The sequence below is a fragment of the Hemicordylus capensis genome, chromosome 2 (assembly GCF_027244095.1).
Source record: "Hemicordylus capensis ecotype Gifberg chromosome 2, rHemCap1.1.pri, whole genome shotgun sequence".
NCBI lineage: Eukaryota > Metazoa > Chordata > Lepidosauria > Squamata > Cordylidae > Hemicordylus > Hemicordylus capensis.
In genome coordinates, this window is record NC_069658.1 from 136,192,230 (window position 1) to 136,336,408 (window position 144,179).

General features: G+C 44.8%; 2 protein-coding genes across 10 annotated transcripts; both read right to left on the reverse strand.

The window, feature by feature from the left end:
- Positions 1-41,703: 41,703 nt before the first annotated feature.
- Positions 41,704-107,271, reverse strand: LOC128345950 (E3 ubiquitin-protein ligase Topors-like). 4 transcript variants are annotated; one of them, XR_008316713.1, is made up of 4 exons: positions 107,183-107,271; positions 103,057-105,255; positions 101,783-101,941; positions 41,704-41,942 (listed from the first exon to the last, which is right to left on the reverse strand). XR_008316713.1 is itself a non-coding variant. In XM_053298681.1 (2 exons), exon 2 carries the CDS (start codon positions 105,250-105,252, stop codon positions 103,081-103,083), a length of 2,172 nt encoding a protein of 723 aa, XP_053154656.1. In that variant the 5' UTR covers positions 105,253-105,255; positions 107,183-107,271; the 3' UTR covers positions 102,604-103,080. The 4 variants fall into 4 exon arrangements, 3 of the variants coding, with proteins under 3 accessions (XP_053154656.1, XP_053154659.1, XP_053154657.1); XM_053298681.1 differs by lacking the exons at positions 41,704-41,942; positions 101,783-101,941 and having other exon boundaries at positions 102,604-105,255; XM_053298684.1 differs by lacking the exons at positions 41,704-41,942; positions 101,783-101,941; positions 107,183-107,271 and adding an exon at positions 107,088-107,179 and having other exon boundaries at positions 102,604-105,255.
- Positions 107,272-122,122: 14,851 nt separating this feature from the next.
- On the reverse strand, positions 122,123-139,627 carry LOC128342466 (E3 ubiquitin-protein ligase Topors-like). 6 transcript variants are annotated; one of them, XM_053289765.1, is made up of 4 exons: positions 139,473-139,627; positions 135,733-135,829; positions 132,327-132,417; positions 122,123-124,316 (listed from the first exon to the last, which is right to left on the reverse strand). In XM_053289765.1, the coding sequence occupies exon 4, from the start codon at positions 124,311-124,313 to the stop codon at positions 122,562-122,564; it is 1,752 nt and encodes a 583-aa protein (XP_053145740.1). In that variant the 5' UTR covers positions 124,314-124,316; positions 132,327-132,417; positions 135,733-135,829; positions 139,473-139,627; the 3' UTR covers positions 122,123-122,561. The 6 variants fall into 6 exon arrangements, with proteins under 6 accessions (XP_053145740.1, XP_053145736.1, XP_053145737.1 ...); XM_053289761.1 differs by having other exon boundaries at positions 135,733-135,944; XM_053289762.1 differs by lacking the exon at positions 135,733-135,829.
- Between the last annotated feature and the right edge of the window lie 4,552 nt (positions 139,628-144,179).

Consider the following 144,179-nt stretch of genomic DNA (forward strand, 5'->3'; position numbering starts at 1 on the left):
GGAATCTGGGTGGTGGCAGGCAATTAGAGAACTTAGTTATGTGGAATTACATAGCAACTGGGCAGGAGCCGAAGCATGGAACTGATTGGGTCTTCAACCTAAATAAGAAGGTGTTTCAAGATCTCTCCAGGAAATTGAGTGGTACACCCAAACAGACATTTCATATTAAATATTATGTTTGTAGGGCTGCCCCTTTGAGTCCATTGGCCTTGAACATCTGGTGTAAAAACTGAATACCTGCTTGGAATTAAGCTCATCAGAGCTTAGAAATTAAAATAGTACTGTGTGCACTCTGAGCTGGTACAATTGTAAAAGAAGAGCTACTTCCCAGTGTGTTAATAATAACGCAGCAGCAAGTGTATGCTTTTTGCTTTAACCAAGCATAATAGCTTGTGCCTCCCATACACCTTGAAAGAGACTTGGAAGAGTGGTGTCCTTGCTGGCATTTTGTTAATTTGTTTTGTTTTGTGCAAGGTCTTATATATTTTAAATGCAAACAGGACAGGGCATGTGGAATTGTAATCATTACACACAAAATAATAAAGAGGGAGAAAACAGGGGTCGGGGAGGGCGGGAGGAAAGGAAGTCTTGTAATCTCAGCAGCCCAGACAGAGTTGACAATGGATTGGCTGCTCTCAACTCAACTATTTCATTCTCAGCACACAATTGCATCACAATACAGTGTATTTCTCTTAACTAAATTGACAATTTGCAATGCAATTGCAATGCTGAAATGGAGCTCCGAAGCGTTTTTCCGAAGTAAACAAAATTCGGATCAGAGAGGAGGTCATTTCAGTTAGTAAACAAAAATTATTGGAGGTCTAATTCTGGTTTCGATTTGTAGACAAATCATCCGAAATTGCCATTTTCGGGCACAAATCAATTTGTGCCCGAATCAAAATGCACAAGCCTAATGCTGGTGCTTAGTTTGCCTATGCATTTAAATATCCCAGTTTTCAGATCCATGACAGCCATTTTAAAAACTGTATTTGTAGATGCATTTTAGACATACTTGTATTTTATTATTTATTTATTTATTTATTTAGCATATTTTTATACCGCCCTAGCCCAAGGTCTCAGTAGTAGTAGCCTAGAATACCCATACAGTAGTATTAGTCTACTTTCCTCAAGGAAACTAAGCTTATGAGATCACCTGGCATTCTGTGTGTTTCCGTGCGTGTGTGTGTGTGTGTGTCCCCATCAACTTCGCAATGCTTTGACCAATATGAATCAAACTGGGTATAGTTGTAGTGAGTGACACATAGGAACATTTCAATTGAGTAGTTTGTGGTGATGTCATTCACCCAAATTCAAAATGGCGGACACATGAACGTTTGAGGTGCCAGCGGGCTAACTTGTGAACCACCTAACTGATTTGAACCAAATTTGGTGCAATCGTAGTGAGTGACACAAAGAGGCACTTCAATGGCATAGTTTGTAATGATGTCATCCACCCCAATTCAAGATGGTGGATGCATCAATGTTTGAGGCACAAGTGGCCTAACTTGTGAACTGCTTAAACAAATTTACATCAAATTCAATCCAGTTGTAGGGATAGTGAAAGGAAAGTAGGCAGATTCATTCTTACCAGAAGTACTTGTCAGAATACATAGAAATCACCTTAAATCAAGTATGAATATTTTATGAAACAAATATGCTGAAATTGTTAGCTTTTCTTAAGGAAAATCTACCCCATTCAAGATGGTCAACACATGGATGTTTGAGGCATAACTGGGTTAAATTTTTAACCACCTAATAGTTTTGAACCAAATTTGCTACAGCTGTAGGGATACATAGGGGTGACTGAAGGGCATAGTTTGTAATAATGTCATCTGCACCATCGAAGATGGTGGGCATGTTAACATTTGAGACAAACCATCTATCCTGCAGTTTTGATGCAGGATTATCCTGCAATTTTTTGCAGTTGTAATGAGTAACACAAGGGGACACCTCAATCCATAGTTTGTGATGTTGTCAGTCACCCCAGTTCACGATGGCAGACATATGAACGCTTGAGATAGAAGAGGGCTAATTTGTGATTTGCCTACTGATTTGGAACAAATTTAGTCCAGTTGTAGGAATAGTGAAATGAAAGTAGGAAGATTAGTTCTTACCAGAACCACTTGTTATGAAAACCCAAGAATAAACTCAAGTGTGGTGTAGTAATTGTGTAGAGTAACAGATAAGAGTAATGTAAAAATATTTATATGCTTTGTTTCTTAGAAATAAAGCTGAGCTGAAACTACTTACCCTCTTCCATGTTGGTTTTGAATATTTGGCAAATGTGCCTCCCATTGTTTGTTATGTTCTCCATTTATTTATTTTATTTGTTCATTTATTCATCATATTTATATACCATCAGGTATGTCTATCTCTAGGCTGTACACACAATTTAAAACACAACAAATACAAAACAGACTAAAACAATTAAAACAATTTCACAAAATAAAAAAGTTAAAACAAGCTCATAGGATGAAAACAATTAATCAGTTTAAAATTAATTTCAGTTAAAAGCCTGAGAAAACTGCAAATGTGATTCATTATAATCACATTTGTAGTATTTTGATTATTTTCTTTTCATAGCAGATAGCTTAATGCAGAAATGGCACACAGCATGTAAGGCTACCAGATGCATGTTTTCAGGTGGAAGTTGTATACATCTTGAATTTTGCAAAAATCACCCAGCAGATGCTCTCTCCTGCAGCCCAGATGGAGCAGGTAAGACTCACTGCTGTTAATGGAACTACTCATATGTAAACATTCGTAATTGTGTACTTGTGGTAAAAGACCTTTCAAATCTGTCATACATATCAAATATAAATTTCCAAAGAATGTTTGCTGTACAAGTCGGCAAATCTTAGATCCTAGGCAGATCTTATCACTGATGGCATTATTTTCATAGGCACTGCATTTGGCATTGTGGATATCCCTTTCAAAGATACCACAGCCTCTTGGCCAGCTTTGTCTTCACACAGACTAATAGCAATAGCAATAGCACTTACATTTATATACCGCTCTATAGCCGGAGCTCTCTAAGTGGTTTACAATGATTTAGCATATTGCCCCCAACATTCTGGGTACTCATTTTACCGACCTCGGAAGGATGGAAGGCTGAGTCAACCTTGAGCCCCTGGTCAGGATTGAACTTGTAACCTTCTGGTTACAGGGCGGCAGTTTTACCACTGCGCCACCAGGGGCTCTTTTTGCGCCACCAGGGGCTCTTTTTGCGCCACCAGGGGCTCTTTTTGCGCCACCAGGGGCTCTTTTTGCGCCACCAGGGGCTCTTTTTGCGCCACCAGGGGCTCTTTTTAATACAATAAGTTGTTCTGTCAGACTGGTTCTGTTCAGACTGATGTCTTCAAATCCAATTTCTAGAATATGACCATGAAGTTTGACAACATGTAAGAAAGGCAGGATTTTTGGAATTGTACATGCCCTGCATGTAATCAATAAGCTAACTGAGAACTGGCCCAATACCTGTTCTCCATATTTGGTTTTTACAGGTATACACTTAAGTATACTCTTGGATATATCAACTCATAATCTTTTTTTTTTTAAAGAAAACCCTTGTGACTTTTTCTACCCTGAAGTCTGCTTTAGTATAGCAAAAAAGCAAACACACTCTTTAATGTTATTTGTTTAACTATTGTTCAACATGCACACCTTTTTGTTTTAAAGCATTATCTTTCCACTCAGATAGAATGCTGGAACTTTATGTCACACAGCAGGTATGACTTCCAGGAATAGCGAATGCTCCCTGCAAAATATTTCTTACTCCCCCATCCACCAGACTTGAACTTTGCCGGAAAGTGTTATGTTATGATCCTACTGCTTGAATGAATTATTTTAAAAGGGCTCCATTGTTTAAAGAAGTCTCATTCACTCACTCCTCTACCCCAGAACAAGCTGCAGAAACTCGGGCTGTGCAAGCCAGCTCGAAACTGAGCCAGGTCAACCTCAAAGTGGCTCAGCTTGAAGGCTCAACCCTGAGCCCAAGCTGACCTGGTTTGCTTCAAGCTTGAACCAGGCCAGCTGGTTCGGAGGCAGCTCGAAGCCCTACCGGCAAGGGGAATTCAGTAAGGATTCCCCATTACCGGTAAAGGGGTGGGATGGGGGAGGGGTTCCCTAACCATAAAGGACAGTAAAAACCAAATACTTACAAGTCACTCCAGCAGCACCAGCATTGGCTGAGGTGGCCATGGTGGCAGCTCCCCTGAGCCCCGCTGGCCTACTCCCCCAGAGTCTCCTGGGCTGGCAGAGGCCCAATGCGGGCCCGGTTTGGGCTGTTTCAGGCCTCTGTGCATGCACAGAGGCTTTTTTTTTTTACCTCCACACACACATGTGCACAGGTCATTTGCATCAACATGCATCACCTCCTCACCCTTTACCAGTAAAGGGGAATTCTTGCCAGGTTCCCCTTTGCTGGTAGTGCTTTGGGCTGGCTCTGGACAAATTTGTGCTCAAATCGAACTGGAAGCCAACTCAAAGGTGCCAATACTGAGCTGGCCCGGTCCAGTTCGAATCTGGTTTGGATTTGAACTGAACTGGAAAAACCAGTTTTGTGCACATCTCTAGCAGAAACCAGTGCAGCCAGTTAAGCAGGAGGTCCATTAATTATCTTAATTGCATCAGTTATCTTCTCTTATCAATATTTAATGTATAGCAAAATCATGTTTGGATAAATCCATTTCTGGCCTTCATATGCATTTCATATGGAAAATATCTTACAGAGGCTGCATTAGGAACTCCCAGTGCATCTTACTCACTCCCTTGGCTCGATGTCACTGACCATCAAGGAGACTAGGGATCAACTTGCATGGGTATATAGTATTGGATGATCCAACATGGTATAAGTTTCTTAAGGAAGGTCAGTTAAAAACAGGCATTAGCAAAAGAACTATTAGAAAAGACACAGTTTATACATCCTTGCTCTGAGCCAGCTCCTCTGTATGTCTGCTTTTCTGTTCTAACAGTTCGTATGGTACTATCCTGCAGTGGTCTAACTTTGTATACAGTATTTTTCAAGGCATACTTCAATCCTTCTCAGGGCATACAATTTTAGAATAATCAGGGAGTGACATAGTTCTGCTCTTCTTGGCAGGATTGTCCTTTAGTCGTAGTTGTCCAAGTTACTCCTTGCACATGTGCATCTAAAGCTAATCTATAAGTAGTTTGCTATTTAAACAAGTATCAGAGGCTATGGTAAAGGGATATAGCTTGCCTATGCTATTTGGATACACAAAAAACATGTGTCCATATACGGAAACATGATTGGATTTTATTTGTATACATAGTATAGTTTTCAATTTGCTCTATGTAAATAGACAGATGAGGCTAAATAATCTCAGTTTTGCCAATTGCCATGTCATTAGAATTTTCCCCTGCAAATGGGCAGCACATATTTTCATTCATCGCCTGCTGTAAAACTTTAATTACAATCACATTGCAGCATGGAGGCAATCTCATTTCATTACCAGCAAACTCAGACTCAAATTGTCTACTATAAACAGGCCTCACTATAAATTTATAGCCTGTCTCATGCTGATAACTTGAACTTCTTCAAATTTGGGAAGAGTGAGAAGGCAGAGGCTATCAGCTTGTTAAGTAGGCTAACCTTGTAGAGCACGCAATTAACAATATTGTTTTCATGATGGAATGGGCCTTAGAAAATGAACCCAACCACAGAATAAAGTAATTTAATCCAGCTCTGTTTCAAGCAGTGAACAACAGAGCATCCAGAGATTGGCATCTGGCCACTTTTAAAGAGGCAATGTCTCTATATAACAGGACAGGGATTCGAGAAAGGGAATCTTGCCATGAGGGTATTGTAAACATGGATGAGAAAGAATTCGGTCCAGAAACAGTTTTTGGTAGGAATAGAAGCATTAGTATTTTATCTGGAGCTGCCGGATGGGAGCACATCACACCCATTTTGAAAGAGCTGCACAGGCTTCCAATTTGTTTCTGGGTCCAATTCAAGGTGCTGGTTTTGACCTTTAAAGCCCTTAATGGTTTGGGCCCTGGATACTTAAGGGACCTCCTGCTCCCAAAGGTTGCTGCTCACTTGACAAGGTCATCTGGGGCAGGGGCTCTGCTCTGGGTGCCAACAATGAGGGAGGCTTGGCTGTCATGCAAGCGGGACAGGGCCTTCTCAGTTGTTGCCCCCCAACATTGGAATGTTCTCCTGGTGGCCATCAACTCCTCAGCCTCCATCACAGTTTTTAGGAGGCTTTTTACCCAGGCTTTTATATTATTGTTTCTATTGCTGCTGCTTTTATGGCTATATTGTGCTTCTTTTAAAATATTTTAATCAGATCTGTATTTTTATACTCTAGTTAATATTTTAATTGTGTGATTTTTGTAGTCTTTTTAAAAGTTTTGTGTGAACCGCCTTGAGATTGTTTTAATGAAAGGCAGTATAGAAATTTAATAGTTTTAATTATTGTTTAAGAATAAATAAAATAAAATAAAATAAATTTATAGAACGGACCCAAGGCCACTGCTTTCTAACCCAATCCAGAGTTAGGGATGAGTGGGTTTCCTAATTTCTACTCCTTTATTGTTCTATAGGCACATTGCTGCAACAGACCCAAAGGCACATGAAAACACAGGGCAAGAATATTTGGGAGAAAGGGCCACAACTTTATTAACAAATTTTTGAACTAGATTTTTGGAAGGAAGAAACTCCACCCTCTGCAGTGCGGGCCTAACTTAGGCTTGGGTTAAACAAGCCTCATTGGGCAACACACCTTGGCTCAGAGCTTGAAATCAGGCACCACTGATTCCTACTCCTCTCTCACCAGGGCCCTTTCATCAACTGTTGATTTGTTTTAACTTTTATATGTGTTTTAATTGTTTTATGTTAACTGCCCAGAGATGAAAGTTTGGGTGGTATATAAGTTTGATGAATGAATGAATGAACAAATAAACTTCACCCCACCCCAAGTCACACAGCCTATGAAGTTGTGAAGTCTTCAAAGCAGGTATGAGTGTGAATCATAGCCCCTGAGCCACAGAGCCTCCTGAGGACAGGCTCTCTCGGTCAGGCAGTGGTCTGACTGAGAATTGCCTGATTCACAGCCCCCTGAGGGGATCCTCCTGCAGGATGCTGAGGAAGAAGCCCCTCGGACTGAGCACTCACCTGCTGTAGACGGGGAGCCGTTGCTTTCTTCAGATGGGGAGGAGCCAGGACCAAGCAGCAGACTAGTAATCCATGTGTAATGCCGAAGAGAACACAGAAAGGAGCAGTGTTCTGGGCAATGAAGAAGCAGCCAGTTGGCTGCAGAGGCTGACAGGAGTGGCAGCTGAACCTGCAGGCAAATGCAGGTGGGGGCCTTAATTGGCTTCACCTTATGTGGGACCTTGAAGAACTATAAAGCCAGACTGCTCCCTCTGCATCACATTGGTTTCAACTGATTGCTCTGGCGTGCAGATTCAGTTTCCAGCTCCCAGAACCCTTGTGCTGTTTGCTCCTGGACCTCCGACCTTGGCCTGTATATCAATGTGTGATGTTCTCTGAAATCCTTAGACCATGGAGTTGGCTACTCGACCCTTCTCCTGGTGATGACCCTGATTGGACTTGACATTGACTATGATTTATGGACTGGCAATTCTAGGAGGGGTAATTTTCCTTTTTCCCCACTCCCGTGTACTTGACTGCATTTTGGCTGCTGCTAAACACTGGCTTCACTCCTCTGCACTCTAGCAGCTGCTTTAATTTATTGCAGGAATGCGTGCCATTGACATTCTCTTTGTTTAGCAGGGGGAGAGCAACTGGCCCTATCCATCCCCAGCACAGCATCCCTCCAGTGGCTGTTGCTGGTGTCTACCTTATGTTTCCTTTTTGGTTTGTGAGCCCCTTGGGGACAGGGAGCCATTTTATTTATCTTTATTTCTCTATGTAAACTGCTTTGGGAACTTACTGAAAAGCAGTAAATAAATATTTGTTGTAGTAGTAGTAGGACAAATTGCACACTCTCCTGATTTAAACCGGCCCAAGGATGTTCACCTGTGGAACCCTACTTGAAACTGTACACAACCCACACTGCCCCTGCCACAAAGGAAGGCTAGTTTTGCTTGGCCTTGCCCTCCCACCCCTCCAAAAATTCAGCAAGCCTCTGCCTTAGCTCTGACATATATCATTTATTCATATATTGCTGTCAAACATATAGTGCATATAGTTTACATTGGCATGAGCACCAGACCCTTGTGCACCAGAATACTGGAGCATCTATCTAGACTGAAAAACTGTGTTCTAGAAGCTCCCTTGACTTCTCACTTCATGAGTAAGGGCCATTTTCCAGAAGATCTTAAAGTCTGCATCCTATTTAAATACAGATCTGAATCATCTAAAGGCGATGATGTACAGAAAATCCTGTTACAAAAAGAAGCAGAATTTATACACAAGTTTAAATCCATGGGAATGGGAGGTTTAAACACTCAACTGGACTTATCTTGCTTTTTATAAGATACTTTGTAGGTATTTATGTCAGCTATTGTATTCTGTATTCTATATTCAATGTTATGACTGTACTTTGGAAATGGATGATGGTATATGTGATGCTCTTAATTTTCAAAAAAATTTCAAAAAATCTTTGCCATTTTGGCTTTTGGTTTGTCTAAAATTGATAATGGATGTGATTACATATGATGTCCCCGGAGTAGAATTACAGCTGAATAGCTCATGATACGTTTGAGAAAATAACATTTAACAATTTCTCTTTAAACATTTCCTTGCATGGATTTAGTGTTGAGAACTTTATTGCTCCTCCACTTTGTATGTTATACTCCCATCTGGTGCATATTAAGAGGTAGCTGGTTAAACCCTTATGGGCAGCTGTATATAAGAAGTCTATGCAGTAGCACTCAGTAAAAATAAGGTTTCAACCTTGAGGAAAGTTTTGAAGCATTACCTTCAGGTAAGAGTTAACTTTATACCATGGGAGTATGGAATTCATTGTTAATTAGGCACCATGTTATTGTGCACTCTAAATATATTGCAGTATGATGTTTATCCATATTGTAGCAGACAGTGTTGTGTTTTTATTTTCATAGTCCTTCGTGAGGAAGCTTTGGTGAAAAAAACTGGTACCTAGGCAGTTTTCAAGGACTATTCTGGAACTCTGGAAATTTGAATATAAGATCTATTTTGGAACTCTGGAAATTAGAATATATCCACCTCAGCCAGCTGTTTAAGTCTTTGAACTTGGAATTCATCCATCTTAGTCAGCTGCTCTGCTTCCTGGATTTGGAATGTGTGCACCCACAACTCTTCATTTCTTCAGTGACCCATGAGGTTTATTATCAAAGACTTCAAGGACATATCAAAGAAACATTAGAAACTATACTCTCTGGGTCCACATAGGAGCTTGGCTCCTCCTTCGTGCACTATATGTTTGACAGCAATATATGAATATATGGACTGAATATACCATTTATTTAGTTATCTTTCCACTGCATTTGTGTGTTCTATCAACACAGTATTTTGATTGAGATTTCTTGATTTCATGTGTTCTCCCTTTTTGTATTGTGAATTTCTGACAAATATCATAGCTGGAGGCAGAAAGGTGGACACCATTGGACCAATTTAACTCCAGCTTGGAGAACATGATCTCAGGGTGCAGAATTACAACTCCAGCCCGGTGAGCACATCACCACCTAGCCCTTTCCATGCCTTTACAGTTACTAACACCCCTCCAAACTCTATGCTGCAATAAATCAGCCTATGCTATGGTACTAGCAGGGACCCACCCTCTAATTCAGGCCTGATCAGCTTTGGCCCCCCAGCTGTTTTTGGACTACAGCTCCCATAATCCCCAGCCACAGTGGCCAATAGCAAGGGATTATGGGAGTTGTATGACAACATCTGCAGGAGGGTCAAAGTTGAGCAGCCCTGATCTAATTGTTTCAAAGTCCCCTTTGGCTTGCAGAACCAAGAAGAGACTACTTCACTGAGCCAACTCATTTTCACCTAAATGTACCCATAACAAACTGGCGGGGCGGGGGGACTCACTTGCAAAAATTCCTGAACTACAGACAATAACTGACGCCAAAGCATACCCCTTGTTCCCAACCAATGTATAGAGGCATGATTGCCTAAACCCAGTTGGGTACCAAAATAGGAGGTGCTGGCCCATCTATGTGCCCAGAAGACAATGGAATATTATTTATTTATTTGATTTCTATACCACCCTTCCAAAAATGGCTCACTGAATAGCCACAGATCAACACATGCAGTGGAGCTGCTGCTTGTTCAGCACCTGCCAAGACAAAATCCTTTGGCATCCTTTGGAACTTTCTCCCCCTACAAATCTGGCTAGCACCTTCCTTACCCATCTTCAAATCACTATTGAAGACTTTTCTTTTTTTCTAGGCCTTTGCCCTGTAGTTCATTTTTCTGTTTTTTGGTAGTTACTTTAGTTCTTTAATAATTTTTAATTATTAATGTAATGTAATTTTTAATTTTGCCTGTTGTTGTACACCGCCCAGAGTCTTCAGAGTGGGAGGTATATGAAATGTCTCAAATAAATAAATAAATAAAACAAGAACAATGCACATGCTAATGAATATATAGCCAAAATGTATGTGAATGCCACTGGCCCATACCCCGTATCTCAGTGTCAGAGAATCCTATTCTAGATGCCATGGAGGCTGCACAAATCTGAAATGAGTACAGCCCCAACTTGCCCGGGTGTTCGCCAACCTACTGCAAAGATTTGCATAGCACAGCCCAAAGCTGGAACTGAGTTAGTGGGGTCCCATCGTCATGTACAAACAGGCAGCCCCCTATATCTGGGTTAAGCCTCAGATAGTCCCCAAGTGTCCAGATAGGGCAGAACAATGCATCACCTGCCCAATGCAGGTGAATAACCTGGCCCTACTATGTAGGTCCATCTTAGACCTGTGTAGAAAGATCTTAACACCATCTCCTGCAAAGGCCAAATCGCAAGCTTGCAGACTGGAAAACCTATCAGAAAGCTGGCCAAATCCATGCCCATCCATCCAGCATCCTTCAAATCTTAAAGTTTGCAGTATTATCTACTCAGCCTCTTGCCTTAGCTTTAAATGAAAGGACTGAGACGTAACCTGCCAGTACAGCTCTACCAGATGAGCTGTACTGAAAACTGCATAATGTGTTCAGGTAGCAGCCATGAAAATATATTCCAAAACCCAGGCCACTGGCAGCATCGGAATGAACCTGCAATTCAGCCTCTAAGAGCTGAACAAGATCCCATTGAAGCCCCCCAGAAAACTGTTCCAGACCAATGTTGGCCTTGATCTGATTGGTAACTCTTCTCCTATGGTAGAACAGTTTAATCCCAATAGAGGCATTGCAAAGGCAATGTTGAAAGGCACCTCCAGAAGTTATCACCCTACAGGGAAAGTTTAGATGGCCTAAAAGGACCTACGTCTCCCACAAAGTAACTTTCTTAGTCCCCAGAAAACTTTGTATCCTCTCACAGAGAATGGCCAACTTCTCCGATCTACACCCAGCTACAGAGTAAAGCTCAGTGTCTAAAAATATCAGACACATGGCCTGGCCCTGTGTTTTCTTTGCTCCAAGTTCCCTAGTCAATTGAACAAACTGGTCGAGAAGCAGGTGACACTGGCCAGAATAATTAGGACCAATTAATTAAAAATCATCCAAAAATGAATGGTGGAATTGATGCCCATCCTACACCTAAAAGACGATTCAAAAAAATATGCTGAACTGTTCAGATGCACACACAGAAAAAAAGACATGGAACACCCCATAGGCAATGCCTTGTCCATATAATAAAGTGTGCTGTTGAGTCGATGTCAATGCCTGGTGACCACAGAGCCCTGTGGTTTTTCATTGGTAGAATATAGGAGGGGTTTACCATTGCCATCTCTCACGCAGTATGAGTTGACGCCTTTCAGAATCTTCCTATATTGCTGCTGCCCAATATAGGTGTCAATATAATAATTGCCATTAAAGGCAAAGCCCAACAAATTAAAGTCAGTAGGATGTTCTGGTAAGAGGCAAAAGGTAGATTCACTGTCACACTTCTCAAGAAGGGTGCCCATCCCACAACTCTAAATGTTGTGCACTGCTTTATTGAGAGAAGTGTAACGCACAAAGCACAGTTCCTCTGGGATACCATCATTCACTGATGACCCTTTTGGAAAGCATGATGGATAAGATAGTATTCATCAGAAGCCTTCTTAGGACCAACTCCCGGGGGTAATAGCCAAGACACTAGCAGGGACTGGAAGGGGCCGAGGACCCTACTGGCAGCCACCTCCTTGTCAATCTTCCTCTGCACAACACCCCCCATGTCAATCACTGAACAAGGGCTGGGGACCTGAAAAGTCACCCACTTGAACTGGCAAGGAATCCTAAAACCAAATGAAAATTTCAACCGAAAATACTCTGCATCCTGCTCAAGGGGATATTCATCCAGGAGTCTAGACAATACTGGGACATCCGTGGGGCTAGAATCTTTCCCCAGTTGCAGGTGACCCTGATGCATTACCCTTTTTCTGACTTTTGGATAGAGCCTTTTGGGTATCTCCCTACAACTTACCCCAGTTGCATGTGGAACTGGGATGTTATAGGTGTGTCAGAATCTGCATGGGTTTTGAGAGTAGCGGCTTTGAGTGTCTTCCAAACACATAATTTCTCCATTAAGAGGGGAAACCTTCATCATAGAATCTGAGAACTGCAAACCCCTGTGTAAATTCCTTGCTCTGGCTGCTTAGAAATCTTGGCAGCCATCATTTAAACATTCAAGTGATATTGTTCAAGGACACTTTAACTTCAGATACCCAACACATTCTTTGGATGAGAAAACCACACAATACTGAACTGAGGCAACCATCTAACAACATGATTTTCCGTTTTTGTAGCATATCTCAAAGAGCTGAACGGAAGATCAAAAACAAAAATTTTGCTTCCCCTGAAGTTGGTGCATTTTTGCCATATACAAATTTAACACAAGTCTGCATGAACTCCATTTCCTGAGCAGCCTCCTGGGGCCCGCAATTGGCAGTCTTAAGAACACTGAATTAATAGTTCCTTGAAATCCACAAGTCACATACCTCAAAAAAGGCAGTGAAATCTCTGATGTGAGATGGTTGCCATTTTTGGTAATATAAGCATTGTGTTCTGAGCCACGAGGAGACTACTAATGTGGTCTTCCCTGTAGAAGATCAACAACAGGCGCACTTGCATTCCCCTTGTTCTTTCCCACATACACTTCTGAAGTCTTCTTCCCAATAACATTTTCCCTTTTCCTCACAGTCTAACTTCATCCAGTCATGCTGAGAGGGAAGTAGAGCAATTATGCTAATCTTCTCAGAATGCTGGAACAAACAAAACCTTTGAGTACTTCAAAACTCAAATACAGCTAAAAGTATGAATCTAGTTAGCTTGAAAGATGCTCTTGTGACTGATTTTTAGGTTTGTAATTTAAGCTTGGCACGGACGTGTCTACAAGGCGTTCCAGGTTGCAGAAGAACTTGCTGGTTTCTTCAGGGAGATTCTTGGGACTGGTTTTATTTGGTTTTAAATGCTCCACTTGCTTTTTAAAAAATGATAAAGAGGGGCAGAGAATGGTTTGAGGACACATGCTGCTGTCAAATCGTTAGATATAAGGTGATCAGTGCCTGAATGGGAAACCACCTGGGAGCGAAATGCAAGATTCACAATCAAAGTGGGGGAGAAAGGTGTAATAAAGGAGTAGTCAAATGTTGCAGAGTTCAGACAAGGAACCTGACAGATCAGAGCCTGGTTCTTGATCAGGGTTCTTGACCAGTATATTAAGCTGGCACAAGAGCTCAGAATCCTCCTGGCCTAGGGAGTTGGGTGATAGCAGAGGCCCAATCCAGTACCAATATATTCATAGTTTGTGACTGAGGGAAATCACCACTCTGTGATTTCATTGGGCTATTCCCACGATCAGGCAAAATCGGGCTAGTGGAGCTTAGCCCGATTTCACCTGATCATGGGAGCCACCAGGCTCGCAGGCGAGCCCGGTGGCTTCCAGGCAGTTAACCCACCAAACTACCTTGCAAGCAGTCCACAAACCCAGTTTTTCTAAACATGAGTTGCCGGCTTCATGCTGCAGCAACTCACAAGTAGACCCCTAACTGGGAGGCTTAAAAGCAGCCTCCTGGCTCGGAGGGTCTCTCTAGTATGCCCTGTGCGCTCGCAGCTTCCGGGGGCTGCTGTGTGTAGAGGGCATTGGAGCATGTAAGGTGGCCACCAAAATGGCAGCTGCGCGCTCATACGGAGGCCCAAAAGGGCCGAAAAAGCTCAGTTACCTGGCCGCGGCGGGCCATGGTGGTGGGAGAGGGAACCCGCATGGACACCCCCCCCCCGCGGCATCAGCAAGCCCCCCAAAGGGGCTAAAGGTAAAAACTACTTTAATTTTAAAAAAAAAAGTTCACGGACCGGTCCGGAACCGGACCGGAGGGGGTTCAATGGGAGCTGAACCGAACCGGGCCAGACAGTTCCATGCACACCCCTACCTATTTGTTTCATTGGGTAAACCAGAAACATATTAGGAGACATTCTCTTTCCTTTCTCCAAACCATGCATAATTTTATAAGCATTTATCATGTTGCTTACTTAGCTGTCTTCTTTCTAAACCAATAAGGATCAGACATTTCCCTCACAGGGAAGATGCTCCAATCTCCTGTTCCTTTTGGTTCCTCTATTCTGCACTATTTCCAATTCTCAATATCCTTTTTGAGCTTGGGCAATCAGAGCTATACACAATATTCCAATTGTAGTCACACCACAGATTTATTTAAATGCATTATAATACTGGCAATTCTATTTTCAATCCCTTCGTAATAAGCCTGGGCAAGGAATTTGATTTTTTTTCATCACTGCCACACACTAAAGTTGATATTTTCATTGAACTAACCACACACCAAGATCTTTTTCTTGGTTAAACATAACTAGTCCAGACCTCATCTGCAAGTTAGGGTATTTTGCCTCAATGTGCACCACTTTGTACTTACTTTCAGTTAATCTTTATTCTGGAACCTGAAGTACAGTACTTTTGCCTTTCACTCCTTTTGCTTTTCACTGTATCCCTAGTGGCTCACCACAAAGAATACCAGAGTGAAAGCCAGAAGACTCCTGGCTCAAGGTCTGGTGAATACTAGAATCAAGTTGGGTTTATTTTCTTCACACAATTGTGTGCTCAGATGCACAGCCACATAAAGAAACCATTTACTTACCTAGGGACATATACAGTCACTTCCGTGAATGTGCCAACTTGAATAAAAAGTTGTCATGAGTGACCACAATATTGTTTCAAGATAATATTTAGAAAAAACAGTGCATATACGAAAGGAAAGTAGGTATTCCTATTACCAATTAATACATCTTTCAAGTTGCAACATGTTTTATGGTCTTTATTGTGCTTGCTTTCACACTTATCTGTCATGAGAGTAGTAGTCATCATTATTCCCTTTTATAAAGAGAAAAGATAGGGGGGTGCGAGCTGGCTTGACATCAAGCCGGTCCAGTTCCACAGCCCAAAGTAAAATGGAATTGGTCGCAAAAGTGGGGGTACCGGTACAGGTTCAAACTGGACCACTCCCCAGTTCACAGAACCGGCTTGCAGGCTGGCTTGGTGGGTATACGTAGCATGCCTCCACTAGGGTGTGTATGAATGGTTTGCAGTGAACTGGTCTACCACAGACCAGGCTGATTCAAACAGCCCAGTCATGAATCGGACTGGCCTTCAGGAAGCCCGGCTGGTCCGTGATTGAACCGAATTGACCCTGGTCCGTGTCAGCATTGAGCCGGGTCCATGGTAGACCAGTTCAGTGGGTTGAAGGACAATTTAAAGTGGCTTGTAAAGGGGAATCCAGTGAGAATTCCCCTTTACAAGCAAAGGGGAGTCCTTCACATAAGGCTTCTAAGGGCGGGGGACAGCAAGAGCCTGCCCCCCATGGCAGAATTGAGCCTGGTCCGTGGCAGACCCGTTTGATGGTTTGAGGGGCTACGTAAAGGGGCTTGTAATGATGAATCCGGAGAGGATTCCTCTTTACAAGCAAAGGGGAATCCTTCACAAAAGGCTTATAAAGGGTGTCGAGGGGGGGAACAAAAGCCTAGGCACATTTAAAAGAAAGTGATAAGTTGCTTGCCACTGCCACTGGTAATACCGATACTCGAAGCTGCCTGGATGCTGTGCAGAGCAGTAGCACTCCACCCCAGGGACGTAGCAAGGTTGGAGTGGGCCTGGGGATGAGATTTTAAAATGGGTCCCTCACTGCTGATTAACAAAGGAGACTTTCAACCATGCATTGCAAGCCTATGTATGTTTTCTCAGAAATCCTAACAAATTGAGTAAAGTTTGCTTCCAGGTAAGTGTGTGTAGAATTGCAGCCTCAGTTAGCAAATCTAACCACATTTAGCTGGAAGTGCATTTCACTGAAACCTAAAGGACTTTGTAATTTTCTGTCATGAAACAAGCCACTTGCAGTACTTTTTGATGTATTTTTAATTTAAAAAATATTAAAAAGCAACAATTTGTCCAATCCACTTCAATTTAAATATTCATGTTCCTCCCATCCTGCCCCTACATCTCTCTGCTCAATACCAAAGCCCTATGCCAAGTCATTCCAAATGATCTAAAGGCTGGGACAGAAAGTGGGGTTTTTTTTATGAAGGCAAAGGGCAGATTCTTCCATATGGGGATGGAATGATGGTCTAAAAGGGGGCTTCAGATCCATAAAATTTTGGGATGTTCTGCTGTGAAACAAGCCACATATCAGACTTTTTAAATGGTTTTTTTAAATTAAAAAAATTAAAAAAACAGCAAATTCCAAATATTAATTAATTAATATTCAGAGTCTTCTCAATCTGCCCTACATCCCCCACTTATATTAAAGCCCTATGGCAAGCCAGTCCCTAAATATCCAAGGATGGGGATATAACCACCAAAAGGAAATCACATCATACCTCTATTACTAAGCCTGAGGAGGCAAAAGCTGGGCAGAGCTGTGGTGGGCAAGGGCAGCCAGCACTGGCTATCTGCCTGCCAAGTGTCTCTAGAGTTCAGGCTTCAGGGAGGCCTGCACAGAGGCCTCTCTGGAAGCCCCTCCCACCCGCCAAACATCTGAGAGTGAAGGAACTGCAGCAGCTTGCAGGCTGCTTAAATCCCCTGGCCAGTGAGCAAGAGGCAAGGGGGACTGGCCGAGGGGCCTTGGGGGCCTAGGGACAATTGTCCCCCCTTGTCCAATGGACCCTATGCCCCTGCTCCAACCAGCAGCCTGCGCATGGCAGTGTGGATCTGGCACTGACCTGGCCTCTATACTTGCACAGAATCCAGATCAGTGCCATAGTCACACTGCTGTGCACTGGCTGCTGGGTGGAGCACCGCTGCTCCACACTGGGCCAATGAAGCATCATGGAGCAGTACTGCTGCTGCCACTGGTGGTAAGCACCTTATCACTTACTGAACTGAACTCATTTATTTACAGTCAATGACCAAATAAACACTACAGCAAAAAGCAATAGAATGCAATGCAATAACATAGGTAAAAATTTAAAAACCAGTTTGCAGACACCTTATTATACATGCCTCTGAGCAAAAGCAAGCAATCCTATGGGTAACTTCTTCATGTCTATCTCCTAAAAAATAAACAATAAATTATTCCTCAGACCAATCCAAATGTTTCTTTTGATGGAAGCAATCTGAATGGAATGGGCAATATCATAGAAAGGGCAGTTAAACAAAGTATGGGTTAATGTTTCCACCTCAGCAGCTCCACATGGGCACATATGTTCCTCCAAGGGGATCCTTCGAAATCTGCCCTCCAACACAGCTGAAGGGAGGACATCTAAACAGGCCTGAGAGAAGACCCTTCTCAGCCTGGGTGTAGGCAAATGTGTAAGGTTCGCAGCTGGCCTCGGGTAATTTGAGAAGCTAAGATAATTATAACTGGAAGCAATCATGCTAAGATCACTCTGCTTTTCTATGTACCGTGTTTCCCCGAAAATAAGACAGTGTCTTATATTAATTTTAGCCCCCAAAAATGCACTAGGGCAATTAGCGGTACATCAGAAATTACTGCTAGGTCTTACTTTCAGGGTAGGTCTTACTTTCGGGGAAACAGGGTATCTTATCCTCTGTGTAATGATCTTTTTAACCTGATCATAATTTAACGATTGTATATATTTCTCCAAGAGGCCACAATTACCCAGAGTGTCGTGTATATTCCTCCTCCAAGTGGAACAGAAATCATCCACCAGCATTAGTGAGCCTAGCCCTTGAGGACAGCTGGTAATTTTAAGCCAATATAAGACCGCTTGTAGCTGGGCCTGAGCAGTTAGTCTAATAACTCCTGCTTCCAAATGCAGAGCTGCATTTGGGATGTAGCTGGGGAGTTGGAAGATGTCCCGTAAGAACTTTGACTGAACAACTTCAAAAGATTGTAAGTTCCCAGGTAGAAGAATCTGGGCACCATATAGCATATGAGCTCGAGGTTTCGCCTGATATACTCTTAGTGCTGCCGGGATGTTCTGAGCGCCTTTAGAGTAAAAAAATTTCTTAATAGCTGCAATGGATCTTTGAGCATTTGCAGTCACAAACTCATAATGTGGTCTCCAGGAATTTCTCAAATGGAATATGAGGCCCAAATACTTATATGTTTTAACGTTGAAGGCTCCTACCATTGATTGACCATTTATAAGATCTTCTACACTTACTGAAAACCATTATTTTTGCTTTTTGTGTATTGATGGACAGCGCCTCCTCTTCACAGAACTTCGCAAGGGCTCTCAAAGCGTGTCTCATTCCTACCGGCAGGATCGATACAATCGCCACATCATCAGCATATAATAAAATAGAAATGGCTCTCCCAGCTATTCTTGGCTGATGGAAAGAAGGGTTGTCAAGACAGAAAACTAAGGAGTTTATATAAAAATTAAACAAAAATGGCCTAAAATACAGCCCTGCTTTACCCCCCTCTGTGAGGGGACCTGAATTGAGAGGTGTCCTTGGATGTCACATTTGACACTTAAAAAGGTGTTTTCATATAATGAACGAATCAAGAATAGCAAATGGGGGTCTAATTAAGCTTTCGTGAGTTTACACTACAGATGGGTTCTAGGGATCGACTCGAATGCAGCCTTAAAATCTATAAAGGCTAATATAGGGGAATATTTCTACTACGTTGTTTGTCTACTAGATGTGAAAGGGTCAAATTCTGATCCAGTGTAGACCGGCCTGATCGAAAGCCAGCCTGTTCAACCCTTATAATATTGTTTTGCTCTGTCCAGTCTATGAGTTTATAACATAATTGCCTCACATACAATTTGCTGATGACGGACAAGAGGCTAAATGGCTGATAATTGGCTGGATCTGACCGTAGTCCATTTTTATATATTGGTACAATTATGGCCGTGTGCCAATCCTCTGGAATACAACCCTCATGGTCTATGTAAGTAAAACGTTTGGCCAGAACTGGGGCTCACCAGTCAGATTCCACCTTTAATAATTCCCCGGAAATCAGGTCTATACCAGGAGCCTTACCAGGTTGTAGTTGAGAACTTAAATTATAAATTTAATGTTCCCCTCACCATCTCCCGTTTCTTCACTTTAATGAGCTTTTTATATTCTTTCTTAAGCTCTATTAATTCTTGGGCCAGTTCAACATCTAAATTGAGTCTGTACCTATTAAGTTTGGTGACCAGCTGCTTCTTGGCTATAACACAATCATGGCCAAACCAACCTCAGGGTCTATGTCTCCTGGACACCTTTTCACCTAATTGTTGCCTCAAGTGGGGTTGGAATGCCAGAATAAGGTCCCCAAATTTAATGTGAGTATCTGGCAAATCTCCTTCCTTTAAAAAAGTACCATGTAGAGAGGAAACTTCCTCTGATCCCAGGAGTGTTCTAATTTGGTTTGCCAGACATGGTGACCATTTAACTCTCTTGTAGATGGCTTCATCCTGAGAGTAAGATCTCACCTCCTTAAAAGGGGTCTTCGTACTCAATAACTCCAATGAAAATTTAGATGATCACTCTCTATACGGCCCTCTACTTTGAAATATGAAAGGGTTTTAAGTACCGCTCGGGAGACATAAATATAATCTTAAACACTTGTTCTTGTACCCGCCCAGCGAGTAAATTCCCCTTCAATATCGTTGGAAGTTGTCCCATTCAGGCCAAATAGATCTAATGAATACATAATTTGATCCAATAAAAATCCAGCCATATTATAACCACAATCTTTAGATTGTCGCAGATGTAGGGGGAATGGGAAATCCCTTTCCGATGGAAACTGCTGGAATGATGTATAGAGCATATGCTCATCAGAGCCCAATCTGGCATTAAAATCCCCACCCTAAATATATCATGCATTTGGAAAACCCAACTGGATGTGACCAATATAATTCTTAAGATACTCCCAAATCTCTTAAAGTTGGAACATAGGTTTTGTGGGGGCATATAAACATTTATGAGCACCATGTTGCAGCCCTTCAATTTAAGGAGGATCAATTTAGCGTAATTTAAATACATTGTCGGCTCCATCACTTCTGCCAATAAATTACAGGATACCAGGACTCCTATACCCCCTTTCGGTCTACCTTGCTGTACCCCAGGGGAGGCTTCCAATCCATAGAAAACATAATTCTCCATAAATATAGGGTCTGACATCCATGTTTTTTGTAATAAAATGATGACAAAACCCATCAGATATTCCAAAAAGGAAACATTTTGACTCTTGGAGCCCCACCCTGAAATGTTCCAAGAAAGAATCTTAATATCCCAATTTTTCGAAGTCATTGCGCAAGCTCCCCTGAATTAAGATCCCCCATGGGCCCATCTTGAGAATGTATAATAGGCAATTGCAAAGATCAGTCTTGGTCCTGATGTGAGGTTACAGAAGTAGTCATCCCGGGGACTTTTTCACAGTGGGACATTCTCCCTGAGGGAACCGTAATCTCACCTCCCTCATTAGGTGATTGACAATCTGTTACTGGCTGTTGCTGAACAGACTGGGCTGAAGTATTAGACAGAGTAAGGTCCATAACTTCCATCCTCCCTACCTCCCCAACCAACAGTCCATCCAATTCCTCCACCAAAGCGGTTGATGCAACATTATATACAGAAGGGAGAGAGTCCTTCAGTGTGGTGATGGTTTCCTCATTCATTGGGTTTCCCACCAAGGGGACTTTGACCATAGAGGTGGAGGGTAAATCACGTCCTAGGTTCCAATTGGCCAGTATATCCAAATCAATCAAGGAGTTGGTTGTTTTATGCTCAAAGGTCTTCACATCTAAAGTAGAGTGACACGATTCCAGAGTCTTTGTCCATGAAGCCTGCAGATCTTTGATAGAGGCAATTGCTTCTTTTACCCACTCTGTTTCTTTAGACAAACCTTGTAAAGCCACTCCCAGGCCGAACAGAGGCTGATGTATCTTAGGGTTTTGTATGCTAGCTGAAGCATTCTGGGGATAAGCTAGCCATGTAAATTTCACACCTTCTTTTGGACCCTGATGTTGACAGTCAGGGTTTCCTGATGATACTTGCTCCATGCTCAGCAAACCCCTCTTTCCCCTAGGAGGGGGTATGCTACCAGTCTCACAGAGGGGATGCAAGGTTTCATCGCAAAAGACTCTGCTAGTATAAATATGAAAGCCTTCTAACTTGATTTTAATCATACATAATTTGTTAGGGATGATGTCCCGAAAGAACTCCACTACCAGTCTCTTATAAAATCCCCTCTTTGGAAGCCAGAACACTGATTTAATATCTAAGGTGGAGGAGTCAAGACCAAGAAGTTGGCCCAAAGATTTCTTGGCCTTAGCCCAAGTGGACCAACAGCCATAATTCCAGGGATGGCTCCCTAGTAGAATAGCCACCTAATTTTTTTGGAACCTGCGGATGGAGGGACGAACCCTATCTGCAACTCTAGGGATACCCTGAGTTCCAAAGGACTCATTCCCTCTTGTAAATTGGCAGGAGTTAGACGTGATGATCTTGGGATTGTGATGCTCTGACTCATGTGCCACCAAGGCAGATCCTAGTAAATCCATCCCCCACCCCCAGCTTTTCTATATTATCATATATGTCCGGTAAGGTCTGCAAAATGAGTAATGTCTGTTTAGCCAACACCTGGTACGAGCTTCTTCTCGAGAGGCTCCATTGAATGCTTCATTCGGGTCTGATAAATCTTGGCTTCCTTGAGAGCAGTCAGAGAAGCCTGAGATTCCTGGGGAATTAATTTGGTTCATAATTTCCTCCTCCTCCTCCTCCTCCTCCTCCTCCTCCCCTTCTAAGGGTAAAAATCTATTTTGAGTAGGGACGGACGGAGTAAAGATTCTAAGATTCTGCTGTGAGTCTTTACCTTTTAGGTAAAGTTGGGGCTCTGGAGACACACGTCCTCTTTTCTTATGATTCATTCTTAATATAATCAAATCTCTCAGTAAAAAATAAAAAAAAAAGCCTCTCAGTATAAAAGAGCAACAGCTATGCCAGATAAGGTTCCAGTTACACTCTGAAAAAGAGAGCGTTCCAACAGGAGTGACCGCCACAACAAAACAAAACAAAACTACAAAAGGCAACTCCACAAAAAACAGCTGCCTGCAAGGTCACCACACATCAGACCATTGGAGAGCAGCAATAAAATCCTTTTTTAAAAGCTGCATTATTATATTTCAAAGATAAGGAGGAGAGGAATCTACAGCGTCTGTAAGCTTGCCGGAACCGGAACCCACAAATAACCCCCTTATCATTTACTTTTAAAGGAGCCTCAGTTTTCACTGCCCTGCCCCCCAGGCACCATTTAGAAGCCTTTCGTGAAGGATTCCTCTTTGCTTGTAAAGAGGAATCCCAACCAGATTCCCCTTTACAAACCACTTTAAATAGCTCCTCGAACCACCAAACCAGTTTGAGCTGGTTCAGTCAAACAGACCAAACTGGCTGGTTGGTTGAACCAAACCCGTTCATGGACCCATGAAAAAAGGTCCACACACACACCCCTAGCCTCCACCTCTTCCCCAAACAATTTTGCAGCATTTAAAATAGATTCTTTTTTTAAAAAAGAATATAACTAATGAATATTTTAATGAATAAGCATTCATACAGCATGGATGTTTATTCATGCTAGCCTTTGGTGAAGGAAGAAACACTGAGGACATGCCACTTGCTGGATCTTTAATTGCTCCAACACAGCTGCTGGCCAATAAAACATAGGAATAAGGAATCAGAGTGTATAATGTCTTTGCCGAAGTTTAACCAGCTTTAATATTCAGTAGTTTGGAGACTTAGAGTTAGAACAGTAATCTCATTGCAGCCTACATCACAGCATGCCAGCCCTTCATGATAAAATCAACTTTGAAAGTAGATAAGGTTTAAACTACATTGTTTGGCTCCGTATGCGACTCAGTCCACAGTGAGACCATTTCTTTCCTCAGACCTGAAAAATCTTCCCTTCAAGGCTAGTGGTTTGTTTTCTAGTCTCACTGGGTGAAGTCAGCATACTTCAGTTAGTGCCAATGGATCTATGATTATTTATATCAGAGGACAGGCCATTTTGCAGAAAGTAATGTACAAGGGAGGTCTCTAGTCCAAAACACTTATAAGCTAAAATCAGATAAGAAAGAAAAACAGAGAAGCAAAAGATAAAGGTTACACATTAAGTTTGCAAATAAATGTAGTTACATGTACTCATTGCTTAATTAAGGCTGCAACCTCTACCACATATACTAAGCCCCTCTGAACACAATTACTTCCAAGGAAACATGCACAGGAAACATAATATAAGACATTAAGAGAATGCATCAGATTTGCCTTACATTGAATTAGGCAATCTGTCTATCTAAGCACAGTACTATTACAACTGACTGGAAGCAGCTAGCTACTGGGCAGAGTTTCCCCCCATCTCTTCTCCCCCAGACCCTTTTCTAGTGGAGATGCCAAGGACTAAAGCTGAATTAGAAAGCGAGAGAGAGAGCAAGCAAGCGCACATGAGTTTTATCACTGAGAAATAGTCATTGCCCCACATGGATGAAGAAATGAGGCAATAAAAACCCAGACATGTAACAACGGCTGAAAGGGGCCAAAACGATGTTGAATTCTCCACACAACTCTGATAACTGCAGGTATAGATGCCACACACCCATTCCAAGCAGTACAGGTGCTAACTCAAACAAGAGGTCAAAGTCTTTCCCCTACACCTGCTTGGGCAATTATACCTTTATTCAGAGCACTTCAGATCCCTGATTATCACTTCCACCCCCTTAAGGGGGATCAGGGTAGTTTCAGAAGTACCAACCCCCACCCAAGCCATTCAGCTTTTGCGGTGGTGCCGCTGAAGAGGTCTTGGTAATAGCATCCATCTCACCAAGTCACTAAGGACTGATTGGCCACTGACCCTTTTCAAACACGCCCTAGCATGCTCCACAACACATCCTGCACTGCATATGATCTGACCATTGGGACCTATAACTATGGAGAAAGGAATGGAATAGGCCAAAACAACAACAACAAAACAAACCCTTTCCAACTGGACCCAATCGGTAAGAAAGCCAAAAATTCCAACTTGACTCCAAAAAGAGCAACCAGCAATATCCAATTTGTCCCCTGGGCAGGAGGGAGGAAAATCCAAAAGTGCACAAAATGAGGCAACAGCTGGGAAGGCATTGAACTGAATGTGTCTGATTTGGTTGAGTGTTCATTCATTTCAGCACATCCCCATTGTGCTGTCACACAAAACTGTGACTGTCTCCATGTAACAACATTAATTAATTGGTGCTTCTACATAACCTTATAGCTGGTGAGCTACATGGTCAAGCCATGATTTCACTAGCAGTTCTGAATGCTCCTAGAAGTGATAGCATTGGGGCTGATAGTATAGGGACTGGCAGCTGTATGAACCTACTGCTTGAGGGACACCACAAAATAGGGGTATGATTCACCAGGAAATTCCCCTCTGCCAGGACACTCTGCTAGTCTGGTTCAGCTTTCATTTGTTTCAATGGTGCTTTCATTGGAGAACTTCCCTCATGTTGCCCATGGGCTTGAAATACCGAAGCTGGAACAAATTACATTCTCTCTTTTTAATGCTTGGTTTTAAAGCAAAAGGAAACAAAACTAATCAGTCTCCTCACAAAACCCATCTATCCTAAAGTGAAAATGTGCTCAGACAATTAAGAAGAAAAACTAATTAAATTAATTAGTATTCTTGAATGCCTAAGAATCACTGGCCCAGTTCAGACATCATCAAACAAATCCTCCACACTTGGAGGCCAAAGAAACTCCTGTCGGCTTGTGTGCTCATTCCTCCTCTCTCATGCATGGGTTTACTCTGCCCCTTCCTGTTTTTCTGTGGCATTGGACCAGCACACTAAATAGAGCTGTCTTCAAATCATGATTTACAAACTCACTTCAAGTTCGACTTATGACCTCAAAGCCTAGTTTGAGAAGACAAGATGCGAGCGAACCATAGTTTGCTGACTCAGAAATGTCACTGTTGTTGATGAAAACCAAGAAGTGGAGGAGGGAACCCTAACTCAAGAGAGCACACATAGGCATGGGACACATGGCCAGGCCTTTAAACCATGGCTAAGAAAATCATCTGAATGAAGCAGCTGTTTCCAAAACACACGACCACAGAAAGAGAACCTGTAAATAAATTTTGGTTGAGCTTAACATCTTTTTAAAAGTCCCCTTCAGGACTGTTTTATATGGACATTTCCAAATTATATTATTAGTGTTGTTGTTGTTGTTGTTGTTGACGACACAGTCAGACAGGTGTTATTGACTGGTTTGTTTTATACAGATATCAAGTCCTTCCCAAGGTCCTATTTCTTATAATGAATCTTCTCTGGTCTGCTATCCTTTGTTCTGTTATTTCTGTATCTGGATGCTTCTCTTTCCAAATCTGGTACATTCTTTTAAAACAACCTCTTCTATTTGGACTAGACTTGTAATAGCAGATCATTATTTCCTTGTTGGCATTTTTTGTATATTTTTTCTGGTTAAGCAATGTTTCTTCCAGTAACCTTGCAATCTCCTGCCCTGGTTGCTCAACTGAAGATCCTGAGTCCTGTAGCCCACTTGCCACCAGATGTCCAGGGACTCCAGCACCTGGTGCAGTCCTTGTTGACCCAGGCAATGACCAATCTGGTATAGATTTATTAAAGTCACGTCTCACCATATTGTTGATGGGAGAGGCACTCTTTGTCTGGCTCCTCTGGTGAGACCTGTCCAGTATGGTTGGACCTCTGGCATAGCTCTCACCTTCCTCAGAGCACGCAAGTCCCACAACCACACCAAGGTAGTGCCTCACTGAGGGATATTATTATTATTATTAGCATCATTCTGCTTATTGGAAACAGTTTGATCCCCTACCCAAATCCTCCAGTCAGTGCCTACTCTGCAACAGGTGGCAGCTTTCTCATGATGTTAACTTGAAGTATTTTTCACTCAATTCTAATTTCAAATGAGCCATGCACAGGAGAGAGGGTGACTAATGTAGTTTGCATAAAATGCCACTCAAACTGGCAGCAGCCTTAACCTTGCAATGTCCTTGCAATGAAGCATATGATGCCATCCTTACATGTTGCCATTAGCCCTGACAATCCAAATTGAAATCAACCATTCAGTTCCACATAACACACTTTTTAAAAGATGACTACAGTTTCCAAAGTTTTACCCACAATTCACACACCATGATTAAAAGCCAACAGCCCATCAGAAGACAGAACATTATGCATTAATTAGTAATTCTCTTCCCCCGCTTTTCAATCAAATAAAGAAACACCATTAATCTAACTTTTTCCACAAGCCTGACTACAAATATTATGATGTCTGAACTGGATATGGCCATAATCAAGTAATAGTTTGTTGCCAGCATATCTTGTCCTATGGAGGGAGATGCATATTTAGTAGCTAAAGGTAACGTGTGCCATCGAGTCGGTATCGACTCCTGGCGATGACAGAGCCCTGTGGTTGTCTTTGGTAGGATACAGGTGGGGTTTACCATTGCCATCTCCCACACAGTATGAGATGATGCCTTTCAGCATCTTACTATATCGCTGCTGCCCGATATAGGTGTTTCCCATAGTTTGGGCAACATACCAGCGGGGATTTGAACTGGCAACCTCTGGCTTGCTAGTCAAGTCATTTCCCTCTGCGCTACCACCATCATTATTATTTCTTCTTTAGGGGTAATTGGGAATGCTTTATATGACATGTTTATGGGATACAATTTTTGCTCCATGCCTTCAGAATATTTTCCATCAACATAGCCCCATGCAATTAAAATAGTTTTGTTTTCTTCTCCCCTAACTTAGATGTTTTCTTCTCCCCTAACTCAGTATCTGCCTGGAAATTTTTACACTACTTGGTAATTCAGTCAGACCTGGATAAACATGGTAATCATTAGGGCTGTGTAGGCATGTTACTCCATTGCATCCTCTTTCAGGTGTTGTTGGAGAGAGTTCATTCATTCATGGCAGCAAGGAGCCTGAAGGTTTTCTGTTGTGGTGGTACAACTCCATGGGCATCTAACAACGTATCTGTTGGAACATACTGTCCTATCTCCTCCTCATCTCCTCCAGCTAAGGGAAGGAGATAAGCTGCATGGAAACATGTTTGCTGCATTGGGGGCACTCAGCCAGCCACCTTGCCTTCTGTGGCTTCTGTTTAAAGGCAACCTACCCACACCCATTTTAGATCCCAGAGTAGCATGGGTGGATCTGGGATTTGTAGTTTTTTTCCCCTGAGACTGCAGCCATGGCTAACCAAAGGAGATATCTACATGCCATATGCACTTGTGCATAAGATAGCTCCATCTACTTCTTTAATTAAAGAAAAGCAGCTTCAAAAGGCACAAATATGGAGTGGAGAAGGAGTGGATGAGAGGTCCTTCACCCTTTCCTTAGCCATAGGATCTCTGTTCCAAATTGTCCCCAGCTACTTCCCCCACCCCACATTGTGGGATTCAAAACATGTTTGAAAGGAGAAAGACATTGAGGCGGGTCTCACAATCAGTGAGACCCACTTTTGCCAATACTGCTGATACTTAGTATTTTGCTGATACTAAGCACGCTCTCCCAGCAAATGATTGTGGCAGGAGCCCTGGGCGGCCGGAACATGATTGCCGGTTCCGTGATGGGGCTGGGGAGAGCAGGGGATGATCTGCCCACGCAAGCTCCAGCATGCCCTAGCGAGTGCGTAGGGCATGCTGGTGAGACCCCTGGAGCCAGGAGGTGGCTTTTTGCCTCCCCTCCAGAGGTCTCTTCATGAGTAGCTGTGGCTACTTATGGTCAGAAAGCCTGGGTTTGCGGCGCACTCGCTCCGCAAACCCGGGCTTTAGGGAGGGCTACTTGAGCGGGTTACTGCTTGTAAGCCACTGGGCTCGCCCGTGAGCCCAGTGGTTATATACGATCGACAATAATCGGGCTAGTCTCTCCTAGCCTGATTTTTGTTGATCATGAGAATAGCCCCATTGTGAAATTCAAACTTGTCAGAGCTGTAGGGAGGCAACTAAAAGCAGAAAAAGCAACGTCCAGGAAGTTTTTCACACCTGGCTCACATCTCCTCTGGAATGTAGGGTGTTTGTTCATATATTGGCCAACTTTACCCCCAAGTCCCTGTGAGCTATCAGGGAGCACTTCATACACAATTCAGGTTTTTCATTGCTTGTTAGAGTGTAGCCCGATTTATATCCAGGGTAAAAAAATTTCACTTTTTGTGTCGGGGATTTTTTTTTGGGGGGTGGGGGGCAACTTTAAACTCTCGGTAAAGCCTTGCAGAAAACCTGAAGTAAAGCCTGTTGTCTGGGCAAGCTGCAGGCTTCATCTCTGCTCCAAGTGCCTTCCTCTCAAAAATGTTTTCCTTTCCTTTCCTTTTTTTAAAAAACCCTTTCCCATTTCTCTGAATGCATGTCTTTAGGACCCTCAGTGTAGCTATTATTTCACAAGGTGACGGACCCTTATGAAAGGAAAATTAAAATGTTTACAATGCTAATTGCTTAAAACATGTTTATTTCCAGGTTTGGAAGTAATTGGGAGGGAAGATATCATATGAACATATGAAGCTACTTTACAGTGAGTCAGACCATTTCCATCTAGCTTAGTACAGCTACAATGAGTAATAGTAGCAGCTATTCAGATAGGTTGTTATCTATCCTGGTTAAATGCTGGTTAACTGGAGCAGTTTGACCAGGATTGCCTTGAAATTCTGGGTTCTCACAGTCAGCTCCACAGGGCTCACTAATCCTGATTAACATTTTAACCAGGATCCTTGTGATTGTGTGAATCCAGCCCCTAACAAAATGTGTGTAGCCAGACTATACACCGTGTATAACTATTATTGTCATCTTGTGAAAAAATAGCTACACTGAGCATCCTAAAGACATGTATGCAGAGAAATGGGAATGGCTTGGGTGTTTTTGTTTGTTTTTTTTTTTAAGTAAAAGTAAAACAGTTTTGAGAGGGAGGCATTTGGTGCAGTGAAGGAGTCTGGATGTTGCTTTCTTAAAAATAGTTCGGTCTACCTATATTTCAGAATATTGGTATTGATTTCACGGATAAGAATTAAGGATGTACATAACATTCCCATTGAAATTAATGGGAGTCAAATGTGTTTGATAGTGGTGAGAAGGTGTCCATTGCTTTGTACACCCTTAATCTAGACATTTTTTTCCAGGCAGCCTCAAAACAAATGAAATTTCAGTTGCTACTGTGAAATTCCCCAGGGGCAGGGGGGAAATGTGACTTTCAATGCTAGATTGAAATGTGTCCCAGAGCTCCTTTTCCAGTAATGGAATTACAATTGAAAAGAATCCTCAGAAGTACATCTTGTTCCATGTTGAAAAGCACAAAGCAGCTCAGGAAACCTTAGCTACAAAAGGCCAAGAGGGTATAAAAATGTCCCACTTGGTACCAGCTCAAGCTTTAAGTCTAGTCCTCAAAAGTATTATACCCACACTTTCACTGGGGAAATAGAGAGGGGCCAGGAAGGGTTTGAAAGTTAGAACCAATTTGTTGGTTCCTGGTAGTACTGCTCCCTTGACTTCATTTCTGTTGTTGGAAGTGGTTGTGTGTGTGTGTGTGTGCACTTAAGACAAACAGTTAAAAAAAGCCTTGTGTTCTTCCCATTATAGTGGGTGATAATGGCTTGTTCTGCAGACAGCCTCATCCAAACTGAAAAGGAGCACTAGATAGAGAACGAATTGCAGAGATGCTATCAGTGGTACATTCTTCACAGTTAGTATAGGATAATGGTAAGAGTTTTGAGCAAAACTGTGTAATTACCTGCCAGTCTGCCTCCTCTTTTCCTTTTGATGATATTTGCAGTTTACAGAATAAACAGAAAGAAAATGCAGCGAAGACGGCCGCTCCTTGTTTCTCTGCATGCCACATGTCTTTAGGTTGCTCAGCATAATTATGATTTCACAAGGTGATTGAGCCTTAATAATGCCAAGGGGCTCCTCTGTGTGTACCAGGTATTCTTTAATAATTTGAAGGGCTCTTGACACATCAAAATTAAAATCGAAACAGATTTTCCAGGCTCAAATCTCTTTGCAAAAAAACTTGCAATGATTGGATTTCACAGGCTGAAACTTAGCATTTGTGCCTTAAACCCTTTAAGTTTTTTTAAGATGCATTCTTTAAGGCCTGATTTCAAGTTCTGTTGATTTCATGGGGAGGATTAAGGATGTGCTTAACCCACTCTCACGGAAATCAAAGGGACTTACAAGTGTTTAATTTGATGGGATCGGTCTCCAGAGCAAACTCACATTGGCTACAATAACAGAGACAATAATGTCGGGGGAGAGTCATGGGGGGGGTCAATGAAAGGGGTGTTTAACGCCTTCCATACCTACCAATTCTCCCCTACAAGTTCTCCCCCGTCTATTTTTTCCTCAGCCTAGCTTGATTCTGGTTTTGAATTTCCTGGGGGAGGAATCAGAGACAGCTTAGAAGGCAGCAGGAGGGGAAATCAGCAGGCCAGGGATAGATTAAGCACTTTCTCCTGCCCACTGGTTTTCCATTGCAAGTACTCCCTTTGCCCTCACATTACCCTTATGAGGAAAACATGCGGCTGGAAAGGAACCTTGCAATTCCCCCTCTAACGTCTGGTTCCACCTTCAGACTTGTGTGAACACATATTTAAGGCATTGCATCTATTTCAAGCACCACAGAGCATTCTGCATTACTTCCAGAGTTGGTCCTTTCATGAAGCGAGGTGAGGCAATCACCTCAGACAGTGGATGCCTGGAGCGCCACCAAGGCAGCAAGATCAGAGCAGCTCTTCAGGTCTGATCTGACCCTTGCAAGCTTTGAAAAGAGGGAGGCTATTCCCATGATGGGAGAAAATCGGGCTAGCGGAGCCCGGTGGTTCTTAAGTGGGTCACCCGCTAAAGTTCCCCTTCCCTAAGCCCAGGTTAGTGGAGCGAGTGCTCCACTAACCCGAGCTTTCCGATTGTGAGTTGCCGCGTCATGGCTGCGCGCTGCAGCAACTCATGAGTGGACCCCTGGCCGGGAGGCTGAAAAGCAGCCTCCGGGCTCAGAGATCTCGCAAGAATTCCTTGAGCACTCGCGCAGGACATGCTGGAGCTTCCGGGGGCCATGCAGCTCCCGATCCCCCCAGCCCCCACCGGCTCCGTAACGGAGCTGGCAGTTGTGTGGGCAGCCGATTTGGCCGCCCAGAGCAGACTGCTCGTCTGCGGGGAGCGCGGGCTTAGCCCGCTCTCCCCACAAACCCCATCCAGGCTCTTCTCACTAATTGTGCGGAAGAGCCCCAGTGCCTCTCCTCACATTCCTTGCAAAGCTTGAAAGAGCCACAAAGAGAGACGAGAGGGCTGTTGGCAGCCATCCCTGCTCCTTGTCTCCTACACCACTTTCAAAACTAGCAAGGCTGAGTTTTGAATGAGGACTAGCCCCCACCAGTGGGCATAGGGCAAAACGTAGCATTTGGTGCCCCACCTGAGGTTCCACAAAACCTTGGGCTTCCCCTGCTTTCCCCACGTTATATTTTAGGTGCTCCAATAACAGGTTTAAGAAGCTTGTGTGCATTTGACAAACATTATTTGAAACACACAGGTCATGCTGTTCTGATTGTCAGGGAGCTGAGATTGGTTCTAGCTTCCTGTGGGGTGCATTGCACAGCTTTGCCCTGTGCATTGTGTGACAGGGCCCTTAAACAAGGTTTAATTCATATCCAGCCACCACCCAAAAAACTAAACTTGGAGCAAAGTGGTCAATGATGCTTAATTGCACATATAGGACAAAACTGAATAATAAAATTCAACTGCAGATACCTTTTTAAAAAATAGCATATACATTTGCATGCAAAATCAAGCTCGGCACTGTTCCCTAGTTGATGAACTTGTGAGTCATCTAAACTTTAAGCAAGAGGAGTATTTTCAAGTTCCACTTTATTTTGTGACTATTAATAATATGGAGATGCCACAAGAAGTTTATGCAAATGCAAGAAAGAAGCCAGACAAATTTGTAGGTAACCCTCAAAAGAACGTTTAGCGCCCAAACCGGTTAAAAGAAAATCCTGAAGATAAATTTTGGACACACATATTACAACATGTAATTGCCTTTGCAAAATTCAGTATTTACATATGAGACTAGAAATGATATGGATATGTATTTGCACGTTCCTCCTTGTGCCAAGCTAGACCATAGGGATGTGTGAATCAATTTGGGTACAAAATGATTTGTACCCAAATGTACCTGTTTCGGGCAATTTGTATGCAAAACAAATTGCCCCTTTACTAGCCCGGCCAGATTTGGGTCGAATTTGGCTCCGAATTTGGCTCTAAATTTTGGAGCTGGAAGATTTGTTTCGGAGCTGGAAGATGTTCATTTTGTGGTACTCTCTGTGCTGTCTCCAATTTGTGCAGTGACATCGTTTTGCCACCCTCCCAAGCTTCAGATTGGTGAATAACAGTATGCACTGATTTGCTGGAGATTCTCCCCTGGTTCCAGATTGGCCCTTTTTGGTCAAAGCTTGTACTTGCCACTGCTGACTGACCCTGCATTGGCCAGGTGAAGGGTCAAAGAAGGGGAAAGGGTGGGGGGAGTTCAAGGAGGGTTTTTCTAATGTACTTAAGGAGGCAGCAGCCACCTTTTGCCTCATGGGAGGAGAATGAGGGAGGGAGAGAGGGAGGGAAGGAGGGATGGGGGGAGAGAGAGAGAGAGAGTTGCCTTGCCTTGCCTGCCCCTGCTGTGTGCTAGCCTGGAGTGGATTCTTTCTCTGCTTTTGTTTTGTTCCTGCTGATTGAGGAATAGAAAAGAAAAGATAATTTTTTCACCCCCTTACTGCTGCAGAGAGAACACTGCCTGCCTGCGCCTGCTGTCTGTGCCAGCCAGCCCCAGAGCCCCCGTAACCACTGGCAAGCTGGCCAGTCTCCCCCCCCTATTTTTTTCAAATTTCCTAGGCTTTTGCCATTTCCCCCCTTCCCCATCTGAAGACTGAAAAAGGAGAAGACTGAAGAAGAAAAGAGTAAAGACTCAGCAGAGACCAGACCATACAGAAGTGGACAACTAGACACAACATGGGCAACGTCCTAGACTGAATGAGTAGCCTTACACACACACACACACACACACACACACACACACACACACACACACCTTGAATTGTGTACTTTTTAGTTGGGTTTTTTTTCCTGTTTGGAGGGAGGATTGACTTGGTTTGGGTTTGCAATTGCATTTTTAAAAGTTGTGTGTTTAGTTTAAAAGTTTAAATAGGGGTTCTGTCTGTGGAAGGGATCCCCATATTAGCTAGGTACTAGTTGGTTAGGGAGGGTAGACTAGCCTAGTGATTTTTTTAAAAAAATCTGTCTTTTTTCCAATTCCAAAGATTCTTATTTGCAGGTTTTTTTAAAACAGAAGCCTCTCTAGCCCTCTGTGCCCATCTCTCACCCCAACTCAGCCCTTTAAACAATAAGAAACCTTAGACCCACCCCAAATCTACCACCACCAGCCTATTATTTTCTGCCCACCAGCCTACAGGCTCTGAGTCTGGGCAGCACACTCTAGCCTCCTCTCTGTGCCCATTTCTCAGCTTCCAGCCCAAGCCTATTTTCTCCTGCGCGTGCTCAACCCATGGGCACTGTGTGTGTTGGGGGGGGGGGACACACACTCTGCTGAAGTCAGCCCAGCCCCTGTTCTTGGCCCTTCTCCCAACTGAGTGTCCCCTGCCCTGAGACACTCACCCCACTTCTGCCCCTTGTCCCCCAATTCTTTCAAAAAGTGTTTTTTTTTAAGTCAGGGTTTTAAAAAGAAGCTCCCAAAAGAGATGGCTGGGAGGGGTGGCAGGGTGCTAGGTAGGGGGAGGGTTGTTGCTGGTAGTGGTGCTGGTGGCGACAGGGGCCTGTTCCCCAAGTCACACCCTCATCTGCTTTGGTGCACGGGCTGGACTTCTCACGTCTGCCTGGCTCTATGCCAGGGCCTACGGCTGGGCAGCAGTTAGGGGGGAGGGCCTCCCGTGCCAGGGAAGAAGTTCTTCCCATGGCAGATGTGGAGGTGGTGCAGGTGGAGCCAGCTGCCAGTCCAGCCAGATCCACCTTGCCACCCTCCTCAACGGTCCCAGTGGGGGCCAGAAGGTTGTGTCTGAGGAGGCCCAGGAGGAAGCCCCTGTGTTTCCTGTCTCTGGGACGTCCGAGGCCAGCTCTGAGGGCACTGGTGGTGGCATGCCCCAGAAGGATCCAGCAGAACTGCTACCACCAAAGCGGCCATGTGCCACAGGAGAGTCCAGTAGTGCGGTGTGGGATCACTTTGAGCTTTGCCCTGGTGATCCCAGCCATGCTGCCTGCACCCACTGCAAGGCGCTTGTTAGCAGGGGCAAGGGCCCTAAGCACTTCAGCACGTCGGGTCTGCTGTTGCACCTGCAGCGGCATTACCCGGGGGTCCAAACGTCTGCTGGCAAGGGCGCTAGTCCAAGTGCCTCTAGAAGCAAGCAGTGAATGGCTCCTGTTCCTAGGCAGGAAAATCTGACTGAGTGGTGGGTGCAGCCTCTGGGGAAGCGGTCCGATGGCTCCAAACTATATCGCATAACCTGGACCATTGGGTAGATGACCATTGGGTAGGCATTGGATGATCAGCCACTTAATATAGTGGAGAATGAGGCGACTCGCATGATCACTGAGACTCACCGGGAAGGGGTTTGTGTGGAGAGCGGGCTTAGCCCACTCTCCCCACAGATGAGCAGGAAAGCAGCCCTGGGTGGCTGGATTGGCTGCCCACACGACTGATGGAGCCGGTCCGTGATGGAGCCGGCGGGGGCTGCAGGGATCAGGGCCTGCACGGCCCCTAGAAGTTCCAGGATGCCCGACGTGAGTGTGCAGGGCATCCTGGAGAGACCCCCAGGGTCAGGAGGCCTGTTTCAGCCTCCTGGCAGGGGTCTCCTCATGTGGCACAGAGCCACACCGTGCAATACACAATCCAAAAGATGGGGTTAGTGGAGCACTCGCTCCACTAACCTTGGCTAAGGGGAGGGAGAATGTGGAGGGTTTGCTGCTGGGATCTGCGTGGCTCCCATGGCAGCAAACAATCAGCAAAAAGCGGGCTAGTCTCCTTTAGCCCGCTTTTTGCTGATCGTGAGAATCTCCTCATAGTCTGCTTCTGCTGTCTGCTCCAGCTGCTTGCCCCAGAGTACAAAATCCCCTCACACCACTCTCAATTCCTACCAGAGAATCAACTCTAAAAATACCTCAGACACTGAAACAACAAAACCCAGAGTCCCATGGGCATGTGGGTTTGTTGGCAACCTATGTGGACTACACCACAACCTGCTCTGGGCATTCTGGTGCCCCCCATGGAATTATGGGGCTGCCGAAATCTCCATTATTCCCTATGGGGGGAAAGTTTAAAGACACACAAACTTCAGGGGGGGTCACCCCTTTCACCAATTTATTTGAAATCTGAGTGGTAGCAGGCACCCACTGGGGCACAACCAGCCGACCCACTCTTCTGCCACCAGAACCCCTCTTCTGCCCTAAATCTGCCCCAAAGACATGCCAACTTCAAAAAATTGTTAAAAAATCACCCCTTTGCCCAATTAGCTTCCTTGCACCCATTGGGCACTACCATCCACCACAACCCACTCTGGGCCATCCTGGTGCCCCCTCCACGTGGAGTTATAAGGTTGCAGAAATCCCCATTGTCTCCTATGGGGAAAAGCTTATAGATTTCATTTCAAAAACTTCATTTTTTAAAAAAAATCACCCCTTTGCCCAATTTCTTTGAAATTTGGGTGGTAGCTTCCACCGATTGGGCACTACCACCCACCCCATTCTTTTGGCACTGGAACCCCTTTTCTTGATCAGAATTGATTCAGATTTGGAAAATTTGGGTACATATCAAATCTGGGGTGATCAGGGGTGGGGGAGATTTGGACCCAAAACAAATCAGTGGTGATTCAATTTGGGTACAAATGAAATAGAAAAATTTGATTTGTGCACATCCCTACTAGATGATGGGTGGCAGGGTCATATACTTAAAGTCAGAGGTACCTATAGAAGAGAGAGAGAGACAGCAGAATGACATACTTGGGCCATGCTGGATGCTGTCATTACAGGACATAGGGACCTTACTATATCACTCTAATTAGCTACTAGGGGTATCTATATAACTAATTCTTTTAGCCGGCATGTGTGTCCAGGATTTGGCAGTGGAACTCTCGTGACACGCTGCGAGAGTTCCGGTGAGAGGCCCGGCCAATTGAGGAGGGAGGAGGAGAGGGGGAAGAAAATGGCAGGTGGGCGGAGGAGGGGGGAGAGAAAAGCGGTGATGGGTGGAGAGAAAAGAAGTGGTGGGCGGATGGAGAGAAAAGCAGTGGGTGGCAGGCAGAGGGGGGAGAGAAAGGCAGCAGTGGGCAGGTGGAGGGGGAAAGAGAAAAGCGGTGGTGGCGGGCAGGCAGTTGGGGGGAGAAAAGCGACAGCAGTGGCAGGAGGGCAGGAGGAAGAAAAAAACAGTGGCAGCAGGTGGGCGGTGGGTGGGCGGCGAGGCCCTTTTTGGCCACCCACCACCTAGTGAGGCTCTGTGGGGGGGGGAGGAATGGGAGAATGGGAGAGGGAGGGCTAGAGTGTGTGGGGCTGGAGGGAAGGGGAAGAGAGGAGAGACCGGGGCAGGAGGGAGAGGGAGGAAGAAACAGCTGGCCCAAAGAGCTGCACAGATGCTCTGTGTGGGGTCAGCTAGTACATTCATAAAATCATAAAGCTGTAGGGGATCCCCAAGAAATGGCTCTCCCGCCTCTGCTTGAAGACCTCCAGCAAGGGAGAACCCACCACTCCCTTAGGTAATTGGTTTAGGGTAGGGGTGGGCTCTGTGGTAGAGCATCTCCTTTGCATGCAGAAGGTCCTGGGTTCAATCCCTGACATTTCCAGGTCAGGCTGGAGATGCCTGAAGCCTTGGAGCCACTGCCAGTCAGTGTATTCAAAACTGAGCTCGAGAAATCAAGGGCCTGACTCGGTATAAGGCAGCTTCCTAGGTTGGATAGATTCCACTAAAGTACTAGGAGAAACTTCCTAATGGCAAGAGCAGATTAACAATATAGGAATCCTATATTACAGTGTTACAAGGGCCACCTAATGGCACAGCGGGGAAGTAACTTGCCTAGGGAGCAAGAGTTTTCTGGTTCAAATCTCCACTGGTATGTTTCCCAAACTATGGGAAATACCTATATTGGGCAGCAGCGATATAGTGCGATGCTGAAAGGCATCATCTCATACTGCGTGGGAGAGGGCAATTTTAAAGCCCTCTTGTATTCTACCAAAGACAACCACAGGGCTCCGTGGTCGCCAGGTATCAACATTGACTCAACAGCACAACTTTATATTACATTGTTAATCTGCTCTTGCCATTAAGAAGTTTCTCCTTGTACTCTACTGATATCTATCCTCTTACAACTCAATCCTTATTGTATCTAATGCAATACCCCTCTGGGGCAGCAGAGACCCAAACTTTGTATCTTTTGTGTGACAGACCATCAGTTATTTGAAGAATGCTATCATTTCCCCTCCTCAGTTTTCTCTTCTCCAGACTAATTGTTTTTAATTGTAAACCACCCAGAGCCATTTTGGAAGGGCAATATATAAAAAAATCAAATAAATAAATAAAGACACCTAGTTACTTCAATCTTTCCTCAGTCATAGGGTTTGTTTTTCAGACACTTGGCCATTTTCGTTTCCCTCCTCTGGACCCATTCCAGAACATTTTGTTATGGGGCAGCTAGGAAAAAATATGAACATTTGTGATGATGATGATGACGATGATTGATGATGATTCCAATAGGTCTACATCCTTTCCCCAAGTGCACACAAATGAGAAAAAGATATTCTCACAAATTCATCACATATTCTTCACAAATTCATGCTGGCTTCTGCTACTCATGGCATTGCTATCAAGATGCTCACAGACTGACTGCTTTATAATCAATTCTAGTATCTTCCCTGCTATCTAACTCAGACTGGCCAATCTCTGGTTTCCCAGATCTTCCTCATTCCCCTTCATGAAAACTGGGACAACATTAGCCCATCTCCAGGCTTGTGGTTCTCACTTGTACTCCAGAATTTCTCAAAGACGATAGACAGAAGGTCTGAGGACACTGGGGCCTATTTTGGCATGCAGTGTCCTCTGCAGATATGACCAGAAGGCTGAATCATGCCTTTGGAAGTTCAGATTAACAGGATGGCCATGGATTGCCATTTTTATTGGCAGGCTGTGGAATGTCTATGCAGAGTTTTGTTAAAAGTGAATTGTAAATAAGTATTGATTTCTTAAAAGCAATTTTAAACATTAAATGTTTAATTTATGTAAACAGCTTTCAGCATAGATGGTATATAAATGTATTTTAAAATGCATAACAATTATGATTTCACATAGGGGTGTGCACGGAACCTCTTTGAGCAGTTTGCTTTTAGTTTGAACCAAACTTGAACCAAACAGCCTGGATCACAAACCAGTTTCTTAGAAGCAGCGAGCAGTTCAGTTCTGCTGCACTAGAACCAGGTCAAAGTGGTATGGCCCAATTCGGCCCGGTCCTGCATGTCTTCAAATGGGAATCTGGTAAGGAGGGAGTGGGCGGGAGGTCACCTTACGCGCCACAGTGGCAGTGCAGCTCCTTGGCAGTGGTGAGAGGCTGGTGGCAGCTCCCCTAGGCCCCATGGTGCCCCCCATCATCGTGGGATGGCAGGGCCCTGGTTCAGGCCTCCGCACAAATGCAGAGACCATTATAGTGACCTCCATGCATGTGCACAGGCCATTTGTGTCACCATGCAAATTGGCATGGTGATGCAAATGGCCTCTGTGCATATGCAGAGGTCACTCTAATGGCCTTTGCACTGGTGCAGAGGCCTGGACTGGGCCCCCACCAACCCGTGCTGAAGGGGAGCTGTCACCGGCCCGCTACGACCGCTGAGGAGCCATGCCACCACTGCAACTGGTAAGGTGGCCTCCCACCCACCCGCTTTGTTTGTAAAGGGGAATCCTTACTGGATTCCTCTTTACAAACAATTCAGATTCGTCAAACCAGGCTAAGCCGGTTTGGGCGGGGGGGAGGGCGCTGGTCCAGTTCGAGCTCGAACCTGTTGAACCGGCCCAGTTCAAATCAAACCCAGTTTGATTCGAACCAGTTCCGCGCATCCCTAATTTCACTTCACTAGTAACAGAAACATAGTAGAAAAAGAGTGGAGCTTCTTTGCTTTTTCCTCTCATGGGATGCTGTTCAGTAATCAATTTATCATTCCTTAAAGGGGTCTCAGGAAACAGAAGTTATTTGGAGATATTTAATGCAGAAACAGGCAATCACACAGTTCCAGGATCTGTGTAATCTGAAGATATGATTGTGCATCTAAGAGAACTCAGAGCAACAAATCACAACATGGTAAAAGATTTTTAAAAATCCATTTTTTTCAATGTAGCCTTTGAGCAGTTTTATTTGACTGTAATAAATCTTTTGTCTGCTTTAAACTTGGAAGTCCTGAAATTGAAGTGTCGTGAAGGAGTGCATGGAACTATGGGAAACATCTATTTGTGTGTGTGTGTGTGTGTGTGTGTGTGTGTCAGGTAACTACTGGAGCAAACTATAGCCTGCAGATCTCCTTTTTGTGAGATTTTACTCTGCAGTGGAAATTACAGCACTAAATATGATAGCACTAAGTTCTGCAATCACAGTGAAGCCCAAACACGTGTGAAAATGGCACCAAACCAGTTTTAAGAACAATTTTCTTCTTGAATGCCGTGGTTCAATAAAATTGTTTTAATGGACAAAATTCAGAACAACTTGTTGGAGCTTTGAGCATCAATATCTGAATCCAGACTGGGTTTCCATTTCAGAGTTCTTTAAGTCTAGAGTTGCCAACTCTTGAAATCAAACATTCTGGTACCTGGTACCTGGTCTGGAGGTCATAGGAACATAGAAAGCTTCCTTATACTGCATAAGACCATCTGTCCATCTAGCTCAGTATTGTCTACACAGACTAGCAGCAGCCTCTCCAAGGTTGCAGGCAGCAATCACTGTCATCCCCATTTGGAGATGCCAGGGAGGGATCTTGGAACCTTCTGCATGCAAGCACGCAGGTGCTCTTCCTCGAGTGGCCCGATCCCCTGGGGATTATTTTACAATGCTCACACATACAATCTCCCATTCAAATGCTAACCAGGGTAGACTCTGCTTAGCAAAGGGCACAATTCATGCTTGCTACCACAAAACCATCTCTTCTCTCTAAAGATGAGTTGCATTGGTCAGGAATTGAACCCGGGCCTCCTGCAAGCCAGGAAAGAATTCTACCGCTGAACCACCAATGCTTCCTTTGGTCAATATCACAATGCAAAAGAGGACAATTTAGCTAAAGGGTTCAACTTTTTTTAAAAAAATGGCTCGGGGGGGAAATAGCTCTGTCCCCTGACCCCGAAACAAACAATTTTAAAAAAAAACACAACTCTCAGATTAGTAGCTTGAATTGCAGCTTGTGGGATATAAAGCTTTTTGTGGTGTCTGAAGAAAATACTAAGAACTATCTTAAGATGCAGTTTTATTTAGACTCACGCAAGTCTATTTTCTTCTCTCGATCTCCTGCAAAACCTGGCCCAGATTAGGTTCATAAACTACACCAAAATCACAAACTGGACTTCTAAACATTAAAAGAGAATAAAATAGAAAGTATCGCTCTGTTCTGTTGTCTAGGAAAAGGCAGATGACCAGCTCTTTGTATTCATACCAGACCTAGCCTATCTGGCAGTTTCATCTTAACTTCCAATTATGTTGTTGCAATGCTTTCTCCCCCTGAAACAGACTCTGGGGTTCCATTCAGACTGAAGCTCTAGAGTGCCCAACACAACCCTGCTTCAGATTCTTATTTTGGGAATTTTAAAATCTCAAATCTATCAGCTAGTCATATTTTTCTGCATAAGATTAAGCAACCTAAATTCTAATATGCTCAGTGCTTGAAATATAATTAAATCACTGAATATTCAAAGGAAGGAAATAATTCAGATCTGATTAACATAAAAAGCCTTGTTATTTCAGCAAGAATATAATCCCAACACAGCATAAATTGATAAAGTATACAAAGTTCCTCTCAATTCTGTATTGTATGTACTGTGCAAGATGTTGACTGAATTCAATAGTATACGTAGTATGCTATAATCCAATTGAAATATGTATACATAATACATGCACCGAATGAGAGCCTTTTAGATACATTTTGTATATTGAGATTTTGCTTTTTTCTTAATATTCTCTGTGTCCTTTTCAATAGCCTTTTATGGGTTTTCACAAAGAAAAATCATTCCAACAATGAAAACAATGTTCTAATAAAACATGTAATACTTGATATATTAGGGTTGTGTTGGTGTTACTATTCATGCACAGTGATATTTCACTGATTAGGGAAGAAAAAGAATGATGATCAGTGATGGGACAATATTATGATTACCAAGCTGATGTTCCAAGATCTCCATCCACAAGATGAAAACCCTTTAAGAAATGAAAAAGAAGAGATTTTTAAGACAGTATGCAATTGCTTGGCAAAGAAAACCTCAAATGACCAGTCAAAACATTTTGGATTAGACTCAAACCTTGAGTGCCCTCCTGTGGCGGAAAAGCAGCAGAAAGAGGGGCCAGCAATGAATGTGGGGGAAGGGCTGGCCAGCATATTTTCACTCCTTTTTTCTTGTTCATCACTGAGTCATGGCACTAGATGGGCACACATTCATCAGATCTGGCCTGGATATATAGCTCCTCTAGTTCTTGGTGGATGTCACTGGGTTGACTGAGCAGTGAAAGGGAGGAGGAAGCAGTGTGAGGGGAAAAGGCTGAGCAAGGTTCGAAACCACTTTCTCCCCCTTATTCAATCACTGTCTAGAATCGAGCTCACTGTAGAGAACTCTTAAGGTCTTCGAAACCTGGATGCATTGCACCTGGATAGATGATGAATAGAACTGACTACTAATCTAGGTCCACCATGCTGATTGCTGCATGACCACATACCCCTGGGTAAAACATTTGTTAGAGGAGGGCCACACTGAACTCAGAGACACTTCTGTGTGGTTTAGAACGCCTGGGCATTCTAGGGTCCTAAACAGCACTGAAGCATCTCTGGGTTCAGTGTGGCCTTCTCCAGACCAATCGTATTCCAAGGGACACAGGGGGTCATGATCATGGAGTATGGAGGGGAGCATGGAAGTGGGTGTAGCTAGCTGGCATGCTCCCATTTCAAATGCCCGAAGAGGGCTTAGGTCTTGAATGCCTGTGCACCCCTACCCAGCTCTGCGAAAGTGAGGAACAACAGGGAGACTAGCTACACCAGACAAAGAAACCTCCTTGCCCTGACCACTCTAAAAGGTTCTAGGCAGGACTCCTTGCCAGTCTAAGCAACAATATAGCTTTTGTTTTCTGCCTTTGCCTTGCTCCCCTATCTGCCTCACTCCGCCACTCCATGGCACAACTGTTGGTTCCCACTTTCTGCTCTTCATATGCACTTTCATTCTTGGCCCCCTACAGAAATCAGTGCCCGGAGACCACCGCTACCTCTCTAAAGAGGCTAGTCCTCATGGTAGAGTTTCTATTTAACAGGTAGCATCAAGGGAAAAAATATCTGAACCAGCAGAGCACCAGGATTTCCCAGATTTTGGAACTTGGTCTTCTAAGCATGCTAAATAAGTAAGCAAACAAACAAAATAGTCAGGCAGCAGGGGAAATGGTGTGCCCAACTTTGTTAAGCTGCTCCCAGTGCATTATAAAATGGAAAAACACTGGAAAGACTGGTGAACCTTCCTGATGCTCTGACTAGGGACAGACATTTCACTGATATTTGCAACATTGCCATGACCATCGCCAAGTCAAAATACCTTATCAGAATGTGGATCTTTTGTCTGTAGCATCATTTTGCACTGGAGATCAAAATCCAGTGGAGGCAACGATCTTCTCAATGGAATTTTTAAGCTTTTGCAAAAAAAGTAAAAATATAAGCAAAGAAAGTAAAAAACCCCACCAGGACAGAGTGGGTTTTTAATTCCTTTGCATAGTGCAGTACATCTTTTTACCTCCGCAATCTAGAGGATGCCATGTTACACATGTGAGAGCTGAGTCAAAAATTCCCAGCTGAGAAATTTTGAGTCAAATTTGGGGAGGCAAAAGGATGGGTGAAAGTCCTCCTCGGTATATTTGGGGCTTTATTTGTTTGTTCAATTTTTCTACCAGTTTTTATAAAACATCCCAAGGCGGTTTACAGAAGTTAAAATACAGTAAAACTCCATTAAAATTGCATTTAAAGCCTTAAAATCAATTAAACAATAAAACCACCCCCCCACCCCCCCAACCCCCATAAAAATACAAACAGAAGAAGGAAAGCTGAGAGACCCATCTTTTTTGTGCCATCTTCCGCTTTGCGATGGTGGTGCTCTTCCTGACAGCTGAAGACTAATGCCTGCCATTTGCCCCCACATGAACCCCTCCAATACAATACAAACTCCCACCTGTAGTATTGGAGGGCAGGTACAAAAAAGTTCCTTATTCATTGTGTTGTTGTCCATGTGGTGATAAAGTGGTTGAGTCGATTGCAAATGGGGTAGCAAAACTGGGGTGGGCTATTTCGCATTAGCACTCACATATGCACTGTGTTGGAACGAAGTGCAATCAACTGTACAATTCTACAGTACCATAAACTGTATTCCCAGACTGCCTTTTCTATCCCTCAGTAACCCGCTCTCCATAAGATGGTAGGGCAGTAGTAAGATACACTTCTAGTGATGTGAGAGACCCTCTGTCAACTTCAGTTGCATGCATGGTGCCATTTTACTCCAAGCCCAAAGCAATAAATTCAAGGAGACCACCCTTGACAACAGAATTTATCTCCCTAACATCAATCATTGTCACAACTCCTTAGCTTAGCTTAAAGAAAAAACACTCATTATAATCACTTACCAAATGTTAATTAAAAGGTGATATTCAGAGTATTAAGATTGCTTAAAGCTTTGTTGAACATTCATCAATCTTTTGTGTGCTCCTAATGTACACCAGCCAAGAAGCCAAGCATATAAATGAAGAAATATTGCAGATCCATATTTATCCAATGTATGCCAGGGTAGCATACAGCTGGAATGAATGTAGGCTTATATGTGGCCCTGAGGTAAGATAAGAATTTTTTTTTTAAAGTATGGGCATGATCCAGACAAAGATAAGCACATTATAAAAATCTTATTGATTTCAACAGAAGCAGTAAACTTTCAAACTAGTGATTATCTGATCTAGATATGAACATGTTGTAAAAGGGAGTCTTTGGGGCCAAACTGGAGTCCTCTTCACCGACAGCAATGCCCCCATTGAAAGAAATTGTGTTCCTGTGGCTGAAAGCCCATAGTCCTGGTTAGTTAGAGACTGCCATCATGCAATCACATGACCAGGGCTGATGGAATAGGCCTCTCTCATGCAAATAAGTATCCTTCCCCCAGTGGCATTCTGACTGGGGAGAAAAGACTCGTGTGATTGGTTCCTCCCATATGGTTGTGTCATTTGTGTCATATGAGCTGTGGCTGAAGGGGGTATAGTATTACAGGTCATTTTTGTGTAATGTTGGTGTTCAAAAAATTGAAAATCCAGTGGTGCTAAAGCAAAGAGCACCTTCCCTCCCTCCTTGTTTCGAAAATCAAACACTGAAGCTCTTTTCATGATCCGTGAGAAGAGCTTCTGTTGGGTCTGCGGGGAGATAGAACACGCTCTCCCTGTAGACGATCAAAGTGTAGCCATGGGTGGTAGGGATGTGCACAGAACCACGGAGGTGCGGTCCGGTGCCAGTGGGGGTCCCCCTTTAAGGGTGGGGAGGTTTGCACTTACCCCTCCTGCCGCTTTCTCCCCGCCGATGCTCTGTTTCTGTGAAAAGTTTGGGGGGCAGCAGCATTCCTCCCTGCTGCCCCTGCCCTCGCTCTTGTCCAGAAATACCGGAAGTAAGGACCGTGCATGGACCCGCCACCACATGCACATACCCGCTGTGCACATCACATGCTGCGTGCGCATGTCACTTACTTCCAGTATTTCCAGACAAGCAAGCTGAGTGCGCACTTATTACTTCTGGTATTTCTGGACAAGAATGGAGGAATGCTGCCGCCCCCAAAACTTTTCACAGAAACAGAGTGCCGGCAGGGGAAAAGCGGTGGGAGGGGTAAGTGCAACCCCCCCACCCTTAAAGGGAAACACACACACCCGCCACCGGACTGCCAGACCGGCCCAATTTCAAACCAGTTTGGAGGCCTCTATAATGGCCTCTGGACTGGTCCATGCACATCCCTACTGGGCGGCCAGATCGGCCACCCACACAACTGCCAGCTCCATCACAGAGTCGGTGGGGGCTGTGGGGATTGAGGGCTGTGCAGCCCCAGGAAATTCCAGGATGCCCCATGCACTTGCATGGGGCATCCTGGAGAGACCTCCTGGCTGCAGCCTCCCATTTAGGGTTCTAAAGTGCACTCGCTCCATTAACCTCACTTAAGGGGAGGGGGAATTAGGCAGGCTAGCTACCTTGGGAGCCTCAGGCTTGCCTGTGAGCCCGTGGTTCCCACAAACACTGGAAAGCAGGCTTAGCTTCCTTTTCCCACTTTCCAGTGCTCGTGGGAATAGCCTCACTGTGTGCTTCAGCTGAACCACCACCACCCTTGCACTGCCTCTCTGCCTCATGCGCTTACTTCACATAAATGCTGGCCTGATCTGGGCAGCATTTGCCCAGCACCAAGCTCTCAGCTGGGCAGGGGTGGTGGCAGAAGGAAGGGAGATGCGACTCTTGGAGAGAAGGGGGGCATTGTTAGGGCCATGTCTCTTGACAGAAATGAGGAGGATGGAGGGGAAGAGATGAGAAGCTGATAGAGGGGAGGGAAGGAGATAGAAAGGAGGGACAAAGGAAGAGTGTGAAAGCAAGGGAAGCCGAACATTGTCACTATGTGTTTGTTAAGTTTGCTGCTGCATTGCCTGTGTTTCAACATCACAGTCCTTGTGCTGTCAGCAAGGTGCCGTTCACATTTCCGATGCCTTCTTTCAGTTTTTATCTTTGTGTTATAGTACTACAACATCATTTTTTTTAAAAAAAGCTGTATTTTCCCATTGCAGGGAGGTTTGCGCAAGCTAAAAAAGACTGCTCCTCCTGCTGGTGGCTTTGCTCACAACGCTTTATTTACAGTTTGAAGACGATCCTGCCAAGCTGAAATAAACTACCTCCGAACAGCTTGTAATCTGGACAGCACCCTGGAAGGGAAGAAAGACACTGTGAGGCTGTTCACACCTGCAGCCTAGCCCAGGCTAGGGAAGCCCAGCCTGGGCTAGGCTGCACTTGTGAAGCACCAGGATCAAGCCAGAGTAAGTAAGGAGTGACTGCACCATGCATGGTGGCTGCTCCTATGAGAGCAGTCACCACATTCATGCCCTGGAGCACCTTGGTATGTGGGAGGGGGAAGTCCTGCTGTGGCTCTGCTCATGTGGGCACATGGTGTGGTGGAGGGGAAGGTGGCCACTAGTCTTCTGCTGGGGCCTTCCCCGCAGCTGTGTTGCCAGCGAGCCATATTTCAGGGCAATTCTGGTAACACAGCCACCTAGCAGTGGCCTTGAGGTTGTGCGAAAGACCTCTGGGACTTAACGTAGCAGTGACAATCATTCTCAGCCAACTTGAGCCATTGCCTCAGCCCATTCAACAGGAGCTAAGATTATCTTCCTGAGCAAGGGTCAAGCTGAAACAGACATGGACATTTGGGGTGGCGTAAAAATATAATAAATACACACATACTTACAGGGGCAGAGCCACCATTGCATGGGGGGAGGCATTCAATGGCCATGTCCAGGGGCCACCATGTCCAAGGGCCCTGCCTGGAGCCCCAGTCACACACCCCACATAATGGTGGAGGTTTCCTATCCAGGCACTGGCCAGACTGAGACCATTTTAGCTTCTATAAGCTTGGCTTATGGTACCAGTATCCAGCTACAAGATGCCTGTAACAAGTTTATAACTAAGATACCCAACTAACACATTATGGTATCCAACACCAGTGTTCGTTCTCATTCTGCAGAACTCATCCCTTTGACAATTCTCGTTAGAGAAAATATAAATGTAGGACACCTAGGACATCCTCTCTTGGTAGCCCTGTTATTTGCTATTGGCTTGCCAATTAGGCAAACTGAGGCAATGGCCTCAGGCAGCACCTGTTGCAAGTTGCGGGTATCCTGCCCCCTACCACCCCGAGTCGTAACCTCACCTGCCTTGCCATCACTGCTATTTCCCAGCCAGTTAGCATCACAGGCAGCAGTAGCAATTGGCCCTGGGCTAGCCCATCTTTCATAGAAATCTGCTCAGAGCAATTACTTGCTCAATACAGTGAAGAAGCTTACCACAGCATGACAGGTCCACATTTAATTAGAAATACTTCGTTCAAAAATGGTGTTGTCCTCAAATTGAAAACAATTCAAACAGCCCCACAGCATTTTGATGGTGACACCAAATTATGCAAGCTTTGAGCAGTTACATTTAACCCAGAAGTGGTTAAGGCAAGTTGTACATTAAATGGATCCATGCATTTAAAAAGATTCCCAGCTGGAAAATAAGTCTATGAATTTAGGAGGAGAGCTGGTCTTGTGGTAGCAGGCATGACTTGTCCCCATAGCTAAGCAAGGTCTGCCCTGGTTGCATATGAATGGGAGACTAGAAGTGTGAGCACTGCAAGATATTCCCCTCTGGGGATAAAGCCACTCTGGGAAGAGCAGAAGGTTCCAAGTTCCCTCCTTGGCATCTCCAAGATAGGGCTGAGAGAGATTCCTGCCTGCAACCTTGGAGAAGCCGCTGCCGTTCTGTGAAGACAATACTGAGCTAGATAGACCAATGGTCTGACTCAGTATATGGCCGTTTCCTATGTTCCTATGTTCCTATGAATATTATAGGATAACATATTTCTTATATGACAGGACTGCACCTTTGTATTTCCTTCCCCCCCACCCATCCCCCGGATCTATAGTGGAGAAAGGCCAAAGCAGCCAGATACACACTTTGCCTTTGGAACTGGAGTTCAGCCCAGGTACAGAGGTGCCTCCACTACTGGAGACTTGGGGGCTCTAAAGAAGGAGCAGGAGGAGTGCAGGTGGGCACTCAGATCCCCAGTGTCCCAGCCTACTCCAAGGAGACAACCTGTTCCAGCTTCTCGGGCTCTGAAGGATCTGGAGTGCTATTGCTGGGATTGGCTGGGGCAGGCTCCTCCTCCTCCAAGTTGGGCTGAACCCCAAAATAGGAGGAGCCATGTGAGGATAACGCATTTAGTTCACTAGCATGCAGCCTGAGTCTCTCCACTGTGGATCAGCACTCTGCTGTTGTATCCTGGGGAAAGAGCTGCCCAGTTCCCTACCGATGCAGATGCAGATCAGAACACTGTGCCACCCAAGCCTCCTTCAGATGGTATTAAAAAGTTCCGCTGTGGTTGTTCACAGCAGGGTGCTGGGGGAGGAAGTCCTGCCCCCACTGTGTCACTCACCCATGTACCCCGCTGCTCACAGTTATGACAGGGCTTGTCTGAAGACAGGAGAGCCCTCCCTGTGGTGGCGGGCGCATCCATGATTGTGAAGGTGAATTAATCTGCCCTCACAATCCTGGATGTGTCTGCCCTCATGGGGAAGGATTTCCCCTCTTCACACAAGCCCCATTGAAAGCATGATCGTCAGGGCATGCAGGTGATTGATGCAGTGGGGGCAGGACTTCCTCTCCCTTCACGCCGCTGCACAGCGGGGCTTTTAGATAATGCCTGAATTAGGCTCTAGATGTCTCTATCCATCCCTGTGCACAGGCCCCTCTTGTTCTTTATTTGAGGGCATGATATACACTGACATTTGCATGCTGCTATATGACAATGAAGGAGAGAGATATTCAGCTGATTGCAGCCATGGATCTAGGCATTGTTTTAATATGAATAAGATATAAGTTTAGTATAATGAGTGGGAAGAAACTGAAAATGGTGTTGTTGGGTTTTTGTTTTTTTTTTTTGCTCTCCTGCAAAGATGAATTTAACTGACATTTTAAATCTTCATTACCATCTTGGTAATGCAGGGGCAAAAGAGTTTTTTTGTTTTGTTTTGTTTTGTTTTTTTAAAACCATCTTCCTGTTCACTGCCATTTAGTAAGCACATAATAATCATGTTGACCTTTATCTGAAAATTTACAGGAGGCATTTTGGATTCTATCTTTGGCACCTTTGTCTATAGCAGGATGGCCAGCTAGAAGCCAGCAAGCTGCATCTGGTTCTTTCCTACCTTGTTCTTTTTTCCTGGGCCCTAACTCCTCTCCCACCTTGGAAGGGGAGGCTACCAGATTCTTCAGACCCATGGGCTTGACCAGCAATGACAATGTTGGTCATTGAATCCACTCTCATATCCTACCAGAGAATCTACTCTCAGAACACCTCAGAAACAACAAAACCCAGTGCCCCACTGGCTTGTGGGTTTGGGGGTGGATGGCACCCTATGTGCACTACACCACAATTGCTCTAGGCCACCCTAGTGCCCCCCCCAAGTGAAGTTATGGGACCCCTGAAATTCCCCATTATTCTCTATGGAGGGAAAGCTTAAAAACACACAAACTTCAGACATTCTTTAAAAATCACCCCTTTCACCAATTTCCTTGAAATCTGGGTAGTAGCAGGCACCCATTGGGGAACTACCACCTGATCCACATTTCTGCCCCTGAAACCCCTTTTCTGCCCTGAATATGCCCCAAAGACATGCCAACTTCAAAAATCTTCTAAAAATCACCCCTTTGCCCAATTCCTTTGAAATGTGGGTGGTAGCTTCCTGTTACCCATCGAAATACCCATTGGGCACTACCACCCACCACAACCCACTCTGGGCCACCCTGCTGTCCCCCACATGGAGCTATAAGGCTGATGAAATACCCATTATTCCCTATGGGGAAAAGCTTAAAGATGCACCAACTTCAAAAATTCTTTAAAAATCACCCCTTTGCCCAATTTCTTTGAAATTTGATTGGTTGCTTCCACCCATTAGGCACTACTGCTCAACCCACTTTGACCACAAAATAGAAGTCTGAATCTCCAAATTTTGGGGGTCAAAATCTGGAGTGACTTGTTTTGTACATGAATCTGAGCAATTGAGGACAGAGGTGATTTGTTTTTTCTACAAATCACCAGAATCAGCCAGATTTGGGTACAAATAGTTTTGCACATCCCTACTGGTTACAGCACAGGTCTGGGCTCAATCTAGCCTGGTTTTTGTTTTTCTTCTAGTGATTTCAGCTATTTTCCTCCTGCAATTTCTCTCCTGCAGATGGACCAACTTCTCTGCAGACAGATTCTCTTCCAGGCTTCTGCTAGCTGCTCACTCTTGGCTCTCTTGACTCATCTGGACTGCTATCCTGGACTCTCCTGGACTCATTCTCTTGGACTTTCTTCTGCAACCTCCAGCTCTGCCTCTTTCCAGCAGACTCTACTTTCTCAAACTCTCTCTATTAGATGTGTGAATTGATTCGAGTACAAATAAATTTGTACCTGAATCTAGCTGATTCGGGTGATTTGGAAACAGAACAAATCGCCCCTGTGTTCCATTGGCAAGATTCTGGTCCAAATCAAATTGCGCCAGATTTGATTTGAATTGATTTGAGATTCAGATTCCTCCTATTATTTTCCTCAGATTCCCAGCTTTCATTTTTTTTTTAAAGCTAAGCTCTAGCCCTAGTAGAAGTGGAGTTAAGGAGCAAAATGTGTGGTCCTTGGTGTCTAATAGCCTTTCCTCATAATGAATTTCTATGAGGATTCATTACACACCAAAGAGTCTAAACACCTCAAACATTCCTAAAATATAAACTGAATACCCAGTGGCTCGTTGGTCACGGGGTAGTTGGCACATGGGATTCCATTAATTCCCCACCCCCATCCATAAAGCAGTGGGGTCAAAAGGAACAGAAGAAATGAAGACATTAAAAAAACTAAACACTTCAAAATTCCTAAAAAATAAACTGAGTACCCCTGTGTGTACTCTGGGGCATAGAATATACATGGGGCATAGTTGTATACTGGGGGGGGGGGCATAGTTGACACATGGCAATTGACAGTTGGAACAGAGGAAATGAAGGTGTCAAAAGAATCCTCATAGGTATTCATTATGAGGAAAAGTTATATACACCAAAGAATCTAAACACCAATATTCCTTAAAAATAAACTGAGTATCCCACTGCCTTGCAGGGGTGTGCGTGTGTGTAGTTAACATATGGCAGTTGACAGTAGGGACGTGCGAACTGATCTGGTGGTCCGATGGTCCGGAGGTTCGATCCGGAGGTTCGGGGGTTTGTGATCGAACTGAACCTCTCCCAGGTTCTGTCCGGAACAGAACGGAACCACCGGATACCTGTAGCCCCTTCGGGGGGGCTTGCTGTAGGCCGCGGGGTGTGTGTGTCCCGCGAGGGTTCACCCTCCCCCTGCTGGCCTCCCTCATCTCTGCAGCCGGGTAAATGTAGTATTTTTGGCCCTTTCGGGCCTCCGTAAAGGTGAGCAGTGGCCATTTGGGCTGCTACCGCACATGTGCAAATGCCCTCTGCAAGGCCTGGTGGCCTACAGCCTCGCAGAGGGCATTTGCACATGTTTGTCAGCGGCCAAAATGGCCACCGTTCGCCTTTATGGAGGCCCGAAAGGGTCAAAAATACTACATTTACTCAGCTGTGGTGGTGATGAGGGAGGCTGGTGGGGGGGAGAGGGAACCATTGCGGACCCCCCCAGGCCTACAGCAAGCCCCCCCCCGAAGGGTCTACATATATTTATAACTATTTTAAAAAAATAAAAAAATATTGTGCCCCCCCTGACCAGACAGGATGGGGCGATTCGATGGGGGACCGGACCGGACCCAAACCAGGCCAGACGGTTCCATGCACACCTTTAGTTGACAGTTGGCACTGTCCAATGACAGTCAAAATGAACAGAAGAAATGAAGGTGTACAATGAATCCTCATAGGGATTCATTATGAGGAAAAGAATCCAAACACTTGAAAAATAGTACATTTTGCTTCATAACTCCACTTCTACAAGAGCTAGAGCTTAGCTTTTCTTTTTCTTTTTTAAATGAAAGCTGGGGGTGCATGTTACAGTCAGAATAGGGCAACTTCAAACCCCCATTATTTCCCATGTTGGAAATATACAAAATCTTTAAAAACTAAAAAAAAAAAAAATCATTAAAAATTAACCAAGTACCCCACTGCCTTGAAATTTGGATGTTATGTGGCAGTGATGGGGACATACTTTATATGCAGATGATGCGGTCATTTTGTCCCAGTCCTAAGTCCCTGCCAGAAGCCAAGTAGAGGAGAGGAAGAGCCCATCTGCTTCCCATCCAGTGCTGCCCGGAGTGAGAGACCGAGTGTGTGCTGTTGGCTCCTTCTGCTGCTACCTGCCTGCTCCTGTTTCCCCTGTGAGTCTGCAGCCTGCTAGCAGACAGATGTGGGCCTTGCAGAGGGCATTTGCAGATGTGAAACATCTGTGGACAGTGTGGGCAGTGTGTGCAGGACTGGGGCCAGGGGTGAGTGACTCAGCAGTTCCTGGTACCACTTGCCCACCTCTGCACCTTTCATAGGAATGTTGCCTGTGGCGGTGGGCTTGCAACTGGCAGGGTCGCCACTGAAGGGGTGACTCCAAAGAGGGTCACCCCTTTGGGGGAGCCACTTCAGGGGATAATGAGGGTGAAGGCCAGACTGTTTGGCTTAGGATCCCCCATGGGTGTGTAAAGGTGGGTGGGTATTTTAATTTGGCTTCTGCTTGAAATCCTGGGTAGGTTGAGTTTTTAATGTGTCTGGGTCTGTCTGGAGATAGGAAGACAGGACATATATCCACTGATTATGGAGCAGCTATTCCAGTGGCAGTGGGGAATAGAAGAAGTAATGCTGACAGGTCAGCAGGCCATTGCAGGGGAAGGGAAATCAGAAACCTAATTGCAATTTCCCCTTCTGGCTGTCCTGCCAGCTCTTTGACCTTGGAAAGCAATGCCAACCAACCACAGAGTGTCTTGCTCCTTTGTAATGCCACTCAGTCCAGTATAAACCTGAAATCATCCATGATCTGATTCTGGATGAAGGGGCTGATCTGATATTTATTACAGAAACTTTGCTGGGGGAGGCTGGTAGCCCTGTCTGGTCCCAGCTTCTCGCTCCAGGGTACTCTGTTGAGGAGCAGGAGAGGGGATGTTGGTGGGGAGGTGGAGTGGCTGTGGTCTATAAGAACAATATCTCCCTTGCCAGGATTCCTGTCAAAATGTCTGACCATATTGAATGTGTGTATCTAAGTTTGGGGACCAGGGACAGACTGGGACTTCTGTTGGTGTACCGATCACTGCCCAACAGAGTCCCTAACTGAGCAGATGGACTTGGTCTTGGGCTTGGCATTGAAGTCTCCCAGGCTTGTGGTGGGGGACTTCATTGTTCACTTTGGGATCAATTTGTCCGGGGCAGCTCAAGAGTTCATAGTGGCCATGAAAACTATGGGCCTCAGGACCCATAGGCCTCAGGGCCAACACTTGATCTGGTCTTTCACTCTGAAGGAAAAAAATTTAACCCCTGTTAACTTAGCAAAGAGGTACATTTTAATGTGGTAATTCTCTTTATTTAAAAGGGGGAGAGTAACTGGCTCTATCCACCCCCAGCACAGTACCTCCAGTGACTGTTGCTGGTGTCTATCTTATGTTTCTTTTTAGATTGTGAGCTCTTTGGGGACAGGGTTCCATATCTATCTATCTATCTATCTATCTATCTATCTATCTATCTATCTATCTATCTATCTATCTATCCTCTGTGTAAACTGCCCTGAGCCATTTTTGGAAGGGCAGTATAGAAATCAATCAATCAATCAGATATGTTATTAATATGGCTATGTTGAAATTTTACATGTGTTTTAGATGTTTTGATATTGGTCAAAGACCGTAATAAAGACTGACTGACACCTCCAAAATGGCATTTGGAACACTTGGAAGGTTCCAACTCAGGACAGGGTCATTCTGTTCTGAGCTCAAAACAGGCCCTTGATTTGAAGGATGTTCTGTTTTGAGCTCGGGACCCTCGAAACAGCCCGTTTCAAGTTGGAATGTTCTGAGCTAAGAACATTCTGCACATCCCTAGTTGTTGGAAAGTGTACCACTAATGTCTGAGTAGAAACAAATAGTAGAAACAAATTAGAGAATCATGTGGGCAAGTGGTTTTGTTTTTTACAAAGGCTGAGAACTTTTTAATAGGGATATCAACCGACAAAATGATTAATTCATCAATTCATCAGTTCACTTAACAACAAATTATTGTTGGTGGCTAGATGGATGTGAGCCAAGTACCAGTTTTGGCATCAGCCTTATTAATACAACTCTGTATAGCATCAATAAAATGAAGCAGATCTCATCCTCAAAACCCATATGTTGACATAGATGGTGTTACAGTAAAAGTACGTCACAGATTTTGCTGATGAGATTCACTCCATATTATTGATTCTTTCATGAACAAAGCAGTGTATAAATATTTGTTGTAGTTGTAGTAATTACAAAATAGGTACTAGATTGACATCCTGTCAACAGAACAAAAATTTTAATTTTAATTTGCGGATAGACTTTGAATCCATGAATGTACATACAGTTGGAATCTGATTCCAATCTATCTTTTCAGATAGAAAATGCATCTGAATTTATAAACAAATGAATATTTAACATGTTTTTTAATGTGTGATTAAACACCAGCAAAAACAGGGTGTCCATTGTCTGTGTGTGTGTGTGTATCTGAGAGCATTCCTCTCTATTCAACTTTAGTCATGACAATATCAAAAGAGTCCACTTACTGCCACACTATGAATCACTCACTCTAATACTAGCATAAAACAAGTGTAGCTATTTTCACCTGTCAAATATTGGAGGACAGGATATACTGAAGTACAGAGTAGAGTTGTTCATAGATGCTGGCAGGAATATAAATGCACAACTTGTGTATCAGTACCTACTATCATTTGAAGTATTAAAAAATATATGTTTGCTTATCTTTGAAAGGCCTCGAGGTTTGCCAAGGGTTTCTATAATCAAGAAAACCTTTCTATATAATTGCAGTGGCATGGCCCAAAGTGAAAAATGGACAAAAATGGGAATTTGAAACAAGAAAGATCCTACAGTACCAAAAGGATTTCTTGTCCATGGTCCTTTAGTAGATTCCAAACTATGTCATCTTTTATGAAATAACATGATTTCTACACATAATTCTTGTATCACAACACAACTAATGCCAACTGAAAACTCTTGAATTTCTTCTCCATTAAATTGACACCATATTTTACCTCTGTTGAGGGAATATAGTGACAAGTTCACATTTATAATGAGTACAAGCCGATGCATTTAGAGTTATATTTCTTTAGGGCAGTATTAGTGAATTTTTAAAAATCCCCAAAGTGAATGTGCTCAATATACATATTTCTCAAAGTATAATATAGTAATTTGTACTTCGATTCCAGAACAAGAGCAAAATAAAAGTCCTCTTCTCTGCTCCCTTAAGTATTTTAAAAGAATTTCTATATGACAAATGTAAGTTTGATCACATAATTATGGAGCTACAAGGAAATAAAATATGATATTCATTTAATATTGTATTCCACTGAAATTACATGTTTTACAAGTACACTATTTTGAGGAGCAGCACTTTATATTGGATAATACTATCTGCAAGAAAATATGTGAGAGAATCCTGTATTAAAAATGGATGCAGAGAATATGGGAAATTGCAGAAATGTAGAAAATGAATGAATTTGTGCAGATATCAGAAAGAAATTTTATGTTTTGCATATAGTTGGTTGCCCTTTTTTAACTTATGTAAACAGTGACATAATTTAGATTTAAATAAGATTGGGTGTTTCGTAAGAGTTAGACATGGTTCAGTGTACAATTTATGTCTTTTTAAGTTGTTTATATTGGGTTGAGTCGCAAGGTTTCATTCCTCTGGAAGGAGTTTCTTCCAAAGGAAGGAGACTTCCATTGTATTTTGAATCTATCTCTGTATGTTTCTAATATTTATTTATTTATTTATTTATTTATTATCAGATTTGTACACTGCCCCAAACTTCCGTCTCTGGGCAGTTAACAATAGCATAAAACAAGTTAAAAACATATACAAAAACTTAAAACAATGTAACAATTTAAAAATAAACCAGAGATTAAAACCTAAAAAATTTAGGAAGCTGAGAAAGCTCGGGCGAAAAGATGGGTTTTCAGGTGTTTTTTGAAAATTGCCAGAGATGGGGAGGATTGTATCTCAGCAGGGAGCACATTCCATAATCTCAGGGCAGCAACGGAGAAGGCCCGTCTCTGTGTAGCCACCAAAGAGGTTGGCAGTAACCGGAGATGGACCTCCTCAGATGACCTCAATGGGCGGTGGGGCTCGTAGTGTCATAATATCCAGTAATGTCCTGATTATTTGACTCTTTTTTATTCCCTGTAATTTTGTAACTTAGATTTCTTTCTTTTGCATTTTAAAAAGAGAATCCTCTGTAAGGGTCTAGGTATCTTACAAAAATAAGGCTCTGCAGCATCCCATGTAAGAATGGCCTATTAAGCAGTGTAACCCAATCACCACTGGCTGTTCTCACAAGCTTTCTACAACATGGCAGCCAGGCACTTTGATTGTTATGGCTGTCATTGACCTATGTTCTTTCCAAGTCATCAAGAAAGCAACAGCTGGGAAGAATCATGCCTCTTGCCTAACCTGGAGATAAGCTGCCCAGAGCACATGTAACCAGTTTCTGTACATAGGCCCCCAACTTCGCAGAGAATTGCTAGTGTGAATTTGGAAAACTGACCAATAATTTCTATCACAGCTGTTGGAAAAAGAATTGCTACCTTTTCATACTTTTAATGGGTACGCCACATACATTTTGGGAGCTCTGCCCCTAATAAGAAGGAAATGTGTGGATGGTGTTTGTCCATATTTCTGTGATTGCAGAACCACCGTGTCTACACAAATAGTGGCTAGTGCTGACAGGTTTTGTTTTCAAGGAAAGTAGGGCCCTTGAAGGGGAAACTAAAAGCAAGAGTAACGTGGGTGTTTGTTTTTTAAGCAACTAATAAGGATAAGTGCATTGTTTTGTAGATACATGAGGCATAGTTTGTGTGGAGGCTATATGGTCACTATGCACAAATGATTCTTCTTCCAATTCATAATTAATTGAAATATTTATTTCTTTATTATAACAAACAGTTTATAAATAAACAGTGTTATGGCAAAATGTGGACTGTCCATAATTTTCCAGGTTAAAAGGTGGCATCCGTGACTGAAAAATATGCATTCGTGATTAAATAACTGGCTGCTGGACCTTTTTGTGTTGTTTATTTATTGTTTATTTAACATATTTTTATACCGTCCACAACCTATGTCTCTGCATGGTTTACAGTTAAAAACGTTAATCAGTTAATTGTAAACCGCCCTGAGCCATTTTGGAAGGGCGGTATACAAATCAAATAAATAATAAATAAATAATAATAAATAAACAATTAAAATCATTTAAACAAACATTAAAATCATTTAAAAACCCAATATTAAAATATTAAAACAACAAATCTAATTAAAAGCCTGGGTGAATAAATATGTCTTCAGTGCCTTTTTAAGAATTGCCAGAGATAAGGAGGCTCTTATTTCAACAGGGAGTGCATTCCAAAGTCCAGGGGTAGCAATGGAGAAGGCTCTCTCCCGAGTAGCTGCAAAACCAGTTAATGGCAACCAGAGACGAACCTCTCCAGATGATCTTAACAGGCGGTGGGACTCATGGTGAAGAAGACGTTCTCTTAAATACCCAGGGCCCAAGCTGTTTAGGACTTTATAGGTTACTAGTGTTTTTAAGCCCGTTAGAATAACGGGTGCTAGACTATTCTCCCTCTTTTCATGCATTGTGTGTGTGTATGTATGTGTGTGGGTGGGGGTTTTTATGCTGTGCTGTTGGGGGGGGGAGTGTGCTGGTCTCGCTTGTGGCCACTGCCTCAGTTTTTTATTTTTTAAATTAATGTAGTGTGTTGTGCTTTGTGTTACTTTTTGTGGCTGTTGTAGTGCTTAGTGTTACTTTTATGTTGTTGCGGTTCTGATCGGGAGGGGCGAGGCGGTGGGGGAAAGAGAGCAGGAGCGACAGAGACGGCACTGGGGAGACAGGGACCATACTCCGGGGGCCGAGCGGAGGCTGTTCCGTTAAAGCCTGAAAGGGTTAAAGCTGCCCCCGCCGTTGCAGCGAAACTCCCACCCTTCCTCCCAGCTTCAGTGACCACCTCACCCTGGCCCTTTTCAGCTGGCTGAAGGAAAACTGGCATAGAAGAGGGAGAGAGAAGATTGCAAGCAGTGCTTCTCTCTCTGCAATGCCTCTTTCTGAACTGGCGCTTTGGACGGAAAGGACGCCTCTTGCGTCCTTTCCGCCCAAAGCGGCAGTTCGGGCAGAGTCTGTGCAGAGAGAGGAGCTCTGCCTGCGTGCTCCTCACTTCCTCTTCAATGCCGGTATTTCATCATCCAGCTTACATGGGACAGGGTAAGGTGGTTTTGGAAGTTGGGAGGGAGGCTGGGAGTTTGGCGGCGGCGGCGGGGGCAGCATTCTCCCTGTCAGGCTTTTTCGGAACAGCCTCCACTCGGCCCCCGGAGTTTGCTTCGGGGTTTGTCTCGTTCAGGTTCTGCTGGTTGGTCCTCGTTTTCCCGGTGGCCTCGTTGGTGTTCGTTTTCCCGGTGCTCGTGTTTCTGGCTCGTTTTCCTCGTTGGTGTTTTCCTGCTTTTTCCCTGGTACCAGCAAGCGTGTCTCCCTTGCCCTGTTCTGCGCCTGCGCTTCGCGCAGGCGCAGAACAGGGCAGGGAGGCACGAACACACGCTTGGTGCCCGTCCACGGACGGACACCAAGCGTTTTATTAGAGAGGATAACCAGCAGATTGTATGTCTCCCAGAAATGTATTGGCAGTCAGTGTAGTTCTTTCAACACAGGAGTAATATGGTCTCTCCTAGTTGACCCAGAGACTAACCTGACCGCAGCATTCTGAACCAACTGCAGTTTCCAGACTACATACAAAGGAAGCCCCACATAGAGTCCCTTGCTCTGTGTTAAACACTGTTCACCCTGGCTTCCTTCCTTCAACAGCTTTGACAATGTGAACCAGCTCTTTGTTCCATGGATGGGATCATATGCTATCATGGTGCTTCAGGGGCTGACATCCAGAACAACGAAACACTTACGGAAGAATTTTACACTAACACAAAATTGTTGCACTAACTACTAGTGCTAAGTCTGGAGTTTGTGTTCCAGACTATTGTTGTGCTGCTACAAGGACACTTGCAGTTGTGCAACAGCAGCACAACACATTTATTTCAATGGGAATTATTCCACAAAGTACTATGCACAATAGCACAACAAACATTTTTAGCAGAACTAAGCCATCCTCTTGAGCATGTGGTTCCTTGCTCTGGATGTCGGCCCATACGTCTTTGTTCATCTTTTAATCTCACTTTAGGAAACAGATTTTTTTTTTTTTTTGCCTCTGCATGCTGATAGATGTGCATAGAAAATTATCTAAAATTGAAATTATCTCTTAATTTCAGGGGTTCTTCCCAAGGAGCAACTGAAATTCTCTCCAAAAATCAGGGTTCCTACCAAAGAGAAATTTCAAATATTTTTTTTCATATGGCTTCTGCATATCCTACCAGTCACATGTGTGTATATATTTCCATCACCCTCTCTGCCTTTTACATATACCAGATTAGGCCCATTCACTCGTTATATTCAATACTTATACAATGAGTGTACAGTGTACAGAGGTAGTCATTCACGTTTTATGCTGAAAGCAGGTACAGAAGTACACTTTCTACCTGTACCATACATTTGACCCCTGCTAACTGGGCAAAGAGGCACCTTTTAACGTGGTGATTCTCTTTATTTAGCAGGGGGAGAGTAACTGGCCCTATCCACTCCCAGGACAGTACCTCCAGTGACTGTTGCTGGTGTCGATCTTATGTTTCTTTTTTGACTGTGAGCCCTTTGGGGACAGGGGCTCACATTTTATTTATTTATTTATTTATTTATTTATTTATTTATCTAGGCAAATCACTTTAAAACATTTGTTGAAAGGCGGTATATAAATATTTGTTGTTGTTGTTGTTGTTGTTGTTGTTGTTGTTGTTGCTGTTGTTGTTGTTGCTGTTGTTGTTGAAGGGCCTGTAGCCAGGTTCACTTTTAAATGAACACAGGTGGCCCTCATTATTCGTGGGGGATCTGTTCTCGCCTATAGGCACAAAAATGGAAACCACAAAACTAAACCTTACCTCTATGGGAACCCAGTGCTATGGTTCCTTAAGCTAAAGGGGGGGGGGGTTAAAAAGCACAGTACCTTGATCTCCAGGCCTCCAGCAAGCCCCAAATCCTCCCAATACTTGTGAACCTTTGCCAAAGATCTCGGGGTGGGTGGGTGGTGGTGGTTTTAAAGAGCCACAAAGGGCTCCATGCTGCAAAATGATGGCTGGAAATGACACTGGAAGTCATTTCTGGCCACCCAGGAACTGCGTACAGGTGAATTTTGCCTATTTTTAAAATTGTGAATAAAGAAACTGGGTATCTTAGACCCAACCGCAGATGCATGAAACCATAATCCACAAGATAATGAAACCATAACCCTGCAGATAATGAGGGCTACCTGTAGAATCATTCATACAAACACATGTACAAATGCACAGACAACATAATGTCTGAATCAGGCTGTTAAGTAGGCTCCTGCCTATGAGCCACAATAAATATATTAGCTTTCAAAAAGCCATAGGACATGGTTGTTTTAGCTTCAAGAAAGTAACATGGCTACTCCCCTTTTGAAATTTGTATACGAACGGCATCCTTGCCAAATTGCTAAATCTTATTTCAGATGAATTTCAAATGTCTGATAAAAGTGAAGGACATTCATTAATTCTTTCTTTAAAAAAACAAAAAAATCCAACAGCTATACTACATAAAATTACTTTGTAGTTCTGTCATCTATTTGCTGGCAGCATTTCTCAGTCCTGTTGGCTCAGAGGGTGCTTTTGAATTTGATTGTTTGTTCTTAGCACTTTAAGGGATCTCCTTCAGTTTAGCAATAATGCTTCTTGAAAATTGTGATTCTTAACATCATAAAAACATGTACATCAATTTGAATAAACAGAAAGCATTTTCCCACTCCCAAAAACCTCCCCCAAACAGAGCATCTATTATTTGAAATAAGGGTAAACTCACATTCTGTTAAGCAGAAGAAACAAAGCTTTCTACTTTGTGCTAGACAAGCTACTGTCAAAATAATAACTAATAAATATGTACAGAAGAAGTAACAGCCAATTTCAGATGCACTTGCTAAAATACAAAAGGGCATCCTGTTAATATGGCAGACAGAGGAATTAGGCAAATGGCAAGATTCCTTATAATTCTATGTTTCTGTGGCTCTATCAACTTAAGATAACAAAATATGCATTATTTTATGCCTGTTGAAGGCAGGGAGACAAATAACAAGAACATTAGCAAGAATTATTTAGATGGCAACTAGCATTAGCAATAACAAAGCTATTAACATAAATAGCTATTTGTTATAAATAACATGACCACTATTCTTTAAATAGAACTTTTCATAGTCACTCTGTTCTGTTTCCCCCCTCTCTACACTTTGTTGTCTCTTCCTCTATTATTTTATTATTAATTAGGAACATAGGAACATAGGAAACTGCCATATACTGAGTCAGACCATTGGTCTATCTAGCTCAGTATTGTCTTCACAGACTGGCAGCAGCTTCTCCAAGGTTGTAGGCAGGAATCTCTTAGCCCTATCTTGGAGAAGCCAGGGAGGGAACTTGGAACCTTCTGCACTTCCCAAAATGGCTCCATCCCCTGAGGGGAATATCTTGCAGTGCTCACACATCGTCTCCCATTCAGATGCAACCAGGGCAGACCCTGCTTAGCTATGGGGGCAAGTCATGCTTGCTACCACAAGACCAGCTCTCCTCTAATTAATTAAACATATTTGTATACCAGCCAAAACTCACGTCTCTGGGCAGTGTACAATTGAACAATACAAATTACAACAGAAAAAAAAGTTAAACTATTAAAACAGTATTTAATTAAAAGCCTGGGTGAACAGATGCATCTCTAAGGTCTTTTTAAAAGTTGTCAGAGATGAGGAGGCTCTTATTTCAGCAGGAAGTGGATTCCAAAGTCTTGGGATGGCAACAGAGAAGGCCTGTCCCTGAGTAGCCACCAGAAGAGCCTGCCTGCGGCAACTGTAGATGAGCCTCTCCTGACGATCTCAATGGGTGATGGGGCTCATGGCGAAGAAGATGTTCCGGGCCCGAAGCTGTTTAGGATATCATAGGTTATAACCAGCACTTTGAGGCAATTCTCACGACCGCCAAAAAGCGGGCTAAGGGAGCCTAGCCCACTTTTTGGCGGCCGTGTACAGCCACGGGAGCCAAGCAGCTCCCAGCAGCAAACCACCCTAACTACCTGTCCTCTTAGCCCAGGTTAACAGAGTGAGTGCTCTGCTAACCAGGGTTAATGGATCGTGTGTTGCTGCAGTGCAGCTCTGCACCACGGCAACTCATGAGGAGACCCCCGACTGGGAGGTTAAAAAGCTGCCTCCTGGTTCGGGGGTCTCTCTAGCATGCTCTGCGCGCTTGCATAAAGTATGCTGGAACTTGCAGGGGCCACATGGCCCCCGAACTCGCAAGCCCCAGCCAGCTCCATAACAGAGCCGGCAGTCATGTGGGTGGCCTATCTGGTCACTCAGGGCAGACTGCAGGATCGTCTGCGGGGAGAGTGGGCTAAGCCCGCTCTCCCTGCGTAATCCCATCTGGCGGTTCCCACTGATCATGGGAACCGCCTCCTTGTATTTTGCCTGGAAACTTAGCAGCAGCCAGTGTCGCTCTTTCAATACTGGAGTAATATGGTCTCTTTAAGATGTCCCAGAGACCAATCTGTCTGCTGCATTAAAATGTAGAGATTACTCATCTTCTCATTGTAGAATCCCTGAACAGCTTCTGAGGAACCCAACTCTGAAAACCCATCATCCATAAATCCTAAGCTAAGGTGGCCCTTCCATGAGGCAAGGTGAGGTGGTTGCCTCAGGCATAAGGTTATTAGGGTGCCGGTAGGACAGCAAGATTCCCCCCTGCTGCTGCAATTGGAACAGTTACTTGGGACTCATATGGCCCTTGCAAACTTTGCAAGATGAGCCTCTCCCCACGGTCCTTGCAAAGCTTGAAAGAAGCATGAGGAGAGGAGAGGAGAGGAGAGGAGAGGAGAGGAGAACATGCCTTATGTACCTCTCAGGGATAAACAACATGAGGTATAGCTCTTTCTGGCTGTAAATAGTCATCTGGGTGAATGCTTCCCTACATGAAAAATCCCTTCTCGCACAAAAATAGCATTCAAGGGAGAATGGTTCTAGGTAGCACTAATTTCCTATCAAAAGAGGTGGGAAAGATAATTGCATTTGCAGATCATAAAGTATTCAGATACAGCACTGAAGAAAAAGCTTTTATTTGCTATGCCCTGTTTAGTTGTCTGAAAGAGAAAAACTTTCCCCACCCTCTCATCCTGCACTCTGCCCAACTCTCTACTGCCTAACTCTCAGTTAATGCAGATGTTTTTGTATTTGTTACTGTCATAGGCCCAAGTAAAATCAGAATTATTTCTATAATAGCTTGTCAGGTTTTGACATTTGCTTTACATATTTTGAGTAAGATAACAGAGCTGCTTTTGGAGCCAGCTGTAATGGTTGACAGCACACTACTATATTTCTAGAAGACAAAGATGTCACAGAACATCTGCATTGCTGTGCCAAATGGATGTCAAGAAGATTTAAGAAGAACTGTCAAAAAGAATAAGGGGTGGGGGTAGGGGAAATAGAAACCTCTAAAGGAAACTCCATTAACTGCAGAAGTAGCTTTTCAATACAAGTTATTTATAACAACTTAAATACAACAATCCAGCAAGAGACAGAACAAAATTTATTTGAAGGATATGTTTTAGATAACCATAACAGAAATAACTCCTCTCATGGGAAGGAGATGGGGAAATGAGGACATATTGCATTCACGTATGTGTACATGTGTGTGCATATAAAAGTGCAGTAAACATACAAGCATAGTAAATATGATGTCTTCAAGATAACAGAGATATGATCTGGCTGCTACTATAAATCAGTTCTCCTCCAATCAGAAGATAGCATTCTAGGCAGCTTCTTAATGACTTCCGTAGCACCACTTCTTCTTCTTCTTCTTCTTCTTCTTCTTCTTCTTCTTCTTCTTCTTCTTCTTCTTCTTCTTCTTCTTCTTCGAGCCAATTTTATTTAAAGTGAGAACTGTTTCTCCGCAGAGAAATCTGCTATTTTGTGGCTTTTTAACCAAGCTTCTGGAGGGGCAGACATGATCAGACTTCAGGGTCCCGCATCTCCCTTATGATCTCTCCCCCACCCATCAGAAGCATTGATTTTTCTCATTTGAATAGACTAGTAACAATAATCTAAGCATTCACAGCTGTTATTACTTAATGGCAGCCCTTGAGCCAGAAGACAATTAGCATATCAAGCTGCTAGATAAAAGGAAGCATGGTGGGAATAATTGTACAGTGATGGAGAGGGAGAACTAAGAAAAGCAGTTCTGAACTATCTTGAGATCCTAACACTGGGGCGGGAGAAGGCTTAAGGGATTGGCTTTCAAACTCCTCACACTCTATTCCAATTCATGTTACACAGTATCCCCAGACGGGGCTACAAAGACTCAATAAGAAGAGTATCATAAAATGTGCCTGGCCCTCCACATCCAGTGTTTCCAAGAACATAGAAACTAATTAAGGAAAGGGAGCCGTTGGTTGATTCATGATGAATGAGCTAGTCAGTAAATACATATATGCTGCCGAAAATTTCCACTGGGCATCTAGTAGAACTTACTTCATATCATGATGTTGGGATGTTTTGTGCCTCTCCATCTCTCCAGCCATCCACATTATTGGCGGGTGATGGCAAGTAAATGCAAAGGGCGCCTTTACACATAATGCCAAACCGGAGGCGAGTGAACCAGAGGTTCCATTTCATAGCCGTCCGAATGCGTGACACCACGGTTTCATTACAAAAGTGACCTGAGGTTTTCAAGCAGAATCTGAAATTTGAACCTTTGGTTTGTAGTGAGTTTCAATGGTCCAGTCTGAGGTATCAAGGCAGAATTGTGTCATCCCAATTCTGCTGCAACCATAACTTGGGTTTTGTGCTGTGGCTGCTGCCAAAACCATAGAGAGGATGGCTCAGGCCAGCCCAGAAATGCACCAGCTCCATGCTGGCTGCGCTTCTCGCTGGCTGCCTCTCAGAACACTTGCACCGCCCCCTGCTGTCTCCACACTCCTCCAGCCATTGCCCAGCAACAGGGACGCTGCGTTGCTGTGTCCAAAGCTTCATAACATGTGAAAAGGAAAATCCACATTGCTGGATACCCCCTTTCCATGGTGTCCCATGATCCCCTCTTTGGAAATATGCAGAAAAAGAATATGGGATGACAAGACAGGCACTTTGTAGAAAAGTCTCCACAAATCAAGTGATGAAGAAGTATTTGCACAAGCACATGTGGTCCTGGTGGCACCATGAACTGGACAACCCAGTTGTTTCCCAGTGGAGATAACACAGGCCAGGGGAATGATTTGTAGTGTTTGGGTTGAAAGGCAGCCCTTGCAATTCTTGAGTGGCTCTGCTCTATTTTTTGTACAGATAAGTAGGGAAAGGGGGCTCAGCCCCTTCTTCTTGGCTGAAAGCACACACTCTGTCATGTAATTATTTCATAATTACTCATGAGAAGAACTGTCTCGGGATATGTTGGCCTGGATCACTAATAATCCAGGCAGCTCCCCTTCTCCCAAGGATCACTCTCTCATGAAAGTGGCAGTCCATAGAGACATGCATGTAGGCTGGAGGGCCCATTCCTAGATCTACACAACCCCATTGGTAGAGCTACAGAAGCCACAGGGAAGGATACCAAACCAACACCTTTCCCTGTCCTGGTGACTGCTGCAAAGTAGGAGACCAAGTGGCAGTCTGGTCTCCCCACAACACATACCCATGTTTTTGTTTGTTTGTTTGACCCCACATGGCCACCTGGCTTACCAGGCATCACTCTCATCTGCAGGTGGCTGATGCCCCATGGTGGCTGATTTGCATACACCATGATGCAGGTCCCAGCCCAGGCCATTTGAATGTAGACTAGGATCTATTCCTAGTGTTTCCCTATTCATAGACTAGGATCTATTCCTAGTGTTTCCCTATTCATAGACTAGGATCTATTCCTAGTGTTTCCCTATTCTGGCCACCTGAGACTGCCCAGACACATGGAGTGGCCTGGACTCCTTGGGAGTCTGAAAGAGTCAAGTGGAGATGGGAAGTTATGGAGTAGTATGTATTCTATTATTAACCAGAGATACCAGGAGCCCTAAATCAGTGGGGCTTCCTAGCTAGCCTAACTCATAAGTGTGCAGTCCTATGGAGACCTGAAGCTCATGGAGTCTCTGGTCCTCACCAATGGACTGGCCCTCTCATGAGAGGGATAATCCCCAGAAAGCAAGCTGACAGGGGGCCAGGAGTGTGTTGGATCTTCCTGGACTGCTTGGCCCAGGTCTACCATTCCAAGAGTGTCAGCTGTCACAGTGGACCAAACCCAGAATCCTTTGCCAGCCCTCATATACATTTTCCATCCTAGGAAGTCATCACTTCCCGGAGTAACAGAAAACTAGTGCCCCTCTGCACCCCCCGATATCAATAGTTGTGCTTGTGTGAGACTGTATGTCTTCAGTGCCCTTACAAGGACAGTGGTGCAAGTGGTGTGAGGAATGGGCTTAAATGCTCTTTCCCTGCCGAGGGTGGCTGTTCGATGCCAAAAAGGCACAATTAATCTAGGCACACACCCTCAAAGATCATGTCCAATGGTTGCCACTCTACTGACATCCTGACCCCTTGCCTGCAGTCTGGCAATGCGCGCACTATGGAGCTTTCTGGGATGCGGCCTTGGTAGATCAGGAAAAGGGAGGGGCCCTCTGCCCACAAGCCAGAGGCTGTGATACTGCGGCTCAGCAATTGTCTGTAGGATGATTCCCGGGCTCACAGATGAACCACAGGTTTGTCTACCCATGGTTCCACGCTATGTCTGAAAGCGGCCATAGTCCCACACACTGTACATTTCTGATCTCTGGCTGACACTACATGTATATATGTCATTATTTGCTAGGTCATTCTCCTGTCTTAGAACTATGAGATTGTTAATAACATTACATTGAAATTGATAGATTAGTATTAACATGGGACAGCTTTACTGATTACTTCAGTAGCAACCAGCCCTGCAGACTCGGTGCATTCATATTTGTCTGGCAAGGTTTTTGATTTATGGATGTATTAGCACTGTTAGCAGGCCAATATTGTTTATAGTGGAATAATTCAAGTGGATAACGGAGGCATCTAGTGCCAAGTCTAAGCTGTACATTTCTCTACAGGAATCAACACTGAAATGAACATTTAAGAAACGTTCATGTCCATCAAATTTAGCTCTGAATCATAAAACTGTATTCTTTAAAATCATTTTGTTCATAGTTATATTGCGGCCATTTGTGATGGCCAGTACATTGGTTCAGGTTTACTGACCAAACCAAATGAGTAAAAAGTAGCAATATAAAGGCTGAGACCTGGTGAAGCTGCAATGTCACCCTGTCTCCTAGTGATGGTTACCTCCCTAACTCCTCATTTCCTCAAAAACACAAATTCCCTTTCCCCTTTATTGTCCGAACAACCGTATTTAGCAGGATGTCTGCACTGGCATTTTTACTCACCTTACTTTCCTCAATTAGCCATGGTTAATTGTGGTATGTAAGTGAAAATGCCAATGCAGAAGTAATGTTAACCATGGTTAGCTCAAAAACTGAAAGGGAGTGGATTCAGACACGGAACTGCGGATCCAGTGGACCCACAGTTCCACGCCCCCTCCCCCTGCTCTCACATACACTTTTAGACAACAGGGAGAGCTGCCTCTCTGCAGTCAGTGAGACTGAAGAGAGTTGGGGGGGGGGGATCTGGCTGTGCGAGTTTCCTTCTTGATAGAAGGATATCTAACAATCCAATTGGGCCAGAGTGAGAGAGGAGCTTCCTCCCTCAAATCCAGCTCCGTGGGGCTGAAACATTCATGCCAGCATTCAGATGTAATCCTGGCACCACAGAATCAGAGTTGGAGGTGCCCTTGGGGAGGAAAATCATAGGTCCCTTCTCACCTTGAACTATGGTTTTCTGAATTTGGATGTGCATCCAAGGACACTGGAGGTGAAAGGATCTCCAGTTTCCTGTTACATCTGAATTTGGCATTTGTAAAGTAGGTACTGCTTATCCTGAATGGTTTGACAATGTTCACACCTTGCAGTTTTCAGGCACAAACATTTCCATGAAGTTTTGAAGTGCCCCAAAGGTGAATTAGAGGTTTGGCAAATGCATGCATTGTTTGTGACCTGGAAATTTTATTTTTATTTATTTATTTATTTTTACATTTCTATACCGCCTTTCGTTAAAAGAAAACCCCAAGGCGGTTTACAAAAATTAAAACATACAATAAAAAGCAGTAAAAACATCAAGCTAAAAACAAGCATAAAAACAAGACAACAGATAAAAACACACAAAAGCAGCAGTAAAAAACAATTATGTAAAAGCCTGGGTAAAAAGCCAAGTCTTTAAAAGCTTTCTAAAAGCTGTGATGGAGTCCAAGGAACGAATGGCCACTGGGAGAGCATTCCAGAGTCTAGGAGTAGCAACAGAGAAGGCCCTGTCTCGAGTGCACGACAGCCGGGCCTCCCTCATTGTCGGCACCCGGAGCAGGGCCCCCTCAGATGTCCTCGTCAAGCGGGCAGCAACCCTTGGGAGCAGGCGGTCCCTCAGATACCCCGGGCCCAAACTGTTTAGGGCTTTAAAGGTCAAAACCAGCACCTTGAATTGGACCCAGGAACAAACCGGCAGCCAGTGCAGCTCTTTCAAAATGGGGGTGATATGTTCCCAATGGGCAGCTCCGGATAAAACCCTCACTGCCGCATTTTGCACTAGCTGCAGTTTCCGGATATTCTTCAAGGGCAGCCCCATGTAGAGCGCATTACAGTAATTCAGCCGCGACGTGACTAAGGCGTGGGTAACCGTGGCCAGATCTGCCTTCTCGAGAAAGGGACGTAGCTGGTGCACCAGCCGAAGCCGTGCAAAGGCACCCCTGGTCACCTCCTCCACCTGAGCTTCCAAAAGCAGAGCCGGGTCCAGTAGTACCCCCAAGCTGCGTACTTGCTCCTTCAAGGGGATGCAACCCCATCCAGAACTGGTAAAATCTCCTCATCCCGATTGGCTCTCCTACTGACAAACAGTACCTCCGTCTTATCCGGATTCAATTTCAGTTTGTTAGCCCACATCCAACCCATCATGGCCTCAAGCCCCTGATTCAGGACATCCACCACCTCTCTAGGATCAGATGACAAGGAGAGATAGAGCTGAGTGTCATCCGCATATTGCTGACAACTCAGTCCAAATCCCTGGATGACCTCTCCCAGCGGCTTCATGTAGATGTTAAACAGCATGGGGGACAAGACCGAACCCTGCAGGACCCCACAGGCCAATGGCCACGGGGCCGAGCAGTAGTCCCCCAGCACCACCTTCTGGACCCTCCCCCCAAGAAAGGACCAGAACCACTGCAACGCAGTGCCTCCGATTCCCATACTCGAGAGGCAGCCCAGAAGGATAACATGCTCGATGGTATCGAACACCACCGAGAGGTCCAGCAGAACCAACAGGGACGCACTCCCCCTGTCTAGTTCCCGGCATAGGTCATCCACTAGAGCAAGTAAGGCAGTCTCACTCCCATACCCGGGGCGGAAGCCAGATTGAAAAGGGTCCAGATAATCCGTATAATCCAAGACCTTCTGCAGCTGGGACGCCACCACACGCTCCATCACCTTGCCCAAAAAGGGAAGGTTAGACACAGGTCTATAGTTGTCCAGAATTGGAGGGATCAAGGGAGGGCTTTTTTAATAGAGGTCTTACCACCGCCTCCTTGAGGCATGATGGCATCCTGCCCTCCCTTAATGAAGCATTAACGATCACCTCCAGCCATCTGCCTGTCCCCTCCTTGGCAGCTTTTATTAGCCATGAAGGGCAAGGGTCAAGAGCGCACGAAGTCGCCTGCACACTGCCCAGGATCTTGTCCACATCCTCAGGCCACACCAACCGAAAAGAATCTAACACAACAGGACCAGATGGTACCAAAGGCACGTCTGCCGGAACTGCCAAAACTCTGGAGTCCAGGTCAGCACGGATGCAAGCGATTTTATCTGCAAAGCGACAGGCAAACTGATCACAAAGAGCTGTATATGACTCCTCCCTCTTTGTCCGGGGGGATGTGTGGAACAAGGTTTTCACCACATGAAACAGCTCTGTTTGTCTGCACTGAGCAGACACAATGGAGGCGGAGAAAAAACATTTCTTCGCCACACCCACCACCACGGCGTAGTCCCTAAAATGGGCTCTAGCCCGTGTTCGATCAGATTAGTGACGACTCTTCCTCCAGCGTCGTTCTAGCCGTCGTCCGAGTTGCTTCATCGCCCTAAGCTCTGAGGAAAACCAAGGAGCAGAACGGGCTCCACCAAGCCAGAGAGGGCGCTTGGGGGCAACCGTGTCAACAGCCTGGGCCATCTCCCCATTCCAGAGATCAACCAAGGCCTCGACACGGTCACCAGCTTTGGACACTGGAAACTCCCCGAGGGCCGTCTGAAATCCAAGCGGATCCATAAGCCTCCGGGGGCGGACCATCTTAATCGGCCCACCACCCCTGCAGAGGACAGACGGAGCAGTCAAACTAAACCCCACCAGGTGATGATCTGTCCATGACAAGGGAGTGATCTCAAATTCCCCCACCTCCAGATCGTTTATTTCCCGGTCGGCAAAAACCAGATCCAGAGTGTGTCCCACCATGTGGGTAGGGCCCGATACCAATTGAGACAGGCCCATGGTTGCCATGGAGGCCATGAAATCCTGAGCCGCACCCACTAGGGGGGCCTCAGCGTGGACACTGAAATCCCCCAAAACAATAAGCCTGGGGGAACCCAAGGCCACCTCCGAGACCACCCCCGCCAGCTCAGGTAGGGAGACTGAAGTGCAGCGGGGTGGTCGGTACACCAGCAGAATCCCCAACCTATCTCGGAGGCCCACCCTCAAGGACAAACACTCGAAATTCTGAGATTGCCTGACCGGGCACCTGGAAATGGGGAAGGTCTCTTGAAAGATGACTGCAACGCCTCCTCCCCGACCCTTGAGGCGGGGCTGCTGCAGGATCTGGAAACCTGGAGGACAAAGCTGAGAGAGACCAACCCCACCCAGCGCATCCAACCAGGTCTCCGTCACGCATACCAGGTCAGCACGCTCATCCACAATCAATAGCAATAGCAATAGCAATAGCAATAATCAAATCGTGGAAGAGAGATGTTTTTGCGTTAACTGACCTGGCATTCAGCAGCAGCACCCTAATCCTCGAAGGAGTGTTCTCAGAGCTCCCTAGGGTCATAGGGTTGGGAGAAGGGCCGGAAAAAGGAACAGGCCTCAATTGCCTGGACCGTTTCCCCCTGTAATGGCCTGCCCAACTCCCACCGCCATACCTCCCTCTGCCTGCTACCTGTGATATTGCTGCCCCCACTCCAGACCCACTTTTTCGCTCTCCCAGACACATCCCCCCAGACTAACCCACTACAGCTTCTTGGCTTAATTTAAAACCAGGACCAGACTTATACAATCTCTGCTGACTTCTTGACTGGAGGAAGACGGATCTTCCAGGCAGAAGGAAAAGGTCTTCAGGGACCCAGGCAGCTCGCCCCACAGCTGAGAGCCACAAGGACGAAAGCCCTTGTGCTCTCGCCCTTTGGCTCACGCTAAGAGGCTCACGCCCCTGGCTCAGCCTGAGCTTTAAAGCAGCAGAGGCTGATGGTGGATGGTACACACCTGGAGAAAAGGTGGGGCAGAAGCCAAAGCACAGTCACTGCCTTGCCCAAGATGTTCCCTCTTCCCTCTTCCCTCTTCTTCCCTCTTCCAGTTACTGTCTAAGTTACTGTCTAAGTTACTCTTCCGGTTACTGTCTTCCAATACTGTCTAAGTCTTCACTTCAGCATGTAGATCTACTACTGCAATTTAAAAAAAACCTTTTTCTTTATTACAAATAATAATTAATACAATGAAAATGCATAATATCAATTTTAAAAAGAAAATACACATACAATTCCTCCACCAGGTCTACTATTGCAAATATGGTTTGGGGGTAATTCTGAACCGCAACTGCACATATTTTTCTGTAACTCAGAGTTTGAGGCTTTTCTTACTGTCCTTTTAGGATATTGTCACAGACAGCCTGCCTTTAACAGCTATCAAGGTAAAACAAATATATTTCAATCCAAAATGATATTTTGAAAATGCAATGGTAGGCAAGCAATTTTGATACATATATCATGGCCAGATTAAATACTCTTTAATCAGTCTTTAAAATAAGTCTACAAAAGTACTAGTCCGCAAGAACTTTTATTGGTCTGCCCCAACCATTCCTGCCTATGTAAGTAATTGTGGCCCAAAGTGAGGAGGAAAGGGGAAAGAAACATTTTGTTAAGCATATTCACCAGAGGCGATCACGTGAATAGCTGATTACAGGTCTGCTATTAGGCACAGGAGTCTTATTATTTATGTGATCTGGTCACTGACGGTAGGTAGTGTGGGAAGTACTTTGATCCTACTAATATCTGTCAGGATGCATATTCAGCTTAAAATTGCATTCAGCTACAGCTCTACATTATATGCCCCCAATAATATTCTAGAAAGAATATAAGAATCTTTGACCATCCTTCTCACTATGGGAAGCAGGAAAAAAGGTAAAATGCTGTATGCACTCAGTGTCTACTGTTCGTTCCATTACAGATGCTCCCTAGAGTGTTACAGAGATGAGTACCAAGGTCACCATGTACAGATTTATCATATTTACACTGAAATCATATTTACAGTGGATGAGATCTAATGGATCACTCTGTATATGAAATAAGGATAAGAAAGTACTGAGGAAACATTTTAATAGCATTAAAGAAAAAATATCATTTTTCTGTGCTGTCCTGTACACTAGTTTGAATAGCAAATTGATAATATCAAGAAGACAGACTCTTCAGAAAAGTGCAAGGAAAAATAAGGTCCTATTCCCATGACCATCTGAGTATGTGTTAGATAGGGTTTTCTTGGGACTAGGCTGGGGCCTTTAGAAAACCATACCTGAATCAAAACATAGAGTGTTTCATCCACCCCAGTCTCTCTGAAGTCAATGGTTGGAGTACATGCAATACAAACATCCCTGTTTACCAGGGAGAATTCTGGTACCTGTCTTAGCAAATTACTGTTGCTATTCTTCCTTCCCTCCCTCCCTTACCTCCCTTTCTCCTTTGGGAGATTTCGGGATGCCTTTTTTAAAAAATTTAGTGTGCTCAGAATCCAGATGGTAAATGTTCCTTAGCGTTGTTAAACTGTAGCAATTCCATAACAAGTACAATCAGAACCAACAGGAAATTAAATCTTAAATTCATTCTTAAAGAAACTAGCAGACCTGCTTTGGATACAGTGCAGGTAAGGCTGCCAAGCCTCCAGGACTGGCCTGGAGACTTTAGGAATTGGCATCAATCTCCAAAGTAATTCTTGAAACCATCCTGACAATATTAATGGGTTGATATTGTGGAAAATATTGGGGGGGAAACAGAAATAGCTTCAGTCAGAGTTGACAACCCTAAGTGCAGGATGGGTTATTTCAGAGTACATGAATACAGCAAGAGCCAAAAGGTTGGTGAGCACTAAAACAGTGAACCTTGGTGTGAGAATAAGGGCATTATGCATGTATCTATTTAAATCAAAGAACTATTGGAAGATATGGGAGAGCAGTAGGCAGAAGATTCTGCTCTGTTAATTGGGTGAGAGCAGACGCCTAGACTCCTATTATACCAGGATCTATACTGCCTGGCAGTTACAGGAGCTGACATTGCACATTCCTAATCATTTGTACCAATTACACCTCATCTCAGTTAGTTCACTGGGCTAGGTCAAAGCACCAGGATATAATATTTAGGCATGTGCAGAACCAGTTTGACTCGAACCTGATTTGATTCAAACTGGCCTGGTTCGACCAGTTAGATCACAAACTGTACCAGACTTCAAAAAAAGGGGGCTAGTCCAAGATTGAACTGAATCAGGCCAGGTTTGGATTGAACCAGTTCAGCCTGGTTTAGGTGACTAGTAATGAGGAATCTGGTAATGATTCCCCTTTACAAGCAAAGGGGTATTCCCTACCTTAAAAGGGGTTCAGGAGTGGAGAGAAAGGTACCTTGCCATCTGTGGTGGGGCAGCTGTGGTGGTGGCTCCACAGTGGCAGTGAGGGGTGGCTCTGTGGTGGTGGTGGTGGTGGTGGTGGCAGCCCCTCTAAGCCCCGCCAGTGCTCCCTCCCCACACCGTGGGTCAAAAGGCAGCCACTTGAGAAGAGGCCATTTGTGTGACATCCGTGCATGTGCCGAGGTCACACAAATGGCCTCTGTACATATGTGAAGGTTGGAACCTGGCTGCCTGCTGACCCACAATGCAGGGGGAATGCCAGCAGGGCCAAAAGCTAGTGGTGTACATCTGCTGCCAGTTATAGGAATCATCTTTTACCATACTACTGCAAACTTCTTTTTTTATTTTGCAGTGGCATACCCAAAGCTGTGCATGGTGACAGATTCACCCAGGACACAACAGGGGCAGGTTTTCTTGTAGCTACCCCACAACTTTGTAAATAGGCTCAAACAGGACTTTAAAAGAAAATCTTACATATCCATTGTAACAGCTTTGTTGTTTTGAAGATATGTTTAATTGTTTTAATAAAAGAAAAGCCTTTTGAAGATGATAAAATGTGTCATGCTTTAAATTTAGCAAGCGTAAAGGCAATGCTTGGCAACTAAACTACAGGGTAGATTAATACATGCATGCACACCATATTGTGCACTTGACCAGTATATGAATATGTAAGCTAATTCCATTAAAAGCTTTGCATTTGGAGCAGTGGAAAAGTTCTCTCTGTAGCCTCAGATCTGATGCTAACTTCACAGTCTCATATGCAAATCATCACTTGATAGCTGGAGAACATGCAAGTGTGAACTAGTGGTAAACTTACAGCCTGATGTATATTTTGATTTGGCAGATTATGAGGAATGTAGCCATCCACCCTGGTCCTACTGAAGGACCAATGCTTGCATAATGGGGTGGGGGTGGGGAGAGACAGGAAGCTTCTAAATGACATCCATAAGACTGTTCTACAAATTCCTCAAGTTTTAGCCATATCATGCCTCTTTCTAAAGCAGGCCTGCTCACCTCAGGCCCCGCAGCTGTTTTTGGACGACAACTCCTATAATCCCCAACCACAGTGTCCAGTAGCCAGGGATTATAGGAATTGTAGGCCAACGTCTGCAAGAAGGCCAAAGTTGAGCAGTCCTGTTCTAAAGCAAGGATAGGCTACCTTGGTTCTCCAGCTGCTGTTGAACTACAACTTCCAATTGTGGGTGGGGATGATGGGAGTTGTAGTTCAACAACAGCTGGGGAGCCAAGGTTGCCCACCTCTGTTCTACAGTCTTCTAAAAACTGTAATGGGGGTGGGGAGGGAGTACAAAAGGAGAGGGAGTTGGTCCCTCTTTAGGATCCCAGTTTTTCCAGAAGATCAAGGGGCAATCACAATATAACCAAAGGTGTCTATTGTTCTTTTTACTACATGCAGAATTGGCGAGCAGGCCTGGTAACAAAGGACTGATGGTCTTTACTCTATATACCCATTATGCTACACAGCAATTTCAGTTTCAAAATGGGTATAATAAAATGAAATAAGAAATGTGCATTTTATTTCTACAATATCACTTTCCTTTCTTATGTTTTGAAAACATATCCTTGCTTTGAACATGCAGTTCTGCCTTAGAGTGTTGAAAAACTTTTTCCATAATACATTTTCTACTTAGCTGGACAGAGCTCCTGAAATATTAATGGTTCATAAACAATAGGAATAAGTACCAGCCTTAGCTTTTTCCTATTCCTAACTACAGTTGTCACTGCAGCATGGGTGTCGTTCTGCAGAAGTAGGGCTTTGGTGTGAGCTTTACCAGTGCAACATATAAGATTTCTACAGGACTGAACAAGGCAAATTAAAATGAAAGTTCAACATGCAGAGCTATTTCATTTCATTAAAAGGCTTATCATGATTCATGACCGTAACCTTACTGGAAAATTTAATGCCAACATGAGGGTGAGTGGTATAAATATTTTACAGCTTTGTGAATCTGTAGTTTAAAATGAATTAGCATTACATGGAATTTTCGGCCTTTAAAATTATTTTAGAAGTGACAGCACAATCTACAGTGAATCTCAACAAGACAGAAAAGTATTCCATACCCATCAGAAAGAAGGAACTAGGTATTAGTAAGGTCACTGTGTAAAGCAGAGATAAATAATGCTTACAGGGGTAACTTGTTCTAGAAAATTTAGAAAGCGTACCGGCCTGTGTTCAAGTACTACAATTGACAATTAATGCTGTAACTATTTACAGGGCATGCATAAATTAATTAATTGAATATTTGCTCACTGTGTATATAACTTTCATATTTCTTGAGACACTTGTACTAAAGAATCTGAGAAGAGTTGTCATCATATCACCTAAAGCAAATGCAGAGGAAATCTGGAGGTTTCCCTGCAGGTGGAACATGTTAGGATAATAAACTAGCAGCATTTCTCAGAGAGGTTCTACATCCCTCATACAAGGTTGCCTCTAAGCATCTAGCCTTGAGTAGGAGGGAGGTTCATGATCAGAGCAAGCCCATTCTGTCAATCCAGCCAACAAAGACAGGCTGAAGCTATTCTCACAACCACTTGAAAGTGGGCTAAGGGAGCCCAGCCCGTGGTGGTTCTCATGACTTTCGAGAGGTCATGAGAACCACCAGGAGCTGTGCAGTTCTCAGCCCACTTAAGTCCCCTCCCCCCACACACTTAAACAAGGTTAGTGGAGCAAGCACTCGAGACCCTCCGACAGGGAGGCTCCAACTAGGCTCCCTGCCTTGGGGGTCTCCCCAGAATGCCCTGCACACTCATGTTGGGCATTCTGGGACTTCTGGGGGCCTGATGGCCCCCGATCCCCACCGCCTCTACTGGCTCTGTGACAGAGCTGGTAGTCGTGTGGGCGGCCGATCTGGCCTACCAGAGATGGCTGGATGTTCATCTGCGGAGAGAGGAGGTCAAACCCACTCCCTCCACAGAAGCCTTGCAGGCTCTACACAGCAATTGTGTGTAGAACCTCGTTCTCTTTCAGGCCTTTCCTTTTATATGCAGCCCTAAGTCAGGGCTGCTCAACTTCAGCCCTCCTGCAGATGTTGGCCTACAGCTCCCATAATCCCTGGCTGTTGGCCACTGTGGCTGGGGATTGTGGGAGTTGTCATCCAAAAACAGCTGGGGGCACGCTAAGTTGAGCAGGTCTGTCCTAACACTTTCCTTTTGAGGTTGGCAATGACATCACTTCGCTCTTCCCTGTAAAGGACTGCTGCCAACCTAGCCTTCTGAGCACAGGCCAGTCTCCCCCATATGCTTACGCAAGTCAGTCCACATTTAAGCAATTTGCCAAGCAAAATCAGACAAGCCACTGCCTTCTCTTAACAATGCACATCTTCACTGATATGAGAAGGCAGGGTTTTGGCATGTAAGAAAGAAAATAGATTAATTCAGCCATCATCATCTAATAATGTTCCTGCAATGCATCTCTCTACCCTAGGCACCTTATCAAAATGGAAAGAGACATGGCCCTGCCCATGGATGTACTACCTAATAAAGCACAATGCATGAGGAAAGGCACTCAGGAAGGAGCAGGAATAACATGCCAAATGTCAAACCAGGTAATTATGAGGGGAAAGCAACAGTAAAAAGGTTAGTTGTCAATAATTCCTCAGATAAAGGCAGAGACCAGTCAGGTCAATGGTAGAAGACTGTTTCAGGCATATGGAGTAAGGCGATGAAAAGAATGAGGCCAAGAAACAGCACATGATCTATGAGATTGTAAACTACTGTTAGCATCCACAGAGCAAAGAAAAACAAAAAGGAGGAATGGAGATGAATAGCAATTAATGAAGAGTAAGGCTGCAATCCTGTGCACACATATCTGAAAGTAAGCGCCACTGAACTTGTTTCCAAGTCAACTTGCACAGGATTGCACTGTCAGGTGCTGGAAAATAAAATAGAATAAAAAACGCAATTTGATAAGGAATAGGACCAATGCAAATAAACAGATAAAGGAAAAAGGCAATCAAAGCAAAATGAAAGAAAAATTGAGCAGAAGAATACAAGTCATATATTTACTCATTACTGGCAACATCCAGGCTAATGCTGCCTTCACACTAAAACGTTGCCTGTGCACTAAAATGTTTCCTGAGCCTGGCCTTCCCTACAGTTTAAGATGCAAATTATTTATTTTATTTATTCAATTTTGAATTTCAATTCAAATGAAGAGACAAAAGTCCCACAGTGCTGTAAACTTGTTTATTTGAGCCCAACGCGTATCGGCCAAAGCCTTCTTCAGGAGCAAACTAGGACACATAGTAACACAGACAATGTTAAAATATACAATAATCAAACTCTTAAAAATAATCAAATTGAAATGACCTTTTATGAAAACGGTAATCATTGTACACTTACATATTATCCAATGTAATCCTGACACGAAAACACTTCTTCAAAAACAGGTCGCAATCTAAAAAATAATTTTAGAGTTTAATGATTGTATATTTTAACATTATCTGTGTTGTTATGTGTCCTCGTTTGCCCCCGAAAAAGGCTTCGGCCAATACACATTGGGCTCAAATAAACAAGTTTACAGCACCATGGGACTTTTGTCTCTTCATTTGCATCTGTATTTGGTGCTTCTAATTTCTCTTCACCTATCACAACAGTTCAAAACACAATATAGACCCAGGAATAAAATGTTAGTAAAACACAGCAGTAACACTTCATATAGTAATAATCAGCAAATAGAACAACTACAGATTAAAAGCTTTCCAGAGTAAAAATGACTTGTTAGAAGGACAACGATGAAGGGGCCAAATGAGCCTCTCTTGAGAAGGAGCTGCAGAGTCTAGGTACAAACTCTCAACCAGGTCCCAATCAACTGACAGATATTGGTGGGAGTAGAAATTTGAGAGGTAAAGGAAAGAAATGTTAAAAAAAAAATGTCAAAGACTGTGAACTCACTGCATTAAATGTATGACACATCATCCAAACATCGTAGACAGAAGACAGAGAAGACTTAAAAGGAGAAACAATTAATTCAGATTCCTGCATATTGAGCTTCACTTGATTGCTAGGCATTTATTGCTATGACAACATAGCCATCAGATAGTTAGACATCTTCAGAAAAATAGAAGATGGAACAAAAAATAAAACAAGATCCTAGGCACACTAGTGATACTAAATGAAGAAATAAGAAAAGCAAAAAAAGAAATAAGAGAATCAAGAGGAATTTTTTTTTGGGGGGGGGGAGAACCTTGAGGAATATCAACAACAGAATGAAATAAAGAAAAGGAGCTACAAACAGATATTCTAAAAAGAGTGGCTAGTAAAAGTAGGTGAAAACCAAGAAAGACCAGAACCAATGAAACCTAAAGAGCGAAGCGACAAAGGCCGCATTTGCATGTAATGTGAAACTGCAGTTAAATGGGGCAGAGGTTGGAATTTGTGAATGTATGAAAAGGGACCTGCAGTTTATCTTGCCAAACTCCGATTTGAACCTTCAGTGTGTAGTGAGTTTTGTTGCCCCAACCTAAGGTTTTGCAGTGGCAGTGTTACATCAGAATACGGACCCCACAATAACCGTGATTTTGTGCTGTTTCTGGAACCGTAATCAGAGAGAGGGCACCCTATCCGAGAACCACCCAGGATTGTGCCATCTCCATGCCTGCAGCACTTCTCACTGGCCACCTCTCTGGGCACTTACCTGCCCCCTATCTCCAATCCAATAAAGCAGTTGCCTGGAAACAGGGATGATACCACGTCCAATCTCAAGCTTCCAAGCCTGTCAAATGGAAAACTCATACAGGAGCATGCCATCTTTTCACTCTGTCCCTCCCCCCACCCCTGGCAGTCAGGACAGAAAAGGGATGGGATGGCAAGAGGGGCACTATGTGCTTAGCTCTCAGAAAATGTTCACAAGCACATGCAGTCACCATGGCAATATAAACAGGGCAGCCTCTATTATAAATCGCTTGGATGGCAACATATGGCAGGGTTGGGTTTAAAAGGCAGCCCCACTCAGGAATTCTTGAACGGATGAGGTCTATTTTTTGCACAGTGATGTTGGGAAAGGGGGCCCCAGCTCCTTCCCCTTGAGTAAACACGTGCAGCCCCTAGGCTGGGCAGCAGGATCAGCATTGCCTTCTATGAAAGGAGAGATTCCTCACATGTGATGAGGATGGCTGCTGTTCCTGAGTGGACTGCTATCTCATGAGAGTGGAAGGCCATAGGGATACCCCTTCATAACTAATGAGAAGAACTGTCTATGGGGATAAAGCAGAATCACTAATAATGTGTGATGACATCCCTTCTCCCACAGACTTCTCTTTCACAAGAGTGTCAAGCCATGGAGATGTGCATGAGGGCCAGATGGCAGATGCTGCCCACACAAGCAAACCATGGGGACAGGTACCCCGATCAACACTTCTCCCTGTCTTGGTGACGGCCGTGAAGAAGCAGTCAAAGCAGGCCCTCTGCCAGCCCATCCACCCATTTAAACATGCCCTTCTTTGTTTTTGCCAGGAATGGCGATCCCACTCTACTGGCATCAGATATGCATATGCTGCAACATCAGGCCAAACCCAAGAAATTTGAACAAGAGTTAAAATCTGTCGCTGGTTCCAGTGTTTCCCCAGTCTGCCCATCCAGTTATGCCCAGACACATGGAGCATCAAAATCTTCTGTGGATGCATCAAAGGCATTCCTGGAGAGGAGGATGTTGCTACACAAAAGATCCATCATTAATCAGGGAGAACAGGGGGACCACTCAATCAGAGTCCCCTTTTTTGGATAGCTGAGCTCATGAGCATGCAGTCTGATGGAAGAACCAAGGCTTTTGAGTCTAAGGTCCTCCCCAGTAAACTGGTCCTCTCATGATTGTGCTAGTCCCCTGGCAGCAAGCTGCCACAGGGAAGAGTTTGGTTTGGTCTCCATAGACTGTTTTGCTGTCACAAGAGCATCCTTGGTCACAGTGGGCCAGACCCCAAGATCCTTTGCCCTCTCTCATATACATATCCCCTTCTAGGAAGTCGTCATGTTTCCTTCTCTTTCCCGATTAAGAGAAAAACAGTGCCCCTCAGCATTCCTCCTCCCCCACCAGAAACTGTGCTTGTGCAAGACTGTTTTGTTTTAGGGCTCTCACGAGGGCAGCAGTGCAATCACTGTCAGATGAAGGGCTTGTATGGCATTTAAAGGGATTTTAAATGCTCTGAAGGCAGGCAGACCATTCCAAAAATATGATCACCCCTTTGAAGATCATGGCCATTGGTTGCCACCCTGGGGATATTCTGATGCCTTGCCCACAGTCTGGCAATGCAAGCACTACAGAACTTGCTGGGATGAGGCCTCAGTGGACCAGGAAGAGGGAAGAGGCTCCCCTGCCCTCAAAACAGAGGTTGCCAGGCCATGGTTGGACCAATGTCTGCAATGTGACTCACGGTTTGAAAAATTATCCATAGGTTCGGCAATTTCTGATTTCAGATTACATGTGAATACATGTAACATATGCGCACGGAACCAGGCCAGTTTGATCCAGCACATGCTCGGAACCCACCCATCCCTACCAGTTCGGTATGGTCGGGAGGGGGGTTCATGAACTTTTTAAAAAAATTATATCTATCTATCTATCTATCTATCTATCTATCTATCTATCTATCTATCTATCAAACTTACCCCCTCTGGGAGGGGTTCTCTGAGGCAGCAAGGGGTTCTGTGGAGGCACCCCCTCCCCTGCTGGCCCTTCTCCCTTCCAAACTCACCCATTTGGCCATTCTTCGGCCCATTTGGGCCTTCCTCTCCAGCGCAGCAGTCATTTTGGAGGCCGCCGTGCCTGCACAATGGGTTTCTGCGTGGCCTGACATGACGGGCCAGGCCGGGAGTGGGGGGTGGTTTGATCCGGGGTAAGACCAAACAGGGGGTGGTTTGGTTCAATCCCAAACTGTCGAACCGAACTCGACATCAAACCTGTTTTCACATCCCTACTGTAGCCCAGTTTTGCCTGTGTGCGGGAACAGCCTCAATATCTTGCTTAAGGGCAGATGGAACAAATTATTAGAAGATAATGGGGCTATTCACACAGGCAGCTACATCCAGGCTTGGCTGTCTGATCCCGGCACTGTCTTGGCCCCAAGCCTGGGAATTTACCCCAGGTTGCAACCTGGGTTTAAGGGCATGAACACACCGTTAACACAAGGTTTGGGTCATGTGTGTGCATGGACTGCAAGCAGCCTGTGTGCACACAGAGCCAGGTGGCAAAAGCACCTGGTGGAGGGAGAATCCCTCAATGCACTGCGCTCCTGGTGCAATCACTGCGGTCCTGGAGGACCTCCTCCTCTGGCTCCCTGCTCTGCTGCTTGACATGGCACTGATCGTGTTTTGGGTGAGTGGCAGAGCCAAAAGAGCAACATTGCTCACGTGCAGGGAGGCAGGAGCCTGCCTCCCTGCCAGCCCTCTGCTCTGTCAATTCATTTGGTTGTGTGTGTAGAATCCAGAGGAGAGAGTTGTGGTACGCAAGGACAAGACAGTGGAGTTTTATCAGGAATATTAACAGTTTAATGAGATTGATATTATTTACAGAGAACCAAGTGCAGTCTGCTTTCAGTGCTCTTGCTGCTGGCTGTTTGTTAGCCCTGCCTCTACCCCAGGATTGGAATACAAGTAACTAAAGGACCATTCAAAAGCTGACCTGGATCAATGAATGGATTAACCAAAAACACCACAGTGTACACAACCTCAAAGATTTTTTAAAAGAGTGCAGTCCTATCTCTATATAGGCTAGAGGAGAATAAGAGAGAATAGGGTGTCCTCACACTAGCAGATCCTCAGTGGCGGATCGTGACCGCCAGCGGCCTGTGTGTGGCTGCGGCGGCGGCCACACTTACCCCGCCCCCGTGTCTGACATCAGATGTAGGGCTAGCCATGCCCCCACATCTGATGTCAGATGCAGGGTGTGTGGTCTGGCTCCCAAACTGAACCGCAAGGATCCATTCAGCAGCAGATGGAGTCTAGCTCCTGAAGGGGTCATGCAGCCCCTTCAGGAGCTACTTAGGCTGGTGCTCCATTCTCAGTGCAGCCAGGAGCAGCTCTTCCCTGCCTTAAAGGCAGGGAAGAGCCTCTCCTGGCCATGCTGTGAATGCAGCGGCCATTTAGTTCTTGAATGGGGGCCGCACTGCCCCCACTCAGGAGCTAAACCAGCACCCCCACATCTGACATCAGATGCGGGAGGGTGTCGGGGCCGCGAGGTGCAGCCCCTGATTGGGCACGGCCCGGGTTCTTTGAACCCGTTGGCCCAATAGTGGCTGCGCCCCTGCAGATCCTATAGATATGATGGCAGTGGAGATTTACCACAGTTATGCTGGTATCACTATGCTGGGGAAACCTCAATATTGCCATAACTCAAAGGTTGGTAGCTTGATGCATAGAATAGGGATGAGGTCCCAACAACACTCTATCTACAGATATTAGACAATAGATTCCTATCAGGGAATAGACAAACCTACACAAAAAATAACTCAGCAAGCTGCACCCAGCCCACCACCTATACATGGTGGCTCAGTAGCAGATCAAAAAGCCACCTTGTTTTGCTGCCTACCTAGGCCAATGGAAACTGGAAGGCAGGATGTCAAGCCATTCCATTTGGTGGGTCACAAACTGTGCGGGCCTGGCATAGATCTGGCTTAGATCCTCTCATTATGCAACGTGAGGAAATCTATTTTGATCGGGCTACAGTATTTCATACAGCTGTCTCATAGAGATAAACAGGTCTGGTACCTTCAGTTTGAAAATAATACCAAAACAAGTTACACAAACAGAAATTGCTTGCAGGTAAACATGAGGCTTGGGGAAGCCTTCCCTGCCAAATTGTCTTTGAAGGCTTAATCTCCTCAACATGCATACACTCTTGGTCAATAGTTGTCTCTTAACTTCAGGCCATATAGCACTGTGTTTTATTTAGCAGTAACCAAGAGCTGATTTCATGGTAAACTGGCATATCTCTCAGGATATTAATTTATGTATTATTTATTTTTCTATGTAAACCGCTGTGTGAACTTTGGTTGAAGAGCGGTATATAAATATCCATAGTAGTAATAGTAGTAGTAGCATATAACCTAGAATTCTCACCATTAAAAGTAGAACCAGGAGGCCATCTTGTTTGCTCTTTTGATACAAGCATCACTAATTCACTAGATCCTGCAAGGGAACTTGGTCCAGTCTAATATTACAAGGATAACCCATTCAAATGCTGTAATCTACTTGGGGAGGGGGTTATACCCTTTGCTTCTCTCCCCCACTCCCCCGCCTCCAGCCAAGATTTCAGAGTGAGGGTGGAACAAAAAGCAGAGAGTCCACTCCAGGCAGCAGACAGGCAAGGCAAAGGCAAAGCTCCTCTGGCTCTGGCTCTGTCTCTTTTCCCACAAGGCAGAAAGGCAGAATGGTGGCTGGCTGCCTTCTTAAGTACATTTGAAAATCCCTCCTTCAAACTCCCCCTACCCTTGTCCCTTCTTTGACCTTTCCCTTAGCCAATGCAGGGTCAGTCACCCCTGGCAACACAAGATTTGAATGGAAATGAGCCAATCTGGAATAAGGGGGAAATTGCCAGCGAATCATTACACACTGTAAGTCACCAATCTGAAGCTTGGGAAGGAGGGATTTAAAAAAAAAATTCCTGACACAAAATGGAGACAGCAGGACAGATTGCCACAAAATGGAGGTCGGAATCTGTGAATTTTTTAGGTCCGAGATCTGGGTGATTTGTTTTGGACCCGAATCTGGCCAGCTGGCAAAGGGGTGATTTGTTTTGTCCACAAATCACCTGGAACAGGTATATTTGGGTACAAATCATTTTGTTCTCAAATCGAGTCGCACATCCCTAGAACTGAGGTAGTCCCCAAAAGCAGCCCAGACATACAGGACAAGTGTAAAAATAGGAGCAAGTAGCAAGACAGGAGGGGGGAAAGAAATCCAGGAAAGACTTGCTGGGTTAAGAAAAAAGAAAGAAAATGAAATTAATGAAACAAATAATAGAACACAAACATCTCAGTAATCAAATAAAATCAATCAGCAATCCAACAACAAAACTGAAGAGCAAATTAGGTATCAACAAACAATTGTTAACAAGAATGTTAACAATTAATATCACTAACATTAATATCACTAACAATATTAAGATAACTAGATTTAGATGACAATAAAACTGATCCCTAACTAATAATTCAAGAGCCAAGGTGGCCTATTTGGACCCAAGGTGGCCTATGCTGTTTCAGAGAGATGCTTTAGCTCAGTGTTTTCATCTAGTGATGTGCCCGGACCGGTCTGGAGGCCATTCTATAGGCCTCCAGACCGGTCCGGGGATGGGTGGTTCGGGTTTGGATGGATTGGGGTGGGGGGTTCCATTAAGGGCGGGGGAGGGTTTACTTACCCCTCCCACCGCTTTCCACCTTTGGCACCGTATTTTCTGTAGCAATGGGGCGGCAGGATATCTCCCTGCTGCCCCTTTCCCCGCTTGACTGCAAAAGGCGCGCGTACGCACAAAGATCGGTATCTGTGCGTGAACACGCAAAAGGCTTCTTAAAGCCTTTTGCAGTCAAGCGGGGAAAGGGGCAGCAGGGAGGTATCCTGCCGCCCCATTGCTACAGGAGGTATGCAGTCAAGTGGGGGAAGGGGTGGCAGGGAGGTATCCTGTCGCCCCATTGCTACAGAAAATACGGCGCCAAAGGTGGAAAGCGGTGGGAGGGGTAAGTAACCCCCACACACCCTTAATGGAACCCCCCACCCCAGTGCCGGACTGCAGCTCCGCGGTTCCGTGCACACCCCTATTTTCATCCCAAGGCACACTTAAAGGTAAAAATGTGCCATTGAGGTGGTGTCAATTCCTGGCAACCACAGAGCCCTGTGGTTTTCCTTGGTAGAATACAGGAGAGGTTTACCATTGCCATTTCCCTCACAGTATGAGATGATGCCTTTTGGCATCTTCCTATATTGCTCCTGCCCAGTATAGTCTGGGAAACATACCAGTGGGAATTTGAACTGGCAACACTGCCACCCCAACACAGACATACCTCCCCCACCCCCAACATGGCAAAGCTGTCTATTATTGTCTGTTTTCACTTTATTTCTCCTCTAGCCCAGCAACATGCATTGTTTTGTGGCAGAAATAGTGTAGGACCCCCCACATCACCCAAACACTTAGCAGTGTGCCAGGTAACTTACTCTCAGTTAACTCCAAAAGAGCTATCGGGAGTTTGAACTCCCACTTTTGGAGCTGACTCAGAATGAGTCAGTGTGGAGCACCAGCCAGGGTCCCACAGCACACTACGGGTGTGGAGAAACTGTGCTGTAGTTAAAGGAGCAGCCTCCAGTCCAGCTTCTAGATGGTCCCAAGTTCCACTTCTGGCCAGAGACATTGGCCCTTTGGGGTATGCGTTCATCTCCCTTCCTCCTGAGGCATGTTTCTTATTTCCTCTCTTCCTGGCCCTGCTGTGAGCTAGGGACACCCCTGCTGCCACTGCCTGGCTTGATGGCATAGTCTGAGCACTCACATGCAACCACCACTGCCTCAGCAGCATGGCCTACTGAACACCCACCTGCAGATGAAGGGACATCATATATTCCTTCAGCTGAGGCAGTAAAATGTCTCAGACCACTCCTGAAATAGCTTGAGGTGGTTCAAAGCAAGAGACACAAGATATATATTCTAAACCAGGGCTGCTCAACTTTGGCTCTCTTGCAGATGTTGGCCTACAACTCCCATAATCCCTGGCTATTGGCCACTGTGGCTGGGGATTATGGGAGTTGTAGTACAAAAACAGTTGGGGGGCAGGGCTAAGTTGAGCACGTCTGTTCTAAGCATTCATAATATAAGAGCTTTGTGATGCCTTCATAGCAATCTGTGACAGCCTTGAGATTTATTCTTTCCTGCAGATGGCAGAAGCATCATAACTGCGGTGCATATGTTTTCTGGTCTTTGCACCTGATCCTTCACCTGAGGAAGGGCCCTAGTCCTCTGCAAATGGTATTGCATTCCTGGACTTCCATCATAAAAGCTTACCACCCTTTTTGGAGCAGACTGTCACAGGCTTCAGTGATTGGGTTTACCGTAGACCCGGTATTGGGCTTAACAGCCCTATTGGGAGGAATGAGAGAGAACATAAATGAAAGCCCAGAATTTGCTCAGGCTTAGGTCACCTGCACAGTTGGATGTGAGAGCAGGGGAAACCAATCTCTTCACTTCATAGTCTTCACAGTGTTGTTGGGCTCCCTACTTTCCCTGGTAGAAGATTTGGCTCCTTGTCTTGCTTCACTGACCTTTGTGTAACACTGCAATCTCTTATATTAGACATCGTTCTCAGAGACAACAGAGGAAGTTGTAGTCCTATGTCTGGACTGTGACACAGGCAACACTTGGGAAACTTGCACAACTCAATGCTCCTCCATGCGAAAATATGTCTCTAGGAAACCTCAAGTGGAAGGAAACCTCAAGTGGAAGAAGGCTTCTAGTCTGTCCTTCTCTCTGGCATGCTAGTTTTCTATGTGGAGGGGTGTGTGTGTGTGTTTAAGAGCACACAATCATGCAAGCCCCCACCTGTGATATGAAGTAATGCATCCAGGGATGACCCAAGAATAAATAGCACCTTGGGTGAGGAGTGTGTCCACTGCAGACAGCATGCCAACCACCAAGCTCAGCGCAGTGTCCCCTTCAGGTAGGTACACTGGGCGACCACCCAGCTTACCCACCCCTAAGGCTAGCCCTGAGTAGAGCCCAAAGACAGGTTTATCCCCTCATCTGCTATTTATGAGAACAAAGTTTTCAAGAGCCTTTGAGTAGCCACATCTTGGGTGGCTTATGGCACTGATGATATATGAAGGCTAGAAGACCATACTTCTTTCAGATGTCCAGCTTGCTGGAAGTAAGTGAGTATGGCACCTCCTGTTTGGGTGTGGCTGGCTTGTGCCAAGCTCTTCCCTCATCTCAGCCAGAATTAACCCTTGATCTCCTGGAATACCTGGGACTGAGTCGCTCATTGCATTGTGAATAATAGAAAGTTGGATCAAAATATGATTCCGTTTAACCCTGTCTCCCATTTACCATTAAGTACAATGTGTGGGTGGGAGGGATCACAATGCTTACGTTTCTCTTTTGCCATCTATAATTCACACTGATTAAATCCGCATCTATTCAACATTCAGCTTTGACAGCATGGATTTAATACTGCTTAATTTGATAGAGCTAGGGACTATTCACAAGATTGTAGAAAATCGGGCTAGCCTCCGCTAGCCCGATTTTCTACAATTGTGAGAACCACCGGCTTGAGCTCGGTGGTTCTTGAGTGGGTAAGCTGCTCAAGTAGCCTGCAACTTAAACTGGGTTTGTGGAACAAGCACTCCACAAACCTGGTTTTATTAATCGTGAGTAGTTGTGGCATGGCTCCGCGCCACAGTTACTCATGAGTAGACCCCCGCGGGAGGCTGAAAAGCAGCCTCCCGGCTCGGGGGTCTCCCCAGTATGCCCTGCATGCTCGCGCAGGGCATACTGGTGATTTCGGGGGCCACGTGGCCTCCAAACTCCCCAGGCCCCATCGGCTCCATCATGGAGCCGGCAATCATGTGGGCGGCCGTTCTGGCCGCCCAGGGCTCCCGCCCTGATTGTCTGCAGGGAGAGCGGGCTTAGCCCGCTCTCCCTGCTGAGCTTCCCAAACCGAGTCTCACTGATTGTGAGACCCAGCTCCTAATTTCATTTAGTCCTCTTTATCACCCAATTTCCTTAATTTTTCTGCGTCAAAATGTTTTACTCAAGCTCCGTTATCATTCAGATGCAAATGATAGTATAAATAAAAGGAGTTCCTTGGTAGCGGGCACTGAACTCTCGATGCCAGGGGTTCCCAACTCTGGATCCCCAGATGTTGATGGACTACAACTCCCATCATTCCCAGCCACACACTGGGGCTAGTCTCATGAGCAGCCTAACCCAGGCTAGGGAAGCTCAGTCTGGGTTAGGCTGTGCATGACAACTGCCAAGATCAAGCCCGATCCCAGTGGTGCTGTGCTGCAAAACCCAGTTTTCTGCCCTGCTTTTAACCGGGGTTAAAGGAGCAAGTGTGCCCTTTACCCCGGCTTGTGTGACTGCCAGGGCTGCTTGCAGCCCAAGTGGCCATAGAGATAGGCACCTAGAGCACCCATCTCCTGAAAGGTTCCAACAATGCACTGCGTTCACTGCATGGTATATTGTGGTACACCCAACGCTATGTGGCTCCTGGGAGAGTTGCATGTGTGAATGACTGAGCTGCATGGCTCAGGTAAGCCAGCAATTATCTGGGGGGGAAGGTAAGTTTGTGCAGCCTTCCCCTCCAACTGCGCATCCTCCCTACCTCTGGTCATATGAATAGCCTTAATGGCTGACAATATCTGGGGACATAATGTTGGGAACCGCTGCTTTGTAAAATGATTCTTTGTGATGTATTTAAAGTTGTGAGTAAAATGGCTGTAAATTTATAAATGGGATTTTAGTACGACCTAGAGTTGAGCCCGGAGCATGCAAATACTTTATTCTCACAAGCAGCAAGCAACAACTCTGACTTTTTAAATGGCTTTGAATCCACACAAAAACACTCATCCATCCTATTAAGCCTGGAGAAGATGGCAGTTCGGACCAAAAGAGCTATACCTGGGAAAATCCCCAATTTTCCATTCTTGGAGCTGGAACCAGGCAAGCCGTAAAGGAGGCCTGCACAACTTGTGATCTGTGGTGGTTTTGGTTAATCCATTCCTTGATCCAGGCCAGCTTTTGAATGGTGCTTTACAGGGGCAGAGTCACCATTGTGCGAACGGGTTCAAAGAACCTAGGCCGCCAAGGAAAAGGGCTACCAAAGCCCACAGGGGGGCATAGCTCAGGCTCCAGAAGAGCCCTGAGTGAACTGCCCCTGCCCAAGCCCAGGCTCCAGAGAGCCTGAGGAGCTCTCCCCTGTCCTTTACAGGCAGCATTTGCTGCCTGACAGTCTTTATTTCCCTTTCTCTTCCTCCAACGAGGGAGAGAAAGGGAAATAGATGCTGTCAGGCAGCAAGCGCTGCCTGAAATGACAGGGGGAGAGCTTGCTCGGGCTCTCCAGAGCTTGAGGCCACAACTCGGTTTGTCAGGTGATTTGAACAACCTGTTTGTTTTGCAAAGCCAGGTGGGCAACAAAAGGAGTTCATTTTGTTGGCTAATGGATTACCATACATGGCTCACAATCTGCATTCAACTTGATAGGCCTAAAAGGAGTGTAATAATGTCTTCAGGGGCCATGTTCAAGTTGAGCTTCTCTCCCCCCCACCCGCCTTTTGTGAATGTTGAGGGGGACCCTTTCAAGCTTCCACCGCTGCTGCCACCACTGCCACCACCACAGTCTGCCTGCACACCTCACCTGCCTGCTCATCTGCCTCACCACTTGCTGGCTCTGCCATATGGTCCCACCATTTGCACCCACCTGCCAGCCAGCCCACTAACCAGCTTGCCAGCTCACCCACCAGCTGCTCTGTAGCCCCTGCTAGCCACCAACATCAGCTGCCTGTTTTGCTCCTCTGCTGGCAGGCCGGTGCAATATCATGATCACAGCGCACTGGGCAGTGATGTCATGATATTGCATCATCTGGCTGGCAGAGGAAGAAAGCAGGCAGCCAATGCTGGTGGCTTGAGGGTGAGCTGGCTGGCTGGTGTGAGGGTGCTAGAAGCAGTGAATAGTGGGGCCTATGATGGCGCCCTATTGGAACATGGCCACTCAATGGAAGTCCCACCCCTGGGGTCACAAATTGTACCAGACTACCTAACAGGGGGAACATCCCCTTGGCTATGGTCTCTAGTCTTAGAAGAGTGAGAGGAGTAAATTGCCTGCACTTGTTCCCTCTCAAATTTTATAGAAAGTATTGCCAGACAAATGCAGAAGTGATATTTTCATTGTGCTTCCTGTATTGTGCTTCCATAAAATGTGTGAAGCAAATTCCTTAGCAAATACAAGGTTCTGGGGTTAGTTTTAGCAAATTTGGTACAAAACGTACTCAAGCCTTTTGTATTTCAAAAGCTGCTAGACAAAGCTCTCTATAGCTCTCCATAATGCAATGCAGATTTTACAGCTACAAAATACTGTGCAGAGAAATCATGGAACCACCCACCAGGAATGACTCTGGCATGGGCCCCATCTTTTTCAATGGCAGGATTTTTAAAGTTTCCATTTTGCTGAGTTTGAAAGCTTTGAAATGCAAAATACAGAGGCTGGAACTTAAAAACTGATATGTTACCACCATCAGAATCGCTTTATCTCAAAGAGTTTTGGAGTTGGGGGAATCATGTTAACAACCTTCTAAGAACTATGTTTATATATACCTGTCATAAATAATGCAAAATTAGCTTTGATTACTTGTGAAAAATCTTAAATGAAGCCAATCCTTTCTCTGACTCAATTGTTAATCCTTTGCCAGCTGTGAAGATAGCAAGAAAATCCCGTTTCCCAGTCCCTTTACTTAATTAGCCAATGTACTTCTGGAATATATTTGTTTTAGTTGTCCTAATCCACAAGCAGAACAGATGGTGCAGGTTTTATTTTAGGTTACTTGTCCATTAAAAGAATAAATGTTCATTTCTCTAGGGCTCCACATGCAGGATAAAGAAAATGCATATTTTCTTTGGATCTGCAAGAACTATTCTTTAATAAAAAATAAATGTAATGGGTATATATATAGGCAACAACACCAGACAACAAATGGTGCTCTCCCATGTCCTGAATGCTTAGCAAAGGTTCTGTATCTTGTCCTCTTCTTTTCTACCTTGGGGAAGTTCCTGAACAATTCAGATCTATTGTGGAGATCTGTGCTGCTTGGATAACTTGGGGTTTTTATTGTTTTTTTCTCTCTAAGCAAATATTACCTAACTAGCTGGGCCAGGCACAGAGCATCTGTGCCTCTAGTTTTCCCTCCTCGGCCACCTCCCGCCACTGTTTTCTCCTCACCTGCTGCCATCCCCCCCCCCCCCGCCTGCCCGCCCGCCCGCTGGCTGCCACTGTTTTCTTTGCCTGCCCACTGCTGCCATTTTCGTTTTCTCCCTCCCCCCACCTGCCTGCCACCGCCGTTTTCTCCCCGACCACCCGCCGGCTGGCCACCACCACCGCCACCATTTTCTCCCTGCCTGGTGTCACCATTTGCTCTTCCCCTGCCGGCAGCTTGCTTGCAAACTCTAGCGAGAGCTGCCACACATGGGATTTGCGACGGGTACATCTAAGAGAAATATATATAGAGAGATTTATATTCTACTTTTCTAGATATTGAGGCTATTCTCATGTGCAGGCAAAACCAGGCTAAGGAAGCCCAGCTGAGTTTCACCTGTGCATGGGAACTGCCAGAAACTGCTTAGCTCCTGGACGCGGCAAACCCACCTCCCGGAACCTGCCTTCAAAATCAGGTTAAGGGAACAAATGCTCCCTTTTTAAAAATTGTGTGCCAGCCCCAGCTGCTTACAGCTTTGGCTGGGAGACTGTGGGGCTCCTGGCCGGCGTCAAAGGGGGTCCTCATAATGTCCTGTACACTTGTATGGTGCCGAAGGCCATCTGTGGAGAAGTAAGCATTTTAAGGTTTCCTCCTCACTCCCCCACAAGGCCTTTCTTTTCAAGAAAAGAGCCTTTGAATAAAGTCTCAAAGTCTTGCTTAATATAAAAAATTAATTGACTAAATTATCATTACTCATTGTTTAGAATTTCTATATAGTGTTTCTTAATAAAAGTTCTATAAAGTGTGTCTTAGTGAACTTTCACAAAGCAATTTGTATGAGTGGTGTTCACACACCAGAAATCGGCTCAAATTTGAATCGAATTTGAGCTGCACAAAGTGCTGCCTAACCTATCTTGTCTCCCCATCTCCCCTGCCACCAATTCGGTACCAAACCAATCTGCCTGAACCTTGGCTTGGTTTGGTTTGATGTGAACCGGTTTGTCATCAAACAGTTCATGGGTGCCCCTAATTTGCATAATACAGAAATGAAAGAAGTCATCCCCTGTTGCAAAGGGGCTCACAATCTATTAAATAATAACAATAACAATAAAAAGACACAAAGAAGATGCTAGCAACAACCAGTGGAAAAGGCACTATGCTGAGTTGGATAATTAGCTCTCTTTCTGCTAAATATAAGAGAACAATAACTTAAAAGGCACACTTGTGAGCCCCATAGAACACAGTGGGACTTACTGATTATTTTGTTTCTTTATTTTTACATTTATATCACGCCCTTTCTCCAAGGAGTCCAGAGCAGTGTAGATGGTTATTTTTATTCTTACAACAACCATGTGAGTAGGTTATGTTCCCAGGAAACAACTCTACCTTTTAAAAAAATACGAAGCAAAACAGATGCAGAGAAGAAATTCTTGTCAGAAAAGCATGATAGCATCAGGGTCATTATGTTGACCACATGAACAACATTCTAATGATCAACCTCAAATGAAAAAATAAATCTGGGACTTTCATACTCAACAGCACTATGCAGTGTGCCCATTGATTTTTCATTATTTCATTCTGTCAAACCAACATTTGAGGGCATGAAGGACATGCCTTCAATGGTGGAAGGACACCACCCTAGACACAGTTGAGCACATTGGAGACCTATTTAATGCAAAACGAAAATTACGCCAACTCATTCTTCTTGAAAGTTATGGAATTCAAAAGTGCTTCATTTAGGATTGAACTGAATATTCTCTCTAGGGCTGTGCGAAAATTTTTGGGTACGGAACGATCTGTACCTGAATCTGCCTGTTTCGGGCGATTTGTGCACAAAACAAATCACACCTCTGCAAGTCCTGAAAGATTTGGGTCCAAAACAAACTGCTTGAATTTTGGAGCTGAATGTTTTGTTTTTTCAGACCTCCATTTTGTGGCAATCTCTGTATAGTCTCCATTTTGTATTTGACGTCAATTTGAATTTCCCGCCCTTCCAAGCTTCAGATCAGTGAACAAAAGCATGGGCTGATCTGCATACGACTCCCTCCTGGTTCCAGATTGGCCCTTTTGGATCTTGCCACTCCTGACTGACCCCACATTGGCCAGGGGCAGGGTCGAAGAAGGGGCAAGGGTGGGAGGGAGTTCAAGGAGGGATTTTCAATTAGATTTAAAGAGGCAGCAGCCACTATTCTGCCTTTCTGCCTCATGGGAGGAGAGAGAGAGAGAGAGCACTTTGCTTTGCTTTGCTTTGTCATGCCTATTGCCATCTGCCTTGCCATCCTGAGCCCAGCCTGCCTTGCCACCCAGCCTGTCTGCCCCTGCTGCTGTATGACAGCCTGGGAATGGATATATCTGCTGCATTGCTTGTTTTTTGTTCCTGAGAAGAAAAGAATTCTTTTTTCACCCCCTTCTTGCTGCCGAGAGAATCGCTGCCTGCCTGTGCCTGCTGTGTCTGTGCCAGCCACCAGCCCCAGCCCCTATGACCACTGGTCATAGCCACCAGCCATCCCCTTCCCCCCAGATTTTCCAGGCTTTTGCCCTAGCCCCCACCCCAAATCTGAAGACTGAAGAAGGAGAAGAAGTCAAGAAGACTGAAGAAGAAAGAGTAGATTCAGAGACCAGACCACAGAAGTGGATAGGAACATAGGAAGCTGCGATATACTGAGTCAGACCATTGGTCTATCTAGCTCAGTATTGTCTACACAAACTGGCAGCAGCTTCTCCAAGGTTGCAGGCAGCAGTCTCTCTCAGCCCTTGCTTGGAGATGCTGCCAGGGAGGGAACTTGGAACCTTCTGCTCTTCCCAAAGTGGCTCCATCCCCTGAGAGGAATGTCTTACAGTGCTCACACATCAAGTCTCCCATTCATATGCAACCAGGGTAGACCCTGCTTAGCAAAGGGGACCAGTCATGCTTGCTACCACAAGACCAGCTCTCCTCTGGATAACTGGACACACAACGTGGGTGAAGCCCTAGACTGAATGAGTGTACCCATTTTAACACAACACACACACACAAACACACCCCTCTGGAATTGTGTATTCTTGGGTTTTTTTCCTATGTGGAGGAATGTTTTGGGTTACAATTGAATTTTAAAATTTGTGTATTGTTTAGTTTAGAAAAACTTTAAACAGGGGTTCTGTGTGGGAGGGATCCTCGTTAGCTAGTACTAGTAGGTGATTAGAAGAGCTGTGTAGCCTCTTGGTTTTAAAAAACAATTCTCTCTTTTTTCCCATTCCAAAGATTTGGGGGGGGGGGCATTTTTAAAAAACAGAAGCCTGTCCTCCAATCCTCTGTGCCCATAATATATCATTATTAATATTCTCTGCCCAGCAGGCTACAGGCTCTGAGTGGGCAGCAAGACACAGACTCTAGCCTCCTCCCTGCACCCATTTCCCCCCACCCCCATTATTCCCTATTTGGGAAAAGCTTAAAGAAACACAAACTTCACAAATTCTTTAAAAATCACCCTTTTCACCAATTCCTTTGAAATCTGGATGGTAGCAGGCACCCCTTGGGGCACTACCACCTGAACCACTCTTCTGCCCCCCAAATCCCTATTCTGCCCTGAATGTGCCCCAAAGACATGCCAACTTCAAAACTCCTTTAAAAAATAGCCCTTTGCCCAATTCCTTTGAAATCTGGGTAGTAGCTTCCTTGCACCCATTGAGCACTACCGCCCACCACAACCTGTTCTGGGCCACCCTTGTGCCACCCCCCCACCGGGAGTTATAACTAAGGCTGCTGAAATCCCCATTATTCCCTATGGGGGAATGCTTAAAGATGCATAAACTTCAAGAATCATTTCAAAATCAGCCCTTTGCCCAATTCCTTTGAAATATGGGTGGTAGCTTCCTTGCACCCATTGGGCACTACCAACCACCACACCCTGCTCAGGGCCACCCCAGAGCCCCCCATGTGGAGCAATAAGTTTGTTGAAATCCCCATTATTCCCTTTGGGAAAAATCTTAATCTTAAAACTTCAAAAATTACTTTGAAATTTGGGTGGTAGCTTTCACCCATTGGACACTACCACACACACACCCCACTCTTTTGGCCCCAGGACCCATTTTTATCTGAATCAATTGAGATTTGGAAAATTCGGGTACATATCGAATCTGAGGTGATTTGGGGGGGTCAGATTCAGACCCACAACAAATCAGGGGTGTTTCAATTAAGGTACAAATCTAAATGAAAAAATTGATTTATGCACATCAGTGTCGACGACCTTTTAGGGAACAGTGACCATAGTGCCATCAAATTCAGCATACATGCGGGGAGAGAATCACCAAGGAAGTCTAACACAGACATTTTTAATTTCAGAAGAGGAAACGTCTCCAAAATGAGGAGTATGGTGAAAAGAAAGCTGAAAGGGAAAATCAGGAGTAACTTTGCTCCAGAGTGCATGGAGTTTACTCAAAACCACAATACAAGAAGCCCAGTTAGATTGTATACCCCAAAGAAGGAAAGGTACCAAGTCCAGGAGGATGCCAGCATGGCTAACAGGTACCATCAAGGAAGCCATAAAAGGGAAGAAGACTTCCTTCTGAAATTGGAAGGCCTGTCCAAATGAAGAGAACAGAAAGGAACACAAACTCTGGCAAAAGAAATGCAAGGTGACAATAAGGAAGGCAAAACGAGAGTTTGAGGAACATTTAGCTAAAAGTATCAAGGGGAATAACAAAAACTTCTTTAAATACATCAGAAGCAACACACCTGCCAGGGAGGCGGTTGGACCATTAGACAATGAGGAAGTGAAACGGATTATTAAGGAGGATATGGAGGCAGCAGAAAAGCTAAATGAGTTCTTTGCATCCGTCTTCATGGCAGAGGATACTGAGCATATACCTGTTCCTGAACCAAGCTTTTTAGGGATGGAGGTTAAACAACTGAGTCAGATAGAAGTGACAAGAGATGATGTTCTAAACTGTCTGGAAAAACTGAAAACTAACAAATCACCAGGGCCGGATGGCATCCATCCAAGAGTCCTCAAAGAATTCAAATGGGAAATTGCCAGCCTCCTTGCTAAAATATATAACTTATCCCTGAAATCAGGCTCTGTACCAGAGGACTAGAGTAGCAAATGTAACACCGATATTCAAAAAGGGATCCAGGCGTGATCCGGGAAATTACAGGCCGGTTAGCTTAATGTCCATTCCAGGCAAATTGATGGAAAGCATCCTCAAGAATAAAATTGTAAAGCACATAGAAGAACAGGCCCTGCTGGGAGTGAACCAGCATGGCTTCCGCAAAGGTAAATCTTGCCTCACCAACCAATCTCTTGTCACTTTGGAGTTATTTGAGAGTGTCAACAAGTGATCCAGTTGACATAGTATACAACCTGGATGGCTTTAAGAAGGATTTGAATAATTTCATAGAGGAGAGGTTTATCAACGGCTACTAGTCGGAGGGCTGTGGGCCACCTCCAGCCTCAAAGGTAGGATGCCTCTGAGTACCAGTTGCCATGGAGTAACAGCAGGAGAGAGGGCATGCCCTCAACTCCTGCCTGTGGCTCCCAGCAGCATCTAGTGGGCAACTGTGTGAAACAGGATGCTGGACTAGATGGGCCTCGGGCCTGATCCAGCAGGGCTGTTCTTATGTTCACATCCCTATTCTCTAATGCCAGTTTTTACTTAATGTTTAGCATATTTGACACAGCCACACTAGTAACCAATCAAATACTCATCTTGCCATCCAGTTGCACTGTTCCAGTAGCCTCCTCAGACGTTATGGATAGAAGATACACTGCATCTGCATAAAGCATCTCATAGCGGGTCTGGAAGTCCTATACAGCCCGCCAGTCACTCCTGGCAGTGTGCCACATGTGGTTACAATAGTGTTTATCTGCAAAGGGAAACATTCTCACTGTGATGGCTGCCATTTCCACGGAATCACAGAAATGGCAGCCATCAGAGTTACAGTACTTCCTCCTGCAAAAATTGCTATAATTGTGAGCTGCACAATGCTGGGAGTCATTGATGGGCTGGTTGGGACTTCTGGACCCACCTTGAGATACTCTATGTGAGCGCAGCATCTCTTCTGTAACTTTTGCAGAGGACTTAATCTTTGCATCCTGTTGTTCCTCTGTTGTTCCTCTAAAAATGGTGCTGAAACGAAGCAGAAGCATTTTTAGCCTACTTTCCAGTAGGCCTAGACTATGAGATCACCCAGCTTTCTGTGTGAATGTGTCCATGTGTCTGTCCATCTGTGTACCCACCCACCCCCCACACTCAACTTTGCAACGCTTGGACCAATATGAGCCAAATTGGGTACAACTGTAGGGACACATAGGAACACCTCAGCAGCATAGTTTGTGATGATGTTATGCACCCCGATCCAAGATGACCGACGCATAAACATTTGAGGCACAAGTGGGATAACCTATGAACCGCTTAACCGATTTGAACCAAATCTGCAACAGCTGTAGGGACACATAGGGACAACATAACAGCAAAGATTGTGACAATGTCATCCACCCCAGTTCAAGATGGTGGATGTATAAACTTTTGAGTTTCAAGTGTATTAACCTGAGGACTGTCTAACCAATTTGAACCAAATTAGGAACAGCTGTAGTGAGTGACACACAGGGACACCTCAATGGTGTTGTTTGTAATGATGTCATCCACTGCAATCCAAGATGGCAGACGCATGAACATTTGAGGTGCAAGAGATCTAACTTGTGGACCTCGATTTGAACCACATTTAGTCCAGTTTTAGAGACAGTGAAAGGAAAGTAGACTGATTAGTTCTTACTAGAACAACTTGTTTCTTCTTTTTCCTCATTGCCTTTTAATCTCATTGGCTGTGATGACCCACATGGTTATGTTTACAGGCATCTGCTACAACATCCTCAGAACAGCTATAATGTCATTACATCATCAACAAAATTATAGAGGTCACTGCATTCAGTCAGTTTAAAGTAGTGTTGGCAACCTGGGCCATCCACAACTCAGAATCAACTAGATAAAGGGTTTTCTAAGGTTGTCATCCATGTTATGAATACCTTAATAACAAAGAGTTTCATGTAAAGTTCATTGAAAGGGAGGGTCATTCATGCTAGAAAATGTTTATATGTCAAATGGACTGCTACAAATAAGCCTTTAATTTAAGATTAAAGTAGTAGCTATTAAAAGTTAATTACAGTTAATGAAAAAAATATACTTTGGTCAGCAGAGGAGCTGCAATGAACCCTGCCCTCCTTAGTGTTATCTCAAAATTACACAGGCAATAAAGTTGCACATTCTATGATTAAAAATTGATGGTTTAATGATAATACTCTGAAATAAACAGCCAATCACTAATTCACATTATGTGCATCATAAGAACTAGTTATCAAAATTCACAAACTGCTATTCTCAAAAGTTCTGTGGAGCCAATGAGGTGACCAGGGACTATATGGTATCTGCTTTAAAGCTAAGGCTGGGCTTACCATGCTGATGAAAGCTACAGATGATCAATGTTCAGGCATTCAGCCTGTACCTGGGGAGAGGGGGCATGGGAATGTATCAGCTGTCTATGTCCCTTCACACCACACCACACCACACCATGGCCTCATCTCCTGCTTCCCCAGTGGCAGCACTTCTCTGCAGAGGCAAGCTCTGAAGCCTGGGAAGGTTTCCTCCCATGTTCTAGAATCCTGATTGACCAGAATTCTAGAATGTGGGGAGAAACTCTCTCTGGCTTCAGCACTTACCTCTACAGACAAGCGCTCAACATGGGGAGAGCAGGGGGTGTCGCCAGAAACTACATTGACATGGGGGCATGGTAATCAGAATATTCCCATTCCCTCTCTCCTCAGGTACAGGCAGAGTTCTTGAACAGGGCTATCTGAGTATCTTTAGTTTTTATCCATGCAATAAGATCAGCTTAGCATTTACTCCCCACAATACTTTGTTAGTATTGAAATATTTCAGCAACTGCAGTCAACTTCATGGAGGAGAGGTCTATCAATGGCTACTAGTCAGAGGGCTATAGGCCACCTCCAGCCTCAGAGGCAGGATGCCTCTGAATACCAGTTGCAGGGGAGTAAGAGCAGGAGAGAGGGCATGCCCTCAACTCCTGCCTGTAGGCTTCCAGCAGCATCTGGTAGGCCACTGTGTGAAACAGGATGCTGGACTAGATGGGCCTTGGGCCTGATCCAGCAGCGATGTTCTTATGTTCTTATGCTCCATAGGAGCAGGGGAATAATACTAGACTTATTGCATGGATAATCTTAGTGTTAACATGTGGCTATTTCTCCAGCTGTTTACAGCTGACTATTCAGAGGTATACTGCCTCTGAATAAGGAGGTTCAATTTAGATGCAATGGCTTTTAGCCATGATGTCTAAATGAAAGGTCAATATTCACAGGCAGCATACCTCTAAGTAACAGATGATGGGGATAAACAACAGGGGAGGGCTGATGCATCAATCAATCAATCAATCAATCAATCAATCAAAGCTGAGAAGGCCAGAACTGGCCATTGCTACCCCACGCTGCTATGGGGAGTGCCAGCAGTGTTTAGAGGAGCCGCTGCCACTGCCATGCCACCCAAGGCTCGATGCCCTCTCTCCATCACTCCAGCCACCCTTAAAACCCTTTTAAAGGCAGGGCTCCCCTGAGCTTGTAAAGGGGAATCCCCACTGGATTCCTCTTTACAAGCATAGGCCTCAAACTAGGTTGATGAAGGAGGAACCAAGTCAAACTGGGCCATACCAATCCGTATCAGAGCAGGCCTGGTCCAGTTTGAACTCTGATTGCCTGCCATTTTTTGAGAATGGTCCAGTTCAAGTTTGAACCAGTCAAATTGGGCTGGTTCAAATCAAACCAGGCTCGATTCAAAACAGTTCAGCATACCCTTACTTTTAAAGTAGTTACCACATGGATTTAATCACCTATTTCCACCCTAAACTGACATCCCATTTAGTGCATACTAGCCTGTATGCCTTGGGTCCAAGTATTCACTCACTAGCCCTCAGATCCATTTCTCCATCAACAGAAAGGAAATTCAATTACTTTCTGGGTGGTCCCGATATGACACTTTATCCTAGTCACCATCAGAATGAAGCACATTGCCTGAAAATCCTAGGTCAGATGTCAGCTGCAGTCAACTTTTTGGAAGTAGTGTTCTGTAACTCAGAAATGGTTTCATAGCAAACAATTTGACCTTGTTCTCTGCAAAAAAAAAAAAAAGGTTCAGCTACAAGACAACCAAAAGTCACAAATAAAGTTTTCACAGCAGCAGCTCTGGCAGCGAAACAAACAAGCGATGAGGTCATTCACACAACCTTCAAGTCAGGTGGGGAGGGCAGGGGGGAAGGCAATATAGCACCTACTTCCTACCCCCCAGAAGATCTCTGGTCCTCTTCTGGCCGCATGGCTTGCGCGTGTACATGAGTGGCTCTCCTTGGAGCCATCCAGACATCTGGAGGCTGGGCAAATGCTGCCAGTCTCCAGAAATCCCTAAATGCACCGCACAAGCAGCAGCACCCAAGCAGATACATGACCAGGGATCTGAGGGGAAGGGCACACTCGTGAAAACATCTTCCTGGGTAAAAGCCGGGGTAAAAAACCTGGGCTATCTGGAGAGGCAGTGCCGGGATCAGCCACAATCATAGCGCTTCAAGTGAGCAACCCTACCTAGGAAGGGCCGTCAAAGCCTGGGTAGGGTTGCTCATGTGAACAGCCTCACTATGTTTTTAACTGAACATTTAATCCTTCTGCAATTCAATTGAGCCAGTGAATTTTTAGAGAAAGCTGTGATTGTGTTAATGGTTCTTCTACAGGTCCAAAGGATTTGTTTTACTGGAGCAACAAATATTTCAGGACAAGAGGGATCAGTTTCCAGTACAAATTATTTCAAATACTTTTTTCTCCATGCTACCCAGCAACTGCAGAACACCCTTCCTATGAGATCCGTTCAAGTATGCGCCTGAAATATTTCTTCTTTGGGATGGAGTCCAATTACAAGTTTCAGCAGACAGCACATAATTTGAGGTCGGCTTTTAAAAATCATTTGTGGTTTGCATTTTCTAAGTTGCCTGCCCTAAGGGCTTGGGAACAATTGTGATAGAAGCTGAACAACATAATCATGAACAGAGGGTTTTTTAAAAAAGTATATCCTTAATACCAAAAAAGACAAAAGTCCACTAGAAGAAGAGTTACTGTGAGGCGATTGCCTTCCATTAGTTTATATATTTGTCCATGTAAAATTTCAGTCATTACTTCTGTGGCCCTCCCAGTATAGCTTTCATTGTGGCATTTTAATTTTATTTTTATTTTGAACTCACCTAGGTAGCAACTGTTTTAGCTATTCATAGAAGGCTGTATCCTCTCCTTCCATGCGGAATGTCCATGTGATTTGATTTTTGCCTGATTTTCCCATTCAGTTTATTGTAAGACCTTTCCTCCGGTCTTACTAGAGCAAATCGGCCCCGGGATCTCCGTGCACTTCTGCATCTCTCTGAGCGAAAGCAACCTTTAGTAAGACTTTCTTGATCAACTGAGATTTTATTTTCTGTGGGAAAATACAATCTCTCCCTGGAGATAACCAGGGGATGCCGACTGTAATCTCTGCTTAGCTCACCCTTACTGCACAATGGTTCTTCATATCTGTATCTCTCACAGTCTTGTCTGTAGTAATGGCATCTCCAGCTTGGTTCACTGGAAATTTCATTCCTTAAATAATCATAATCTTTACTCTTTAGTTTTCTAAAATGGTGAGTATTCTGAGACTTTGACTTCTTCATATCTCTGGTCACAATGTTCTCACTTCTTAAGGATGGATCGCTCTTGCAGAATAAATTGCCTTCTCTGGATCTTGATCTTCTTTGTTCCCTGCTCAGCCTCCCGTCTTTAGCACTGGCATAGTTTGTACATTGCCTTCCTTCACACTGAAGCCTTGTTCTGCTTCTTCCTCTACGCCTGTCTTTTGTGGGAGAATATGCTTCCCCCAAACTACATTCTATACCCCTTGATTTACTCTTTTTGAATATATGTTTTCTGCCCGGAGATAATGTTGTATGCCATTCTGAAGAAGGGTGGTGTAAGTTACTTGTGGAAAAAGATGACTGCTGCCATTTGATTGTTTCTTTTTTGGTGGTATTTTGCTTAACAGCAATTGGAGCAACGTCTCTTTGATCACAGCTAAATACATTATAATCACCAGATGCTAATAAATGTGGAGAATTCTTGGAGGCTTCAGTGTGCTCTGGAACATGAACCTGAATAGGATGTGGTTTTCCTGTGTCCTCATTTTTCTTTGTGAATTGAAGCATCTGGTGGGGAGCGAAAGTTACAGCGGGTTGTGCTTTTGTATCTGGTGGTAACATGACCATCTTGTTTTTTAGACAATTGTCTGGTGTATCTTTCTCTTTTTCAGTATCAATATTGAACAAGTCCTCCAAATCATTTCCTTGATTATTAGAATGGTTTATACCCTCTGCCTTAGTAAACATAGCTGCAAGATCCAGCTCTGGACTAGAGTGCAGGTATCCCAGGTTGCCATCTTCTAAATTACCACTGACTTCAGGTGCCTGATCATTATCAGGTCCTTGGGAATGATCATCATCATCAGATGCAGAAGAGATGAAAGAATCTGAATCTTCCCTTGAAAGAGCAGGGCATCCATATGAAGAATTCCAGTCATACTTCTTGACATTAAATGGTGATTTCACAAAACTGATGAATTCATGTAGAAAGTGAGTGGTGAAATGCCGCAAGTAGGGCAGTAAGAGAGCTTCAAACTCCTTGCTTTGGAGATTGTGCTGAGTCATGTTATTCAAAATGAGACTCTGTAAGGTGTGAATCAATTGCTTCTGATTACCACACAACACTTTTAATTCTCGTTTCAGCCATGGGATTAATCTGTTAACGCTACTAGGGTTTCTGCTGAAAAATTCTGCTGAAGCAATTTGGTTGAAATCCAGTTTCTTAGCATTTTGAACAAAGATCCCAGTATGGTACAGAGCTCTCCTGAAGTGAATTACAGCTTGGGCTTTAAATTTCCCAAGGGTTATTACATCTATATTGGCTGGTGTCTTTGTTACCGCGAATTGTCTCATCAGCTGATAAATATCCTTCTCTCTTTGAGTTAGTGTTCCTCTGATTTCATCCTGCAGTATCCCGTTGTCGGGTGGCGACATAGGTCTTTGAGAGGAAGTTGATGCGTGAGTTTCCCTGCTTTCAGAATGAGCAAAGGTGCCATCATTCAAAGGCAGAACATACTCACAAAATTCACCTTTCGTAGTAACATTGTGAAAGAATGAATGGAAACACTGCTTACACAGTGGGCATTTTACTTTCTTTCTGGACCACTTCTGTATGCACTCAAAGCAGAACCTATGGTTGCAAGGGTTCAGGTAAGTTGTGTCTTGGATTCTTTGCAAGCAGATGGCACATTTTGAGTTCTCTGCTATATCAGATGGCATTGACTTGACTAAACAACCCTCACTTTTAGATCTAAATTCCTTATGCAGGGTCTTCATGATCTGAAAGAAAACAGAAATAAAATGTAGATTAGCCAGCTGAACCCAGAAACTATTGCAGTAGTATAATAATTAATTGGGTGTATGTTTTAATTAGGAGTGCTTCATTTCAGTTACAACTGTGTTTCTGCATGTGCATCCCAGGACATTATCTGAAAGCACACGATGCAGCCCCATTACTGAAGCTCAGCAGTTCTGTGTCTGATCAGTGCCTGAAGGAGACACTGCCTGGGTAATCTGTGTACATTGCCTTGAGTGCCATCATGGAAGAAAGTCAGAATATGAATGTAAATAATAAGTATCCCCATCTGTATGGGAAACTGCAAGAGAAAACTAGGTGCTATGCATGCAGTTCCCCTCTGCAATCCAGCAGCCAGGGCGATATGCACAGAGCACTTTTGCGAAACCTAAAGTTCCAATGATGGATTGTGCTGGAAGGGAAGTGAGAAATTGATTCTGCTCATTCTGCGAATGCCTTTCACCCCATAGAGCTGATTGGCTAGATGTTTGCTTTTCATAAAGGGGTCTGTGGACTACATTGGTTACAGACCCTGTAACCTTCGGGGGGGGGGGGGGGCTGCCCTGCCAAACCTCCATTAAAAAACCCCCAAAAAACCAAACACCTCCCCCCCTTATCTCCAAGGGGTGGTAAGCCCAGTAAAAATCTCTAAACTGTGCAGGCACGCCTCACACTTTGTTAAAGACAATGGCCCGCATGTACGTGGCCAGCATCCCTCTAGTCTCTCCGCTGCTGGGGGAGAGGGGGAGAAGGACTGCTCTGCTCCCCACCCCCACCCCGCAGGCATCCCTCGGCCACAGTAAGGGGAAAAAAGTTTTAAAAACCAAAAACCAAAAACTGGAGGTTTGGTGGGGCAGATGTAAGGTGGCTGCCAAGGCCTCCCGGCCATTTGGAGGGCCCCCCCAGACCTCGGAGGACTGGACCGGGTCCCCAAAGTCTGAGGGTTAAAGCACCTCTGATTATATTATACTAGCTTTAAGTACCTGGCGTTGCTTGGGCTTATGGTGTGAGTTTCTCTTTGTTATTGCATCCATAGGTTTTGTGGATATACCAGTTATATATTCATTTGTCTCTCTGTGCAAGGTGGTTATTGGGGTTTCCGGGTACCCTATGTTATTGGTAGGGTCCTAAAAAGTCACTTTGCAAAGTTTGGTGCGGATAGCTCAAAGGGTGTGGGGATGTATATGGAACAGACAGACAAACAGACATTCAATTATATATATATATTATCCCTATTAATATATATAAAATTGTATGTGTGTATGTATGTATGTATGTATGTAGCCTCTTCGGGGGGCTTCCTAAAGGCTGTGGGGGGGAGGGTCTGAAAAGGTTCCCCTTCCTGGGCTGGCCTCTAGGGCCTCACAGGGACCATTTGAGCATGTGTCGTGGCCATTTATTATAATATATATATTTTTAAATGGCCGCTAAAAACAAAATGTCCACCAAGCAAGCTCAAATGGCCTCTGTGAGGCCTGGCCTGGCCTAGGGTCTCACAGAGGCCATTTGAGCATGTGCAGTGGCCATTTCGTTTTTGGTGGCCATTTTTAATTTTTTAAAAATTTTAGAAAATGGCACCCCCCTTCAAGCGGAGCCCAGGGCACATGCCCTGCCTGCCTCACCCTAGATATCCCCCTGACTATAGCTCTCATCATCCCTGACTATTGGCTACTGCAGCTGAGTATGATGGGAGTTGTAGTCCATAAACAGCTGGAGGGCTGAAGTTCTGCAGTCTTTCTGTAAACATTCATCTACTGCCATTACAGGTAGAGCAGAGATCTTAACTAACATTCTTTAAAATAAGAAGAAATTGTACTTTTCCCTCCTTCTACAGTACCAGCCTTCCATTTCCTACATCACCCATTCAAAGCCTCCTCCTGCTTACTGTTCCCAAAGCCTGGTCCTGCTCACCTTTCCCAGGTTATTGTTTATGGCAGGATTGGCTTCAGCTGTGGGTTCATTTCCCCATAGAGACAAAATTCAAAATGTGTCATCAGAACTCCATGGATATTCTAGCTGTGACCTCACTATGGAGAAAAAGCAACTTCCTGTTTTACTCCACAGTCCCTTCCCTTATACTCCTTTTTTGTCACTCTTTCACTTGATATGTGACTTTTTACAAATACAGACACTATATATATCTTAACAGACATTAACAGGGTCTATGGTCACTATTTCACAGCAAATTGCAGAAAATAATACACAAATGTGGAGATATGAAAAATATGCAGCATTCTTGCACAACAAATGAAAATTTTAACCATTGAGTGTTATTCTTCATAAACATATTTTAATATCAGAAAATTCCTCCCTCTGTGGCATATATTTTGTGATAATTCAAGTTGCAGGCATTAAATTGAAGGCGCAAAGCCTTTCAGTGGGCAGTAACACACATATATTTAGTAATTTGTGATGTGACAGAGGGAAGATTTCCCCCAACCATTACAAAAGGCAAATTGACATAGCTACAGTGTGAAAGAAGAATCCCACCCTCCTTTCAACAGCAATTAACTAGGGTTGTGCACAAAACAGATTTTGCATTTGGTTTCAAGCTCAAAACAAAATGCAAATGGCCAAAATGTTTCATCAAAACAGTGGTTGAACCAGTTGTATCGATGGAACAAATCTTGAAATATTTCTTGTGTTTGTTACAAAGCTGGAACTTTTACCAAGGGAATGAAAGAAGAATCCCCAAGATCCACCATTTGTCCTATCTGCTGCATTCCCATATCCAGGAAATATGAATTCTCTTGGAGGGGGACACATTGATGTCAGCATATATTGGTCACTATGAGCTGTTAAATGCATAGGCATAGTTCGGATATCTCATTGAAGTCAATGGGATTTAAATAGCCCATGAACAGGATTCCAGATTAGGTACCAGAACCCCCCCCCCCCGGATTTACCGTTAGCAATGTGAGAACTCTGACATGATGAAAGAAGAATCCACATTCCTGTGTTACTACAATCCCTGGAAGGGATGGCACTGGTGTGAGAAGGCGCTATGGCATGTTCTCCTTCAATTGACCTTGGCCATCCAAAACTACCAAATAGCATGGAAAGGAGCCATGCATCAGCAGCTCCTGTCAGGCTAAAGATGAGGGCAGAAGAGATCCAAAGGCTTCCTATGGAGGTGCCATTATTTGTTTCTGGGTCTGAGAATTCCAAAGTGTGTCACTCCACTGAATTAAACTTGACACCTTGCTGACATTTGGTAAGAGCAATTGCTGCCTTACATGCTGGCTCTCGGAGACAGATAATTTCTCTCCAAATGTACCTTCAATTGACTATTTGCTGCTTCATCTGTGATGGATATCCCTGATCAGCCTCAGTTCACTTGCAATAAAAAGATCTAACAAACGCAGCCATCTGACTAGATTTCAATGCTGCCATATTTATTTGGGAACAGACCTTGTTAGCCTAATGAATAGTAGTGCTTGTGTCCTTGTGGCAAGCAAAACTATGTCCCCCTAAGACCCACTTGGCAACATATACTTAAGCACAGGTTCTTTGCATCATTTCCCATGACCTTTCTCATGACTCAGAAAAAATGAACCCTTTCCTCAAATCCTGCCTTTCCATCCATTCCACATACAGGACAAATTCCTTCCCTTTACATTTAAAGCTCTGGGTGGCATTTACCTTTAAAGCTCTGGGAAGCTTTGGCTGGTCCAGAATGCTGCTGCAAAGATGCTCATGGGTGCAAGTCGCTTCAAGAGTACTACACCCAACCTGCAGCAAATTCATTGGTTACCAGTCCACTTCCCATATGAACCTGCCAGGGCTCTCCGCTCAGGATCTCTGGCCCTGCTCATAGCCTCACCATAAATCAAGATCCAAGTGGCAGGGAGTAGGGACAGGGCCTTTTCAGTTATGGCCCTTGGACTTTGAAACACCCTCCCCCAAAGAGCTTCACCATGCTCCCTCCCTCAGTGCTTAAAAAAACCAACAATTAAATACACATCTTTTAAAGAGGTGTTTAAATGTTTTATCTGCTGCTTATGTCTGGTAGGGTTTTATTAGTTCTCAGTTTTTAGCTTTCTATTAGTAACTTTTAAGTTAAAACTTTTAATTTTAAATGTGGTTTTAGCCTGTTCTTTTCATGTGTTTAACTTTAGTAATCTTTTATTTTACATTGTATTTTTGTTGTTGATGTTGTTAGCAGCCCTGAACAGTAGTGTACTGGAGAGGCAGGGTATAAATGTTTTTAAATAAATTATTAAATAAAATACTATGTTGTGATATTTATTTATTAGATTTATATCCCCTGCCTTTCTGATAGGCTCAGAGGGGCTTTCAACACTGTAAAAACCAATAATCCTTTCCTGAAGGGGCTTACACCTTTAAAAAAAAGGATTTTTTTTTTTTAAGGGGAAGAGGGAAAGTTCTCAGATGGGAGAATTCAGAAAGCAGTTAGGAACATAGGAAGCTGCCATATACTGAGTCAGACCATTGGTAGATCTAGCTCAGTATTGTTTACACAGACTGGCAGCGGCTTCTCCAAGGTTGTGGGCCGGAATCTCTCTCAGCCCTACCTTTGAGATTCCAGAGAGGGAACTTGGAATCTTCTGCAATTTCCAGAGCGTCTCCATCCCTTGAGGGGAATATCTTACAGTGCTCACATGTAGTCTCCCATTCAAATGCAACCAGGGCAAACCCTGCTTAGCTAAGGGGACAAGTCATGCTTGCTACCATAAGAGCAGCTCTCCTCTCTTTTGTTCTCTTCAGAATGGTGAAGGGGCCTCTCTGCTTTGCCTCATCCTCTGCTGCAGCCTGATGGTAATGGCTGCACAGTACTTGGTTCTTCTCAGAGGGAAGGGGCCAGATGACAGTTGGTCCTTCTCAGGCTGATGGAGGGGTCTTGCTGCTTTGCCTCTGATGGTAAATATATCATTGCCCTGAAATACTGGGCACTTGGGGCAGGGGGCAGAATGGTGGCTGGCAGCAGCCAGCTACCAGGGAAATCAGCAATTTAATACTGCTGCTGTCAGCACCGCTTCCACTTGCACAGGGTGTAGGGTGACAGCTGAAGTTGGCAGTGCACCAGAATCTTTTTTTAAAAAAATCTGGTTTAAAAACAACAATCTTGAGATGCTCCACACAATTACATCTGGCCTACTCCCATCCTTTATGTACGAGCACAGCAGTTAATGTCTGTTTTGTACACTTCACCAAATGTCAAGATTGTCAATACTGTTATTAAATTAAATACTAAATGATGTTATTACATTGTGCACGTCTGTTTTAAATTGTTTCTCAGCATAACAACAAAATGCCACAGACAAAAATTGGCTACTAGATGGTGTGGGAAGAGGGCCAATTGGATATTATCTACCTGTCTCTCCAGATTCCTCTGACCCAGGTTCTTTGGGTCACTGCTGCTCCCACCTCCTTAATACTAGGGTTGTGCATTTTGTATTTTTTCTGTTTTGATTTGTACCAAATCCGAATCCAAAGAATTCCCAGAAAAGAGATGTCACCAGGGAGTTATTTGCATTTGGCTTCAGGATAAACGTTGAGCAAAGCCACTTCCAAGTACACTCGTGGTGTTGAGGGAAGCAGCCCCTCCCCTCTGCTCTCGGCTTTCTTTTGAAACAAGTCCACATGGGGTGCTTTGCGTTTTCCTTCTAGCCAATGGGAGTGGAGAGAAAGAGTGAGCTCCTGCAGAGATAGATCTGCATTTCTGAAGAGAGCATGCCTCTTATCATGCTAAAGATTCTACGTCAGTGTCTCTCCCTATTTGCTCCGGTGTTTTCAGAAAAAGTAGCTTAAAATCAGCATTTAAAAAAACCAGACATATGTCAAGATAAGCTAGAATTTGCATCACAAAGCCCGGTTAGTGTGTGGGGTGGGTCCAAAAATCTCGAAGGGACTTTGAGGTAAGTTTGGCTCGTGTGCGAACACACACACTCCCTTCTGAAGGAGATTCGGGGCAGAATCCCTGTATGTAAAGCCCCCAGCTGTGTAAACTTCTTTGGAGCCCATAATGTCAACTTCTATAATATGTGGGAAGGCTATAGTGGGCGGCCACTCAGAAGTCTGGAGTGATGGCTTGTACTTGCCTGCCGTTATATGGCATGTTCACAGAGTGTGTATGGAGCTGATTGTAGCATAGAAGTTGAAAGACTGAGCTATGAATTGAAAGTCCCTAGTTTGAATTTTGCCTCTCTCATGTTATGAAGTCATCCACCCCGATCCAAGATGGCAGATGCGTAAACTTTTGAGGTGCAAGTGGGCTAACCTGTGAACCGCCTAACCCATTTGAACCAAATTTGCTACAGCTGTAGGGACATGCATCAATGTAGATCCTGATGCAGCATCATTAGAAGAGGTGCCCAGCTTTGCTAGAGTAGTTTCAATTGTTGGTGCCCAAGGATGTGAAAAAGATCTTTCGTCGAGTTTGTCCAACCACATGCATGCTTGACCCTTGCCCTTCATGGCTTATTAAATCTAGTAGGGAAGGAGTCTTTAGCTGTGACCAGCAAGTTCTAAATGCCTCTTTGAGAGAGGGAGTGGTCCCAACTTCATTGAAGGAAGCTATTATTTGACCACTCCTAAAGAAACCCGGTCTGGACCCAAAGGATGCAAATAGGGATGTGCAAACTGGTTCGAACTCAAACTGGTTCAAACACGAACCAGAGTGGTTCAATGGTTCGAATTCGAACAAAACCTGCCATCAGGTTCGAGCTGCAGGTTCGAATTCGAACCAAACTGGGGGTGGTTTGGTTCAAACTGGTTTGAACCTCCAAAATTGGGTGAGGTGGTATCTGGCACTCATGGGTACCTACCACCCAGACGCCAAAGCAATCAGACATTCCTACGATTTTTTAATGAATATTTGAAATATTTTTAATTATTTTTCTCATAGGGTATAATGCGACTCAAACCAGCCCATTATTCCCTATTGTGGAGCACCTAGGGGCACAAAGGTGGGGTGGGTGGTAGGCAGACAGGGGTGCCTACCACCCACAAAACCCCAAGATAATCGGACACTCCGATTATTACTGAATTTTAAAAATATTTTTGAATTCTTCATAGGGAATAATGAGGATTGCAGCAAATGTATTGCTTCACGTTGGGGGTAAAGAGGTGTCCTAGAGTGGAGTGTGGTGGGTGGTAGTTCCCAAGAGTGGCAAGGAAGCTATCAGAATTATTTGAAAGGAATTGGGCAAAGGGCTGATTTTTAAAGTGATTTTTGAAGTTTACACATCTTTAAGGTTTTTCTCCATAAAGAAGCATGGAGGTGTCAGTAAATGTATAGCTTCCCGTCAGGGGCAAAGGGGTGGCCTAGAGCAGAGTGTGGTGGGTGGTAGTGCCCAGGGAGGGGGGAGGAAGCTATCAGAATTATTTGAAAGGAATTGAGCAAAGGGCTGATTTCTAAGTGATTTTTGAAGTTTATGTGTCTTTAAGGTTAGCAAATGAGAGTGGATTCATGGTTTGTCATTGAAAATCGTATATGCTACCAAACAATCTACACTCAGAACACCTCAGAAACAACAAAACCCAGTACCGCATGGGTTAGCAACCCCTGGGGGTGGTTGGCACCTTCTGTGCACTACACCACCACTCACTCTGGGCCACTGCAGCACCCCACAAGTGGCTTGGTTGTTGGCACCCATGGGTGCTCCACAATAGGGAATAATGGGCTGGTTCAGGTCCCATTAAACCCTATGAGAAAAATAATTTAAAATATTTCAAAAATTCATTAAATATCTTATGAGTGTCTGATTGCTTTGGGGTTTGGGTTGCAGGTACCCATGGGTGCCACCCACTTTTGGAGCTTTGAATCGGTCTTAACCGCTTTGAACCGGTCGGAACCATTTTGAACTGGTCTGAACCGCTTTGAAGCAATCTGAACTGCTTTGAACCAGTTGGAACCAGTTGGAACTGGTCTGAACTGCTTTGAACCGGTCTGAACCACTTTGAACCAGTCTGACCTGGTTGGAACCGCTTTGAACCGGTCAGAACTTATCAAAACCAGTCAGAATTGGTCTGAATTGCTTTGAACCAGTCTGAACCCATCAGAACCGGTCGGAAGCGGTCATAACTGCTTTGAACAGATCTGAACTGCTTTGAACCGGTTGGAACTGGTAGGAACCGCTTTGAACCTGTTGGAACAGCTTTGAACCGCTATGAACTGGTCGGAACTGGTCGGAACCTCTTCGAACCAGTCAGCGCCAGTCGGAACTGCTTTTAACTGGCTGTAACCACTTTGAACCGGTTGGAACCGGTCTGAACCGCTTTGAACCAGTCTGAACTGGTCTGAACCATTTTGAACCAGTTGGAACTGTTTTGAATCAGTCTGAACTGGTCTGAACCGGTCAGAACTGCTTTGAACAGGTCAGAACCGCTTTGAACCAGTCTGAAGCAGTAGGAACGGCTTTGAAATGGTCTGAACTGCTTTGAACCAGTTTAAACCACTTTGAACCAGTCGGAAACGCTTTGAACCTCTTTGAACCGTTTTGAACCAGTCGAAACCGCTTAGAACCAGTCGGAACCAGTCGGAATTGCTTTGAACTGGTCTGAACCACTTTGAACCAGTTGGAACCGGTCCTAACAGCCTTGAACCAGTCGGAATAACTTTTAACCTTTCAGAACCGGTCGGAACCACTTTGAACTGGTCTGAACCACTTTGAACCCATCGGAACTGGTCGGAACCAGTTGGAACTGGTCGGAACCATTTTGAACCGCTTTGAGCTGGTCGGAACCGGTCGGAACCAGTCAGAACTGCTTTGAACTGGTCTGAACTGCTTTGAACCGGTCTGAACTGGTCTGAACCACTTTGAACCAGTTGGAACCAGTCGGAACCACTTTGAACCAGTCTGAACTGGTCAGAGCCGCTTTGAACTGGTCGGAACCGCTTTGAACCAGTCTGAACTGGTAGGAACTGCTTTGAACCAGTCTGAACCGCTTTGAACCAGTCTTAACCGCTTTGAACTGGTCTTAACCACTTTGAACCGGTCTTAACCGCTTTGAACCAGTCGGAACTGGTCAGAAGCACTTTGAACTGGTCGGAACCGTTCAGAACCGGTCTGAACGGGTCTGAACTGCTTTGAACCAGTTGGAACTGATCAGAACCGCTTTGAACCGGTCAGAACCGCTTTGAACCAGTTGGAACTGCTTTGAACTGGTTTGAACCACTTTGAACCAGCCTGAACTGCTTTGAACCGGTCTGAACCACTTGGAGCCGCCTTGAACTGGTCTGAACCATTAGGAACTGCTTTGATCCCAATGGCTTTGAACCGGTCGGAACCACTTTGAACCGGTCGGAACCGCTTTGAACTGGTCGGAACTGCTTTGAACCAGTCTGAACCGGTCTGAACCACTTTGAACCGGTCTGAACCACTTTGAACCAGTCGGAACCATTTTGAACCAGTCGGAACCGGTCTGAACCACTTGGAACCACTTTGAACTGGTCAGAAGAGGTCTGAACCACTTGGAACCGGTCTGAACTGGTCAGAACCGGTCTGAATTGCTTTGAACCAGTTGGAACCGGTCAGAACCGCTTTGAACCGGTCGGAACCAGTTGGAACCATTTTGAACTGGTCTGAACCGGTTGGAGTTGTTTTGAATTCGAACCGGGTGGGGTTTGAGCAAAGCCCTGACAGAACCACCCCTTCCTGGTTCGAACCCAGTTCGAATTTGAACCGAACCGGGCAAACTGGTTTTGTGCACATCCCTAGATGCAAACAACTTTAGGCCTGTTTGGCCTCCTAGGCAAGGTGCTTGAGCATGCCATGGCTGACCAGCTCCAGACACTCTTGGACGAAATGGACTATCTAGATCCTTTTCAATCAGGCTTCAGGCCTGGCTTTGGAACAGAAAGCGCTTGGTCACCTTGTTGAATGACCTGTGCAGAGAGAGGCACAGAGAGAGTACAACCCTGTTAATTCTCTTGGATCTCTCAGCGGCTTTAGACACCATTGACCATGATATATATTTTGATAAGCAGGCCAAATTGGTTGTGGGAAGCACTGTCTGGAAGTGCTTTTACTCCTGCCACAAATGGTGGTGCTAGAAGATTACTGCTCAACCCCTTGGCAGTTATGCTGTGGGGTTCTGCAGGGTTCCATTCTTTCCCCTATGTTGTTTAACATCTGCATGAAACTTCTGTGAGAGATCATCCAGAGATTTGGATGATGGTGGACTGTCATCAATATGTAGATGAGACTCAGTTGTATCTCTATGTTTCATCAGACACAGGTGAGGCAGTGACTGCCCTGAATTGGTGCTTGGATGCAATAATGGATTGGATGAGGGTGAATAAACTGAGACTCAATCCAGATTGACAGAAGTATTGTGGGTCTGTGAATCCTCTGCCCTGTTGAATGATGTCCAGCCTGTTCTAGATGGGGTTGCACTCTCCCTGAAGGACCAGGTTTGCAGCTTGGGGTGCTCATTGATCCAGCACTGTCGCTAGAAGCTTAAGTGGCCTCTGTGGCTTGGAGCGCTTTTATCAGCTTTGGCTATAAAAGGTAGGGTTGTGCGTTTGGGTTTTTTTATGTTTTGTTTTTGGCCCGAATCTGAAACACCCCCATTTTGTTCTTTGTTCGAAACCAGCCAATCCGAAACACCCCAATTTTAATATTTGTTCAAAATTGCAAAATCCAAATCCGAAATGTTTTGGATTTTAAAAAATGGCCCTGGGGCAGATCTAGTGGGTGGGGGTGGTAGTGCCAAATGGGTGGAAGCTACCACCCACATTTCAGAGGAATTGGGCAAAGGGGTGGTTTTTGGTGAATTTTTGAAGTTTAAGATTTTTCCCATAGGGAATAATGGAGGTTTCAACAAAAGTAAAACTTAACATCGGGGGGGAAGAGGTGGCCCAGAGCAGATTAGGGTGGGTGGTAGTGCCCAGAGGGGGCAAGGAAGCTGCCAGAATTATTTCAAAGGAATTGGGCAGAGGGCTGATTTTTAAAGATTTAACGGAGTTTATGCATCTTTAAGGTTCTTCCTCATAGGAAATGATGGAGGTTTCAGCAGCTTCAGGGGTGGCTCAGAGCGAGTGGTGGTGTAGAGCACATAGGGTGCCAACCACCCCCATGGGTTGCTAACCCATGGGGTACTGGACAAATCACAAATAATCAGCCCTTTGCCCAATTCCTTGGGATCTGGGTTGTGGCAGCCTGGCAGGCACTCACTGGGGCACTACCACCCAACCCATTCTTCTGCCCCTGAATCCATTCCCAGGCTGGCATGCAGTAGCCATAGCAGGCTGGCAGGCTGGGCTCAGGCTGGCAGCAAGGCAGGCATAGGCAATGGCATGGCACCATGGCAACTTGAGGCATGCAATGCTGCAAAGTAGCTCTCTCTCTCTCTCTCTCTCTCTCTCTCTCTCTCTCTCTCTCTCTCTCTCTCTCCAATGAGGCAGAAAGGCAGAATGGTGACTACTAACTTGCTGAATGAACTGAAAACTCCTCCTTGAACTCCCCCCACCCTTGCCCCTTCTTCCACCCTTCCCCTGGCCAATGTGGGATCAGTAAAGAGTGGCAAGAAGCAAAAGAGCCAATGGAGAACAAGGAGGGAATCGTCAGCAGGTCAGCCCATGCTTTAGGTCACCGATCGGAAGGCTGGAAGGGTGGGATATTCAAAGAGATGTCAAACACAAAATGGAGACTGATTCAGAGATCACCACAAAATGGAGGTCCGAAACAACAAAATGTTTTGTAGCCGAAACAGGGACATTTTGTTTGGTTTACAAAACTTTTGGATCTGGAAAAGGGGTGTTTTGTTTTGTCTACAAAACACCTGAAACAGGCTGTTTGGGGTACAAAACATTTTGTATCCAAAACGTTTCGCACATCCCTACTTAATACTACCCTAAAGACTCCAGTATGGAGGACCTAGGGCACCCAAGGCTTGTTCTCAAGGAATCAACTGTCTTCCTCTGATCTTCCCATCTACACAAGGCAAGAGATAGTCAACATATCAGATTTGTATTTCAGAGTTCAGAGAAAACGATGTTCAGCCAAAACAGGGGCATGGGACGGTAAAGTCCCTTCAGAGCTTCCAAACATGTTAACTGTTTGAAACGCACATGGTCAAAATATAACAAAAGGTTTTATTATATGTTTAGGAACAAGGATGGTGGTGGTGGCGGCGGCGGGGGGTGGGGGGCAGGTAGAGGAAATGACCAGACATATAAGAAAGTAAAAAATTGCAAATTAGCTTCTAGGGTTCTGTCTGGAACTCCTCGTTCAGAACATATTACACCTATTTTGAAAAAGCTGCACTGGCTGCCAATTTGTTTCTGGATCCAATTCAAGATGCGGGTTAATACCTTTAAAGCCCTTAATGGTTTGGGCCTTGGATATCTGAAGGACCACCTGCTCCTAAGGGTCGCTGCCTGGCCAACAAAATTACCAGAGGGGGCTCTACTCCATGTGCCAACATGAGGGAGGCTTGACTGTCAAGCATGAGACAACTATTTGTTGTTGCCTGCAGGCTCTGGAATGCTCTCCCAGTGCATGTCTGTTCTTTGGTGTCTGTGGCTGCTTCTAAAAAACAACTGAAAATGCTTTTATTTATTCAAGCTTTTACTCCTTAGGGGTTGCCAGCCTTTCCTTTCTCGTTACTCTGTTTTGTTTTTATGGCTCTTTTTGGTGTTTTATGTGTTTTTGATTGATTTTAATATTTTAATGTTGTTTTGTGGAATTTTATTGTATTAACTGTTGTAAGGCACCTTGGGATATTTTTTGAAAGGCGATATATAAATCTAACAATCAATCAATCAATCAGTCAGTGAATACATACATATATCTGAATTTGCAGGTTATAGTCCAGCTTAACTAGAGCCCAATTCAGACATTATGCTGTACGATCATACAGATGTTTGTACACTTGTACATGTGTTTGTGTGAATGACTGTACCTGTATTCATTTTTAAAGTGGATCTGGATAGGCCTATCAAAAATGCATGGTACATATAGGAAGTGTTCTTTTGTACCTGTGCTCAGTATCACATGTGGATGACTGTACCTCCCCCTCCCCAACACTCATTGTAAACACATGTTGAACATAATGGGGCTATTCCCACAATCAGGCGGAATCAGGCTAGGGGAGCCTAGCCCAATTTTGCCTGATTGTGAGAGCCACCGGGCTCGCAGGCAAGCCTGGTGGCTTCCTAGTGGTCAACCCGCCAAACTAGCCCTCCCCTTAAACTGGGTTTGCAGAACGAGAGCGAAAAGCAGCCTCCTGGCTCTGGGGTCTCTCCAGTATGCCCTGCACACTTGGGCAGGGCATACTGGAGCTTCCAGGGGCCGTGTGGCCCCCAAACTCACCAGCCCCTGCTGGCTCCATCACAGAGCCGGCAGTTGTGCGGGCGGCTGATCCGGCTGCCCAGGGCTCTCACCCTGCTCGTCTGCAGGGAGAGCGGGCTTAGCCCACTCTCCCCACTTCCCTTTACAAACCGGGTCTCACTGATTGTGAGACCCGGCTCAACATATGGATGGGTCTCAGGTCAGTTTAACAAGGGAGAAACACTCCAGCCGAAAGAGAGGGAACAATGGGGGAGAGAAAGAAGGAACTTCACCAAACCAAATTGGGGTAAGTGGAGCCAAAGTCCTTACAACCAGTTGGGGATGACATTGCTCAGATTCACAGAGCTAGGAATACAATTGCTGGGAGGCAGTCAGCTCTATTGCTGGACAAAGCCATCGGGGGTCTCGGGGTCTCCCAGCTTACAACAAAAGAGCTGAAAGAAAGGTCAACATTCATTGGCTGTAGGAAGCCACAGCTAAATATCTGACTCTGTGTGGTTTAGTGCACAGTAAGAGGAGACAGCATAGCATAGTGGTTAGAGTGTTGGACTCGGCCCGGGAAGACCCAAGCTGGAATCCCCATTCAGCCATGAAACTCACTGGGTGACCATGGGCCAGTCACGTCTCTCTCAGCCTAACCTACCTCACAGGGTTGTTGTGAGGATGAAAATAACCATGTACACTGCTCTGAGCTCCTTGGAAGAAGAGCAGGATATACATGTGAAAAAATAAAATTAAAATTAAAAAGTTGAGGTTGGTAATGCACAACTATTCCAGGCACTACTGTAGCTATGCCTTTGCATTTGCAGAAGTGCTGCATTTTTTCAGTGAACTTGTCCCACATGAAACTAAATAGGAAAAAAAAACACCCTTGTCTGAAAATGGGGTGGAAGAAAGGGTGGGCGGGGTGTGCGTTTGTTGCTCTTTGGACCGGCATGGATCAAAGCATACAGTATGGGAAGCAGATGATTAGCACTTCAGAGTTGGGCCATTTTTTTTAAAGTGGAGGGTCAAACCAGATTAGGACTTGGTGTAGGGGGAATTAACTCTCTGCCCCTGCTATGGTTCCAGATTGCATTGGCCCGCCATAGTTGCTATGTCCCCCAGGATCTATAGCAATCAGATCTTTTTTTCCTGGGGCATATAGCCATGGCAACAGGGGGCAGCAATTAAGATTGGGTCAGTCATGGGGATAGAGGATCAAAACCCTCTCCCTTCCAAACCGTGATCCTGGTTTTGAGCAATACACACACACACACACACACACACACACACACACCTGCCCCCTGGCTTTCTTCACTAAATAAAATTTGGGACATGCTAATTGTGTCCCTGTGAGTGTGTGGTGCATTATGAGGATCCCTTGCCCTCCCCAGGTCTGCCAGCCGCGGCTTCAAGCAGCCATGGCTGACACACAATCGCTCAAACAGGGATAGGAGAGCATTTTGAGGGGCAGCTTCATAGGCGGGTTTGCTGCACACACATGAATAGCCTCATAATGTGTTCTCTGACCCTGAAATGAAACACAACTATAGCCATATTCAGACACCAGGCTGGTTCACACAATCATCTATATCAAGGTAGGAGGCAGGCTACCCTGGGCTGTATGATCATGTGAACCCACAAAATCCCTCCTGTTCAGGTTGCTCAAAGAAGGTTAACCCAGCTTTCCTATGCTGCTCTTAACCAAGAGAAGAGAGAAGAGCTCTCCTACTTTGATTCTCTGGTTGTGTTGACTGACTCACCTCTTCTATCCAGTCATTGGGACTCGGCAGGTACCTCATATGAAAACAATAGAGAGTTGTGGTTACAGGGGCTGCCATCCAGGGATGTGCCACTCTGCAAAGCACACTCTACGATCATGTAGCTGGAACAGCTTTAGCTGGGCCGGGTCCACCTCCTGCTTCTTTAAGGAGAATCAGAAGAAGCTGCTGAGGCCATGATGCTTTCCAGTCTGCTGGCAGTGCAAAGCATTCTGGGAAAGGATCCCAGGCCTCTGAGGACTTTTCATGCTTGCAGCTCCTGATTACAACAATGGATACTGCGCTTGGCTTAATCGTATGTTTATGTTTGGGTTTGCTGACCCAAACAGAGGTTCTGCTCATGTCCTGCTAATGAGGCAGGAGCTCTCCAGCACATCCCCAAATGGTCGTGTGAATGTAGGCCTACTATGTTGCAAGAGTATATAGATTTCTGTACAGTCATACATGTTTGTGTGTGAATGACTGTGCCTGCATTCATTTTAAAAGTGAACCTGAGTACAAGCTCCGCAAATGCATCACAGAGATAGGAAGTGAACTGCTGTATCTGTGTTTGACACGTGTGAATAATTATACCTGTGTGCACATCTGTACCTGTGTACACTGTGCACTCATTGTATGTGTGTTGAACTTAACATGCAAATAGGGCTCCTGTTGAACTCCATTTACTCTCATTCATTCTTGCGACAATTGCCTCCCTCCCTAGACTGTAAGCTCCTTGGGACTGGGACCAGGTTTGTTTTTTTAAAAACAGACATAGATACATACAATACTGATAGAATGAATGATTTCAGTTGGTACCGTTGCTCCAGTACAAATGTAGGTTAGGGAGATGGACAACATACTCAGAACCATGTTGCAATACTAACCAAAGAGAAACCATCACAGATTCACAGGAGGCAAAATCTGGTTTCTGATTTTAGCTTGCAGTTTGGGACATTTTGGCTTGCATTTCAAGCAGGTCTGCTAAAGGACCACACATCCAGAAGGAGGCAAAGCCAGCAGTGAGGACCACCATTATCATTCTCTATCCTAGAGTTGTAGGTTTTGCTAGATGGTAGATATCAAGGCTATTCTCACGAGCTGCAGTAACCGGGCTAAGGGAGCCCAGCACGGTTTCTGCGGGTCTTGTGCTGCAACAGGAGCTGCACGGCTCCTGGCAGCAAGCCTGCATAATAGCAATAGCACTTACATTTATATACCACTCTATAGCCGAAGCTCTCTAAGCGGTTTACAATGATTTAGCATATTGCCCCCAACATTCTGGGTACTCATTTTACCGACCTTGGAAGGATGGAAGGCTGAGTCAACCTTGAGCCCCTGGTCAGGATCAAACTTGTAACATTCTGGTTACAGGGCAGTAGTTTTACCACTGCGCCACCAGGGGCTCATAATTCCCCCCCCCCAAAAAAAACAAGGTTAGCAGAGTGCGTGGTCTGCTAACCCCGTTTACCTGATCGTGTGTCACCCGTAGTGTGGATCCGCACCATGGCGACTCATGAGGAGACTCCCAACGGTGAGACAACAAGAAGCCTCCCAGCGCCAGGGGGATACCCAGAATGCCCCGTGCACTCACACGGGGCATTCTGGGACTTCCAGGGACCAGGAGGCCTCTGATCCCCACCACCCCAAGTGACTCCATGATGGAGCTGGTCATTGTGTGGGTGGCTGATCCGGCCGCCCAGGGCTAGCCGCCGGATCGTCTGTGTGGAGAGCGGGCCCGCTCTCCCCGCGAAACCCCTTACGGCTCTCCACCTTGCTCGTGTGGAGAGCCTCAGCAATTGTGGTTTCTGTGCAGTCTAATTTCTGAGGAACCCACACAAAACAGAGGGGAAGTGATAGTTTTGCTTTAATTAAAAGATCTATACAGAGATTATATAGAAATTATTTATACAGGGTTCATAAAATATCACAAAGACCTGGCCTCTGCTGCCCCTCTAAAGAAGTCTCTGGTATGGTTCAAGATATGTAAGTAGGATCAATTTCCAGTCAAAAAAGTAAATGTATGACTATACTTAAAAGAGATTTCTTTCTTTTTTCTTTTGGTCTCTGAACATTTTTTTCCTGTAAAGTGTTTAGATACTTTGTACAATTTTTATTGTTAATGTTTTGCTTCATATTCATATCAGATTTCTGTTATAATACATTAAACACATCTTTTTTTCATATATACGAATTTATTGGATTGAGAGTAACATGTATAACCTCAATAAGAGAACGATTTAACAAGTTCCCTTTGGGGTTAATGGACTGACGTCTCTGATGTGCAAATCAAGGTCTTCTGATGCATGAAAAACATCCACCATCCCACTTGGTAGCAGAACCACTTGGCGTATCTTCTGTGGAGCAATGAAATCCTGTAGGGTTAGGAATTTCTTCCCCTTCCCATGACAGCTGCTCATGATGATCAGCATCTCTTGCTTTCAACTCAATATGTTCAATAACCAAAATGTCTTCTGCTTTGGGCTGAAGGACCTCAATGACAATGATTTCCTCACCTTTGTGATGGATTAGCTTGGTGCTAAGGACATCTTTCTGTTGTGGTGGTGTCTGATCCACGCTATCTGTTTGTTGCACTTGAGGAGGGATTTGTAAATTAAACAGCTGATTGCTGCTAGCAAGCTGGCCACCATGAGAGACAGCTGAACCTCCACTACTGTGAGTGCCACCACCAAAGCTATGAGTTCTTAAAGCCTTCTGTTCTTCTCTGGCTTCCTCTTCATTGTCATCCACACTGTGTTGTGCACTCTCCGTGCAACTGGGGACAGACTTGCACAGGATTGATGTACTCTCTTCTACGTGACTGAGGACACATTTGTGCAATGCACAGAGTGATTTGGGTGTACCTAAGTGTGCATCAGCCTGGAAAAAAACATGCATGTTATCTTCACTTCTTACAAGTTCTGCATTTGAGGATCCAAAAGGAAGAAAAAAATCATCCAGGGCGTGGTCTGAACTGGAACTGGCCGATCCTCGTATTTCATCATCCCAGGTTCCTGCATCATTACTTGTCATTGATTCTCCATCTTCCCCCTCATTCTCATCTGAGTTTTCAATTCCTCCTTCCTCCTCCTCCTCTTCATCTTCTTCTGAAGATGATGAACTAAATGATGAATAGGACTGGAACCCATCATCATGCGTTGGAAAGGGAATATCATAACTGGCTCGCCAGTCATAGGCCTTAATATTGAAAGGGGAGCAAGCAAAACTGATGAATTCATGCAAGAAGTGATTGGTGTAATAAAGCAAATGAGGCTGTAGAAGATCAGCAAATGCTTGGCTGTCCAGATCATAGGTGGTTATGTTATTCAAAATAATATGCTGTATGTTATTGATCAGAGATGCGTGAGTACCACACAGTACTCTCAGCTCACGTTTTAGCCAGGGCACTAATCTGTTAAGGCGGACAGGGTTCCTGTGGAAAAAATCTGCAGATATGTCCCTATAAAAACCTCCACTTTGGACATTCCTGACACGCACTCCAGCTCGATAAAGTGCCCTCCTGAACTTGATTGTAAGCTGTTCTCTCATTTGACCAAGGGAGATTCCTCCTGGGTGAGATGACCTCCTTATTCCAAGCTGTCTCATCAGTTCATCAAGTGTTCTCATTCTGCCTTGAGCCTGGGGACCTGAGTGTCCTTCATACAAGATCCCGTTATCTGGCAGAGACTCTGGTCTTTGAGTGATCGCTGACCTCTCCCCACACATACCATAAGAAGCATTTTCAAAGGGTATAATGTACTCTTCAAAATCAGTGTCAGACCTTATGGTATGAAAGAAAGAATGAAAGCGCTGCTTACAGAGTGGACACTCTGCTTTCCTGTCCGACCACTCTAGGATACAAACAAAGCAGAATCTATGGAAGCAGGGATTTAAGAAGGCCACGTTCCGGATTCTTTCCAAACAGATTGGACATCTTGAGTCCGAAGGTCCATCGGTTGCTGAGGCAATGTTCTCATTTCCTGTCCCAGTGATGGATGAAAAGCTGTTGTCAGAATTAAGCTCTTCATTTGATGATGCCATAATCTAATGAATGAGAAAGAAGAATAGCCCAATCAATATAAAGGGTCACTTGAGTAAAATGTTTCTTAATGCAAATAGGCATATGAGTTAATTATTGAAGATGTGCCATCTTTTGAGCCCCTGGTGGCGCAGTGGTAAAACTGCCGCCCTGTAACCAGAAGGTTACAAGTTCGATCCTGACCAGGGGCTCAAGGTTGACTCAGCCTTCCATCCTTCCGAGGTCGGTAAAATGAGTACCCAGAATGTTGGGGGCAATATGCTAAAATCATTGTAAACCGCTTAGAGAGCTCTGGCTATAGAGCGGTATATAAATGTAAGTGCTATTGCTATTGCTATTGCTATTGCTATTTTTGTGATGACCTTGTTGGAGTTAAGAATGAAACTGAACAATGTTATCTTTACAGACAACTGTATTCCTTCCCCTCTTCACCAAATATACTGTAGTTTTCTAAATAGGCTCATTAACTATTAGGGAGAAATCAAGGGAAGTATAGGAAAGTGGAGAAATATGCTGCAGAAATATTAATGAGACTGAAGTTATATTTTGAGGACTGGCTCAAACAGAACCTTTGTCCCACTTCCTAGTGATAAGACCCCAGTCACATAACCCCTTTCATATCATAGCTGTCACTGCAACACTCAGCAAGCAGCCATCAGGGTCATCAGGGTCATGTGACAATAGCTGGCACATCTTGAAGGCTGCACAGTACGATTTAAAGGATGCTATTGCTACTGGATAGAATCAAGAATTTGTAACAGTGGGTCAACCGCTAATTCACACAGAGCTCAACATAACACCCGTCACATGAGCCCTCAGTGCACATTGCCAGGGCCACCTGCTGCAGAAATCATGTGACAGACTCCTTTTGGACTCGTGCCTCCTGCTTGAGCAGCAGGTAGAAGCTGCGGCCAGAAGTGCTTTTGCCCAGCTCCATCTGATTCGTCAATTATGCCCTTACCTTGATCGGCAGGCATTAATGACAGTGACCCATGCCATTGTTGTCTCCCGTTTAGACTATTGTAGCGCTCTATATCTAGGGTTACCTTTGAGGACAATCGGGAAGCTGCAGCGGGTCCAGAATGCAGCGGCTCGTCTACTCATGGGTGCCAGAAAATATGACAGGGTGACACCTCTCCTACAGTCATTGCACTGGTTGCCTATTCACTTCCAAGCTTAATTTAAGATTCTGGTTCTGACCTTCAAAGCCTTGCGGGGCCTGGCGCCTGTTTACCTACAGACCCGCCTCTCCCATCCAGTTACATCCCGTCCGGTTAGATCAGCTCAGATGGCCCTCCTGTCAGTCCCTGATTTCTGAGATGTTCGGGGCTCTAGGACCTGTGAAAGGGCCTTCTCAGTTGCTGCCCCGCTCCTTTGGAACTCTCTCCCCCTACAGATCCGGCTAGCACCTTCCTTACCAATCTTCAAATTGCTATTGAAGACTTTTCTTTTTCGCCAGGCCTTTGCCCTGTAGTTCATTTTCTGTTTTTTGGTAGCTACTTTAGTTCTTTAATATATTTTAATTATTAATGGAATGTAATTTTTAATGTTGCCTGTTTGCCTGTTGTTGTCCACCTCCCAGAGTCTTCGGAGTGGGCGGTATATTAAATGTCTCTAATAATAATTATAATAATTATAATTGTATCACTGACAAGTCACAAGCGGAACAAAGATTCTGGCTTGCTTATCAGAAATCCCAGTCTGCCTGAGCCTATGCAACTGCTCCAGGTTTGTTCTGTGGTGCTCCCAATGGGCTGCAAAAGCTCTAAGCAGTGGTGGGTGGTGAGAGCGGCACTGCGGGGGTGGGGGGCAGAGAGAGCTACCTTTCAAAGTCCTTTCTGCCGATAACCAGCTAGCTGCAGGGAGCAGTGGTGTGCTACCTGGCATTCCGAGGTGGTGGCTGCCCCGCCTCTGGTATTCACCTGTGCATGCACAGTGGCCATTTGTGTGGTCAGCAACACCATGCTAACCATGCAAACGGACACTGTGCATGTGCAGAGGCCAGGTGAGTGCCATAGGCAGGGCAGCTGCTGCTTGGGATGCCAGGTGGTGACCAGTGAGGACTTTTGAAGGTACCTCTCACCGCACCACACCACACCACACCACCCTCACTGGCCACCATTGACTCTAAGTATACTTCTAGAGCTGGAGGGGAGCTAGTCTACTCCTTACCAGAAGAGGTCAATCCCTACCACTTTAAGACACAGTTGTGCTGCAGACAGAAGATGAGACGCAGTTGATAAGCATAGCACCAGGGGTGACTAATGTTCTCTTAACAATGAGGTTGGGACCCGGCCTAAATTTGGAATGGTATCAACATTTCGAGACAGTGAAATTTGAAGTGAATTTCAGGTTTCCTCCCAAGAAGAAACATCTGGGGATTTTCAAGGGAGCCAAATGGATTTTATTAAGAGAAGTGAAATTGCTTAGAAGATTAACATAGGAACATGGGAACCTGCCATATACTGAGTCAGACCATAGGTCCATCTCAGTATTTTCTACCCAGATTGGCAGTGGCTCTCCAAGGCTGCAGGCAGGAATCTCTCTCATCCCTATCTTGGAGATGCCAGGGTGGGAACTTGGAACCTAAATGTTCTTCCCAGAGTGGCTCCATCCCCTAAGGAGAATATCTTACAGTGCTTATACATCGTCTCCCATTCATATGCAACCAGGGTGGACCCTGCTTAGCTAAGGGGACAAGTCATGCTTGCTACCACAAGACTAGGTCTAAATATGCTCAGGACTGTAAGTGCAGCCAAGATTTTTGAAAACACTGTAGTTCTAGTTGGTGTGTATTCATGATGCTATCTCTTAATTCCTATTCTGACACTGTTTCCCTCTGTTTAAAGGTGACAGTACTTTATGCACAACAAGCAACTAATATTACTGCATATATTTCTGCACATATTGCTTAAGAGATTTCTGCACAGGCTTTTACTGGCAGTAGTGTTGCAGTTCAGTCTCAGCAGTAATTTGAAGACACACAGCTCCTCACAAAGTTATATTCAGCAGAATCAAATGATACAACTTTTCCTGGACTGTGCCACTTCAGGCTTCAGGTGTCCTAGGAGTGTGTGCATGTGCACACACATCTGAATTCTCCTTCACCAAAACAAAACACAACAAATAATCCTGTGTGTTGAAAATTAGCATTTAAGGACAAATGATTCAAGCCTGTAACCAGAGTGCAGCCAGTGGGTGCACTGCCCCACTTACATCACTGTTTTGCCCCACCTAGGATTTTCTTTCAAGTGGCTTTTGAAATTGGGCCATGACAGCCTCCATTAAAAGAATGACAGCATTTAAGAACTGGCACCATCAGGGGCATTGCTATGTGCTTAAAAGATCCAGGGCACAGGCTCACAGCCTCCCCCAGTTTTGATAATTAAACCTTTTCAAGCTCTATAGAGCAATTCAGCACTTTCTTCCAGTTTTTAAAGCCATTAACCACCAGTAAAAGTTTGTTATATCTTATGCGTTTGGGCAATGAGTGTTGCTAGGGTGCTATTAGGACTGGTGCTATTAGGATACTTTCTTTTCGAAAGTATCTTGAACTGTACTATTGCTTCTTGAGGCAGCCTTGCCACTAAATGAAATTTGGAAGAGAGTTACTATATATTAGTCTCTCACTCCTCATCCTTCCCCCCCTTTTTTTAGGGTGGTGGGTTAACAGTACTTTGGGGGGGCTCAGTGTCTGCTGCCACTGCCCCTTCCATTAAGTCAGATGGACTGCTGCTAATTACAAGGGCCAGCCACCGATTCTTCAATTGAGCCTGGCAGGAGGGCCACTTGCCACCTCCTCAATTGGGCTTTACAGCCAAAGAGGAGGTACATAGGAACACAGGAAGCTGCCTATATACTGAGGGGCTGCTATATATACTGAGTCAGACCACTGGTCTATCTAGCTCAGTATTGTCTTCACAGACTGGCAGTGGCTTCTCCAAGGTTGCAGGCAGGAATCTCTCTCAGCCCTATCTTGGAGAAGCCAGGGAGGGAACTTGGAACCTTCTGCTCTTCCCAGAGCGGCTCCATTCCCTGAGGGGAGGATATTACAGTGCTCACACTTCTAGTCTCCCTTTCATATGCAACCAGGGTGGTCCCTGATTAGCAAAGGGGACAGGTCATGCTTGCTACCACAAGACCAGCTCTCCATAGTGGTGGGGAAAACCTGCAAAGCTGGATTTTTACATTCCAGCTCAGAGCACACCTCCTCACCATCACCTCCTGCTTTGTCCAACAAAGTCAGTGGTTGGGGCATGTGCAATAGGCAGGCAGGCAAGAGCTTTGGGGCACCTGGCCAAAAGTTTAGGGCGGGTGCACCTTCTGCTTAGTGCTGGCAATGCTGATGGGAACAACTGAATAAACAAAATGGCAGGTGGTGCTGGTATTCCCTCCCAAAGTGCAATAGGAGGACTCGAAACATCTGCTCACTTAAGATTTCCCCTGACTCAGAATGGATTTTTCATGGTCAAAATCACCCTATGATTACTCAAGTAATCCTTTAATGTAGTAACATGACCTCTGAAACGTTAAATGTTAGAACTTTCTATTATGGCTAGAATGCTATTATAGCATTAGATTCAACCCCTTTGTTGTGCTTTTCCATTTCATTTTTAGTTGTGTTCACTACCCAGCTAACAATAAAGTAGCACGTTTGTTTGCCCGCAATAAGAAGTGAATAAAAGTAGGGGTGTGCATGGAACTGCTCTGGGCAGTTCGATTTGAGTTCAAATCAAACTCAAACTGAACTGCCCAGTCCATGAGCCAATTTGTTAGAACTGGCTGGCCGTTTGCTTCTGCACTAGAACAGGGTCTGACGGGTTCAGCCCGGTTCCACTTGGTTCTACATGCTTGCAAAGGGGAATCTAGAAAGGATTCCCCTTTACAACCCAAGGGGGAGAACCCTATGGGGTTGGAAAGAGAGGGCAGGGCTGGGCAGGAGGTCACCTCACATGCTGTGGCGGTGGCTTGGCTCCTTGGCAGCGATGGGATGGGTCAACTCCTCTAGGCCCCACCGACACACCCCTCCATCGATGCCGGCCACTGGGCTGCACTGATGGGGGGAGCACCGGTGGGGCCTAGGGGAGCCACCGCTGGCCCACCACTGAGGAGCCGAGCACATCAGGTGACTTCCCACCTGCCCCCACCCTCCCTTTTCAACCCCATCGAGTCCCCCCCCCTTGCTTATAAAGGAGAATCCTTACTAGATTTCCCTTTGCAAACATGTAAAACTGGCCAAAGAGGGCCAAACTCAGATTGCCCCCTCTTTGGTGGGGGCTGTTCCAGTTCAAGCTTGGATCGGTTGAACCGGGCCAGTTCAAATTGAACCCAGTTTGAACCAGTTTCACATATCCCTGAATAAAAGCAGGTTTCTTCTGAAATCATTATTATCGTAAATAGACAGAGCAGGGTTGGGAGCTTAAAAGGTAAAACTAAGAGATAACATACAGTGATCTGGAAGAAGATCTGTCCTGGGTTACTCAGTAAAGCATCCACTATGCTCACAATCATAGTGGCTAAAAGATTTTTTTCCCCGAAGCAATTTGTTTGTTTGTTTGATGAGAGGACAGGATGAATACAGAGTCTTAGAGGAATAAAAACACTGCTGCCACTACAGTTAGCTGGCTGGCCACATAGGCTGTTCTCAGGCCAGGGCTTCAAGTACTCCAGATTGCAGCACTTGCTCTATTATTTCTGATTTCCCCCTGAATGTGTGCACAGCAGCATGAGACCATTTCAGAGTTGCTAGGCAGAAAGGTCAACCCAGCATCCAATAAAAAAAATTCCAATTGCTTCCCACAATTAGTTTCTAATTGCTGAGTTAGTCCTTTATAGGGCAACCAATTTGACAGTTTTCCCTGGTTGTCTGACAAGAAGGAGAATCTGTAGAGATGTCAGGATCAAGTCTAGGAGGAGGGGTTATGACACACCCCAAGGTCTTTATTTCCTCTCTGTCCTTCCAGCTGTAGTATGTCCAACTTTGTTATCTGGGTGGGATCAGAAACTGAAATACCTGGTGCAGCTTAACATCCTTATTTCTTATGAAGCAAGAAATGTACCAGTCATTTAATCCTCATGTTCATAATTAATTTTCCGTTAATGTGACCTTTACATAGCCTATTATGTAAGATAATGCTCTCTGCATGGAGGAATGAGAGAGAAAGTGGTAATTCTCTTTCTATTTAGCAGGGGGAAAACAACTGTCCCTATTCAGTCCTGATACAGCATCCTCAACAGATTCCCCTTTACCAGCAGAACTTCGAGCCTTCCGAGCCAGCTCGGTTCAGAATCGAACAGGGTCTGGTTCGAGTGTGTACAAAACTGGGTCGGGCTGGGTCTGCTCGAATCCAGTTTGTATTCAAGCCAAACTTGCAAAACCAGTTTTGTGCACGCTCTATCCAGCAATGACAGCGCTGCTCTCTTCTGCTCCTCTTTGGAACTACACATCATGTCAGCCATTATTATCGATATGCTGCTTTTCAACAGAAAACCTGTCCAACTGGTTTACATAGAGAAAGGATAAGAAGATAGTTCCCTGTCCCCAAAGGGCTCACAATCTAAAAAGAAACATAGATATTAGTATTAGGGTCATATTTCTTCCCACTCTAGCAAATAAGAAAAATGGGGATGATGCTGGTAATGTGACTGCTGGTTCTCTACTGCAGCACTGCTGCCACGATCTCCTAAGGGAGCTTAGCTCACTTTCCAGGGATCATGGGAACCACCGGACTCGCAGGCGCTGGTGCTCCCAAGGCAGCTAGCCTGCCTAATTACCCCTCTCCTTAAACGAGGTTAACGGAGTGAGCGCTCCGTCAACCTCATCTTTTGGCCTCATGTATCGCCACAGTCAATAAGGCCGCCCAGGGCTGCCGTTTGATCATCTGCCTGCTCTCCCCACAGAACCCCCTCCAGCACTTCACACTGATCATGTGAAGTGCCTCACTGTCTTTCATCCCACTTGGAACTGTGCATCATATCAGCCTATATATATAGATAGATAGATAGATAGATAGATAGATAGATAGATAGTTACTGCCTTCCCGTTCCCCTTCCTCACATCCTTCTTGGGCTTTGAGAGGAGGAAAGAATTCATCTAGCACTGTGTGCAAGCAAAAATCACTGTAGAAGTAAGCCCCACCTAGACGTGTGGCTGCTCTACCTAACACAGGAGGCTGGCTACAGGGCTGATAAGCTGTCTCCATAGCATGAGGAGGAGGAGGAGGAGGATTTTTAGTACAAAGACCTTGGCTACAATCTTCACATATCTGAGATTTAAGGATACTCCTGAGATATAATCCTAAACTGCCTTGATTACATCGGTAAAATTTCCAGAAAACCAACACATTTGGATTGCAATCTCAATTTCCATGTTCAAAGAACTCCAGCCCACTTTTGAGTTACGTAGGTTGTACCCTTTGAAGGAGAGATGATGTGAACGTTCGTCACTCTCATGTTTTCAGTAGAATTTAGCAAGAAAGAGAAATTACGTTTGTTCACAACAACCCTGTATGCAAGGCGGGGAGGGAATGCATGACTGCACCTACCTTCCCCCCAGCCGATATCATGTTTTTTGCTTTGGCCATGTGGCTCTCATAGCAGGAATCACACGGCCATCTGGAGGTCAAGGAAATGCAGCCCAGCCTCCATGAACCTCTCAATCGACACTGTGAGGAACACAGCACATTCAGAGATTTCCCTGCTGCTTGGGGTTCTAGGCATCCAGCTCTGTGGCTGCTCAGCCTACAGGCAGCCCAAGCAGACACACAACCAGGTACCAGAGTACAAGGGCACACATGCAAGGCACACATGCAACCTTTTACCTCCGTAATAGCCTGGGGCTGGCGGGGGGGGGGGGACTCAGGCAACCCAGCAGGACAGCGCCAGGATTGGGCCCAATCTCGCCACTCATACAAGCAGCCCTACCCAGGTAGGGCTATCAACCCTGAGTTGGGCTGCTCATGTGAACAGCCTCATTATTTGCCTTTCTTTATTTCTTAGACATTTTAACGTCTCACCTCTCGCTCTATGAATAAACACCACCTGCCACAAAAGGCTTTTATCGTGTTCTTGATAGGCTCTTATCAGGAGCTGTAAGCATGTGAAGCCCTGGAACAAATACATAAGAAAAAGGTATCCTTGACCATGTGCAGAGTGCTATTTTCTCAGCAACCAAATATTCACAATCATTTTGACAATTTTGGGAATGAAATAATGACTGTATGCTTTCCAAGTTGGGAGCTCTCACTTTCAAAAAGAAGCACTCTCTCCCGCAAATCCCCAAGCCTGATGACTGCTCAAAGAAGGTGTGGGGGAGAGGGCTAACCACCTCCTCTGCCCACTGTTTTGCAGTGTTTCTTTGTAAGCAGCAATGTGTTCCCCACCCTCGATTGATAAGAGCTGGTCTTGTGGTTCCCCACCCTCGACTGAGGAGAGCTGGTCTTGTGGTAGCAAGCATGACTTGTCCCCTTAGCTAAGAAGGGTCTCCCCTGCTTGCATATGAATGGGAAACTTGATGTATGATCACTGTTAGTTATTCCCTTTAGGAGATGGAACTGCTCTGGGAAGAGCAGAAGGTTCCAAGTTTCCTCCCTGGCATCTCCAAGATAGGGCTGAGAGAGATTCCTTCCTGCAGCCTTGGAGAAGCTGCTGCCAGTCTGTGTAGACAATACTGAGTTATATGGTCCTATGGTCTGACTCAGTATATGGCAGCTTCCTATGTTCCTATTTTCCTAAGCATCTTTCCTTGTTGGTCTTGGATGGGTGGTTGGGCCCAGTATTAACATCATGGGATTACTCCCACTAGAAATAATGGAAGGGTCATCATGCACATGCGATCGTGCAATTTTACGTATCAGCACAAGTGCACTCTTACACCATGGGCATTGTTTTAGACACTTGCAGCAGTGCAGGCAGTTGCAAACTGCCTGCATTACTCTGCACAGGATGTCAGCTGTCATCTCTGAACAGAAAACTATTCATTTTACTTGAAAACCACCACATGTATCTGAAATGTTAGGAAACAGCAATCCTTAACATATATAACCTTCCTTGTGTTCACAGCATTTCACAGATATATTTTCTAGGAAGGGGTGGAGCCACCATTGGGTGAATGGGTTCAAAGAACCCGGGCCAGTGCCCCCAGGGCCATGCCTCACGGTCCCAGACACACACCCTTGTTAATTTGGCAAAGAGGCACCTCTTAACATGGTGATTCTCTTTATTTAGCAGGGGAGAGTAACTGGCTCTATCCACCCACAGCACAGCACCTCCAGTGACTGTTGCTGGTGTCTACCTTATGTTTCTTTTTAGATTGTGAGCCCTCTGGGGACAGGGATCCATCTTATTTATTTATTATTTCTCTGTGTAAACCGCCCTGAACCATATTTGGAAAGGCGGCATAGAAATCAAATAAATAAATAAATACATACATACATACATACATGAAGTGAATTTTCTAGGCAAATTTATTTATTTATTTATTTATTAGAGACATTTAATACACCGCCCGCTCCGTAGACTCCGGGCGGTGCACAACAACATGCAAACAGGCAACATTAAAAATTACATTACATTAATAATTAAAAATTATTTAAAAACTAAAGTAACTAACGAAGAACAGAAAAACGAACTACGTACATTCGGGGAGGGGGCGGCAGGCAAAAGGCTTCTTAAAGCCTTTTTCAGCAGCAGCTCCGTTCGGGGAAGGGGCGGCAGGCAAAAGGCTTCTTAAAGCCTTTTGCAGCTACATTGGGGAGGGGGCGGCAGGGGGATTTGACAGAGGAAACAACAAAACATAAAAGATCTGAGAGCCAATGGCGCAACGCCGATCACTTAAAGAAATAAGGGAAGTAAGGGCGCACGCGCAGCCAAGCGGGGAAAGGGGAGGCAGGGAGGTATCCTGCCGCCCCATAGCTAAAAGAAATACGGCCGCCGGGGTTGGAAAGCACGGGAGGGGTAAGTAAACGCTTCCCCGCCCTTAAAGGAACTCCCCACCCCAATCTATCCGAACCTGAACCACCCATGTCAGGACCGGTCTGGAGGCCTTTAGAATGGCCTCCGAACCGGTCCGGGCACATCACTAGTCTCCTCATAACATTCCTGTCTCCTAGGCTGAAGGACATGTGTCCTAAGTCATCCATTGAGCTACATTGCTGTGCAAAAATTGAATCAGGTCATGGCATAGTGACACTGACGACAGCCCATGCCTAAATTTTTTGGTGGGCCACACTGCCACTACTATCACAGCACCCACATCTGCCTCTGGCCTCCACTCACCCCTGACTCAAGGCACAGCTAGGTGCAAGAATTGAGTCAAGCTAGTTCCCTAGAAAGCAGATGTGGCTGGGGGGAGAACTAAAGCACAACATGAGCAGGCAGGAAGAAAGAGATGAACTCTTCCCCCATCTGCCCCCCACCAATTGCTTCCCTGCCCTATTTCCAGTGGGGTTCACATCTGGTCACAGAGTCCACTGGGATAAGTGTATCCCCCCCACACACCATGCTTTATAGGGAAATGATGGTGACATGGTTGTCAGCAGTGGGTTTGCCACTGTCATGCCATGTTGCACTGAGTACAGGGTGCAGATGGTGAGGCAAGTATGCTTGCCCTTCCCATGTGCAGAGGATCTCTGACCCAGTAAGTAGATAAGCAGATCGTCGCCATAGTGTTTTGATTGTTTTAAATGTTGTTTTAGAATATTGTTTTAAAGAAATTTTAAATTGTGTTTTAAATTTCTTGTTTTTGTTTTTAACGAATGTTTTAATGTTGTTTTTATCTTCTTGTAAACTGCCCAGAGACGTAAGTTTTGGGCGGTATAAAAATATGTAAAATAAATAAATAAATAAATAAAAATAGCTGTCCATGAACCATAGTTGTCCGACGTTATGTCATTGCAAGGTAATATGTGAGCATTTTTAATTACAACTTGATTGGCTAGATTTTATGCACATGACTTGGCTAAAGTTGATGATGAGCTACAGTTTTGAAACAAGGTCCCATGTCCCACACTCGGACTCCTGAGCAATGGTTATTTGCAAAATACAGCATTGGGTCAATGGTAGTGGTGGCAGGCAGTGGCATCAGAGCCATCCAAGACCTACAAGGAAAGATGCTTAGGGACATAGGAAGCTGTCTTATACTGAGTCAGACCATTGGTCCATATAGCTCAGTATTGTCTACACAGACTGGTAGCGGCTTCTCCAAGGTTGCAGGTTGCATTTACGCCTGCTCACTGAGTAAAAAGGCACCTTTTAAAGTGGTGAATCTCTTCTCTTTTCTGATTGTAAGCCCTTTGGGGACAGGGGAACATCTTATTATTTATCCTTCTCTGAAAACCGCTGTGAAAAGCTTCTGTTGAAAAGCAGTATAGAAATGTTTGTAGGCAGAGAGAACAAGCAGCAAGTGGGAGACCATTTACTCACCGCTGTGCCAGCATGCAAAGAGGATGACTCGGTAGCTAGCTGGCTGCCCTGCCTTGAGCCAAGAGGTGAAGTTGCTGGTGTAGCTGGGGAGAGCAGGCTGGGTGGCCCGTTGGGGAGGAAGACAGAGGCTTATATGTGAGGCAAACCAGACCAGGAGATGAATTTCCAGTTAAGAAGCAGGGGACTTGAGAACTCAGCACCTAGGCAGCAAACTGAGAAGACATACAGCTCACCTGGTCATCAGTTTCACAGTGGTGAGTTGTATTCTCAAATTACCTAATTTTTATCAAACTATCTATATAATTAATTCTCTTAGCCAGCCATGTGTGGGGATGCATGGCAAGGCTATGCGTGGCAGAACACATAGCCATTGGGCGGGAGAGCTCCAGCAGTCCAGTGGAATGCCCATCATTGGGTGAGAGAGCTCTGGAAGTCCAGCAGTGGAGAACAGTAACAGCAGACTACCAGGACTGAGGGAGAGGATTGAACGCTGCAGAAAGATTGGGGCCCGATTGGTTGACCAGCTGAGAGGAGGAGTAGGCCGAGGAGGCTGAGGAGGAGGAGGCTGAGGAGGGCGCGTTGCTCTGGTGGCTGGGGGCAGCTAGCTGCACGAGGGTGGCCAAACAAAAAGTGAAGTGGGATCAGGGACTTGGGGAATGAGCTCGTCAAGAGGTGGTGGTGGGCCTGGTCCGGCCACGGTGAGGAGGCGGCTGGGGGGGGGGGTGAGGTGGTTTCTGGGCTGCCACGAAGAGGAGGTGGCATGAGGATGCAGCAAGCGGTGGAGCTGCGCCACTGAGAGCAGCCAGGCTGGGCGGGCAGCAGAACCCCGCCGCACCTGGCAGGGAAGGAAAGCACTACCAGCAGGCAGGGAGGGGAAAGTGAGAGGAGGCGTTCGGCAGAGCTGCACCACTGAGAAGAGCCCAGCCGGGGAAGGAAAGCGTGGCAACAACCTAGCGGCACAGATCCTATACCCCTGTTAACTTGGCAAAGAGGCACCTTTTAATGTGGTGATTCTCTTTATTGAGCAGAGGGAGAGTAACTGGCCCTATCCTCCCCCAGCACAGTACCTCCAGTGACTGTTGCCTGTGTCTCTCTTATGTTTCTTTTTAGATTGTGAGCCCTTTGGGGACAGGGATCCATCTTATTTATTTATTATTTATTTCTCTGTGTAAACTGCCCTGAGCCATTTTTGGAAGGGCGGTATAGAAATCAAATAAATCATCATCATCATCATCATCATCATCATCAATATTTGCACAATATAAGTGGAAAATCAGACATCACCAGGACCTGGCAATGGCTTAAGAATGGCAACTTGAAGAAAGAAACAGAGGGTTTAATACTGGCTGCACAAGAACAGGCACTAAGAACAAATGCAATAAGAGCAAAAGTAGAAAAATCCACCACAAACAGCAAGTGCCGCCTTTGTAAAGAAGCAGATGAAACAGTGGACCACCTAATCAGCTGTTGTAAAAAGATCTCACAGACTGACTACAGACAAAGGCATGACAAGGTAGCAGGGATGATACACTGGAACATCTGCAAAAAATACAAGCTACCTGTAGCCAAACATTGGTGGGACCATAAAATTTAAAAAGTGGTAGAAAATGAAGATGTAAAAATATTATGGGACTTCCGACTACAAACAGACAAACATCTGCCACACAATACACCAGATATAACTGTAGTCAAGAAGAAAGAAAAACAAGTTAAAATAATCGACATAGCAATACCAGGGGCTAGCAGAATAGAAGAAAAAGAAATAGAAAAAATCACCAAATACAAAGATCTACAAATTGAAATTGAAAGGCTGTGGCAGAAAAAGACCCAAATAATCCCAGTGGTAATTGGCACCCTGGGTGCAGTTCCAAAACAACTTGAAGAGCACCTCAACACCATAGGGGCCACAGAAATCACCACCAGCCAATTACAAAAAGCAGCTTTACTGGGAACAGCCTATATTCTGCGACGATATCTATAACAACAGCAACATCATTGACAATAAAATTCTGGCATCCCAGGTCCTTGGGATGTCTGGATCAAACAAACCAGTCAACAACACCTGCCTGTGTAAATAAATAAATAAATAAATAAATAATATATGCCAGAGAGTTTGGCAGCTGGGGGTGGCTGGCGATGGGCTACCTCACGAAGCGGCAAGGAGTTTGGGGACTGTGAGCGGCTGGCAGTTGTGGGAGGAGAAAGTGAGCAAGAGACTGGTGGTGGGGAGAGCGAGTGAGAGAGTGGGGGGAGAGAGAGAGTGTGTGGGGGAGAGAAAGAGGGAGACAGTGGGGGAGGGGGATGCCACATATGCACTAATTTGCATATGTTTATTGGTTCATATACCAATAAACATATGCAAATTTAATGCAGACTTTTTGGAGATTTTTTGGTGAAAAGTGTTATATTTCCCTTTTGGGGGGTAATGGATATCAACTTTTTTCACCATCTGGACCTGGCAACCCTAAGATGCCTCCCCCCCATCTCCTGCTGTTACTCCCTTGCAACTGTTACTTAGACACATCTCACCTCAGAGGCTGGAGGGGGTCTATAGACATCCCACCGGCAGTCACTGATAGATCTGTTCTCCATGAATTTGTCTACGCCTCTTTTAATGAGAGTAGAGATCGAATGGGTGGCTGGCAGACTATTGTGCTGCTCTTCCTCTCACCTCTGCTTGGGGATGTAGGAAGGACTGGAGTCAGAATATTCTGGTGTAGCGGGGACAGCCTTTAGCCAGGCCCAAGCCAAAGGTGGGAGGAGGAGGAGGAGGAATGGAGAGGCTTGGCTCATGCTTGTGTCTGTAGGGAAGCCAGGAACTGGGCTGTTGTGCTAACAGAAAAGCAGGAGAGGCAAACTTAACTGAAACTTAACTACAGGAGATCCTGCTTAAGGAGAGTTTCCTATCCATAGTTGTGCAGATCTTGTGGGAGTTACTGGAATCAAACAGAAGCAATGTTGGAGCATATGGAGCAAGCAACATTCTAACACAGCTGCAGCTGGCTGCTCCTCCAGATCAGTGGTGCTCTTACCCCTGGACTTCGGGGCCCCCAAATCCTCTTTAGTCTGTCCTGGATGGTGTGGCCACCTGGCCAAGCATGATGATGCTTAATTTGCAGGGGAGGGGCGGGGGCCTCTAAAGGCCTCTAGGTCCAGCCTCCAAAATTACATAGGTGCACCAATGCTCCAGATTCCTGGGAACTGGATTCTCAGTCTGGAGACCTGCTACTATTCCCATTATTAGGATGGCTTCAGAGGTCTCTTTTTCGGTTCCTTGAAGACTAGTTGGTGACTAGAACAAAAACATTTCAATCAATTCTGAGTTCCTACAGGGGCAAGTGTCCTACCTGCCTCACCTCCCTATAAATACTTATGTAGTCAAACTTTGGGCCTATGAAGCATGTGAGGACTTATTTTTCCAGCATACTCCAGAGATCCTGGAGTAGCCAGTTTTTCCATTAAGTGCAGAACTTTAAATAATCTTATTTTCCTATACCCTTTTCACCTCTGCCTGTGTTTTCTTCCCCACAACTATTTCTCTATAAGCTGCATTTCTGCTCTCCCCCAAAGGGTCTTTCTTCTCCCCCAACAGTTAAAAAACATTTTCTCTCTCTCCTCAAAACATATTATTCTTGCCCCCGCCCCAATAAATGGACCTGAGAAGAGGCTCCTCAGTCTTCCACTTCGTCTGCACCCCTGCAAACAGAGCTAAGCAATTCCAAAGAGTGCAAATATTTTACCTGGAGATTTTGGCTAATATTTTGTTTCCTTCTTGTCTAGTATCTCTTTCTCGCTCTACTCTGAGGTCTCCTCCTGCCTCCTTTTCTCCTCATGTCTCTGCCTTTTCCCTAAGTATCCATGTCCCTTGAGCAGCTTGGGACAAGCAACATTCTGACTGGGCATTTTGATGATGTCATAATCACAGGCAGAAAAACATCCAGCTCACAATGCTGTCATTGCCGGTGGGCCTTACCAGTGAAAAGGTGAACTCAGAGGTCATTCTCACGACCGGCCCTACCTGGGCTGGAACAGTCCTATCCAGGTACAGCTGCTTGTGAGAACTGTCGGATTTGGGACCAATCCCAGCACTCCTCAGCCAGGTAGCCTGGGATTTTTACCCGGGCTCATAGTGAGGTAGAAGGGTGTGCGCATGCCTTTCTACCCCATTTCCCTGTTGTGTGAATGCCCGGCAGCAAGCCTGAGGACTACCTTTTCTGGCTCCCAACTTGGTTGCTCGCCATGGTACCGCACGAGCAGCAGAACTTATTGGGGAGGGGAGAATGTGTGAGGGGAGGCAGGTAGGAGCCTGCCTCCCCACCAGCCCTCCCCAGTGTGGTTGTGAGAACAACCTCTCAAACTGCTAGTCATGTTTTGCTAAGAAAGAGTTTAAAGATGAAAATGCAGAAAATAAGCCAGTACATATGTGGCTTGGTGGTATAAAATACATATCCTCATACAGTATGTACCTCAGATTAAATAGATGCAGTATGTGGTTTTTCGAAATGTGTAACTCCATGTTGATGTAGAGCTAATTAGTACCTATTTATGGAATTCCAAATGTACATTTGACTGACACAGTATCCAATTTGTTACTTCAGTGCTGTGTCTAGGGCAGTGCATTCGGATAACTGTGATACTACTATCGGAACGGAGAGTGCCAATGTTGGAATTGTCAGAATTAATTCCAAAATTCCAAAATGACTTTCAGAAAGTCCTATTCTATCAGAAATGTCAGAATCAATTCTCTATTACATCAGTTTCTGGTCACACACAAAAATGGGAATATTATTTCTTTTCTATGAAGTCAAAGGACATTTATATTCCAAATGAAGACTAGTTGGTGGTCAGTGTGAGGGGCTTTTATTTCAAAAGTTTTTGTAACTCTGCCAAAAAACAAAGCAATTATTGCACTTTTAAAAGGTTTTTAAAACTTTTTTTTTAAAACCCATCAAAAATCAATAAGTGGACTGATTACCTTCAAAATGCACACATGTAGTTCTTTCAGTATGTGCCACCACCATATGAAATTTCAGAGCTTTATATGCAGTCATTATGGAGTTATTAATTTTTATGTGTTTCCCCTCCCCTGTTTCAATCTGAAAAATTATTAGAAGGGAAATGAGAAGCAGAAGGATATCATTTCAATGATGCTAAGACTTTTCTTCCTCTTCTGTTCTTTGTCCTGCTTACTTCAGCCTTTACTTTACACACATTCATTAAAAAAAGTAATGTATAGGACATCTCTTGAGCATGGTCCCCCTTGCTGTTTATTTCATAGTTTTCATAGGTTTGACAAGTTGTAAATGATCTCAGCATAGAAAGTAGCAATTGGATATGTTCATTCATTCATTCATTCATTCATTACATTTCTAGACCTCCCCATCCAAAGGCTCTGGGTGGTGCACAACAAATTAAAAAACAAAACAAAAACTAACACCATTTAAAAACACACACTGCTTAAAACAATATAAAAACCATTTTAAAACCCTTAAAAACCATTTAAAAGCAATTAAAATACTTAAAAACAATTTAAAAACCTTGGAAGGCAGATCAAATGAGTAAGTTTTTAGGGCTTTCTTAAAGGACAAGAAGCCTAAATTACAGATATCTGCTGGGAGTTTATTCCATTGGCCAGGAGCAGCCACAGAGAAGGCCTGGCTCCGACTCGCCACCAGACATACCAGTGATAACTGGAGATGGACTTCTCCAGATGACCTCGACTTGTGATAGGGATCATACAGAAAAAGGTGCTCTCTAAGGTAGCCCAGACCAAAGCTGTTCAGGGCTTTAAAGGTAATAACCAGCACTTTGTATTTTGCCTGGAAACATATCTGCAGGCGATGCAACTGTTTTAAGACAGGCATAATATGATCTCTCCGGATTACCCCAGAGATCAGTCTGGTTGCTGCATTTTGAACTAACTGAAGTTTCTGAACTACGTACAAAGGCAGCCCCACATAGAGTACATTACAATAGTCAAGCCTGGAGGTTACCAGCTGATTCACCACTGTTTTGAGATCATTCTCTTCAAGGAATGGACACAGCTGTTGAATCAGCCAAAGTTGATAGAAAGCGTTCCTGGCCATAGCCTCCACCTGAGATACCAGGGTGAGGCCTGCACCCAAGAGCACTCCCAAGCTACGTACCTGTTCCTTCTGGGGGAGTGTAACCCTATCAAGCAGAGGAAGATCTTACTCATCCCTCAAATTCCAATCTCCCACAATCAGCACCTCCGTCTCGCTTGGATTTAGCTTCAATTTGTTATCCCTCATCCAGCCCATTACTGCCTGTAGGCAGGCATTTAGGGAGTGAAGGTCATTTCTTGATGATGATGATGATGATGATAAGGTGAAATAGATTTGGGTGTCATCAGCATACTGATAACACCTTGCACCAAATCTCCTGATGACCTCACACAGCAGTTTCATTTAGCTGTTAAACAGCATTGGTGACAGAATGGAGCCCTGCAGGACTCCATATAATAGCTCCTGTTCCAAAGAGCAACCATCAAAAAGCTCCACCATCTGGAATCTGCCTGAGAGAGAGAGAAGCGGAACTACTTCAAAGCAGTGCCCCCTATCCCCAGCTCACCCAGGTGATCCAGAAGAATGTCATGTTCGATGGTGACGAATACTGCCAAGAGGTCCAAAAGAATCAAGAGAGTCACACTCCCCCTGTCAATTCCTTGGTAAAGGTCATCCATCAGGCTGACCAAGGCCATCTCAACCCCATAGCCTGCTCTAAAACCAGTTTGAAATGTGTGTTTTTTTTAAATCAGGGGGGTGTTCTGTGGGTGGGAAATCCTGTGGTTTCCCCATTGTCATGGACAGACCACTACCTGATTACGTTTGATTTCACAGCTACAACCCAGCTCTTCAGGATGGAGGAGCTATTAATATGGTCCGACCGAGATGGCTGCTGGACCCAATAGGATTCCAAAAAGCCTTGGAGGGTTTTAATGTTGGTCCTGCCAGTGATTCTGTCATTGCCCTGGTGGGAACTTGGAACAAAGAACACACCAGGGCAGTTGACAACATCGCTACTAAGTGTCTTTTCCAATCTGCTTTAAAAGTGGCCCCTTGGTATACAGAGAAGTTGCGGGGTCTGAAGCAGCAAGGTACGTGACTGGAAAGCGTGGAGGAGAACTTGGCTCAAAATTGGCAGGACACAGTGTAGAGCCTATTTGAAGGTTTATGCGGAAGTGGTGCGTGCAGCAAAAAACAATTTCTGGTCTGCACATATTGCTTCTGCAGGTTTGTGTTCAGCAGAGTTGTCTCGGGTTGTGAGGAGTTTGATTCAGACTCCTTCCATTTCAAACCAGTCCCTAGAGACTGTGTTCTGCTGTGATGCTTTTAATGGTTTCTTTGTGGACAAAATCTCCTGTATTCAGGCCGACTTGGACTCCAGTGTTTCTGTTTCACCTATTAAGGTGGTGTCCAGCAATCCTTCTTGCTGGACACCTTTTAACCTTTTATCGTGTATATGCCACTTTTGTTTCAAAAATATGTTAAGGTGGCCCTGCATACATAGATACACATCCATTGTGCAGCAAGACACCTCGTTCGGCAGAACTCCTGCTCTGCCCATGAATATACTATAACACTGCACCTTGTTTCTGTCACCTGATCAGCCTATTTCAAATGAACATCTTTGTTAGAAGTCCAGGACATTGAGTTGCAGTCAGCTAAAGGTTCCCTTCCCCTGGGGAAATGAGCCCTTAGATGCAACACATCAAAAGTAAGTCAGACTCAAGCATAGAGCACAATCTCCTTTGAAGTACTTCTGTTTCACATTATAAAACATTGTTTTAACTGTTGTATGTAGACAATACTGTTTTCATATAGTAGCTTGGATCCTGATATTATGCGGAGTGCTTCTCTGTCACTGGAAATTCCTTTCACTCACAGAAGGAGTATTGCACTTAAACAACGGATCCTGCAGAAGAGGGTAACCAAGATGATCAGGGGCCTGAAGCACCTTCCTTATGAGGCAAGGCTACAGCATCTGGGGCTTTTTAGTTTGTAAAAGTGTTGACTATGGGGAGACATGGTGAATAAAATTATGCATAGAGTAATGAAAGTGGACAGAAATAAATTTCTCTCCCTCTCTCACGACACTAGAACCAGAGATCATCCTATGAAACTGAAGTTTGGGAGATTTAGGACTGACAAGAGTAAGTATTTTTTCACATAGCACATAATTAATCTATGGAATTCTCTGCCATGGGATGTGGGGATGGCCACTAGTTTGGGTGGCTTTAAAAGGGGTTTAGACAAATTCATGGAGACAGGTCTATCAAAGGCTACTAGTCTGGTGGCTATAGGCCATCTCCAGCAGCCTCAGAGGCACAATGCCTCTCAATACCAGTTGCAGGGGAGCAACAGTAGGAGAGAGGGCATGCCCTCACCTCCTGCCTGTGGGCTTCCCAGATGCATCTGGTGGGCCAC

Bases quoted from the DNA above. Each gene is read 5' to 3' on its own strand.
- LOC128345950 (XM_053298681.1), bottom strand. From the start codon at position 105,252: ATGAAGACCCTGCATAAGGAATTTAGATCTAAAAGTGAGGGTTGTTTA.
- LOC128342466 (XM_053289763.1), bottom strand. From the start codon at position 124,313: ATGGCATCATCAAATGAAGAGCTTAATTCTGACAACAGCTTTTCATCC.